This window comes from Solea senegalensis, linkage group LG6 (genome assembly GCF_019176455.1).
Source record: "Solea senegalensis isolate Sse05_10M linkage group LG6, IFAPA_SoseM_1, whole genome shotgun sequence".
NCBI lineage: Eukaryota > Metazoa > Chordata > Actinopteri > Pleuronectiformes > Soleidae > Solea > Solea senegalensis.
In genome coordinates, this window is record NC_058026.1 from 3,510,236 (window position 1) to 3,654,414 (window position 144,179).

A 144,179-nucleotide genomic window follows, 5' to 3' on the forward strand; every position below is an offset into this window, starting at 1 on the left:
TAATTTATGATTTTTATACAATCTCCCAGAGCTCACCAAAAGACGCCTTATTTTCAGTGATACACCCAGATCTGATTTGCATTTCCACCGCAGAGGGTGTGGACCAGAGAGGTAAATTACAAACCACTTTATGCCACATGCTTTGGCTACATTAATAATTTAATGTCATACCTGGGCGACTTAATGAAGCTTCACAATAGATTACACAAACAAAAACAAAAGAACGTGACAGTAAACAGAAACAATAGAGGACATGCAGCATTCGGTGTTCTTTCTTCTTGGCATCTGGTGTTCATTAAAATAAGTAGTAAGCAAACTCTGTTTTGATAGGAGGCTGCAGGCTGCACAAAAACATTCTTTCCGACTGAGTCATGTACTGTAAGTGATTCTCTGTCGACAAATCAAAGCACCACTGTGTTTCTAGATCCACTTATCCACTTTCTAGATCCCTGATTTGTTCTTTGCGCTTCTTGTTGTGTTCTTGGCGCTCCTTGTTGTGTTCTTGGCGCTCCTTGACTTGTTCTTTGCGCTCCTTGATGTATTCTTGGCACTCCCTGATTGGTTCTTGGCGCTCCCTGATTTGTTCTTGGTGCTCCTTGATTGGTTCTTGGTGCGCCTTGATTGGTTCTTGGAGTGCCTTGACTTGTTCTTTGCGCTCCTTGATTTGTTCTTTTTGCGCCCTTGATGTGTTCTTGGCACTCCTGATTGGTTCTTGGCCCTGATTGGTTCTTGGTGCTCCTTGATTTGTTCTTGGCGCTCCTTGATTGGTTCTTTGCACACCTTGATTTGTTCTTTGCTCCTTGATTTTTGTTCTGCCCTTGATGTGTTCTTGGGACTCCCTGATTGGTTCTTGGCGCTCCCTGATTTGTTCTTGGTGCTCCTTGATTTGTTCTTTGCGCTCCTTGATTGGTTCTTTGCACACCTTGATTTGTTCTTTGAGCTCCTTGATTTGTTCTTTGAGCTCCTTGATTGGTTCTTGGTGCGCCTCGACTTGTTCTTTGCGCACCTTGATTTGTTCTTTGCGCTCCTCGATTGGTCCTTTGCGCTCCTCGATTTGTTCTTTGCATCGTGGTTTTTTGTTTGCAATTTTGACCATGGGCGGGCCTTAGGAAGCTGCCTGCTGATTGGCTACCGATTTTGGAGGGACAGCTCAATGGACCTAAAGGAGTCATGGGCTTGGAGCTGCTGTCCGTCTGGAACTCGTTCCCCAGGTTTTCCCCATCAACATCCGAAAAAATAATTGTAAGTATCTAACGTTTATAACCTGACAAACGTTAGATACTTACAATTACAAGCTCCAGACGGACAGCGACTCCAAGCCTGTGAATACTTCCGAGTTTCAAACAAGAATATAGAATATTTTTGAATGATTAAATCAGTATTTTTTTGCTTCTTAAAAAGTGTTTTATATTGACACAAATCTAATTTCATATACTGTAGATATAAATGTGAGGACCTGCATCAAGACAGGCATTTTATTACATCAAATTCTAATATGTCAAGTAAATTGTTTTATTGTACCGTGATAGTTATTTTTTTCTTTTTCATCTTTCAGACAGTGGATAGCACAATGTGCACATGCATGCTGTCAGTATGAGACTGAATCACAATGCCAAATTTATCCCATAAATCCTTCTGCAGCACAAGCACACTTTGGTCCAAATGGCAGAAGGAGCAGGAGATAAAAAGAACAAAATGTTTCTCCCTCCTTATCTTCAACCCCGGACTTGTTCCTTCACAGAATGCTCTTTATATGGAGTAGCTGCCCTGGGGAAGATGAGCAGAGAAGGAGGTGGAGGACAACAGAGGAAAGCAGAAGAGATCAGAGCTTGAGGTATGTTTGCCATGGGGGTCGCGTAAGGACCAAACACACTTGAAATCATCAAGGTCCACATGTATGAGCTTGCGCATGTGGAATAAAACAGAACAGTGTCAGACGTTGAATGCAGAGACGTCTTAATGTAACCAAACTGTGAGGGAGATGAAGGAGAGGGGAGTGGGCTGTAGTGTGAGGTAGGATTTATGAAAGACAATGGATGAGGTGTTGTATTGAGTGTGTGTGTGCGTGTGTGCACGTACAGTGGCTATAAATCCTGAGGGGGGGACTGTAGGAGACACAGCTGTTTCACACCCGTCCAGATGTCAGTGGAGAAGGAGAGCCTGAGCTCCATAGAGAATGAGAAGGTGGAAGGACATGCACAGACCTATACTGAACACATCAAAGACAGTAGAGTAACACACACATACACACGTACGACAGATGGCGTTAGGACTCACTGAGCGCATGGGAAAACACTTTAAACGCAGCGAGTGTGCTCTTCCTCCACACTGCAGTTAAAACACAAACACGGGCTTTAGCGTACAGTGACTGCTGGTAGGAGCTGAGGATTCTTGTCGGGTGAAAGAGGTCGGGGCAACATAAACTGTGATAACCCAAACATGAAGGAAGTGGGGTTATTAGCGATCCACTTAAAAAAAATGCTGAAAAAAGCCTGCTGGATGCAATAAACATAACCCATCATTTAATTCAAACCACATATAATAATTGGCCCATTTTGTGCCCTGTCTGTCATTCACCGACCTGCTCATCCTGCTCGTGCCGTCAGCTGCGGTGAAGCAAATATTGGGAGTTCACCGACATAAACGGTAGGTGGTGAATAAGTCAGAGACACAGGTTGATGTGGTCAATAAAGACCACAAATAACTGTTGATATGAGGTCAAATTGAAATAATATCCGTAGGGCTGTAAAGTCCTAGACTATTTATGAGTCAATACGTTCTGGACTATACGACTAAAATTCTGCTCTATCTACTTAGACCTTTTCATTTTAGGCTACAGTCAGTCATCCTCTAACATCCATGTCAAAGACATCGGCAGTGTGGCAGCATTTCACAAAAATAGATGGTGGGAAAAAAGTGGAATGCAAACTTTGCCAGCAACAGTTTGCAAATCACAGCTCGACTGCTACAAACATGGCATATCATATAAGAAAAATTAAGCTAACTTGTCTGCGTTAGGTTGCTCTGTCCATTTTGAGTATATGAACATATCGGAATTGGCATATTTCAATGTTTTAGTCTACTAATCGTTGATTTATTTTATAACCGCAGACGCACCCACACGGCAACAACGGCAGCAGTCTATTTGTGTCTTAGCCACAAAGCTGAGCTCCTATGTTCAGTCTCTCTCTGTGAGGACATGCACAGAGCCAAATCATCGAAATATTCCTCAACAATTCTTGCAAACGGAAGTGCCGGGTCTGTGGGAGCGCTTGTTGTCTTGTTTGCGTTTTTGAATCTGAGGCGTTTGTGAATTTGTTCACCGTAATTTTAATTTTCATTAAACATTTTCAGTTGTTGTGGAACGTGACTTAAAAGGGGGAACAGTTGCATATATAATTCAGTTTCAAGGCCTTCAGTCGTCAGTGTTGGCTCGATTCTGCTTTTCTTTACAAGTTATACTTGTTATGCCTGCTAATGTTTTTCCTCCACTGTCTTGGTGCGTTGTACCACACCTCCCGTCAGGTTTGAGCATGCTGCACACACCACTTTTTTAAGCACATTTCGATCATCTGATTCGCATCACTGTTCGAATGTAAAATGTTGACACTGCACGCCGTCTGTACGGTGAGAATTAATCTCATGCATTAGCACAGATGTTGTAGTCCTTTGTTGGCCACTTGAGCCGCTTGTACGGCTCCTATGGGCTGATGGTGTTGGAAACAAAAGCCCCATTGTTTACCATGGAAGCGGTTGAAACAGACAGATCAACTCGAACATGGTGAATCAGCCCTGTTTGACACTGACACAATATTCAACAGAAGCCAACTGTCGCTCATCACAAGCTCAGCTTTGTTATGATAAAAATGTTAAATGGAAGACTATAAAGACAAGACGAGGTATGACAATTGATAGTCAAATAAATATAAGACAATGATTGACATTTTTAGTCTACAATTGTATTGATTCATAAAATAACAACGCAATGAATCTTTGCAATTTTTTCGCAGAATGTGTGAGAAGAAAAAATGCAGTGACGTGGACCAAAGTTACTATTTTAACCATGTAAATAATATACTTGAATTTGAACATCAATAAAAGTACAACACAGTAATCCATCCATCCATCCATTTTCCACATATATATGTGTATATATGTATATGTATATATGTATATGTATATATGTATATATATATATATGTATATATATATATATATATATATATATATATATATATATATATGTATATATATGTTACCCTCCCCTGCACGATCGCCATCTGCACTTGGATCCACCTCTGCACTCTCACCTTTTATCAGTCCACTATTTCCATCAAGTGGAGTTCTTTCCAAGGCTACTTCTATGTCACTTTGGATAAAAGCATGTGCTAAAAATGCTTAAATGTTAAATGTATATGTTATGTTGTAATCTTCCAAGGATTACAAAGGGGTGTCATGTAATCACTGGTGTTACAAGACAAGTCCACACAAAGGGCAAACACTAAATAAACAAACTGTGACTCACGCTTGACATTTAAGTACATTCGAGGCATTGTCTTTTCAAAGTGGAAGTGATACGCCTAAATTATAATTACATGTAACCCTTTAATCCAGCTTTGTGATCTGAGAACTCCATGTGCTCGCGAGGGAGAAAGGATTGATCGAGCGTCTCTTCCGAAAAGCGGCACCTGCCAGCCTCGCCACTTTTTGTCTGGCTACTCCTGTGAAGAGTCGGCTTGAATCACAGTACCACGTCAGACTCACTCGCAGGTGACCTCGCCATTTTCCTGTCTCATCCCGTCTTATTCACTCGTGTTGCTGTAATGACATTTGACCAAATCCCTATATATCCTTTAAACATTGTCAGTAGTTGTTGACAGATCAAACCGTTTGCAAAACCAAGTGTAAATTAGAATTTCAAAAGGTCCTCACACCACTGTGTGAGTGCTCAGGCCCTAAATAAAGGTTGAGAGACATTTTAAATACTAGATACTAGAGAAGAAAGTATTGTTTATACTTTTTTGCAGTCTCCAATACAATTTCAGTGACACAATAATAAAACAATCAGTTAAACAGTTAAACTCATGCTTAAAAAACAAGAGCCCCATCAAACCTGCCTTCTAAACATTATTATTACCTTCTTGTATATTATATGTAAAGGGGGGAAAAGGAATAAACTAATACATAATTATTAAATAATAACAAAAAAACAGCTGTTCCGGACATCATGTGACTCGGTTTCCATGAACCGCTATGTAGGCAGCTTAAGATGCAGCATAAACGAACGTGGAGCCGATACCGGATACAAACTGTCAAGAGTTCACTGCGCACTTTAAATCCAAGGAGACTGATCAATACAACGCAAAACTTGACAGACTGAATATATCTAAATGCCTCTGGCCAGCTTTTTATGAGGTTGGAAAGAGACACAAAGGACATTATTCCAATTCTTCAATCTTCCAATCCCTGATTAACTTCCCTTCATCTTACTCCAGAGAGTCACTGAAAGTCTTCAAGAGCCTGGAGGGGAAACAAATGGACGCAATCTGGCTTTGTGACAAACATTCAAACACTCCGGAGTCAAATGGTTTAAGATACTGTTGCACTGGAAAGGTAAGTTAGTGTAGTGTTGACATTAGCAATGGTCAGTGTGATGTAAATAAGTGCCGTTTTATGGTTGCTGTGCTATTGTTTACCAAGATGGTTTCCCATCTTCTGCTCCCATCTTCTGGATCTGTGGGGATCTAGTGAAATAATCTCCTGTTAGCCTGTTTTGGCACAACATCTATCCACCATCTTCACTTTTATGATGAAAATAGCCAGCGAAGAGACAAGTTGCCTGACATATTGTCTAATTTATGTGTCGTCTAGTACACAGTTTCTCAAATGGGGGTAGGCTCGTACCTCTGGGGGTAATTGGACTTACTCGAGGGGGTATTTATAACAACAACAAATTCAATTAAGCATCCAAGCAAAACCCCTAAAAATAATGATTTAATTAATAATACCATACCAGGATGATTTGATCACATGACGTGAAGTCAACAATGGAGTTGTGGTTGAAGCGTTGCAGCAGCAATGCAGCTGAAGCAGAGAAACAGGGGAAGAAGGTGAAACTAGAGGTCAGAATTCCTTCTGAAGAATTCCAAAGAATACATTGACGAGGCATTGTGTTTTTTTCTGTCTCTTTTCTGATAGCCAATCTTTATTCAAAATGAAGTTGAGAATTTTAGCATTTTTTGTGACCATGTTCATGATTTCATTTTGAGAACAAATCTTTATTTGGATCTGAAAATATGGCTCTGCTAGTCTACATGCCGATGTGTCCTTGGGCAAGACGCTGGTAAGGGGGTATTTGAAAAATGTCACACTGCAAAAAATTAAAAACTATTGTGTGTAATTGACTTGAATTCAGTGTATTTATCTAATACCACCGTTTTTTTGATTTATTTACTTATTAAGGCTGAAGGTACTTAAGATAATTTGACTTGTTTCAAGGTTGTTTTTTTTTTCTTGTTTCAAGAAAACTTAAAAAGTGCCATTTTCTTGCTGCTTTGAGAAGCACTGGTCTAGTATATACATATATAAAGGTGAACAGTGAACTACCCTGCCAGAGGGTGTTGCCTTGGTTGTGTGACATCAGCTACCTGAGCTCCATAGACTTGATTGCTACTTAAAGACTCACATCTCCAGGGGCTTAATCCCAACATTTTTGGATGGAGGCTCACAGTCGATCTCAGCTTTAAAGAAGATCAACTTCTTAAGAATCGATTCTGGTAAAAAGCTGAAACGAAGAAAGGAAAAAATGAAATGTTGTCGATAGGGGATGAATGCACTTTGGCTGACACCTGTCCTCTTTACACACTGAGGGCACCACTAAAGAACAAGTGTATCCATTTCCCTCCTCAGGATGTTTTAAAAGTGATAGCCGAGCCTCTTCTGTGTCTTTCTTCTCCTCTTGTATACAGGAAAAACATGCTCTCACACACACACACACACACACACACACACACACACACACACACACACCAGCATGCTAAACTGCATCTGTTACCTCTTTAAGTGGAAAAGACAAAGTGGTGCGGGCATGGCTGCGTGTTGATATTTGAAGGAAAATACAAAATACACAACACACATAAAAGGTAAGAGGAGAGGCTCCTTCTCGACTGGCAGCTTTATATTGTATTGCGCTGACAGCCCATTGGCAACTGCATGAGCCTTATCAGAGGTCAAATCAGGTGCTCAAGGATCCCTTTCCAACGCTCACAGCAGTTAACAAAGCTATTGATTGATTGGTTGGTTGATCACAAGCGATTTCAATAATTTGCACACCTCAGCGTTTTGAAAAGAGGGAGAAATGTCATGATTGATGGCACTTTCGCACTGAAATCTTCCACACAATGAGATTTCTTGGAAAAAAAAATTACAACGCTGCCAAATTCTCATCACTCTCATGACATTTAGAGCAGAGATGTGAATAAGACTTGCGTTACACAATGCCCCAAAAAAAATCAATCCGAAATGTGATACGCACTGAAATTGGGAAAATAAATACCCCCCAATGGGCAGTTTACCGATTAGACCATATCGTATACCGATGATGACACCGTTTTGTGAATGGAAGTGAATGGTTTAACCGTATCTTGCTAAAAGGTCACTGGGTTCAACAGGCAGTTCTTCTAGTTGCCAAATCTTACTTGCAACACACTGCTGAGTACAGAGTTTAAAGGTGCGTGTATTTGTCCAGTACCGTCATGGTTCTGTGCAGTCATTTGATGAGTGCAGACGACTTATAGCAGTGTCCACCCTCTTCTGATTCAGGGGGCACAAATGCACAAAAAGAAAACTACACACAACACGGTGGCAATAATGGCAAGCTCAGATTATGCGATAACAGATCCTTATCGTACGTCAGAGAAAGGCCTTTTCCCTGGTAATGTGTTGCAATGCTGTCACACCAAGATGAAAATCTGCTCCACCAACAACGGCATTAACAGTAATAACACTTTCTGTGTGACCCGTATATATTACTAATGAAGACATCCATTATATCATGCAATTGAAACTGGAAGTGTGGTCATATTTATCTGTAATGCGTAACATTTTGGTGGGTGCATCTCTCCCCAGTACTTTTTATTATGTTACAATTCAGTTCAATGATGTTGATATGATTTATTAGACCATGTGCAGTACAACATTCATTTTAAACAACAAGTTAATTCATTTATTTTTTTTCCATTGTATGACACATAGAAGAAGAGAAGGGAGACACTTAGACACAGACATACAAGTTGAGGCCTAATGTATAAAAAAACAAGTTTGGCATTTCAATTGAAAAGTAAAAATGAAGTATATCTGATACACTTATGTCCAACTGTCTCACTTTGGAGAGAGGGAAGCCTGAGCTCTTTTTACAATTTATAGTTAAAATTACAAAAAGGGAAGTAAAAGAATTAAAGTTTTGTGTTCCGTCTGTGAAGGTTTTTAATGGTCCAGGTCATTGTAAGGTGTTAACTTTAGTTAAGCTGAAGACAATCCACCTGTCAAGAGGCTTTTTCAGTCCTGACGACTGTGTGGTGGATAAAACAAAACTCCAGTGTTTAGCCTCTGTAGGCCGGATACTTGTCTAGACATCTGTTAGGTTAAACAATACAGGTCGTTCACCCCTGACGCAGTTTTAGGTTGTTAGTTTCACCTGCGTCAAGGGCTGACAGAGAGAGTATTGTGACTGGACGGACTGTATGCTCTGATTTCAAATGCTCCCTGTGTAACACTTTCCACTCCAGTTGGTGGCGCACTTGCTTTTGTCAAAAGAGACATTTAAGAACACTTGCTTGATATTAGGCAAAGCCAACTGGTATCCCCAAGTAATACACAGCCACCCAAAGACTAAAAGAACATTAGACTATACATGGGTTTGACTGACATGGACCCTTATTTTATTATGAATGGACCTGTGACACACGGTTGGTGTAGTGGTTATCACTTTTGCCTTTGCAGCAAGAAGACCCGGGTTCACGACCCGGTTTTCACGACCCGGTTCCACAGTCAAAAAACATACAGATTTGGGGATTAGGTTAAGTGAGTGTGAGAGGGAATGGTTGTTCATATCTATAGGTGACCCTGTGATGGACTGGCGATCTGTCCAGGGTGTACTATCGCCCTATGTCAGCTGAGATTGGCGAAGCGCCCCTGATGTGAAGGATAAAGCGGTAGGGAAATGGATGGATGGATGGAACTGCGACCATCCATCCATTGTGTAGTGGCTCTCTGTGGACATGAGATGCAGAAAGTATGACCCAGACCTCAGGGCTCTGACAGCAAATATTCGGACCTCTGTCAAAGTCCAATCAAGGCAAAACATTACAACGCAAATGAACAAATCCTGTGCAAATATATATAGTTTACCTTCATCACCTGTTTCCCACTGATATTGAGTGGCTGTATCACATGTGTTATATTACAGTGCCATATTACAAGGTAATTATGGTGCATGACAATTTACACACCAAAGAGCATCATCATCATTATCATCAGCTGAATCCAGTTTCTTTTATGAGGATAAAAGAAACTGGATTCAGCTGTGTCACTGTAACGCAAACCACACAAACCAAATCAAACACTCGGTGGTCAGGGGGGAGCACAGATATGCAACTGCCCTAAACAACACTGGAGGTGTGAGTCTCTCAGTAGTTTATCCTCACAAGGACCATCAAGGGCAGCGGCTCTTTGTATTGGTAAACCCTAATTACAGTTTGGACCGTCATGAAAAAGCTTCCGCTCTGACATCAAATACAAAGTCACCCAAGTACAAAGGCTTTCATTTTTCCTTTTGTTTCAGATGCCAGCGCAGCAGAAGGACCCGAGTACCGAGGAGGAAGTGGCGGACAGATAACGGGATTTGGAAAGAGCCAGCAGAGAAAGAGAATTGGACGGAGACAATGGGGTAGACAAAAATGGCACCGCGAGACAAGAAGACAGACAAGAATGAACAAAAAATGGAAACATGATAAGAATGATGGATGTAAGGAGGAGGGGTATTAGGGAGCGAGGGGAGAGCTGCGCATACACGTCAGACGGGTGGTAAAGCCATTACGTTAATGATGTTATGATCTTAAGTTATTTCAGTTTCTTTCTTCATGAAAAAAATGTAAATATGAGGGACTTTCTTTCTTTTCTGTATCACTTCCAGTTAACAATGGTCTATTCTGTGTTTCACTTGACACACCCACATATGTCTGACCACTGATCCCTGTGTGTGTGTGTGTGTGGGTGTGTGTGTGATATTTGTGGGGATGTTATTCTGATGACAGTGATGGTATGTGATGTTGATAACAGTTTATTCTTATGCATGTGTGACAAAGACATTTTGGCACATGTACACGTGTTCCTGTTTGTCAGACAGTTTACACTGAAGATCCTGTGGAGGTCAGTGTGTGTGTGTGTGTGTTAATGGGTGTTTCTCCCACATGTTATCCACTCCTTCAGTAGTACTTTGTAGCCTCTACATCTGTCTCTGTTTTGTCTCCAAAACCATTTAAAAAGACAAGAGACGGGATGACAAGCATCTGTCTCACTGGTGACCTTTAACCAACATTTTCATTCCTATCTTGTCAAATTATAACAAAGCCTATAAAAAGTTTAACAATTCATGGAAAAAATAATGCAATGTATGTCCATTTTCTTCTGATGGAAGATAAAATGGTTTGTTTTATAATACATACAAATGTAAGTATTCCCTAAGAAAACACATCTTTAAAAAGATGGTGCTACTTTTCTGGTTGAGTGTCTTAAAACTACTGCAGTAGATGACTAATGTGCAAATTAGAATCATCACATGTGGGTTATGAGAACATATGGCTATAAAATAAAAGGTTTATGGGTATTAGGCTTCATATTACATGCTTCCATTTAAGTAGAACCTCACTTCAAAAAAAGGTATCATCACTCTAAAATTATTATATTTCCAATGATTGGAGTTTTATTTTCCCAATCCCAGTCCTCTGATTTTGTAAGTAAAGGGAGAAAAAAAATCACTTGCGACATGTGTGCATCGTCTAATATAATTCAAATCATACAAGGATGGTGATTAAAAAAAAGCAGCAGAACAGTAAATCTTCCTAAATGACCAAAATAAATGATTACATGCTTAAAATTATAATGCACAGCTTTTAAATATGAACATAAGGGTGTTGCATTCAAACTATTGTCAAGTGAGTTATCATAATTTAGTTTAACTTGTTTTTCAGCCGTTTGACTGGAGAAAACTCACACATAAAAATGTTCCCTCAGTCAGGTCTGGTAGTATTGCTTGACAGAGACAAATGTTACATAATTTCTGTTCACAAAAGCAGGGGGAGAATAATTCAACCATCAGCAAAAATTTACAAAAAGTTACCCACTGCAGTTTTAGTCAAAATAAGTCTGTGTGGATCCAACCTTCAGAAACGTCTCAAAGTGCTTCCCCTAGATTTTAGTCCTCTGTGATCTTTCCCAAAAACAAATCAAAAATCCCCACAAACTTCATCTCTTACGCACTCACATCTGAACACCGAGCCAAAATAATCTATTTGCCTGTCTTACTGTAATCCAGGAAAACACATTTGGCACCGTAATTCTCCAGAGGTCCTGCTATTTATTTATTTTTTCTTAAATCGCTGTCATCAAACGTCTCTCTGATGCATCGCTAACCCCCCTCCCCTTCCTAACCTCTTGCACTAGTTCTTCCTTTTGATTCATCCACCCACCTGTCTCAACCTCCTGTAAACGTGTCTCTACCCCTTTCATATTTTGGAGACAGAGATTTAAAGTCCGTGCACCAACAAAAACACACACACACACACGCACACTCTGTGTCCTCACACCAACATCTCAGGCCAACTTCTTGACAACGGACTCCAAGCAGTCTCTGCCTCCTCCACAGCTTCATAATTGACCTTCTATGTGTGCGTGTGTGTGTGTGTGTGTGTATGTGTGTGAGTCTGGCCACCTGTGTGACTCCAGTCATCCTGAACATTTTCACTCTCAGTGCACTGGCTCGTCTCAAGTGATTTTCCCTGCTCTTTGCCCTCTCTTTCTCCTTGTCTGCCTCCGCCTCTCCCCTCAAGCCCTGCAGACCTAAACGGAGATGACAGAATCGATCAGTTTTACTCTGGAAAAAAAGAAGAAGAAAAAAAAAAAATCTCTGCTCCTTCCCTCCTGCCTGAGGGAAGATTTACTGCAGTGTCATGCAGGTTGACACGATCACGCTCCTGTTGTAACGCAAAATGCATCAATCAAGTATACTGTTACATTCAGCATAAAACAGGGCTTGTATCCAGACCTTTGAAGAGGAGTGAAAGTGTAGTTATCGTATTACAACCACACACACACACACACTCGTGATGCTGATGACCATAACTATGATGAAAATGTGCAGTGTCTCTGGAGCACACCTTCTGAAACCAGCAGATCAACAGTGCCCCACTGTGGTCAAGAGGGGTACGGCCTTGCAGACGAGGAGAAAATAATGTCACAGACGGGAGAGTTCATTCAAGGAGACACAAAATCTACAGCTAAAGCGTGTTACTTACTGTATATGCTCTGCCGTCATTTTAGGGGGCCAGATACGTGTGTCTATATGTCAGGCTTTTCAAAATAAAAGCAACACGCGCAGCATAAATACTTGTTCATCTGTGTTTATGACTGACATACTGTACGTATGTGTGTCGTATGTGGCCCGCGGGCCGTAAAATGCCCAGGTCTGGTCTAGGGTGTACCCCGCCTATCGCCCTATTTCAGCTGAGATTGGCACAGCACCCCTACAGTGGAGGATAAAGTGGTTGATAGTGGATGGATGAATAGCACTTGGTACAAAAATATTTCTTCTGTTGATTATCAGTGAAAACCTGTAGCTGCATCAGTCAATGTGCCCAAACTCTTTTGGTATCTCTGCATTTCTTTCTTTGTTTTACAAAAAGTGATATCTAACTAAATTTCTGACTATAACACACAATGGACATTTCTGTCACACAACCCTTTAAGTAGATAAACAGCACCTCCTTGTGTTATAAAATAAAGCTATCGAGTCATTGTGTGTCTATGCAATGAACGGCTGAATAAGTTCTTATTTGAAAACAATAAACGAAATATTGGGACTGAATAGAAGAGTTGTGAGTGACCGTGTTGCGACAGGATCGTGGCTGTGAGTGATATATTGTTCCAATGTCAGTGGTATCACATCAACCTTGTGTGTGTGTGTGTGTGTGTGTGTGTGTGTGTGTGTGTGTGAGAGAGAGAGAGAGAGTGACAGATCTCTACATCATCATAAATGAGGATGAGGAGGGTGGACGTCTGGTGCCTGGAATAGAATAAGATAAAGATGGATTGAACTCATCGCCAAAGACCAGGAGCAGATAGACAGATCCATCTCTCAATCCGTGTGTGTGCACAGAAAAACAGAAAACTGATACAAACATTCACACATTCATCTTTGTTTGGCTCCTTGCCACTGTTAGATATTATTCACCACCGTCTCTCAGCAGCAGGGATGAAGCACAACACTGTGAGGCTCAAATGTAACCTGTGAAGTCTCACCTGTTTGTAAACTGTGAAACGGAATCACGGAACGCTACTAAAGCAATTAACAAAAAAACACTTACAGTACACCCTGCACTGTGTCTGATGACTCTGCAGTACCTCATAACAACCAACGAGTGGCGATATTTCACAACATCTGCACTCACCGGCCACTATATTAGGTACACCCGTTCAACGTAATTATCAGTAAAACACACAACTGCTGCTGAACGGAGCAGCAGAATGTGAAAGAAATGTGATTTAAGTGGATTGTTCGATAAGATACTGCTGATCTACTGGGGTTTTCACACAAATTCATTCACAGTGCTATCTATGTGTCTATCAGTCAAAAAGCAACGCCACTCTCCACTCTCAAAGGGTTATTTGAGGACAAACTTTCCAAAATTGGACACTGTCCTGTCTCTGTCATTGACTGTGTTCATTCAAAATTGCTTTTGGATGGATCTGAACAAGAGCCTGATCATCTCAACCTACACGGTTTGCAGGTCGAACCTTAAAAAGGAAACTGCAGCACTTTATCATTGCAAAACATTCTTTAACAGTAGCTTCACGCTTCAAAATCTGCATTCTAAATTCCCCAAATTTAAATCATCATCGTCTCCTGTCAGACTCCATCTGACAGGTAAATGATCACTGCCACAATTGTCAACATAAATCTCTTATTTATTTAAATTGTCCTTTTTCCTCTGGTCACAAACTCTCTCACCATTTCAGATGTTGCCACTCTCATCTGACCTCCACTAACCTCAATCTTTCCTGCTTTCAAACACATCCAACGGTTCCCTACTTGTACAAACGTCTTATTATGCAAAACGATTTGGATGAGAGAATAGAGAGCGTGTCAGGTACAGTACCCACTGCTTTACCTTTTATTTGACAGGTAGGCTGTACTGAAGAACACATCAAACCTAAGACCTGACGGTAAAACGAGCGATTGAGGCCATAAATGTTTATCAACATGATAAATAAACAGAGATGTTGGCAAATTTTTCACATAGACTTAGCAAACTGGGTCACTACGGTTTGTTATGTTCAAAAATTGGGTCTCCACATAGTTTGGGAAATTCATTTGATATGTTAATGATAAATGCAATACTTCATTTTAGCTATTTTTCCCCAACTGCGAATGAAAAAATTGAATTATGCTACAAAACATAAGCAGCTCAAGGACAGCGCTATATACTGTACATCTGCAGTAAATGTGCTTGTGTCCAACAAATGTTGATCCAACCATCAATGAAAAACTCTAAAAACTAATTTTAAAAGCTATACAACTCCCTAACTAATGGTGTGGTTTATCTTATAAAGAGGTTTTTAAATGGATCCTTCTCGTGCAGAGGCTCTTCCAAAAAGCAATTGGAATCTAATGTGCTTTTTGAAAAGCAATCTGCCAACACAACTGTGGTGAAAAACGGTCACATCTTGAAGTGGTAACTTGTCATGATGTGATTTAACTAGCCCTTGTGCTATTGTGAGTGGACATCCGCTGTAAATGGAAATATCTTATTCCAGTGGGTAGTTTTCAATCGGGGTTAAAACACTGGTTGGCACCAAATTAAAGAAATAAGGAGGGAAGAGACAAAGAAAAGAAGGTCAGGGGTGTAAAACGGAACACCATCTCATTAACACTATCTACCAACCAAGTCCCTTACAGTGAATAATCACAATTCATTCCCTTTAATGTGAACTCTAGTTTCCATGAACATGATTTCTATCTCACCCCACATCTCTAATTCTCCTGTCAGGGGGAGGAGACAATTTCAGGCTCTTTAGGGTATGAGGGGAAAAAAAAATAAGGCCAGTTACTGTGGAAACTGGAGTAAGGTATTTTAGTCATGATAGCATGTGAGCTCTGAGGATGGTCCAGACTGAAATATCTCACTATGAAATGTAAATAAATGGATGGATAGATAGATAAGAGACTGATAAAGCATGTGTTTGTGATATATATTCATGCCAGTGCAACATTCAGCATATGGTACATGTTTAGCCTCTATATAATCTTAAAATTGTAGAGGATAACATTTAATATAAAACAAATGACATTAAATGACTCTTGTCCCCACCCGCCCCTGCTCTGCCGGTGTATACACACAAACGCGTCTCATTTATCTAACTAATCACTCAATGCAAAAGCCAAATACACACACACACACACACACACAGATATAGATATTTCTACATCATAATCAGAGCACAGACAACCTTCAGGAAGTCGACATACACAACACCACAGAGGTCTCCAACAAGGAGCATCATATGTGACCCACACATGTCGGTTATAAGCATCACTGCTATAACTGTCAACTGTCAACTCGGCGACTCATCACATAATAATATAATTAACACAATGCCCATCTCCATGAGAGAGAGAAAAACACCAGTCACTTACCAATTGATGTTTCACAGAAGAACGACGCAGCGGTTGTTGTTGTTGTTGTTGTGGTTGAGGGCAAAAACATCTGTTCAACATCCAGGGATCTTGGTCTCTTAATATTTATAGCCAAAAGTGCAAGCGTGCTTGTAGTGAATAGTCCAGCCAGGTAAAGTGATTAAACCATAAGCGATTGAAGCTCCTTCCTCGGGACTCTGGCTAAAGACCCTCCGGTGTACCAGCACTTCTGCCGGCGGTAGCATTAGCCTCACTGCCACTAGCAACAGCTAGCTCCATTACCGGTGTGGGATCAATACTTGCGGGAAGGTGAATTTGACAGGTCGTTTGCGGCTATTTCCTGAAGTGGAATGTGTTAGTATTCTCCACACTGCTTTCTGGTACTGTCGGCTCTTCCGAACGCGTACGAGGGGGCGTTTATTCGGTACTAGGAATGGCTCCATTTCTGAAGGCTAAAGGCAGCAAATAACTTTACAGCCGAAGTGCTTCTTGGGAGTTGCGCGCGCGCGCTTGTGCAGTTCAACATATACATTGATGTTCAACTTCAAGTGGTAATGTTATTGACAACTTTTACAATAACATTCATCAAAATTCAAACAGTTGCGATTATTGATAATACAATTGGTGATGTCTTCATGCTAAATAAATGTGTAAAAATCTGATTAGTGAGAAAAAAATCATGGGGGTGATGTGGGGGCGCTAAGGTGCCTCTAGAGGGAGCTGAAGCACCAGGAAGCCCAATAAAAAGGGTTATATATATAAAAATATATATAACCCTAACCCAACCAATGACAGCATTCATTATATAATAAAGTAATATATAATGAATGCTGTCATTGGTTGTGACAAAGTAACATTCTGGGAACTGAATGAGCAACCAAAAACTACTGTTAGGAACCTTCAGGGAACATTCATGCAACCAACAGGTAATGTTCCCAGAATGTTCTGGGAACCAAAAATTGTTAGCTGTGTTGGGGGGGTGGGGTCTCCACTCCCCCTACTGTCTGTTAGCGGAAAACCAGACTTGCAAGATCAAGGCTGCCGACCTGAAATCAGGAGGTCTCAGGTCTCACGAGGAACACAAATTGATTTATGGCACTTTGCGCCTCCTAGCCAGGTACCAGGAATATTTACAAGAGGATTGCATGATCATTTTGGACATGTGCAATCTGTCAAACTAACAAACAAAAACATTTTTGGAACTGTTTGTCCAGCGTAGTCTATAAATGAGCAATGTCCTTGAACACAACGAGAATCTATGCCTGCTCCTTCGGTTTTAAGATGAAAGCATATCGGCTAAACGTAAGCGGTGAATGTGATGGCGGAGGCAGCCGGCGATATTGTTCAACTCATCGGGGACAAAACAGAGGCTGAAAGCAATCACAGTGTGTGTCACAATCCCAAAGCATTGCTTGAGAAGGTGACTGCGATCACGAGGCATAGCTACCTTCTGAGTGTATCACCACAGCGTCGACTTCACTCTGCCAATGTCAAACCACTGTCACCACGCCTGTCAATCACCGACACTGTCATTTCCTCTTAACCAGCGAACAAGCCAATAGATTTAACACAAAGTAATAAGTAAATAAAGTTATTACAAGAACAAAGTGTGTTATCAAGGACATGTCCCCATTAGCTATTTAATTATCCACACACTGATGTCATTTAGACTGTGATTCAAACTTGGATGAAACCAAGTGTGTGTTTCTGTTTGTGTGTCTGTACCAGCTCAGGCCTTCGAGCTCTTACCATGGCTGTGTGTAATGGCGACTATTTGTAACTAATTACAAAACTACTGCAGTTAAAAAGTAACTTGTAACGTTACAATGTAACCTTCTGAGAAAAGTTACCCTAAAAATTACCCTGACGATGTTTTTACCTCTTTCATCTCACTGGCAACTGTGTTATGGTATGATTAAATTCAAACCTAAACCTAAAGCTTAATGCAACTGTCAAATGTCTGCTCCTGGTCTCTCTCTTCTCTTCCCCATTGTCTTCGAGTCTTACACCCTCCACTAAAATAAACATTTTCGATTAAAATGTGTTTTTTCTTTCTTCAGATATTTTAAATTTGTCACTCTTGTTGGCTGAAAGCTGAATTGAAATAGTTGGGGTGGCTTATTAAAAACCAGGAAGAGGCTTTGCATATAGTTAGTTGCAGATCTAATGCCTTAGGTTACTCATTACATTAATAAAAAATATAATATTGGATATATTGATGGAGTAGTATAGTGACCTGTTAGCACGCAGGTGCCAGGTCAGAAGTGTGCTGGGCTTCACAGGATAAATCTATCAACACCTGAACAAAACACCATTTACACCAATATGTGTCAAGGGATTCCATCTGTAGTTTAGGATACTGTTACAAAAGAAAAGGTTGTTGTGGTCTAAAAATAACTTTGATCTATCGCCTAACTGGCAATTAAATTCCTGCCACTCCAAAGAAGCACGAAAGGACTCATTTTTGTATTTTGTGTTACTCTCCTTTAATTAATCCTCACATTTAAAGGACTGGAACAAACATACATTAATGTTATAAATCCTCTGTGTAACATTTAGGCGGGTGTATTGGTAAAAATTGAAACATATAAGTATGTTTGCATGAGTGTATAACCCATGGTTTTTGTAGCCTTAAAATAAGGCTTTTGTGTGTACTTGTGTGGCAAAGGGCAATGCAGTGATAACATGTGTTACAGTGCAAAATACGACCACACTGAAATACTTAACATTGAAGGAACTCGGATAAAGGAGAAATATAGTGATGAGCTTTGAGAAGTTGACATTGTTTTCATACTTATGTACCGAGAATAGTGTAAGTGTAGTCGTAACTTCAGGAGTCAGCACACCTCTTCATTGACTATTTAAAAAGTTACCATTATCTGTACAGCTTCCAAAAGCACATAAAGAGGTAAAAAAGAAAAACAGACCAAATGTAGTTGTGGTAAAATCTGAAATGTGGCAACCATTAACTCCAACAGTGCAATATCTCCATATAAAGGAAAACTAAATACTTCTTCCATGACATTAAACTGCGCGTGTTTCTCAGCCCTCGGTGTTGTAAACAGAGAGATCGGACGCCCTGGTCACGTGCACTTCCCATGGAAATTGATTGACGGGTCTCTTGACTCTGCCGTTGCGACGTCGGCTCTCGTTGACCATCAGCTGGACGTCCTCGTCATCGAGGATGCGGATCAGGTCGCCCTCGGGGTCGCGGTAGTTCAGAGCAATGTCGTCCTCCTGGAAAACCTGTCTGTGAGGGACAGGGAGACAGAGAATTGTTATTATATTCTGCTGCGGTTGCACTTTTAATCTCCACCTGATATGTGAATAATAACAAAATAGGTTTTTAAAAAAAGTTATTTTAGACTGCTCTATGAGAATAAACTTGAACACCTTTTTTTTACAACATTAATAGAAACGCCCTCATCATAGTCCCACCCCAGTGAAATTAATGACTCCTAAAACGTCTCACAGCAAGTGAGACGCAGGCAGGGAGCTCGACAACTGTGTCACAATGTCAGTCTTCATCATATGATAGAATAAATTAAACAACTTAGAGATTTAAAAACAGAGTCAGTTTGTGAGTTTCTCTAATGGCTGCCCGGAGGCACAGGACGATGATGAAGCATTACCTCCGATGAAGGACAACCACAGGAATATTTAGCCACTTCCTGCCCCCGGGGCAATGACAGGACAAGGACGGAACACAGATGAATCGAAATCAACATGTTTTTTTTTTTAGTGGCGGTAAAATCCTGGCACATCACTTTTCGCTGCCTGATGAACAGTCAGTGAAAACCTCGCATAAATAAAGGTTGAATAAAAATGAACAATTACACACCGTGTGCACAAAAATAAAGGAACAGTCCGTTGGTTTCCTGTAATATGACATGCACAGAGTGTCTAAGCCAGTTTGGACTCACTTGGATTTAAAGATAAAATAGTAATTTGAGTCCCAAACCCATTATTTAAGATTGTGAATCCAACTTCAAGTAATGGGATTAAGTAGAATTTGGATTATATGTTATGTCAACATAACGAGTGTGAGTAATTTTTCCGACAGAAAAATGTGCTTTTGCAAACGTGTCGTCTGTGATACGCTCAGTGAGAAGTTTTTAAATCTCTTAGAAAAAAAGCAGTTAAACCACTAATAATCAGAAGTTGGGATGGGATGATCCCACAATTTATTACATCAATTTGTATCCGTTATTCTCTCTTTTTCTAATTCTAGTTCTTTTTTACAATGTAATCCTGCTCGTTATCTTCTCGTAGCTCCACCCCCTCTCTCGTCCTCCTCCCCTTCACTTCACGGTACTAAGCCATATTAAAAACTCCAGGTTCAGGGTCTCATCCATCCTACTCCAGAGAACAACAGGCCTGAAAACAATAATGAGCAGATAAGCGGGCGGAAATGAACTGATTATGAATGGGGAGGACGAATCATCACAGCTCACCTATCTAAATTACCAGATAATGAGAGATTAAAGGCAGACGGGGAATGAGCGAGAGACAGAGAGAGAGAGAAAAAGATGGTAACGTAATAACGTAATGACCATTTGTATGTGGTGATGGTGGCGCAGAGGGAAAGAGAGGTGAGGGGAGTTGGGAGGTCCCACAAGAACCAATTTGACGAGCAGGGATGATTGGCAATTTTCATGATTTGTGGTGCACATCAGCCTTGTTTCTTATAGAATTCTGCAGGTTCAAGCAGAAAATATGAACGCACAAAGGTCACCAAGCGCCTGTGTTCGAGATTTGACGTCTAATTTCTTAAAATGCTTTGATAAAAACAGGTCAGCCACTTCACAAATGCTTCACAAAGCGGAGGTTAAAGATTAGCAGTCAGCAATTAGTCGTTTTTTCTCATGACTTGCATCCGTGGCACCAAGAGCCAGAACGAGAAAGTAAAGAAAAGACTCCTTGTGTCAGTTGTGAGGTACAAATGAGATGTTTTTCTTGCAAAAATAAAATAATTGCCACTGACTTTACAACAACCTTTCATCAAATTATGCCAGCTAATGTGTGGCTACGTACAATAATGTTCTCTCTCCACAACTAAAGGAAAACCATTAACACATTGTTTTCCCATATGAAAATACATACAATATGAAAACATAAGATAATGTCCTAATCCATCAATTCCATATTTTTAGCATGTTATTATTATTTATTATATTATAAGATGTTTACTTTATCCTTTACCATTGGATATAACCATTGTACCGGTTGACAGCAATTTTAAATGTTGTGTTATCCTATTTGTAAAATGATTAATGGGAAAATGAATGGGTGAACTGTTGTGCTGCCTTTAGTGGTATATATTGTCTCATTAGGCGAAAGCGAAATCATTAATATATAAACTCAAAAATGAAGGGGCCCAGAACTGAACCTTGTGGTATCCCCATTTGACAGAATTACATCCAAACCATTGCTCTCTATGTTCAGGATAAGATGGAACCCAAGCCAAATATGTTTAGATATTTTATTAACAATTTCCACAGTTTAAAAATATATTTAATGACATGATAAATGATAAAAAAAAACAGTGCAGGGGCAGGCATCAAGCCCAGTGGGCTTATTTTAAAACCTCTACCTAATTAATGTTAAAATGAACATGGAACAGGAAATTATATGCAAATAATAACATTAATTGGATAATAAAAAGCAGAATAAGTACACCTACCTCATATGACACAGTAGGTCGTTGTATGTCGGCTGGATGGTGATGTCCTCTTGTACGCACACATCTCTAAGGACGAACACAGACTTTAGTGATCTCTTCAAAGAAGTTTACACAAAAAAAACACCAGAATAATTAGACGTTTTCTAGTTGTTTAAAGGTTATTATGTAACTACAAGATTCACCCAAAAAAAAAATATTAATCGGGGTGCAAAATCTGCACCAGATATACAAAGCCAAAGAAGTTGGTATTTTATTGTACTCTGAGTCACCATGTTTAAATAAAAACACATTTTAAAGCTGTAGTGTGTAACTTTTAAACAAACGTCCACTACATTCAAACAATTGAAGCGTTGATTTCCTCTGACCTGTTGACTATAGACCTGTGTTTAGGCTTTGCAACAGCTTACCTCAAAAATATGCTATGTTTCCATCATGGTACGGTATGGTTTGGTACAGTACAGTAGTGTTTGGAATGGTACAGCCCCGGGTTTCCAGTGAGAACAGTAACTTTTCATGGTAGGCGGGGTGTGGGCTGTGCCCGATGGCCGCATCAGCAAGATACGCAGCTTGAGCGAGTACGTCGCGTCCTAATGACAACACGACAACAACAAACAATTGCCGAGACGTCTATGGGATATTTCTGTCGCCCGATCAGCTGACTGTCATGAGTGGAGCCGGTCTAGCTCCACCCTGACCATGTTACTCTGGTACCCCCAGGGAAGAGTGCCAAAAAATGGCACTATACCAAGGAATGGTATGGGGTTATTTTGGTTCTATTCCTAATGGAAACACCAAACCAAACTGTTCCACTTGAACACAGCTATGGTGTTGCTGAGGATCTAACGTTCCTAGCAGGACCTCACCCATTCCACTCATGTCTTAAAATTTGTCACAAACCACAGAAATCTTCTCTTTGCCTAGTTAAATACAGATAAAAATATGTTCTCCTAATGAGTGAGGAAGACAAGGTCATCATCAGTGACGTGATTCTATTCAGACAGTTCATTAAAATAACTGTTCTCAAATTAGCAGCACTGCAATACTGCTGTGTAAAAAAAAAAAGGGTAGACTTTTTTTAGACTATTTTTTACCCTAACAGTATTTTAGTAAACAGATAAACTGATTTGCCACAAAAGAAACATCTAAATAATACCAAAACACAGATAAGTACTGACTTATATCTGCACAAACATATGCACTAGATATAAAGTATACCGTACCTGGTGTCGACTCCAGAGGGAGTGAGCAAGAGGCAGCGCAAGCAGCTGTAAGTGAGAGCTCCACCTTCACCCTCTGAATCACTCTCTGGGAGGGGCTTTATGATCTTCACAAAGGACTGTGGGAAAATACCCGTCTGGTTGTTCGCTGTGCCCTGCAGATAAAGGGAAACAGAAGAGATGAAGTTTGATGAGGAAAGAGAATGAACGGCTTACTATAGAGTCCCAGAGTGAGATCAGGTATTGACGATGAGACGAAGATTTACAGGAAAGAAACCGTTCAGAGGAGCATGGATGTGCATCTGGAGACACATTTTCAACACTAATGATCTGATTTTTAATATGCTGCTGATTTTACAAGCACACATCACAATCATACAGCCCTTTTTTTTTACTATACTCCAGGTGTCTGGGTGTGTTCGGTCTGAACAAAAACAAGCTTTCAGTCAACAGTTTCCTCTTATAATGAGAACCTCGTATCAGCCTGGAGATCTTGTAGGACATATGAAATTGAAATGTTAGAATCATCACGTTGTCACTCAAGAGGCATCACTCGCTTTAGGTTTAATAAAGGAGTTACCCAGCTAACAATTTTTGGTTCCCAGAACGTTACCTTTTGGTTGCGGGAACGTTCCTTGAAGGTTCCCCCCAGGTTCTCCTGTGGTTAACACGGAAAGTGTTCCTAACGTTCCCCTAGCGTTAGTTTTTGGTTGCACATTTGGAGAACTTTAGAGAACGTTCACTAAAGTTTCCCAGAATGTTCTCGTAACCACTTTTGTCACAACCTTTAGAGAACATTCTGGGAACCTTTCGAGAACGTTCTCTAAATGGAGAACCCAGTCAGTTTAGAGTGTCCAGTTAACCTGAAACTGGAGAACCCTCAATCAGAGCAGGTCTTTTTTGCTATTACGCAACAGTGCTGGTCACTATCCCTCCATGTTCTAAAATAATAATACTTATGACTAAAAATTTGGCATTATTTGATTGGGGAAAATATCTGTTATTTCCGGTTATCTGTACTTGACCCAAAGCCAAAAGGACACCAGGAAAACACACAGTATAGCTACTTATTTTGTGGGGGAAAACAGCATAACCACTTTTAAAAAATAATAAATAAAATAAACTTATATTTCAAAGATATATAAATAAGCTTATTTTTTACTTTCGTCACAGCCCCGTTAATCAGACTCTGGAATCAATGACTGCACTGGAATATGAAAATATTTTTAAACACAGTGACCCCATGCAGATCTAAGGCAATTTAGAGTTGCTCATCTATAAAATATGGGCTCACTGATGCGACTGAGGCCATGATACCCTGGTATTAAGTTTCTGGTGGTGATACTTCACTTTCGCTGATGTAAATTAATTACATTTTTACTGCAGACCGACAGGAAAACATCAAATCCCATGAATCAAGTTTGTTGCAGTTAATTCAGCATTGTTAATATCCATCCATCCGTCGCTGACTGGAGCCAATCCCACGTGGCTCTGAGTGTGAGGCAGCACTCACACCAAATGCGAATTCTTTCTGTGTGCAATTCACATCCATCGCAAATGTGGCGATGGACACAGCCACTTTTTCCTAACGTACATACTGTATACCTATATATATACTGTACGAAGAGAATATTGCTTTATTTTTAAACCATTATTTACATTTACAAACCTTTCAATCACTGTTTATTGAGGATGCTGCACTGAGCAGCATCACTGATGTCTGCAGCTGCCACTGGTCAAAGTTTCTCTTTTTTCTGGGAATCTTGACACTGAGTCGGTGCATTTTGAAACATCTACCCTGATGCACCAGTCTGCCGGTCGAACTTGTCACGCTTCACACCCACAGCCATTCCACTTACTGACTACATTGAACGCATTGTACTTTCCACAAAGTTTTTTAAGTGTTGCATTAACCTCACCCACTCTAAAAATCACAAAATAAAAATTACTTGGGTGGATGCAAAGTTAGCATTTGCAGAGTTGCATAAGAATTAAATAGACGATCAGTCTTCTCCGTGACGATTTCTAGGATCTCTATCTAGAAAGCCAGGATAAGTGCATCCTCCTCCTCCTCCTCCCCCTCCTCCTCCTCCTCTCCCAGCATTGATTCTCGCTCTCCCTCTCTCCCACCATCTCAGCATCCACCTCATATCTTTCTCTCTCTCGTGCACTCACCCACTCCCGGCTTCTCTCTCACACTCCAGCTCAACACCTCGCATATTTCTTTATTAAACACATTTACTGACCTTTCTACTACAACTGTTTGCTGGCACAAATGTTCCCGTGTTGCTTCTTCATGTTTCGAGCAGCTAATTAAAATGTCCCACATCCCATTTTTGGAGAGCGGCGACACGTGACACTTGTGCAGTGTGTAATTTGGGACATTTTCCTCATTAAGTAATTGTTCCTGTAAAGGAAAGTAGAGTAGGACACCTCCAATCACACCAGTGACAGTCATTTGTGATCACTGTACTAGTCTGATACCATATGTGGGAATGACACAGTTTTTTAATACGAACCTCTGCTTGTGGCTCAACTCCAGCAATTCTGTTTTTTGAACTTTTTTTTAGGGAAACTTTATTGATTCAAACTAGCTTTTTTGGCTATCTTTGGCATATTTACAAAAAATGCTTATAGCTATGCCTCATCCATGTCAAATAACTGAATAAATAAAGATGTTACCCTTGCATGTGCACACATATGCTGGAAAAGTCTTGTTCTAAAAGTACCCATTAGTAAGAATCACATTTAATGTGGAACTATGCAGGATTTGTACCCAAATTTAACAGCTTCAGTGTCATTGTGGTGGTTAAATGTCTTGTTGTGGGGAGATTGGGGACTGAATCTAAATAGGAGCCCAAATCACTGAAATACTGCATGTTATTGTTTGCACTGGCCCTTTACCAGTATTTCAACAGGTCAAATGGGCTAAGTGGCCTATAATGTTTCAAATATGTCATACCCAATGAATCTAAGTGATCTTGAATCAAAATATCCCCTCAACCACAAAGGACGGAGTCCAGGATCACTTTTTGGCAACTGAAATACTGCATGTTACTGTTTGCACTGGCCCTTTACAGGTATTTTAACAGGTCAAATGGGCTTATTGACCTATAATGTTTATAATATGTCATACCCAATGAATCCAAGTGATGTTGAATCAAAATATCCGCTCAACCACAAAGGACGGAGTCCAGGATCACTTTTTGGCAACTGAAATACCGCATGTTACTGTTTGCACTGGCACTGATTTAATTTGCGTTATGCAGTAAAATAAACCCGCTGCGACTCCTTTTTTTGGCTGCACAATAACAGTTGGTTAAGTCTCCTGGGGACACGTGGATGTAACAAACTCAGTCACATGGTCTTTAAGTCACATATCCATATATTTTTGACCGTCATTTTGACAACGAGATAAACAGTATTTCTGTTTCCCTCTCTTCTCCTTTCCCTCCTCTTTATCTCACTCTGCCTCCCTCCACTGTAATCCCTTGCTTCAGTATCCCTGTCGTCTCCTCCACCACCACTCTCATCCTTCCTCCTCACTTTTGTTTGCCATTCCTCCCCTCCACAGTCCTGATATAGAAGCCTCCCTCTCCTTTTTGCTTTCCATTTTTTTCTCTCTTATTCTCTCATGTCTCTACTCCCCCTCCACCTCTTCAGTATCTCTCCCATCCCTCCCTCTCACTTTCCAATCCATCTTTCACTGCCTTCCACTCTACTACCATTTCCCTCTCATCTTCTTCACCTTTCTCTCTCTCTCTCCATCCCTCCCTCCTTGCCATCCCTCTCTCTCTCTCTCTCTCTCTCTCCGTTCTTACCTCCAGCCAGTCAGTGTTGACTCGTCGCAGCAGAAAGATCACCTCTCCCCTCTTCAGGTTCAACTCTGCCTTGCCATTGCCACGAAAGTCAAACATCGCCTGGGAGACACACACACACACACACAAAAACACACACACGTCAGTGAGAGGAGAGAGGGAAGAGAGACGGAAACAATCCACTCAAAGAGAGAAGAGACGGTGAGAGCGGACAGGTAAGACTTCACACACTTTTGACCCCCAGAGGAAAACATGTGAGCACGTGTGTGAGACAGAGAAAGACGAAGGGATAGTAAAGTAAAAAAGTAAAGAAGTTAGAAGAGATGTGAGTGAAAGGAAGGAAGGGATCACATGTTTACTCATAAAGCTGTTCCGTGTGTTTGTGTACTGGGTATTTGGGTATTGGAGATATTAGAGATGATCGTTGTCATTATTATCATTGATTTGACGTTATTGAAAGACATGGACACTAAAGTCTAGTTCTTATTTTTTCTCGTCAAAATAACAATTAATGAGAAGGAAAATTCCTCACATGTAAGAAGCTGTGTGTAAACACGCGTGTGTGCGTGTGCAAGAGAGAGGAGGACAAGAAGCAATGCAGTTTTCTGATGTTGTTTCTAAAGAGAAAGAAGTAAAAAAAAATGGACAGTTTACTGACAAAGGTGATAAAACCTAAGGAGATGCTCCACTGGAATACATGCAAAGAAAGAAAGAAAGAAAGAAACTGGAAGAGGGGACATTGTATCACACCCTCTAAAGGAAGAAGGAGCAGAGTTAAAGCAGTGGGAGGGAGGTGTTGAAGAGAGGGAGAAAAAGAAGGAGAGAAAAGTGCTGAGCGATCACTGCTCACTTCAGAGTGAGTGACTGGCTGAGTAAATGGTCTGTATTGAAGCTGCTTTACACTAGTTTTGCCATTCACCCATTCACACATTCATGCAACTCATCTTTGTGTGGTGCATTTTCTATCACACGTCTTTCACACCCGTTCACACGCAGACACACACACAGCCATAATGTGTAGACTCGGGAATCAAACCCATAACCTTCCTCTTAATGAAGACTCACTCTACCACTGAGCGACCATCGCCAGTGAGTTGAGTAAAGACACTTGGTTCTCTCTCTGTTTGTGTGTGTGTGTGTGTGTGTGTGTGTATTTGATGTACTTTTCTGTCATAAACACTGACCTTGTCAGGACCAGTATAGTCCTCATGGAGACCAAAACCTGGTCCTATTGAGGCATAACCCAATTTCTGAGGAACTCAGGACATCTAAGGGCCAATATTTGAATTGTGGTTAGTTTAAGGTTAGATATGAACTGGTTATGTTTATTGTTGGAGATAACACTTTGACTGGGCTGTCCAAATTAATGGACAATGCAGTGTGTGTGTGTGTGTGCCATCAGGGTCAGGGTAATCTCAGTGGATTGTTAATCCAGCCAGCTCCCTCACTCCCCAGCTTCATTACACTGCCACAAGTCTCTGTCTCATTTTCTTTGGACACACACACATACAAAACTTGTTTTTATATCTTAGTGAGGACACATCATTGACTGGCACCTTACCCTAATCTTAACCATCACAAGTAAGTGCCAAACCTAAACCCTAACCCCAAAACCAGGTCTTCAACATGAAAAGGCCCAGACAAAATGTCCCCACAAAGATTTTTTTGGACCTCACTAAGATATAAATACACATACACACACATATGGCTGCTCTATTTGGACTGAATTATTCCAGATGTTTTATTTTATTATGGAGATGACACAAACGCTGGCTGTAATTTACAGATGATGTGAGAATATGCTGGAGATGATTAGCCACGACCTGCGACACAAACAACAAATACGATGTGACAAAGCAATCCCTCCTTCCATCTCTCCCTCTCTATCTCATTACATCATCTTTCTACCTCTTTCTCCCATTCCTTGTCCTTCTCCGTTTGTCTGATTCTCTGATTCATTACATTTGTTCTCCCTTTTTTTTGCCTCTGTCTCGACTCAAACTTGTAGTGGATTTGTTAAAGTCAGTTCTGCAGGTAAGACAGTTCACTGTGGACAGACAGTATGTGGCGGGTAAATTGAGGAAATCTGCTCATGGGTATTTTTTAGCTGACTACTCTTCTTTTTGCAGGTTAGCAAAGCAAAGCAAAAAGAATAATTTCACATTGAGATAAGTGAAATAGTGCATAGGGGTGAAGAGGGATCAGATTGTACCCGGGATGTGCATCACTGGGCCATTTAACAACTAATAACAGCAAAAAATGCTCATTTGTGTGTTAAACAGAGCCAGAAGTGATAAAATGTGCAGAATGACACTTGACTTGACTTGATTCAACCAGTTCCAGCCTAAAAAACTTAACAATTTGACTACTACAAAATCTATATTCAGGACAATTGTCGTCACAGGTTCTTGCAAACATCACTTTGAGTTGATCCAATGACCCGTTTTTTATTAACCGTCGCTAACTAGATTTAGTGACTGATCTGAACAAAGTTCTCATTAGTCAACTGATTGATGTGAGGGGAGAACAGACTAACAGGATTTAATTAATCTGGCCATGAGACCTCTGCTAAGCTAGAATGAGACTGTGAATCATTGCCTATTTCAACTGATAATAATGTTAAAGGTGTAATTAATTCATTAATACATTGCAATGTAGTAATTACTTTGGAGGAGAGAAGAGCATGTTAAAGCCCACATAGACCGGAAGCTCCAATTAACGCTGCGTTTGTGTGTGTATCTGCGTCATTACCTCGTTTATGAAACCCTAAAGTTTCAGAACAAACAGTTCAGCCACTGCTGAGAAAATAGTGTTGTATTGTTTTCCTGGGCTCTGCGAAGCGGATCGGCACTTCCTTAATTTGATGTCGTCATCAGAAATCCTCACCACTCCTCTCACCACCGTAGCGCCTCCTGGTGCGGGCACTAGTCCGGGCACATCCGGTTGCGTACATTCAACCGCAGAAGAAGAAGAACTACTCTCGTTGTAGCTGCTGAGATGCAGAGCATCCACCGTGCCAGAGGGGGAGCTGTGTATCTGAGAGCTGGCCTATCTATTACGTCACTTCCAGGTACCTGGCCAATCACAGGACAGTGGGAAAGCTCTCGTTGGCTGGCCAATCACAACACAATCCACGTTCTGGGGGAGTGGTTTTGGTCTGAAACAGCGCGGCTGACGAGAGCGTCAGTGAGGAGATATTTTGATCGGCTCGTTTGCAGCGACTATTAGGTTTTTAACCATGAAAACAAGTTAATATGTGTAAGTAGACCTCCATAACTAACATACATGTGCAATACAAGCATTCGATGTCACCTTTAATGAACATCAGTGTTCAATACACGTGTAAATATGTCAGAGTTAGCAAAAGCTGCAAAATTTCAATATGTCGTCCTTTGACAGACACTGTCACTACATTCTAAAGCCTAATTTATGATTCATTAATAATCTATTCCTCAACACTTTTGTGTGTGTTGACTAGCTAAACAACTGAACAACTTACAAAAGACGAATAAGCTAGTGGTTCCAAGTGCAGAAGGAGCGGGTAAGGTAAGTGCTAGGACAGAAGATTCCAAAAGCATCTTTCTTGAAAGATTTGAATTCTATTAATCCCCTTAGGGAAATAATTCCTCTGCATTTGACCCATCCTAGAATTAGTAGCAGTGGGCTGCCACACTGAGTAGTGCCTGGGGAGCAATGGGGGTTGGGTACCTTGCGCAGGCCTTTTGGCCACGTGGGGATTTGAAACGGCAACCCTCTAGTTACAAGCCAAGTTCCCTATCCACTTGGCCACAGGCTGCCTTCAAGATAGACAGGGACGCCCCACGTTCTGGCAGTGCTCGGTAGGTCATTCCACCAGCGTGGACCGACACATGAAAAGAGTCTGGAGTCTGGGTTGTCTTGTGTGAGGTGTTGGTATCACCAGATGACATTTACCTTTCTATGTTCTGGCAAAGGTTTTCGGTTGTCTCAATGTAACTAGTCACACCTCCAATCGGCTCTAGTACTGTATACGACAGAACTTAGCTGACTTGTGTTTGTTGACAATGGCTCTACGTGCCTTGAATTCGCCCCTGGGGAGAAATAAGGTTTTTTTGGAATTGAACTGATACTCTATGTTTAAGTTTTTCGTCACACATTGTTCATGGATCGATTTGATGAAGTTGTTGATATAACTGACATAAGAAAAGGGGTGTTACTGAAGTGTTACCAAAGCTGAGTGGAACAGTTCAGTTTAGTATGGTACGTTTTTGTTTTTGGGGGGTGGTTTCCATTTGGAATAGTACCAAAATGCCCGTCCCCAACTGTTCCATTTTGGGCACCCTTCCCTTGGGGTACCAAAGTAAAATAGTATGGTACAAGAGGAGCTAGACTTCTTCCACCAACAGTCACTCCACTGAAACTAGCGTTTCTTCAACGCCCACAAGTCTATTCTCTTGCAAAGCTTCACGTCTTGTTGAGACAAACGGCCACAAACCGGGCAGGACAAAACAACAAGCTGCTGGATGTCCTCCTTTGTTGTCTGTTGTGTTGCGTTTCAAGAGAAGGGGGAGGTCCTCAGCTCTGATTGTTCTGCAACGTCAAGTCGCACAATCCATCCATCTTCTAGGCGATAGGCGGGGTCACAGGGCCACATACTTAGTGTCCAACGCTAAACTCTAGAGGGGTCAAGGCCCTTGTTCCGACCGGGTCGCAAACCTGGGTCTTCTTGCTGCAAAGGCTGCACCAAACGTGTGTCACACAATGTTTCACAAATCTCTGAAACATTTCAACTTTCCATGTCACTTGCTTCGATGTAGTTGCTTTGGGTTTCCTGTGACTGGACCAGAACAAACGTGTCCATGACACAAAGAGAAGGAGCTTGATTCCATGATTCAGATTCACTTTGAAGCATGACTACACAATCTTGCGAGACAGAATCTGGCATAGAAAACATAGAAGACACCAGCTTTACACACAGCAGTGTGAATAGACCACAATGCAAAGCAGTCACTGATAGTTTACCGACAAATTCGTCTTCCGCAATATTTGAAATGAAGTGCAACAGCTTCCTCAATTCCCTTTTCTGTGATCTGGCCGTCAACAAAGCTACTGTAACAACCCGACTGTTACATCCTCCCTCACTATGTTCTGCAGTTTATCCAGGGCATCTGGTGTTGGTGTATCACAAGTGCCCTATCAGGAGCAGGTCTCTAAATGTAGCCATGCAACCCTTGGGTTAATGCAGCCACAGGAGCAATCATCCAGTACAATTAGATTCACTCTGACCCCACCTTAATGAGCTTGTTAAACCTTCAGCACATTAATCAGGCAACAGGGAAGAGAAGATTAGGATGGAGTCTTTTCCCCTCTCTCCTGACGTTTATAAAAGTGTTTTTTTAAGGACTTGGCCCACTTCCTTGAAGGCCTGGAGAGAAGAATTATGGTACATTTACGTGTAAAAGAATGAGCACAGATTGCAGAAGTTGTTCATGTGCAGTACATGTATAGCCCCACGGATCACTTCTGCTTTCAAAACCCATTTTAAAATCATAGGGATTTCACGTGCATATTCGAGCCAAGTGCAAAAGCTAAACCTGTTTAATGAATTCAGACTGGAAAATAATAACTGTTAGCTTAGTTTTAGCTTGCAGGGACACAGGGGTTTCTAGGCAATTGTTGCATTGTTTAATACATTAGAGTCATTTGAGAAATAAAAGGATTTCAAACTTAAACCTTTGAGGATCTGCAACTCCTGTGTAAATCAACACAAGCGTTCCAGTTGGTAACAGCTTTTAAGGGTGAGATAAAGCAGCAAACATAAGATGTTGTAGATTTAAGGAGGCATAGATTTTATTAGATGCACCTTTTGTTAAGTGGCTAAAATCATTTTTTTTAAACTGGTTCTTAGTTTAGTTTGTCAGCAGGATGAGCTGGGCAATAAAACAATAACAATATGTATTGCAATGTTACTTAAATTGATATGAAACGGAAGATATACTTGATAGAACTTTGATAGAACTCATTTCATCCACGTTTTTGATAGACAAACCCGGAAAGCCAATGAAAATGAGAGAAACAGTGACGCCAGAGTAAGAGAAACCTTTAAGCGTGACAGAAATATTGACACAATTTATATCGTGATATATACTGATATCAAAAGGCATATCGTGATAAGATCTCCCGCTACCACATGACCGCAATTCGAAAAGCAGGAACAATCCCTTCAAATACTGAATCAAATGTAAATTATTTGGAGTTAAGCTAAAACATAAGTTAAGTACCCTTTTTCCTATTTCTTTGGCAGGCAGAAAAAGTTTCTCGCGGCCAAAAAAACTTAACTTAACGTGTCTAACTGCAATATAAGTAGATCCTGCAGTTTTCTTTTTTTTTACTAGCAACTAAATGTGTCTTTCTGCGGCCTCATGACTGACAGGTAAAGCAGGTTTAATGGCTGTCACACCTGTCTCCTGGAAGCAGATTACATGCGATTGTGGATTACAATGTATTTTGAGGGGCAGAGGTGAGAGATAATTATCGGTGTTGTAAAATGAAATGTCACTTTCACAACAGATTGGTAGAGTCTTTGTATATCTAGTAGTGACAGAGACACGCAGACTAAAGCTGCGTGTGGCAAAATTCAGAGCCTATCTCGTACAGCGTTGTGACTGGCCTGTACCATTTCACTTGTTTGGCTAAATGGCGCCAACAAATGCATCATTCCGTCCCCAAACAAGGTCGGATCCAAGCGGTGGAGCCTTCTCAGCCAAACCTATCCCAGGAAAGACGAAAAAGCTGGCCAAAATTGATGAAATATGTGAAGAACGTGTTTCAACATAAGTGACAGGCTGAACTGTATAGCTATCGTTATTGCATTAGTACAGTTCATACAAGTCTTTTTTTCTATGGAGCACATACTGTATTTCTAAGACTCCACTGTAAACATCCTTCCATTGTGTACTGCTTTCCCCTCTCCTAACTATGTGCATTTATTTTCAGTGTAGTCGGCGAACACAAGTCATGGAGCCCTGTCCATGTCAGTCATAATCTGTTTTCACCATTTCAAAAAAGCTAGTCCGATGTTTCCTCGTGTGTGACATGTGTAATTTCCTCTTTCTCGCTTCCTCCAACAACTTTTTTTCTCAGCTTCTTTTTCGCTGGCTAAAATCACACTCTCGCTGCCTTGATGTTATAGCTGGTACCTCGCTAGGGTGTGTGTGTGTGTGTGTGTAATGCCGTGATGTAATGCCGAGACTTAGCGAGACCTCCTGATTCTCCTAGTCGGGACCCCTGATCTTGCAAGGCTGGCCACAAAACAACTCTAGAGGGAGTGCAGACAGCCTCCAATCTCCCCTCAACAAGCCATTTAATCATCACAATGACTCCAAAACTGTTCAATCAAGGTATTGGTACCACACGCCTGCAGCCTGATCGTATCTACTGGAACGCTGCAGAAGAAGGGTGGGATCTTGGTAGCTCTGGATTGCTTTTTTTGTTAAAACCTGAGAATCTAAATTTGAATTTGGCATCGTCCAGGGGACTGCTGACAGCACTCGGGCCAATTCAGCATGTTGAATCACACATTTGGACATAAAAACAGTGTGTTGGCCGGTCGCTGTGCTATTATGTGTCCAACCGTCTGCACGATGACCACACAAGATGCTGAATATGCACTTCCCACCCCTGCATAGGTCTTCTGGTTTCCCTGTTTCCATGATGAATACAGATTACCGCCACCTGCTGGTTAGCAAAGTGTTTCTGTTGGCGTCACGACCGGTCATTATTCTTTGATGTTTCATTCCTGATAATTATGTTTTTCTGATTGTGATCCACTGAAACTACTTCATCTTTACCCACTCCTCTTGTAAACCTCCATCTTTCTCTACCCAATTTTTTCAACTCCAAAAAGCCTGCCCTCGAGCTTGTGCATCATTAAAAAGCGCATGCATGCTAACTAAGCTCGACCCCCCGCGCTGACCTTGTTTGAAGCCCAAAAGTGCCAAAGCCAACAACCACCCATCACACTTTGAGCCTGAGCTAATGCTAAGTGGAGTGGAATGAAGTGTATCGAAAAACAGGGACGCCTGCAGCAGCTGCACTGTGACAAATGCCCGCGCTCACCTGACCATCCATCAGGATCAGAGCCGCCGCTGATCAGTGTTTGGATGGAGTTCAATAGCCACTTCCCCGTGCTGAGCAAACACACAGCAGGTCGCACACAAACAACACAGAGGAGTATTTCTTTTATTTTTGCCCACAGAGAAGGAGGGAGGGAGCTAAAATAAATGTTGAGTAGGCTGGCAGGTCTAGTAGTGTAGAGCTCACCCATGTTTTACTTCTGTGTGGGAGAGAGGGGAGGCAGAGAGGGAGGACGGAGTAAAATAGAGTTGCTTCTGCTACTTTGGCAATTAAAGACCAGCAAAGTGTGCAGTGTGTGCTGCATGCTGCGTCTCTCTCATAGTGCAGGGTTGGGAAACTTCTTTTGCAAATGCATCCGACGTGCTTATATTACACCTGGAATGCAAATAGTAAATAGACGCTTGCAAAACAATCTTACCCAACGTTACGACAGAGGATTAAATTACAGAAGAAGCCACTCCTCTGTAATTTAATCCTCTGTTGTAAAAAACAGCAGCAATAAGCCAGTAAAGGACACAGATACTGTTCGTGTTGTGCCATGTGTAGAAATTGGGTAAAGGCTATTTTCTACAGAGTTTTAAATATGGAATAACTTAGTTCCTGTGTATTATAAATCACCGCCCATCGCTATTTACACTGAAATGGTCATTATGATGAAAAGTTTAAGCCCAAATGTTGATATCTTTGTAGTCTGTTTGATGTAACAGTATGTTGTATATGTAGAGTGTATGAGTATGTAAGTGTACGAGAGCGAGGGATGGGACGCGGTCACAACCTTGAAAAGGCGCAGAGGGCGGGGTAAGGAAAAGGACACAAGGTCAAATTTAAAGGGAGGGAGAGAGGGGGGAGAGAAGAGAAAGCCAGGAGGAAGAGAGGGAGAGAGAGAGACACCAGGCTAATGTGAAAGGAGATGGATAAAGAAATTAAAAAAGTGAAGTCAAGCGAGGCAGGAACTATTGATGAGGTCAACGAAAGTCACAAACAAGCGGGAGGAGGGGAAAAGTGAAAAACACTCAAAGTCATCCTCATTGATCTGTCTGTCACATCAGTCGAGAGAAGGTAATGCAGTTGTGTGTGTGTGTGTGTTCTTGTATGGGTGTCTTTGTGAGGACTGCGTATAAACCATAAAGAGTGAGGACATTTTGGGAAAGTGAGGACATTTTTGGTTACAATTGGGTTTAGGTTAGTTGGGTAAGGGTTAGGGTTAGGCATGTCGTGTTGATGGTTAACAGACGAGGTTATAGATGATGTAGTGAGTGTCCTCACTACAAATGCTGCACAAACGTGTGTGTGTGTGTCAGGATCATATGATTCTGGGGGTGATGCAGTGCGTTCTGCGTGGTTGTTTGACTAAAAAGTTGTTTCTCACTGGGTGTCCATGGAGACCGTTACCAAAGCAACTACAACTACACATACCTCTGCCCTTGGGGAGGAGAAGAGGTCCATCTTAGGTTTGACCGTCTTCCTGCAAGACAAAACGAACACAAGATGAGTCAACAAATATCGTCAGCAGATGTAATCATTAAAAGGATCGACAGTATTAGTAACCGTAGGAAGGATCGCTAGAAAAATACTATTATTTTGGAACGGCAACTCTCTGTCCTGCGCTCCCGAAACCAGATGAGCAAAGATTGACACACTTGTTTACTCAACACATGACTCAAGGCAATCTCTTATCTTTGAAATTCTCTGCTAATATTGACACATTTTATTGTATTTACCGTCCGACGCTCTTGTAGAGCCGTCTCTTTTTTTTATTGTTTACAACATAGGAAGCTGTTGCTGCTGCTAGAGTAGCAATGATTCCACTGAAGGGACCAGGATGTAGTAGTTGTTGTGGAAGAGCCAACATGATATTTAAACTGCCCTGTGATTGGTCAAGAGTCTCCTGTGATGCTATACGGAATCAGTAAAGATTGTACAATGAGATGCAGAAGAAGTATTGATCAATGATGCCCACAGAATTCCTGCCTGCACTAGCTGTCGATGCAACAAAGAAATCCCATTTGTCATCTGTGTATGTATGAAAAACAGAGACAGAGTTCATGTGTTGTGTGCTTTGAATGTCTGCCGTGAGGAAGTGATAACAGACTACCTTTGCATCATTTCCTCTTGAGAGAGTCTGCTGTTTACCCAATCTCCTGCAAGTGTAACCTGACCACATGGACATGGGGGGGATAACGGGTGTAATGAAAGAGGAAGTAAACCATAGTATCTATGGATTTTTCCTCAAAGCTAAATGAATGTATGGTCGGCCTCCAATTCTTCCTCATTTTAGAATGTGACGGAGAGTCCTCAGTTTTCATCATAATGATCCATTAAACAGATAATGTCAACAATCAATATAAATATCTGTGTTAAAGCAACTTTACAGGCTCACTATAACTTTATTAATGTTTATCCCTTTGGGGCAGCCCATGGACAAACAGAAGGAAATTGGGCTAGTAACCAGAGGGTTGCAAGTTCAAATCCCTGTCAGGTCAAGGGCTGGTGTACACTGTTATTTGGACACTCTAGATGGAGGTTTGGAAGACTTTGACTACTTCCAGAGCAGAAAGAAAAAGAAAAAGAGCATTGGAAACACCTGCCTACGCAACAAAGAAACCATACAATTAACAGAGAGTTTGTAATGGCGTATTATAGAGATACATGGAGAGATTGCCTCAGGTCATAATGTGCTCATTTTCATGCTCATCTGGTAGGAAGACATAATTAAATCTATGGAAATTAGATGTTTTTTTGAGCTACTTATAAATAATAAGTTGATATATTTTATTCTAAAGGCTGCATTGAAGAGTCACATTGTTAAGTTAGGTTTGATATTTTTGTAGCTTCCGGCCAGAATTACATTTTCAGATTTTAATCCAAGACAAGTGCGTGAAGCCTTCACAGAAACAATGTGTGGCACAAACAAGGCACTAAACATGGTTTTGAGAGATATTAGTAATCAGGGTGTCAGTAGCTTAGTAGCTTTTTAGCATACACTTTGCGCGTTTGGGGCCGTAGACGCCTGAGGGCCTGTGGTTGGTGCTGGCTGTCCTGATCCGTCTGGTAGAAGAAAATCCTGAGATCCTCATCGAGCAGGAACCATGTCGGCAGACTGAGCAACCTCTGGGAAAGAGAGGAGGGAGGTTGACATAAGTCAGATGAGGAAAAATGGAAAATGGAGCAGAACAAGAATCCAATCCCAGATGGCATTTGGGGCGAGATGATGAAGATGATACTGATGATGATTATTGTTATTAATGATACCATTCTCACATACACCTGTTGCACAACTGTTCCGCTGCTCTAGCTTCTTCTCTCCTTTCTACCCTCCTCTCCCTCATTACGCTCCTTCCCTTACTGTCCTTTGTTTCCTCTCTCCTGCCCCAACAGGAGAGAGGACAGCTTCTGAACAACTTCAGAGTCATTGTGATTTATGGTTAAATGGCTCGTTGTTGTCTCCACTCCCCAGAAAACCAGTCAAATCAGGGCTGGAGTCCTCAAAACCAGGAGGTCTTGCAAGGTCTTGGGTCTCGTGAGAAACACAAATTGCTTCACGGCGCTGCACACACCCAAGACAAAAAGTAGCTATAAGATCGAGGCATTGATGTTTAGTTATTTTAAACATTCAAAAAGACGCAGAGAAAACCTTTGTCGGAGGAAGCGTGGAAGAGGAAACACGCACAAGCATGCAAAATGGATGCATGGGTATGGTTCCATGGCTTGTGTTTGCCGGCTCCGTTGAAACCAAATGCCCATGGGCAGAAAAGGGGAAGCGTTATCTGTGAGTTTTTACAACAATCAGGATGATGATGATGATGATGAAGGCTGTAGAAAATGAAAGGATAAATATCTATGATGATGTAAAAATGTTTACTCCGAAACTGTAGGGGGAGCTCCTTAGAGAAAAAGTCTAAAAAGCAACCAGACTTACAAAGTTTTGCTTTAAAAGGCAGTTTTTTTGCCAAGCGCTTGTTCATTGTGTTACTGTTGGGTCTCTCTCTATAATAATAGTACTGTTAGTTGTGAATTGGCACTCTACAAATAACATTGGGGTAATTATAGATGGGATGAGCGATAAGATGAAGTAAAGACCAGAGGGGTGATGGAAGAAATGAAGGAGAAGTAAGGTGGTGGGTGATTGAAGTTGAGATGGATGGAAGAAGCGGATGAAAAAAGAGAATGAGAGAGATGAAGCGAGAAAGATTACAAGTGCAAGGCAAAGTGAGAACCATGTAGGTTGTGGTGGTGGGGGGGGGAAAAAAAACAGAATAAAGCAGAAAAGAGAAGTGAGTGAGTGGGAGAAAGAGAGAACCTGATCGTGTTTTTAGCGATGGAGCAACGCTGAAACATGTCAAAAGTCGCACAACTACAGTCAGTCAGACGTGATGTGGGCACAGGTTAGAGCAAAGAGAGGGGAGCAGCAGCGCCTACGCGTTGAGCTCCATCAGCATACTACCGCTGAAATATCCAAGTCAGTGCTTATCCACCTACAGCATCACTCAGCCCACCAAGCTGTAGGCTTTACCGCACTGCACGCTGCAGAAGATACAGAGCGTGCCAACAATTCTTTTCCTTGGTACTAAATTAAACACTTTCACTGCGCAAAGCGTTACACGTGATTACCTTCATGTACACGTTGAGTTCAGGGATTCTGCTCTCTGCAATTTCCTTCTTGTTTCCAATGAAGACTTTTCCTGATGAGAAATGAAGAAGAGTACAGCACAATATTAAAAACAAGTGATGCATTTACTTTATATTATATTTGCACCTGACAAGGAAACCTATGCACAACTTGAGCGTGTTAAATAGAAATGTCTTCAAAATTTAGTGTGTCATTGCAGGGCAGTACAAGACTTTTTTCCTTTGCTTTTTTTGTAAACCTGACCCTTTTTTGTTGTTGTTACGTAGCCTAACCTTTGTCATGTGATTTTCCAACCTCACATTTTGGATATCCACAGAAGTTACCATTTACAGCCACGTGTCTCCGCTCCACGCGAACCTCCCTGCCGAGCGCTCACTCGATCTCACGCCATCTGGTCACATTCCCACAAAAGGACACGATTTTTTTTCCGTCTTTCATCTAAAGAACGACGGGGACAACGGCAACACTGAGCGAGTAAAGTGAGACGCCTGCAAACAGGGTCGTAGTACGACCGAAAACACAAAAGCACCCACGGAGCGAGTGAGTGTCGGCTCATGTTACAACACGCCTGTGCATTATATACCGTGTAGGGTGGCTGGGAATCGGCAGGTAGAGCGGGTCGCCTTACAACTACAAGGTCGCCGTTCGATCGCCACCTCCTCGCGTCTACATGCCGATGTGTCTGACCCTGGGGCAAGAAACCGAACCCCCAAACATAGCTCCTGTTCTGCTGTTATTCTTGGCTAGATAAGATGTGGTTTCCGGGGGAAAAATGACATGTCAATTTATGGCACAGAGGATGTGGCGTTATTCCATATGCAAACCTAGACGAGAATATCTTTTACCTGGTGTTTTTCCATGCAGTATAAACTGGTACTGTATTTACAGGAGAAAAATGTCACCTCTGTGTCTCGATGTGGTAACAAGACACTAAAAAAAAACCAAAACCCTGAGGGTTAAAGAGTTAAAGAGACCCTATGCTATACAGCTGATTCCACAGTAGTAGTACATGAGCACCACCAAACATAACTTTAGCTTGCAAATGCTACAAACAGAGTATGCACTAAAACTACATTTTAACAACTGCTATTTGTTCATTTTTATTTGTTTTTGGTTCTAATGTTACTGTTATTTTGTCATTTTCATTCCAAGTGAGTACAATATAGTCACGCACAAGCTAGGTTCCTATTGAAATGCAGCGCACATTTGACCCTTTTGTGAATCCATAGCACATATTCATTCATTCATTCATTCATTCATTCATTCATTCATTCATTCATATATATATAGCCGAGTGTGCCGTGCATAAACCCTGCTACTACATGCTGTTACTACATCCCTCAGAAGCCAAGCAGGGCGCTGCTCACAAAAATATGGCTGCCAGCAGGGACACCGGGAAAAACAGATTATAGCTCTACTCGACAAAATCAAATAAAATCTATGCCAGTGATATTTTTTTTTATCAACATGAATGTTCAAATGTGTTATTTTGTGACTTAAAGTGTAACTATGCAGGATTGTCACCCTAATTTAACAGCGTTGGAGTCATCGTGATTAAATGTTGATCAGTGTCTTATCAAACCTGGAAATGATGATTGTTCTCAAATGTCTTTTTTTGTTATATGGAGCAAAGAAACCAGAAAATATTCACATTTAAGAAGGTGAAAAATCGGAAAACTCAAACCAGTTAAATGATAATCAATACAGCTTGACGATTCATTTAGTAATTGATTAATAATCGATAAATCAAGTAATACTTTCAGCCCTAAGGTGAAATTGGGCTCCACTCCCCCTACTGTCTGTTAGCGGGAAATCAGCCCTGCAAGAAGAAGCAGAGGGAACCGTTACTCAATAACAGTGCGGAATAAAGTGGTAGACAATGGATGGATGTTTACGGTGGTGTCGTAAAAATAGGTACTCCGAACCTATAGGGGGAGCCCTGTAGAGAAAAATGTGAAAAGGTGGCCAGACCATCTAAATAGTTTTTCTCTGGTCTGAGCCTGCTCGGCTTTGAAAAAAAGAAAACATCTACTCTCTTTATCAATAATATCAAACCAAGTCTAGTCAAAAATGAAAAATCTCTCTACATCCCAGGACACCACAGTGCAGTTAAATCAGATTTAGCACAGTCTTAACGACCGAGGCCACAATATTCAGCCCCCTCTCATCTCATTCACTACACCTCTCACTCAATCATTTGCAGTCAATCCAAAATTCACCTGTTCATTCACTGAATCATTCATTCATCTCCGGCTTCACTGGAACAAATGTTCCTTTGACTTTGAAATCCATCTCACCGTCGAGCGTTCTATTTCTGTAAGATGTGAGGTGACTTTAACACCCCACAATAGTCAGGGGGACAACACAGTGAAATATCTACAATAAAATCAAAACAAAGATATTCTCCATTGTGTTTTCCCCTGAATCACAAACGATCCTTTTCCATTAGTTTTTTTCTACACCTCTGTCTTTACTCTCTTTCTCCTTCTTGATGAGATCTGGCCGTGAGATTAAACCCCTCAGATCTTATCCATTATCTAGCAAACGCCTCAGTGGCACATGATGAATCAGAAATGTGGTTCCCAATATAGTAAAGTCACAATGAGATATCAAAAAAATATATTATATTCACATTAAAAAGAGACCTGAGTGAGAAAAGAGGATCAGAGAACAGACAGCAGAGGCCTTGTTTTAATGGATCAGATCCAGGTTTTGGCAGAGCTCCAGCCGTCAGCTCCACCGCAGGTGCACCGCAAAAGACAAGACGGATGAGTAAAATGTAACGAGAGAACACACAAGATCATAATAATGTCCACACCTTCCTAATGTGGGGGCTGATGAATGAATCAAAGGGGGTGCTGTGCCAATCTCCGCTGACATAGGGCGAAAGGCGGGGTCACACCCTGGACAGATCACCAGTCCATCGCAGGGCCACATACAGACAAACAACCATGCGCTCTCACACGCTCTGCCCAACTGACATAGTTTTTGGACCGCAAGAGAACCCAGACAAAACCCACGCCTCGAACCCCAGGCAAGAGCGCTAACCACTACACCAACAGTTCCTTTGGAATACCAGCTTAAAATGGTATGGTAAGGTCAGGTTGGAGCTAGACGGGCTCCGCCCATGACAGACAGAAAACCGTGACTCTCTTGCGACGAGTGTTTCTTCAAACCTGCTGCGTTGTCATTCATGTTGACGTGTGTTGTTGTTCCACCTTTTACGATGTCGCCCTACATACCTGACATGGCCATTGGACTAGAGATGTTCCGATACCATTTTTTCCCTCCCGATAGCGATTCCGATACTTGTGCTGTGGGTATCGGCCAATACCGATACCAGTGTGTTATAAAATAATATATATATCATACTACGCCTGCATGACTGTGATATGATTATCATTGGTAAGGTTTAGCTCAGGTTAAACCCTCTGTAAAACATGAACAAATACAGCAAATGGACACCATTTATTTTTACCAGTGATATGTTATTTCAGCTTGTACGTTTGTTTTGACTCTGGTCCAAACAACGCAGCACTGGCAGAGCGTCATGTTTCCATGACGACTGACCGGGAAAGGACGCGCGTGACATCATTTTTTAAATGAGTTAAAATGAGTCTCTGAAGTAACGCTAAACTTTAAAAACAGAGGCCCACATACGCAGGACACAGGTACGCTGGTTTGTTGTCGCGCTGCTCTTTTCGTTTAATAAACGGGCGCTAACGGAGCTAGCGTAGCTAACAACGCTAACGGAGCTAACTGGTAAACACTGCCAAACCGCCGACATGATGAGCTAACGTTAGCTCCTTGTCTACAGGTGTCGGGTGATCAGTTCTTCTTCACACCTCTAAAACAGCACAGCGCAACTGTTTCAAGAGCAGCGAAGAAGAACCGTGTCAGAGCTAACGGAGCTCTACTAAAGTACTACAAGTACTCGCCGATACCGATGCCCACATTTTTGGCGGTATCGGAATCGGAACAACTCTACATTGGACACAACCAAACCAGCCAGAGTGTGCACTCCACGAAGACGCTTCCTTATATGCCCCATGAAGCACAACGTCCTTTATGGTATGCAAAGGCTTCCGTAGTTCCCTGACCCTAAGAGTAGCCAAAATAATTACTCAAGTAAAAGTACTGTTACTTTAAGATAATAATTACTCAAGCAGAATTAAAAGGTTTTTTTTTTTACAAACTTCTTTCTCACCATAAAATGTCACTCATTTTACAGACTGAACCCTTAATTTCATACAACAAATTACCAAAAAACAACTTTTTCATGTTGTATCTGTACAGCACACACAAACACTGACATCAGATACATCTGTACAGTCACAGACTCGTTAAAGACGTTATTTTGTTCTCACGAAACATGTGCGTAATTAAATACGAGGTGAGTGAGTGATGCCAGAGCCAGATCACATTGTGTTCTGCCAAGTGTGAACAGTTGAATCTGCATGCAATCAGATCTCTCAGGACGGATGATAATAAGTTTTTGTGGTAAGAAACGGTAATACAACTCTTGATTAAACTACAGGGATGCATAAAGAGCGAAAGTAAGGATCATTTCTTTGCTCAAGAGAGCAGCTCGATTTATGGGAACGTCAGGATGATTTATTATTTCCAACAGTGATACCCACTCATGCTGTTGTTTGTTTCACGTCTTCCCGGCTGCAACTGCAACTGGGAACAGCAGCGCGGCATAAAGTCACACGATGACAAGCAACAGAGCGTGTCTGGACGTCTGATGGCCTGAGGAAAACAAGTCAGTGGCCTGGAACTGAGCTGTTGTTAGAGAAGATTAAGAGGCGGGAGAATGTGTTTGCACTGGCCGCAATCAAACAGAAGTATAAGTTACAACGCCAATCAAGACTCCGAGCAGACAGACGCCTGCAAATATGAGACTGAAATCCTAAATGGATGCTAAATCCAATTGGACAGAGGTTTATCAGACAATCTAATCTTCCCAAGTCACAAGACATACAGGATTCTCACTTGATGGCGTATATCTGGGCCTCAGTCATTGGCAAAGCCACCGTTTATTTGTGTTTGTCGGCTTGTTTTCTTTTTTTTCCCGGCAGCTCATTCTTTTCCCCATAAGTCTATCCGTCGAGGAGCCGCCGTCAGTGTCCCTTTCGATTATCGGAGGCTGGACGCCAACATCTGCACCGTTAAAAGGTCCAATTAGGGCTCTGAGTGGACGGTTTGGGGCCACTGATTTGGGTGAGATGAGGACAGGGTGAGGTGTTTTGTTGTGACATGGTAATGCTCGTGTTGTGAGGACCCACATTTGTTTATAGGCTCAGTTTTCCTCTCGGTGGGAAACACAAACAAATGTAAATGATTAAAATCTATTCAGACAAGTAGTTATGGTTAGGGTTGGAGGAAGTTGGAGAAAGAAATTGATATGAGTCAACGTTACGTCCTCTGAAGTCGTTAAGACGAGGGTGTGTGTGTGTGTGTGTGTGTGTTCTTGGCATTACTGCAATTTCCAGTCCCTCACCTACAACATGTTCATGTTAAAAGACAAAAACACAGAAGTTTGAATGTATCGTTCTTTCAATTTTAGTCTGTTTTGCATTCCTGGCATATTGACGTTTAAGTGGTAATGTTGAGGACTAAGTTAAGTTCTCCTTAACCTTCTCTTAACTCTTCTCTAACACATTTACTTCTCTTTTTGATCAAATTTATGCAGTCCTCCATGCAGAAGAGTAAGGATACTCTAGATGATTTTCTGCAAAGGAAGTGTGTTTACCAACTTGTTTTTAAGCATTTTTATTGATCTTTTGTAGATGTATCTTAAACAGCAGCTTATTTTATTATTTTTACTTATTTTAACCTTAAAAGCACCAGAGAATGTCCTGCAACTAACGATTATTTTCATAATCGATTAATCTGTCCATTATTCTCTCAATTAATCAAGTCATTGTTTGGTCCACAAAATGTCAGTGTTTGTCAAACCTGGAAATGAAGATGTTCTCAAATGTCTTGTTTTGTCCACAAGCCAAAACAATTCAATTTAAATGATGTCTTTGTTATATGAAGCTGGAACAATCAGAAATCTCGTTTTAATCATGAAAAAAATCTTCAAACTGATTAATTAATAATCAATATAGTTAACAAGCAATTTAACTAAGTGCTTTTGCCAATTTTTCCAGAATAACTTCCAATATCTGGCAGTTATTTACAATTTCCTGCATGTTAAAACACCATTTTAACAATTTAAACACTGCAGATTTTGTGTGATAAATTTGAAATTTGAATAGTATAAATCACTATTTTTTTTTTTTTTTGTCTCTCAATGTTTCTTTGTCTCTCAAACGGGCCAAAAAATGGAAACTATGCACAGGTGCTCACCCAATTCTCGCCCAAAACAACCTCAAGGAAAATAATTGTGTGATTTATTATCCGATTAATCGACTAATCGGTTCAATAATCGATGACTAGTCGATTATCAAAATAGTCGTTAGTTGCATCCCTAATGTAGATGATTAAGCGGTAGACAATGGACAGATTTGGCCTAAATTTCAATACTAAATTTTAGACCTACGAGTGCTTCAATAAGAATTATATCAATTAAACAGATTTAATATGTGGGTAATGTGTCTTTGAATGAGCAAAGAAATGATTTATGAAGTCAAGTGGCTTTAGGTGCTTTTACAGTTTCACGTTTTCCAGCTGCTTGGAGGAAAAAAAACAAAACATGCAGCCAGCTGTCACCACAGATGCACTCAGTTCCTCTCCATATGCACGAAGCAGAGCAGAGTGAGTTTGCATCTGAAAGTGAAAGTTAGAGGAAATTAGAGCAGCCTCGCTGACTCACTTCTGCCATTTTTACAAAAAAACCCACAATCCATTACTGTTAGGACTTATCTTTTCATCAAAAAACACCTCAAACTATCTAAATAATTGATGCCATAAAGTAATATTTTAGGAAATACACCGAAAGAGATAAAAACATTGAACCTGAAGTTCATTAACTAGTGATAACAATACTGCAAACGATACCGACTAATAGCTCCAGGTTAGTCTTTATGTCTCATAATGTGCCATAAATCATGTTATAATTGTTCTAATCTATGAGACACAAACTCTTGCAGGTTAGAAAAGTTGTCAAACGTAAAAGTAAGAGCTTGTTACGTGTTACAAACCAGTGCACACGCTTGGCAAAACAGGCTCTCTCACTTTTGTCAACAACAGGTCATTAACTTGAGTTCAGCCGCCCATTTCCTACAGGTGGAAAAAGAAATATGTAGCTGTTGTGTGCAGTGGGAACAGTGGTCACCTGACCAGAACACGGCGGGTTCCCCATCGGCTTCTACAATTTAGAAGTGAAAGGCAGTGATCTAAAAGTGTTTAGTTGCTGCTGAGGATGAAAGACGGACGTTGTCGGTGCTCTCCGCGGTGCACTCACATCGGGTTTCTGTTCCCTAGAGCAGAGGTCCACAGCCACCGCGCCACCGGGCCGCCACAGAAAGACATTTCATTGATTATCAGAGTCTGAAAGATCTTTTATTTTGAAAAAAAACGCTCGTCTAGGTCACGTGATATGGTACGTCAAAAATGTAGACCTCCAGTACGTCTTTAGGGCGGACCAGGGTTGGTGCGCGTCAGAGTTCTGGTTGTGCACCCCGAGAGACGATAACCTCGACAGCACCAGAAAAGTCACAAAACAAACTATCACTGCAACTTTAAACAAAAACAGGAAGTGCGCTTGCATGTAACACACGTCGTCAACATAGTGTGCGATGACATGATTTGGGTACAGGCTCCTGTTTTTATGCAGCTCTTAGTCCTTTCAATCACTGAATGACCCACATAACAGTATCCGCCCTTCACTGGATAATAACCTCCGTTTGGAGAATCACGCTTACTTGTTTGCTGCAACCGTCATCAGCTACACCTGAGTATTTCAACTATGTGAAACCCGATGTTGAGCTGGTCACACAGTGTTATCAGTTACTGATATGCTGCACACTCACCTGGGAGAGAAGGCAGGATGCAGGTGTTAGGACCATGTTTCTCTGGATCCTCAGGTGTGTATTTGGAGTCGAGGATCTGGTGGAGGCTCAGAAACTCCCGGTACCTCCTGTAGATCAGGTACTTGCTGCCTCCTCGAGTCTTCACCTCAATTGCGAATTTCTGAAACGGAGGAAGTTACATGAGAAACGTTGTGCCCTTCACATATCTATGAACATGTGGATTTTAAAAAAAAACGCACAAAGTAGTCGATGAAGCCCCTCTTCTCCTCGACGTCAGCGATGGTGGCACTGATGGGGATGTCATTGGGAAGCTGATCAAAGTCGCTGTGTGACAGAAACGCGACAAACTTAACAGTTTATGGACCTTTAACGTAACACAATTATTGTTATTGACTGTTCTGATGTAGCCATCGCAACCAAAACAAACACATTTCAATTTCATCTTCATTTATTTGAGTATTGTTTGTATAAAATAACACACAATTTAGGCTACATTTGAGTGAACGGGTATTACCAATGTTGTGGGGACCTAAAACTGTTTACACAGTCACATTATGGGGACTTGTCTTCCTTGTGGGGACAAAAATCAAGTCCCCACAACGTACAATATACTACAACGTACTACATTTTAAGGTGAAGATATGTTTTAAGGTTAGGTTGAGGTTAGGGTTAGGATTAGGCCAGTAGTAATTGTGGTTAAGGTTAGAGTAAGTCTCTAGGAAATGAATTTAAGTCAATGCAATGTCCCCTTTTTATCCTCACGTTTTTGTGTCTTTTAATTTATTTATGTTGTTTTAGATCTATCTTATCACCTCTCGTGAGCTTCTATGCCTTTTATTTATTGTGTCTTTTATTTATTTATTTATTCCGTACTTTACAAAGTGCTTTACAAATAAAGTTGGATTGGATTCAGTGCATAAAAATAACATAATCACAAAAACCTACAGGTGCTATGAAACTGCTGCGCAGTATATACATAACAAGTGTATATAAAGCAAGTAAAGGTCGACTATTTCACTCACCTTTCATCGCGTAACTGCCGCAGCAGCGACATGGCTTTTACGCGCAGCGCAAACTCCAATCAAGTTGCGCTTAAAGTGCGGAGAAAAGGCGCTAGTTTCGCAGAGAGTCGTTCACACACACACACACACACACACACAGACTGACTGACTGCGTTTGGAGCAACGGTGCGGAGACAACAGGAAGCGAGAGTTTCACAATAAGAGCCGAGAATGGTGCGTTCACGGTCACGTGTTTAAAGTTATGGAATGGGCGGGGAAAAGTAAACATGATTTTGATCAAAGAATGACATCAGCTGCTGTGACAGTGACTCAGCACAATGTAAATGTAATGTTGTGTGTGTGTGTGTGGTTTGCATGGATTCAGTTTTCTTCAAGTTGTCCCAGTGTACACCAATTTAAGCTAGGGTCTGTAACTTCTGTGTTTCTGAAACGCCATCTTATACTTTATTGCATTCCAAAAGTAGTGGGTTTATGGAGGGTTTGTTTTTTTTCAAATACGAGTGAGTGTTTTAATACTTCATTTAAGTGAGACTAAAGATGGAGATGTGTGAGCGGAGAATATACTGTACAGCAGAAACTGTACGTACTGTGTAAATGGTTGCTAGTGTGTTATCTCTACAATTTATGAACAGGCGATATGAGTCCTGGCATACATGCTGACATTGCCAGGACCAGTAATCCACATTAGGACCAAAAACCTGGTCCAACTGAGGCAAAAAGTGAGGCATTTCGGATGTAATAGCTAAATTAGAATTGTGGTTAGGATAAACTTTTTTATAGTCATAAAATACATATTAATATCTTTATATATTGTCCTTTTTTGGTAAGGCATGTTTATTATTTTATTGTTTATTATCTTTATCTTTACTGTCTTTGCTGATGTAACAATGTACATTTCCCCTTTGTGGGACAAATTAAGGGCTATCTTATTTTATCTTAGGTGTAACCTGTTGATGGTTAAGGTTAGGAATAACACTTAGTTTGGGACGTCCAAATCAATAGAATTCAGTGCACTCTCTGTCTGAATTTAAGTATGTATGTGTTCTTGTATCGGTATCTTTGTGAGGACATTTGTTTTTTTTAATTCATGAAATTCTTTCTCTGCATTTAACTCATCCTCTACTAGGAACCTTCCCAGAGTTAGGAGCAGTGGGCAGCTAGCAAATGGGGTTGGGCAGGGAGCAAATGGGGGTTGGGTATCTTGCTCAGGGGGACTCAAACCGGCAACCCTCTGGTTACAAGCCAAGTTCAATTTCCGCTTGACCACGGCGGCCCCAAATTTTGTCTGGTCCCGACCTTCTGTCGCCCCCCTTAAAATGACTTTCTGGTGGTTAAGACTGGGTTTCAGGGTCAGACATGTAGTTGTGATGGTTAAGGTTTGGGTAAGGGCTAAGATTAGCATGACGTCTACAAACATGTGTGTGTGTGAGTGTGAGGGTGTGTAGTTTTCCTGCTGGTGTTTTACAATTCATTTTAAATAATGCATTTACTTGAACACATATTAAAAGGGCATTTTTCAAACAGGTGGGGACAGGGATTTATCTCTCGTGCTACATTTAGGCGATAAACTTTTCCCCATCTGTCTTTTTCTGAAGTGTCTGCTGACATTTGTCCTCTTTCATCTCTCTGTCGCCTCCTATCTCACGTGAAGAGGTTAAGTGCACAGCGTCCAAAATCAACACCGCACACTAAACATACTAACACACATTCCTTTGACACAGTCATGCCACTCATGTCAGCGTTGGCCTTTCACTGCAGCTAACGGCTAATGTCTGCCAAGATTAGTGTCGTCGGAGGGAAAATAAAACTGAAACATCACATTCAAGATTAAATGTTACAACACTAGATGTCAGCAGAGACGGCGCTGTGTTGGAGGTGTAGAATTAGGCAGATACACACTGAGAGCTGAGGTTCAGAAGAGACAATCCAATGTTTTAAACACTAGAGCGAATGGAATCATTATACAAAGCAAACTATATTTAAAAAAACAAACAAACAGATTAGATTAGATCAGATAACATTAGATTATCTGTCCTCAATAAACTGACAAGAAAAAATTATACTTATCACATTATTACAGTTAGTGCATTAAACATTAACATTAACATAAACATTAGCATAAATCTGTTTTTGTATTGCAAACTACACACAAAAAATGATCATATTATATATCAACTAATATCATCACAATTTTAGTGGAATTAAAATGATAAATACTATACTATAAAAATGAAAATGGAATATAAATAAGGTGAAAACAAAATAGGAAATTTAAATGAAGTTAATATTTATCAATTTAGTTTTTTATAAATATATACTATACGTAACATCTCTGTTATATTTATCACATGACTAAATGTCGTACGTTTTAACTACAGTTATTATTGATTTAATTTGAGATTAAGACTCATTTTGGATCATAAATAGGTTCACAGTCAAACACACAGTGTGTTTTATGCACATAATGGTTCCTTTAAGCTTCTTTGAGCTCAGCCTGCACACACATACATATACATACACATAAAAAGTCTGGAAAAAACAATCTTACTTAAAAGTTTTCACGCTTGAATAACGCAGCCTGAAAGACCAGGTTTTTTTGGAGCAGTGGAATTCACTTCCGAAACTTATCCTGGTTTGTTTTAGCCGTACTCCAATCTGTTTGCAGCCCTCTAGCTCGACGTTGCTGTTGCCTCCATCTGTCATCATCCATCCATCCGTCCATCAGTCCGTCTTCTACCACTTTGTCCTCCACATGACGCCAATCTCAGCTGACATAGGGCGATAGGCGCAGTTCACCCCTTCACCACTTCATCGGTCCATCACAGCCCATCTGTCATCATCATAATGTCAAAAAAAACCGCCTCTTTTTATTTGGATTTAAAGAGGCAGCAGACAACTATCATGTCCTGAATGCTTCCTGTTTGGTGACTGTTGTAAAAGACACAGCCGTCGCAAGAGGTCATTGATCACACAGTATTTTTTACGGACAGGCTATTAATATCATTTTTATGCAAAAATCACTTTAAATCAAGGTTCTCAAACAAATGACCTGGGGGCCACTGAGGCCGGTCAAGTGAAAAAAGGTTGAGAAAAAGACATCGAAATAATCCTATAAACCAATCCAATAAACATGGAATTGATTGGGGGCCCACATATGGCCCCCGGGATGCAAGTTTCAGACCTCAGATTTGTTGTGTTTCTGTCTTGTTAACAGATTCATTTTGCTTCATAAATGTGTTCTTTTTTTGTGTGAACTATCAAAACAAAGACTTTTACTTTGGAAGGGTGAGCAAAATCATCCTGGATGTTTTAAATTTGCAGTAACATGATGGATTATCAGGATATCATTTTGAGTCAAGTTTAGTTCATTTTGTCCTGACCAGCCTAGAAGTTCACTGGCTCTAAGGTCATTTTGAGTTTTGAAGCCCCCCCACTTTATGGTAAAAAAGGAGTGAGTGAGTGGAGCAGCTCTCTGTTTTTTTGCAGCCTCATCATCACTAATTCTTCCTCACCAGACCTTCAAGAGTTAATAGTTATTTTAGTTATGTAACAGATTTAATAGCTGCTCTCAAAAGGAGGGTAAAAGAGTTTACCTTGTGTTTATTTTGCTTCTTAATTCCTCTCACTAATGGTCTCAGTGGTCTCGTCCTTGGCAAACCCTTTTTATTTTTCCTCATTCATTACAGCATTGTGTTTACTTCATTCCAATCCGCATCTTTCACTCTCTTGACCTTTGTCTCCGTTAGGTCCTGACCGACCTACTCATCCCTCACACGTATCCCTCCGCCATGTTTATTCAGCAGAGACACTGTGATTGGAACGCAGGGTCAGAACAGGGCACTTTTTTGTTAGTCGTTGTTTTAAAGCGACGAGCATAGGAACATCTGAACCCAAAAATGTGACTTATATGCGGTATATGAGATGGTTACGTAAAGAAATACAAGTGTGAAGCCAATGTGGAAGTGTCTGAAACCTGCAATCTCTTGAATAGCCATGAGATGGCGACTTAACGGGTTGCAAAAATGAAGTCAAACATGTTAACAGGCTGCAACATAACTGGTTGTACACGTCAGTGAAGGTTCAAAATCGTTTTTGCTATTTACTATTTTGAATAGTTCCAAATAATTTGTGGGAGCAGGGGTGTTTAATGGGATTATGGGGGCCCCAAGAGAAAGAGACCTTTTCTGGATTTACTGAAGCATGAGAGCTTTAATTGTTAAAGAGGGATTATGGGATTTCTCAACCTGGGCTCTATGTTTATAAATGTGGGCGAATAAGTGAACATTACTAAACATTTTGGATCGTTCCAGTAGACCAGCGCGACCAGCAGCTGTGACACTCACTACTGTGTGATCCTATGTGGCAACAGTGACATGCTATGCTATGTTATGTCCACTAAAAGTGTCAGTTATTATATAACAAATGGCTCAAAATGTTTTATATGAGAGTCTAACATCGCTGTGTGTCATCGTATTCAAAATGACACCATAACAAAAAAGCTACTTATTACTTATTTATATATGAATGTATATATCGCTTGTGATGCATTGCTTAATCCAGGGGTGTCAAACATACGGCCCGAGGGCCAGAACCGGCCCGCCAGAGGGTCCAATCCGGCCCACGGGATGAATTTGTTATTATTATTTGTTATAAAATTTTTCACTTCCAGATACCTGTGACTAAATGTTTGTGCCTTTAAAGATCCAGTGTGATGTGTAAATAGTAAATTTAGGCATGATATTGTTGAAATTGCACTTATATTTCTCAAGAAATGTCATGTTTTGTAAAAATGAAGTTCTTGTTGGTCATAGGTTATTATGCTATTATTTTACTGGTCCGGCCCTCTTGAGATCACATTGTGCCGTATGTGGCCCCTGAACAAAAATGAGTTTGACACCCCTGGCTTAATCTATCTGTTAACTAAAAAAAAGGTGATCCACAAAAACAACAAAACAGTTGGTAAACATATCAATAAATGATGGTGTAATGATATTGGAAAGTAAAATACATAACTAAATAAATACTATTCCAGTAGGGTGCTCAATCTCGGACACTAATATATAATATATATATATATATATATATATATATATATATATATATATATATATATAAATATATTAAAAAAATATATATATATATGTGTGTATATATATATATATATATATATATATATATATATATATATATAATATAATATCCAGTGTTTTAGCTCCTCTCTTGGTTCCCTATAGTTGCTATAGCTTTGCTTGGTTTGTTGCAACACCAGGTGTTTTTCACTGTTGTTACTATATTTTTGACCAAAATGGATAATCATAAAACACACATAAATAATACTCTTGCCGTGCCATTGCTCACTGCTGCCTGTTCTGTCAATGCTCGGTTAAACTCTCTGACGGGGGCAGAATTTCTATACTGCAGCCTATTCAAAGTGAAATGTTGCCTCCTTCAGGGGAAAAGTTGACTGGGAGTGCAGAAATGTAGGGAAGTAATTGACTGCAGTAACTAAAGTGTTTCCTGTAGCAAAATAACCTTTTAACTGTGCTTAAAATACTGTATATGTCAATAATGTTTGACATAGCACATCCTTATGATGTGTGGTTTGCAGTTGATTTATCTTGTTTGGCTAAACAGAACAAAGCTTAATGCTCGGGGCCACGTTGGACTTGGTTGCCGAAGGTGAAAGAAGCCTCGGGGCCTTTTTTCACTTACAGGATGTTTTCTGTAACCGCAGCCTTGAATGTGACATACTGTATGTTTCAGTCTCACAGATGTTCTGAAAGAACTTTTGAACTTCACATTAAGAGGTTTTTACGACCACGTAAAAGACACTGAGAGCATATTTAAGATCCAGTGCAATTGGCAAACTCAGATTATGGTTAAAGATAATATTAGGTTTCAAAAACCTCCTTATGACCCGTGATGTTGTAGACATAATCTCGTACGAGGTTGAAGTTTTAACCTCTCAGAACATTTGAATAACCACAAACACAGACTCGTGTAGGTGAAGAGAACGTTGGGAGGGGCTTTTGTCAGTAATTGGATCGTCAGCGGTTCAATCCCTGAGTCTACTGTGACATGATTGTGTACATCTAGAGGAAAACTATTTGTTTCAAGAACACAGACTGTGTTGTATCTAGTGCTGAAAAAGAAAATGGCTTTTCTCTATCAGGAAGGCGAAGCCTATTTTTTAATCCCAGTGTGCAGGTGCACGATTGAAAGCGCTCTCCTGTCACTCTTCTCTCTTTTATTCTTAACATTTCCCCACACGACACGATATCGTGAGTTCACCTCTCTCAAAGACACAAGTGACGATCGAACGTCATATGCGTTGACAGCTTTGACACTAGCTTTCAGTTCACAGTTAAACACAGAGCGTTTGAACCTGCAGCTTTGACAACTACTGACATCTACAGGCTGCTGAAGGGAACTGCACCCCGGAGAGCATCTTCATATTGATATTGAAGATGGATTACAATCCTTTTATAAAGCAACATCCAGCTTTACTGTCCCACCCAGTGCTTTCGATATATATCTATGGATATATGTCTATGTGTATATATGTATATACATGCATACAAACATACATATATAGATAAATATGTGTATATATGTATATACATGCATACATACATATATATATATAGATATATATAGATATTTATATATATATATATGTAGATATATACACACCTATAGATATATCTATTTACATATCTATCTATATATATTATATATGTACATATATATGTATATATGTACATATATGTATATATGTATATATATACATATATATGTAAAAACTGTACATGAACTAACGTGCACTCAACACTCTCTCCATCTCTCCAGCTGACAAAATGCCGATGACCGATCTGTTGAAAGCTGAGGAGATCAAGAATGCTCTTGATGCCTTTGCAGGTCTGTAAACAATGGCAGGATCATCATCAGATACCTATAATCCAGAATGAGAATAGATTAAGACACATTTGGTGCCATTATTTTTTATGTTTCCTTCTGAAGCAGAAACATTCGATCCTAAGAAGTTCTTTGAATTGGTCGGAATGACGGCCATGTCTGCCGACGAGGTCAAGAAGGTTTTCCAGGTTCTGGACGTGGACGGTAGTGGGTTTATAGAAGAGGAAGAGCTGAAGTGAGAGGGACTCACACAGTCTACACTCTCCTGCATTCTTTCACATGTACACGACTGAACACGCTCCGTGATGGTTTTCTGCAGGTTTGTACTGAAGGGCTTTTCCAAGGACGGCAGAGATCTGACTGATGCCGAAACAAAAGAGTTCCTGAAAGCGGCCGACAAAGACGGAGACGGCAAGATCGGCATTGATGGTGAGAGAAAGGAGGGAACGTGGAAGGGGAGTGTATTAGCATGGAGGCTACAGATGCTTGTATGCGTGACTTTATTGAAAAGAAAATGTATAAACTCTGCGGCAATCAAGGACGAATTCAACTAGTTCCATCCATCCATCGTCTAGCGCTTTATCCTCCACATGAGGGTCACGGAGGCTGCTGGTGTGAAAGCAACGTCCATCACATATAGACAAACAACCATTCTCTCACACACTCTGGTTGAGTTTTGTCATATTTCTCTCAAAGAAATGCAGCAGTTTAATGATTTTTAGTCTTCTATTATTGATTCAGTAAATATAAATAAAACAGAGATTAATCTTCTGACTTTAATCTCAGAAATTATGACTTTAATCTCAGAATTCATGCTGTTTTATTTATTTTTTTTTCCCCTCTGTCTTTCAATTTTGCATGTGGTGCTAAATACTCTTCCGTGAGTTAGTCTCATAATTGGTGCCCTTATTAAATTTTCACTTTCCCTTTTTCAGAGTTTGAGGCCATGGTACACGAGTAAGGAATGGTCGGAACACCCGCTGCCTCCACTGTCGCCTCCTCTTTGTCCCTGCATTCACATTTTTTTTGCATCTGCCGCCTTCAAACTTCCTCTGGACCCCAATCGTGGAGTCAAACCAAGCTTCCTGTCTACAAAAACACAACAAGCAGAGACAGGCCGACAGAGAGAGCCACCACGAGGAGACACAAACAGGCATACTTGTTAGGCGCCACTTTCATTTTCCAATTGAAGTTATTTATTTATTTTTTAATATATTTAATCTCTCATGTAGTATTGGTGTCAGAATAAAAATCATCCAGATTTCATGAGGATAGTTTGTGGTTTCAAACAGGTGCTTGTGCTGTAAGTGGTGTAGATGTGATGACAGACTTGTTATAGCTTCCTGTGTATTTCAGGTTGTGCATCTTGTCTAATTGTTTTTATTTCTAGATGTTAACATAACAGTGCACCTTCCTCCCACTCCTCATCCTCGTCATCCACCTTCACTCAGCTCACCTCCTCTCCTCTATCCCCTCCCCCTCCTCCTCTTCCTTACCCTCCACCTCTGATCAGATGATATAGTAAGTAAAACGAGAAAAGGTGTAAAGACTGAGTAAGAAATGATAATAAATAAAAGTTGAGTAAGAACTGTGTTGTTTTTTTTACTTATTGCTTCTCACATTGGACACAAAACATTAAAACTCAGCACATATGATGCAGACAACAATGCAAAACATCAAAAACAACATAGACTATTACAAATGTACAATCACTAGACACATAAAGGTAAAATATAGGGAAACCTTTTCTGTCAAATAATATAAATGATATGCACTAAATTTGGGATCATACACAAAAATTAGCATAAAATATGAGCAACAGCTGTCATGTCCTTTTAATGAATAACTAAATAAATTGATAAATAATAGATAAACAAATGTTAAAACCAGAAGAGATAAATAATTCAGAAATATTAGTAATTTACAGCGTCATCCAAAGATGAGAAATGGAGTGAAAGTGCAAAGTGGGCTTTATCAAGGAATAAGAAAACAATCCAAAAGGTGCTGTGATAATAATAATAATAATAATGATAATAATAATTATAATTATAATAATAACAACAACAACAATACGTTTTATTTATAGATGCCTTTCAAGACACTGTAGGTGGATTACTAACCTACAAACGGAGCCAGGTTAGCTTTTTCCCCTGATGCTAAGCTAACCACCTGCAAGCTATCACTTGATATTTAGCAAAATGAAAAAAAATAGACGTACATAAATATCTACCTTTAAATATTTGACCAAAAAAAGAAAAAAAACTTCATGGTTTTGATGTTTAAAGGTCCAACAGTAAATCTTTGAGGATGCTAACGGCATCAACAGACAGGAAGTTAGCCAAAAAACGACATTGGTAACAGTCATTTTTAATTACTTAGAGCCACTACAGTACTACTTTTGTTTATGGTGCAATAAATACTCCCAATCTTTTCTAATAATGTACAAAAATGCCATATCTGATGTAAAGCCTCATATTTCAGAGATGACATACACCGCTTCTACAACCTGATCTGGCAGCCTCAATTACACAACCCTGCCTGCACGAGTGCTGACGGGTCAGGGGATCCGCGGAGCAGATCTGTCGTCGGTCGTCGTGGGGCGAAGCTTTACAGTGGCGAACGGGTTTGTGCCTCTGAAAGGAGAGGATAATGGAAAATGTTACTCAATACCCTCACGCACTCAACTGCTTTCCACCACTGCGACAACAAATAAAGTACGTACACACAAATAAAACACACTCCAGGTCGGGAAAACGACCACCAGACCACAGCCAGAGGGTATGTGGAGTAAGTTTCTTCAGTTTAATGTATGGAGTCAATATGTTGCTCCACATTTGAGCCAAAGTTAGTAAATCTGAGTAATATCTTTACTAGAATTTAAAGAAATTGTCACATTTTAAAAGCATGGACAAGGTTAGAAATAATATCTGGCCTGGGAGATGATTTCAACAATCTTTTTTTACAGAATTCAAAGCTTTTATTCTGAAAAAATATGAACTGAAAGAGAAATTCCGTTTCTAGAATTGACAGTTATGTGACAAAATTGGTTTGTAATATAAAAACAAAGCACAGCTGTAGCAGATGTTAAGCTCAAAGAAGAAGCAGTAATTCTCATACTTGAACTAGTGCACACATTTTTAGTCTGCATAACAAGTTAATAATTTTCATCACTAATTTAGAAATGTTTTGTCTATTTAATGAATGAAAAGTACCTGGGAAACAGACGGTTTTCAGTCGCTCCCTGTGGTGACAATCTCTGAGAAAAATAGACGACTGTTAATATGAACAATCCACAACAACACGAACCAATGTTACTTTATATGGAACATCATCTTTCATACCTGGAAATCAGATGCCGACTCGCTCTTCCTGTCAGGGAGGAGAGACATTGTTTGAAAATCGACAGAGCCCCGTCGAAGACTCGATGGAGGAGGCGGCGGCGGTGGTGGAGGTTGGTGTTCACTGTAGCTCTTTGTCAGACTGGGCTTTAGCTCCGTCGCAGACTCTGTCTTTTTCTCAGGGAGTGGAGACACCGAACGCAAGTCTACAGAGGCTCTACGGGTGGGCGTGGCCGGAGGCGGGACATCTCCATAGCTCTTGCTCTCTGTTTGCTCAGTGGGGTCCAGCAGGTTGTTCATACTGTGGCTTCTTAGTGAACCACCGCTGAGGGCACACACAGGACATACAGTATATTCACATTGTTGGTCACAGTGTTGGCTGGCATATGAGGGGGGGCCCAGCTGTCGCCCTCTAAAGACCCTCGTATACTTCCACGGAGCTCAGATTCTGGAACTGCGCACAAAGAGCATGTTGGGTATAAGTTCTGCTGCCCAAGCAGAAAAAAAAAATTTCTACAAGAGAAGAAGGAGTCGCCAAGGATAGCCATCCGAGCCTTGACCTGGCAACCCTCGACCCGGCTGACACCCAGACACAGGCTTAAGTTTCTAAATTCACATGTTTAATTGCAGGGTTTTTACCCAAATGTAACATCTTTAGAGTCATTGCGATAGTTAAAGGCGACATAGACCGGAAGCTCCAATTAACGCTGCGTTGGTGTGTGTATCTGCGTCATTACCTCGTTTATGAAACCCTAAAGTTTCAGAACAAACAGTTCAGCCACTGCTGTGAAAATAGTGTTGTATTGTTTTCCTGGGCTCTTCCGTATGTCATCAGTATACCTCACCACTCCTCTCACCACCGTAGCGCCTCCTGGTGCGGGCACTAGTCCGGGCACATCCGGTTGCGTACATTCAACCGCAGAAGAAGAAGAACTACTCTTGTTGTCGCTGCTGAGATGCAGAGCATCCACCGTGCCAGAGGGGGAGCTGTGTATCTGAGAGCTGGCCTATCTATTATGTCACTTCCAGGTACCTGGCCAATCACAGGACAGTGGGAAAGCTCTCGCTGGCTGGCCAATCACAACACAGTCCACGGTCTGGGGGTGTGGTTTTGGTCTGAAACAGTACGGCTGACGAGAGCGTCAGTGAGGAGATATTTTGATCGGCTCGTTTGCAGCGATTAGGAGGTTTTTAACCATGAAAACAAGTTAATATATGTAAGTCGACCTCCATAACTAACATATATGTGAGATACAAGCATTTGATGTCACCTTTAAATGGCTTGTTGTGGGGAGATTGGGGGCCGTCTCCACTTCCCCTGTTAGCGGAAAACCAGCCTTGCCAGGTCTCGGGTCTCGCAAGACACACAATCCCTCTACAGAGGGTACCAGCTATAAGATGAAGGCAGAGCCAGAGAAAAAGAAGTAGAGAAAACTGTTGTTGGAGGAAGAAAAGAAGAGGAAAGAGGATCGACCTGATGTACTTCTAAATATCTTTGCGATATACTCCCTGTTTGCACTTTCTCGATGTTTGTTATTGTTGTAAAGGCGGTTGCTCGATCATTTTCATGAACCGTGTCTGCAGCTGGTTAGCTGGTTTGCTTGCTAGCGGATATGTTAGCATAATCCCGAGTAAACACGTTTGTTTTCGGTGGGTTGAAGGCATCAGCAGTGAGATTTTACAACTGTGAGGATAAAACTCTGAAACTGTAGAGGGAGGGCTGTAAAGAAAAGGGCAAAGAACATGAAATTCTCCACTTAGAATTTCTGTCATACCAACCTTGTCGCTAAAGTGTTGGAGACATCTTCTACAGGTGCCACATAAGTGGCAGGGAACCATCCTTGACTGAAGGAGACACGATGGATGACAAGATGTTAGCAACGTATTACTTTACATATGACATTTCATCTTATTATTTAAAGTACAGTAGGCATGGTTTTTCTTGGCATTGTTGATGAAGATTTCTACAGAAACATTCCACAATAATCTCTCAGTATAATCCCATCGTGTGATCTGACACTTCTGCACCAGATATTGCATTTACTACAAAGAAACCTTGAAACTAGTATAAGTATAAGCAGAGAGATTTTAGAAATAGAAAAAGTAATGAAATGAAAAAAGTTTGCATGTTCACACTCATGACACAGAACTGTGATTCCAAAATGTGAGAATTACTGAATCACCCTGCAGATGATGTCAACAGTTTTTCATGCCTACTGTAGACCATCAGCATACAAAAGAGTAACTACATGAAACTATATACTATTGAAATGACACTGCATTGTTCAGTGCATTGTATGAAATTGTTAAATTTGTAAAACACTGGTGAATAAACCTGCATATACATTGTTCATTATGCATAGATGTTTTTTCCTGCTACCAACCGCAGGCTGCTGTCTGTGCGTCCATACAGCCAGCCATTGCGTGGTTCCTGAACCAGTACGGTGACAGTCTCTCCTCTATTGAACGGCAGAAGCTTTGGGTTGGACGAGGACGGATGAGACACCAGGGCTCTCATGGCTCGGCCTCCGCCCAGACCCAGAGATTCACCCACTGAGCTGGAGCGAGAGCGGCTCGGGAGAGGAGACGGTGCTGGAGGAGAAGGAAAACGAAGAATTAGTGCAGGAACAGAGAGTGAGATTTAAAAACAAAAAACAGATATCAGATACTGTTTGCACTTCCTCATTCGCATGGCACTTAAAAGAGATGCAAGGGAAACAATTTTGCAAACAGGAATGTGAAATAATACTATATACCTCCCACCTCTAGAGGGCACTCTGCCCAGTGCCTGTTGCTCCCTCCTGGCCCAGGACATGTCTTCATCTCGGGCTACCGTCTGCAGCAGGGAGCTCACTGAACCTCGCAGCTGCAGAGACACATCATACACAAAATTAAAATAAAGATGTTGGTTCTAGTGATGGGTTTATTTGGATGACGTGTAAAGAGACAAAAAAAGCATGTTAATTTATTGCCTGGAGCTAATCCCAGTGGATAAAGGGCTAAAGGAAGGGGTCGCCAGTCCAAGATGAACACTCATACCTGTATGATTATTGCATGTGAGAGCCTGGAGAAAAAGGCTACTTTTTTCCCCATTATTACGTTAAAACGTATATACAGAGGCGATAATGTGCAGTATAGTGTCTTATTTACTTTTTTTCAGCACAACCTATAGGCAATCTAATGACATGATTTTTCTTTCCATTTTTACCAACTATATAAACACACCCGAGCAAAAAGTGCTCATTTGGAAACATGTCACATTTCAAAGTTCACCTCGCTTGTTTTTAATAACAAAATGAAAGAAAAGTTGTCTATTTTAATTATCACTACTACTACTTAAAAAAAAAAGACATAAAATGTATCGTAATTTTGACTCAACAACTCATAACAAGCAGAAAAATACATTTTGTGAAGCCTGAAGATTTGATCTATAAGCACACAACTATAGGATGTGCATATAAGGAGTTTACCAAGGGTGCTCATCCATGCCGTGTGATCACAAAGGGTTAAAACCACCATTAATAAAAACCAGAATTTTTCTCCAGAATTTTAAAGAAAACTGTCTAAATTATTTTGGGACAATGTGGGACCAATTAAGCGATGCAACATCATACCCACTCTGACTGACAAGTACCTGTGCCTCTTGGTCCAAGTGGGTGGGTGTTCGAGGTCTGGACCCTCTGGTCTCGTTCACTTTCTCCTTCCATCCGTCTGCCTTCTGCTGCAGAGACGCGCCCGTCTGAAAACAGTGGAGACAGGAGAGAGAGAGAGAGAGAGAATGTTGAAAAGAAAAGGCAACAGCACATAAAGCTGCCGGGAGTTTCAGACAGCAAAGCAATTAACACATGAAAACACATGGGTTGAATAAAAAATGCTGCACAGCCTGGTGTCAAACACACACCTGAGAAATAAAACACTTATTTACATAATTTCAGCCATTTATATTCTTATTTGTTTTGATTTTGTTATTGTTATTTGTATTTTTAATTTGCTGATGTAGTAAGGTGAGCTTAAGTCATTTTCTATTTTACTGCGCCTATTAGTTTATCATGTTCTAGTTTATCTGATCTTTCGTTATTCAGTTACTTATTTATTTACTTACTTATTTTAAGTACTTTTACTTACATTTTATCAGCTAGTATTTGTGTTTTTAATTCTCTTTTACTTTTAGATCATCCAGTAGTATTTTTAGTCTCCAGTGTTTTCACTCGCGCCGGTTTGTGAGTTCCATGAAAGTATTTTCTCACTTCCTTTCCTCTCTTCCTATCCTCACTTCCTTCTTCTCTTAACTTCTTCACTTCTCCATTGCTGCATTAAATACATTACTTTCCGTGAGTTGCTTTCTTTGATCCAGTTTCTTTGATTCAGCGTTGTCTTGTATGAAAAGTGCTGTATAAATAAAGTTGTTGTTGTCAGTGGTTGTGTGTGTGCACCTTGTTTATGAGGAAGAGTAGCGACTGAGTGAGGCCACAGTGCTTCTCTGCCAAGAAGCGATACCTCCTCTCCTCCTCCTTCAGGATCTCCTGCTGGCTCTGCCTCAGGTACAACATGTAATCACTGTTCTCCTAAAAGACACAGAGGCATACATTATCATACATTATAGTGCAGGAGTACAGTTAGTATACCGGTGTGTACGAGTGTCTACCAGAGAGTCTCTGAAGGTTCCTCGTCTGAGCTGCTTCTCCAGAGCCTCTGCCTGATTTCTGACCTCCAGCTCATACACTCTGCGACTTCCCTGCGGCACAAGAAACAAAAGTATGGAGTTCTTTTTAAACAAGATATGAAAGATTTGTAAAACTGCAAAAAAAGTAGATCGCTCCTCTGTCCAAGTAACAGAGCCATAGTCAAATATCTTCACTCACTCCAAAAGAGAACATGTTATAGTCATTTGTTGATTATACTTTCAGTAAAAATACTAGTAAAAATGTATTCTACCCCTCTGTAAACTTACATCGATGTATTCCTCATCCAGCTTTACGTTCTTCTCCATAGCCTGCAGCACCTCGACCTGGAACCATCGAAACTGCAGTAGGAAGAAAGAAAAGAAAAGTCCCCATGATGTGATCATCTTGTCCGAGCGCGTTTGTCGTATACCGACATAAAAAAAAAAAAACATGCCAATTTGTATTTGAACCTCATGAAAACATTGAAATTGTAACATATACTGCAGCATGGATTGTGCCCTGTGTTTGATTTGCACTGACCACTCCCTCCATCTCTGCGGTGAGTCTCCTCTGTGTGTCTGATATCTGGATCAGGACATCGCCTGTTTGAAACCACAAGATTAGAGCTTGTCAGAGATTATTACGGTCAAGCATTAGACCAGATTGAAACACATACTGACAGACATATTGTAACAGTTAAGTAAAGTTTCAATAATGACTGTCCTCTCAAATTGATACATGGATACCTATCAATTTATCTACCCAAAATTGTAATCACAATGAGTTTAAACAAAGGAGATTATAATAATTTATTTGTAAATTACACAATACATTCATCCCAATCTAGACTTCAGTGTTTCAGTGCTTTGTTCTTGCAAATGTACACATCTGGGCATCAGTCTTTTCGTAGCCTTCGTCAGGGGCAATATTAATATTTAATTTGTGCTCTTTACAAAGAGAGCACAATATTTGAGATGGTAAGTCAATAACACAATTCAGGTCTGCGACAGGTTCTTTTGATCTTACGAGGAGGACAACTTAGATATTGTGGAAAGTTAGCCAAACACTAATAGGTTCCCCCGGCCGTGTCTATTGTCATGGGCTGTGGTTGAACTAATGAACTGAGTGCAGCTGAAAGACTGTCCTCATCTATAATTCAGGCACCGTCACTTAATATGGCCCCAGGTCATGCTGTGGCTCCCTGACCGTCTCAGTTGTCAGAACTACGAGTGTCATGCTGTGAGTATTTTTTAAAAAAAAAGAACATTTCTAAAAGTTAAAGACATAAAAATGTAAGTTTCTCCAAGCTTTAGTCTGGGTTCTCTTCAAACTAACTCTATAAGCAAGAAATGATCTCGTTATAGATATCAATAATGGAACTTTGTGTACTGCGATCACATTTTTGCCATATAATCCAGCCCTGACATCTAGAAATGTGAACATCTGGTGAAGTGATCAGTGAGTGCCTCTGCGTTCTTGCCACAGGGGGCGCTCCCTGCACACTTTCTAAACACTTGAACAATTGCTTTTTAAATGAAATGTTCAGTCAGGGATTTAGACCTATAGTGACACAAGTCACAAGTTTGGATGACAGTTAATAAAGAGAGCGGGTTTGATTAAAGCAGCGACTCCATTGAAAGAGGCTGAATCATTAAAAAGGTGTTGGTGAATGTGTGACTTCTCCCAAAACGGTGCACTTTTAGTGATCTGCAAGAACGAGAAGCAGCTAGAAGGTTCATTCCAGAAAGAAGAACTTGGTGATTAAAGGTGTGACCAGCGATGTATGTGCTGAGTTGCCAGCAAGAGAAATTAAGGATAATATTAAGTGTGTGGAGTGTGGGGGTGGAGTGGCTCAGTGGTGGTTCCAGGTGGTATTGCTGCAAAAAAGGCTCCGTCCATCTCCGTATTTTGCATTCTCGACTGATCCAGTCTGACAATAGCAAGATTATAGCAGTTATAGCAGGTTTGAGAAGAACCACGTCCCCAGCAAGCCTGAGCATATGACATCAAGATCAAATTGAATAGAAAATGAAATTAGTATTAAAAGAAGAAAAGACGAGACAGAAACTCGGCTCCAGCCCAATAATTTGTGCAAACTGCCACATTTTTCCCTTTATCCTCCAATTCCTAACAATCTTCCAACAGGTATCTTGCCTCAGATTTGTGCTTTAGGCCAAATTCAACAAATAAGGCTGGGGCAGACATTGTTGAAAAAGCTCCACAACAGCATGCATCCTGTCCAGTTTGCAAAGTTTGGATTCAGCAGCTGCCTCCGAACACAATAACCCCTGAGAAATGGAACATTACATTTCTCCTTCCATCTTGGACGATCTCTTCCGTTTTTGCACTTAAAACCAAAAACTGTCCAGTCTTGAAAAGTCCAGTAACATGTTCTCTCCCAAAAAGTGATCATGTGATCTGTTGAGACACCAAACCATGTATCTACATTAACGTAGTTAAATGTAATGTTCACATGAAAGGTCCCACCAATCCTGATCAAACCACATCTTTTGATATTCACTGATTATTATTTGCCGGGTTTTTTTTCTCAAATCAGCATCACATCCACGTTCATCATCAGTCTTCACCACTCACTTCATTGTTCCAGATGAAAATCCCGTGAGTGTAACATAACAGCATAAAGCTCACACTTACCAAGAGAGCGAGAGGAGAGCGTGTGAAGTGCCTGGTCGCCCATCTTAGCCACAGCACTGAAGTAGGCCTCACTGCAAACAGCCAAGGCTGAGGTACACACACACACACACACACACACACACATATATATCACGTGTTAATCACGTTTCCAAATACTTGACATGATAAAGCTTTAAGCTTTGGGAGTAAAGTCAGAGCCAGCTGAACTCATCTCATTCACACAGAGGCCTCACGGTGTTGACATGTGATAGGTGATTTCAGTCCATGCCAGCGAGGATAGATTTACCACGCTGCCTTGTTGCCTCCTGGGACTGACGGCCTAATCTTGTTTTATCAGGCAGACATGCATTAATCATACATATGCTACTCACCCAGTTACCAATATAGCACACGTGATGTGTATATATATATATATATATATATATATATATATATATATATATATATATATACATATATATATATATATATATATATATATACATATATATATATATATATATATATATATATGTGTATACATATACATACATATATGAATGTATATATATGTATATGCACATATATGTATATATGTGTATACATATATATTAAATACATATATATTTATATATATATATATATATATATATATACATATATACATATATATATATATAAATATATATATATATATATATATATATACATATATATATATTTAATATATATGTATACACATATATACATATATGTGCATATACACATATATACATACATATATACATATATGTGCATATACACATATATACATACATATATGTATATATATACATATATAGTTATTTCTATATAGCCACAGCACTGAATATATATTTCTACATACACAGTTCATTCTCTTTGTGGCACACGTGATATATATATATATATATATACACATACATATATATATATATATATATATATATATATATATATATGTATATATATATGTATATATATGTATATATGTATATATATATATATATATATATGTATATATATATATATATATATATATATATATATATACATACATATATACATATATACACCAAAAACATGCCATATGGGAAAAAAAAGAGAGTCTTATTCTTCATTCTATTCTTATTGTATATCATAGTGTTTATTTTGTCGTGCTATACATCGGTCTTGGTCCATCCTTCTCGGGACAACACACGTTGAAAAGATGTAAATGAATACGATACAAAAGTATATATATGTATATCATGCATCACCAAACCACACAAATGCTAAACTACAAGTTAAAAAACAATTTTACATTTAAATATTCAGAATATCCTATTGCCAATATCTATGCCATTTGCGCACATGCACGCGCGCACACACACACACTCATTAGTCATTCACTCACTCATTCACCCAGCTCTCGTTCCAGCCACTCATGAAGATCACTCACCTTGAAAGGCTTTGACGTAGCTGTCTCCAAGAGTGACAAGCTTCTGGAGGCCTGGGTTGAACTGTTCCATCAGGTTCTATAACGACACACACACACACACACACACACACACACACACAAAGTTTTCACATCTCACTCACATCAGGCCACATAAAATCTGACACTTGATAAGAACTCACCGAATAGACGGTCAGAGTGGATCTGTGCAGCTGGTCACTGTTTGCTCCCGACATTGTGGCCAAACTTTCAGTCAAATATAAACTTCTCACACACACACACACAAAAAAAAACCAGTCTGGTAGAATGGACGTCAGAGACAAGACAGAGTCCGATTTCCCATTCAAACGTCTGTATTTATACACAGCACAGTCACCTTCTGCTGCTCCTTCCAGGGTCCAATAACAATAACACCTGTGCAGTGGACTGATTGTGCCTCCCTAACTCTCCTTCTCTCTGCCGTTCACGGGCTCTTTTATTCCCCTTGTCATCGGCGGTGTTCGTGGAAAGAGCAAGCAAGTGAGCATGGGAGAGAGAAAAGGGGGCCAGGTGCCATGGATATGAGGCGGCCGTTTCAATTATTGATTGAGGAGGAGGAGGACGGTCGGCTGCCCAACTGGCTGTGATGTGCACTCACACCTGAGAGTGTGCGACGACTCACATCCAGGTACAAAGTGTACTGAATGATCACATGTATCATCGCTGAGATAGTAAAATCTTCAATAAGGAAACATCACACACGCAGGTTCATCATTTAAAACATTACAACAAAAAAATTTAAAATCAGCATTTAAACTGACAACCACATTAAATCCAGACGATAAACAGTCCTGAAGTCAAAAATCCATTCTAGTTCTATTTATAGTTGGATTACACCAAGTCTGTTCAACTACAGACTCTTTTCACTGTTTAATATGTAGCGGAAATTCCTCTACAGCAGATCAGGTCTCAAACCCGCGGCCCGTGGGCCACATGCAGCAGACTGCCGGCCACTGATTGGTCAGAGAGTGTTGTCACTGGAAGAGTCATGAGTGCGACAGTGCAGTTTGGTTTAATGAGTTAAAAAGAAAACATGTGTAAATCTCCAACATTTAGAGATTAACACACAAATATTTAACAGACGAGTATATTTATATGGTGTATTTAGAAAGCAATCGTGAGCCGAATCTGCTGTATTTTAGTTTAGTGGCCGTTTAATGGAAAACGCCAATATTGACACAAATATCATTATTGCGATTTTATGAAATACCGTCATATCCTCCTGACTACCCGGGATAAAAATGATATAAAAAAGCCCCACCCCTTCACAGTTGGTATCACTGAAAAGCCCCAAATATCCTCTGTAGATAGCAAAAGGAGTTAATCCAGTAGTATGCAGTGGATGGGAGATATTCAGGTTTACAAATGTCCTCCACTGAGGACAAATTTGAACTACTGGTGGTCAGGAGGACAACAATCTGCCATTGGCCTACAAATGTAAAAAGTACTTTAAAAATTAAAATTTAAAAATGTAAAATTTATTTTGCTATTAGCTGATGAACACAAAAGAAAAAAAGTGAAGAAACATTATTGCTAGACTTGTATTTATTTTATTATTTGCTAAAAGTTCTACTAAGATACTGGTCCAATAAGTGGATTATGAAAAATCAGTCAAAGTGTGTTTGTTATGTTAGTTCTGTTTTCAAGGATATTTCAAATGCATCCGTTTGAATTTATTTTAGGTTTGAGATGCATGAGACTAAAGTTGTGTTAAACGTCCGTCAGTATTGAAATCAGACTGGCACACATCCTAAATATTAACCTAAATATTGGTGATTGTTTTCTTGGTGAAATTCTGTTATTCTTGTTTTTATTGTTGCAAAAATAAATGTCTTTTCTTGTGAATCCTCAGGCGTTTGAAGGTACTTACTTACTCTAATTTTGATTTTTCTTTTCATTTCCAAAATGTTACACTGCTTGCTAATACTGGAAATGGCAAGTTGATTAAACGGTGTCCGATTAAACCTTCCCGCGGATTCCAACATGGACGGTCTTTGAATAAATCCCTCCTTAAGTGCAGAGGAAATGTCACAGGACACTTTAAGCCCCAGTGACATTGATGTCTTTTAAGTGTGCCGTGTCATCAAAGATGACCTCGTCACCTCGGCCGCCGTCGCTCTGCTGCTGCTGACAAACACTCACGGCCTCCAGCACAGTTTTCAGACGCCGATCGAGAGCGGCGAGGTGGAGCTCCGACAGCAGTGGGGCCACGCGGTGAAGGGGATCGCGGGACAGGGACGCTCGCATGACATCGCTGAGGCGATACCGAGGCAGAGACAAGAGACGCAGACGCATCCAGGTGGAGCGGCGGATTCTGGAGGAGGAGGACGACATGGGTGTGATGGAGAATAGTCAGTTACAAATGTTCATTGAAGCTCTTCTCGTGTAATACAGTGTTAATAACACTGTGATAGATGAGTTATGTTGTGCAGAAGTCACAAAAAAGACTTTTTTTTCTTCTATTTTTGTCAAGCAAACGTTGGAATGTCCAATCCGATTTTTAAAGTGCACTGTTTATATAAATGGTGAAAACGGAAACAAAAATCATGTCATCAGATTGCCTATATTGCCTCAATATAAAATAAAACGATTGACAGTTGCTTTGATTTTGATTTAGCGTAACCAGAGAAGAAGCTTTTCACGATTACTGTTACCTGCAGCATTGCTTCAGAGGAGCTAAGATAGAACGCTCATCTCTGGAGTGACGACCAAATCTGCAGCGAGAACAAAATTAGTTCAACTTTAACTGAACATAAAACCAAGTCAAGTCAAATATTCTCCTTATGTTGAAATGCATTAATTGTACCCACAATGCACAATACGTGTTTGTGTAGGGTTGCATGTAAGGCGCTGAAATAATCCTGGTTGTAGAGAGACAACACAATTCAACAATGAGTCACATAAACAAGCTATTATTTAATACACTGGGACAGTGGTTCTCAGATATCTCTAAAATATTGGGACTAGGGAGTTTTCACAGAGTCGCAGATTTATTTCCAATGAGATCATTTACTCTCCCATGATCCTCCTCTTCCTCACATACTTCACACACTGGTGACCCCGACGAGTGCAGTTTCAGTTTACACGATTTCCTGCCCATGTGATCTGTGAATATTCTGAATATTGTAACACTGCGATATGAATCAGAATGGGAAACTATAATAAAATGTGCACAGTTAGTGAGAAGAATAACAGAATTAGTAGCAGCTCACCCTCTCCCATTGTCAAGGTGCAACAAGAAAGTGTTATTGCCAAACTTCTCAAAAGTCTCATAGTGATGTCGGTCCATGTTACCTGGTGAGAGAGAGAGAGAGAGAGAGAGAGAGAGACGGGGGAAAAACAATGTTGTCAACAAACACTGTCAGTACACAACACTTTTGTGGAACCATAAATCTCCTTCATGGAAATAATAATATGTATTGTATTGAAGTTAGTATATTGTTTGTGCGTTGGTGTCGTTTATCCAACATTTGTCCAACATTCACACGTGTGCATACGACCACACACAACAATGACTACATTTTCTTAAAGATGACAAATGCAAATAAACAATTATCTTTTTTTGAATAGAGTAAATATGATGTGGGGCAACGGCGACAACTTGAAGTCTGGGGGGGTTTGATTCCCGGCTCTACTCATCTACATGCCCATGTGTCCTTGTGGCGAGACACTTAACCCCTGACAGCTGTGCCGGCAGCATGTGGATGGCTATGAAAGCAGAACAGACCATTGACCATAATGTTTTGCAAATGAATGTTCATTTAATGCATACAGATCGTTCTTAAGATATTAAATCATAACGTGACCTTGATATGACTTTAGAGACAATTTAAAGCTTCATTTGCAGGACGCAAACTCAACCATTACGAGATGTAAAATACAGTTTCACTTCCCTTCTTCTCAACAACGTCTTGACCAGAGGAAAAGAAAAAACATGGGTTTGCAGAGGAGGTGTCGACTGTAGACACTAACATTCTCTCTTATACATGTCGTCCATGGATATTCAATGTCTAGAATGTTGTTATCGATTTGTCTCATCTTCTCTACACACGTTCGCTTTCAGCATACTCACAAGCCTCACCCTCCTCAGACTACACAACACAGGACTGAGCCTGGCATGAAGGGGAACCTGAGTGATAACATTCACGTCGGCCAGCCTCCAGTCTCCTGTCTCCCGCTCTTCATGGAGGACGACAGGGCAGAGGTAGACCGGTAACTGAGAGGCCGTCGACGGAGGAGCATGTGACACCTGAACATTATTCGTGTCCATTAAATATGAACTTTTACAAGGGAAGGTGTCTCTGTATTTGGTCTTCCTGCTCCTGACTTGAGCCGTGACGCAGACGGGAGGCAGCGTGCGTGGCTGAGGAGAGACTGTGTCCTGCAGGGCTCCGAGCTCAGCGTCCCATGATGCTCCTCTGAGCTCCAGCCCACACAGATACACGGCGTCCAGACGAGGTGAGGCTGGATGTGAGCTATCACTCACAACCTGCAGGGAGAAGGAAATAAGTCAGTCAGTAAACTTTATTTATAGCACATTTCATGGATACTGTAATATTATATATTATAGTATAGTATTAGGGACAAATTATTCTCATAATATTACAACTTTATTCTCGACAGACTATGATTTTATTCTCATAATATTATGACTTTATTCTCATAATATTACAACTTTATTCTCGACAGACTATGATATTATTCTCATAATATTACAACTTTATTCTCATAATATTATGACTTTATTCTCATAATATTATGACTTTATTCTCATAATATTATGACTTTATTCTCATAATATTATGACTTTATTCTCGAAAGACTATGATTTTATTCTCATAATATTATAACTTTATTCTCATATTACGACTTTATTCTCATAATATTACAACTTTATTCTCGAAAGACTATGATTTTATTCTCATAATCTTATGACTTTACTCTCATAATGTTATGACTTTATTCTCGAAAGATTATGATTTTATTCTCATATTATGATTTTATTCTCATATTATGATTTTATTCTCATATTATGACTTTATTCTCATAATATTATGACTTTATTCTCATATTATGATTTTATTCTCATAATATTATGACTTTATTCTCATATTACGACTTTATTCTCATAATATTACGACTTTATTCTCATAATATTACAATTTTATTCTCATATTACGACTTTATTCTCATAATATTACAACTTTATTCTCGAAAGACTATGATTTTATTCTCATAATATTATAAGTACTACTACATTATACTTGAAAGACTACGACTTTATTCTCAAAGGATTTAAAAAAAAAAGTTTGGCCCTAAAACTCAAATACAGAACAATAATAAAATACAAACCCTTGTTCACCTAAAAGCATGGTCTTCAGCTGCAGTATAATGTAAAAGATACGGCAGAGTCTACTAGTGGTCCTCAAAACTAAGTTTAAAACAAGCAGCTTCTGACCTGATGACCTCTGAAGGCAACTGGGAGAGTGGAGGTGCAGCAGATCACACACATGGGAAGGAGCTTAACTATTTAAGGCTTAACAAGTAAGAAAAAGAAGTTGAAAATGGATTCTAAAGTTAAACAGTAGCCAGTGAAGAGATGAGAACTTGCTGCAATGTGTGATCTTTTACTTGTGTGGGTTAAAGGTCGAGTTCTGCAGACGGTCAAACGCGTTACAGTGGTCAAGACCGGAGGAAACAAAAGCTTGTAGACGAGCAACCATAAGTTATTCAACTATGATTTCATGATTTACCTGAAAATGTAGTTTTATGTCACTGATATATTTGCGTTTTTCTCGAGCCGCCTGCCTCATGACTGCCACCAGAAATCCTCTGGGATTATTGAAAGCACATAATCTGTATGCACCCGGTGGATCCGAAGCGCCGCCGTGCCCGACGTAAGCGCCGAGCAGCTCCGCCTTCTTCTCCAGGCGGCACAAGTGAGTGAGACTGAGCGGGGACGTGAGCTTTGGCGTGTCGTGTTGCAGCTGCAGCAGAAGTGAGGACACCGTGTCAGTGAGCTCCTCCCACTCCTGCTGGAGGAAGTCACGCAGAGGACCGGGATGAACCCGTCCCGCGTCTGTCACTGTGCTGTCTTTGTCTGTGAGGGAGCTCTTCAGCGCCCGCAGTCGGTCTCCAGCGTGGCCGTGGGCCGGCGCCACGGGAGGCCGACTCACTCCCGGAGGAGTCTGGGAGGCCTGCAGTAACACGTTCAAATTGTGACTTCTGACCCTGATCATCTCCGCCGCCGTGTCCACGCCGAAGCCCAGCGCGAGGGGGTCGCCCGCGCTCGCCGAATCCTGGAGGCCGGGCTCCATGATCTGCAGCAGTCGTGATGAATCTGACGATATAAAAAAAAAAGAAAGAAAGAAAAAAGTTAGTGCTGCTGATTTGAACAATGTATCCTCAAGGCCGTCAGTTAAACTTTAATAGTGGAATAAAAATAAGATCATTTTCCTCCAGCTCACTGTTGATGAGGAGCTTGCACGATATATACGATATACACATAAATAATTTACACATTGATCGTATTAAAGGGCGAAAAGTCTCAAAGTCAATAGCGATCCTGTGTAAATCTAGGGAAACACAAACTTTAGATGCCTTGTATATTCACCTCAACAATTGCTATAAATCTAAGAGTGATGTGTATTATATATAATCCTTATATATTAAACAATTTTATGATTTTATATTTTAGAACGTCAACCCCAGTGTGTGTGAAAAAGTACAAGAGAGAAAATATGATAAAGAATTAAAAAGAATTATGCTTCTGTTCTGGGGGGTGAAACTGTCGAGAACTATAAATGTTATAGTTACTATTTTTGGGGGAATGTTTATAAAGCTTATTTTTGACGGTTCTATGGGTTCGATTGGTAAGAATAAAGACTCTTCCTAAACCTGTTAACTCTCAGTTTGTATTCATGACTAGGCTATTTTTTTTTTGCTTATTATCACCATAAAAACCAGAGAATGTCCAGTAACTAAGTGCTTTTGGCCATTTTCCCAGAATAACTTCCAGTATCTGGCAGTTATTTACAATTTACTACATGTTAAAATAGTGTTTTAACAAAACACACAAAGGTTTATTTAGAAAAAACACTGCAGTTGTACATGAACAAATTAAATTTGACATTTGAACAGTATAAAACATATTTACAATAAAATTTTTTGAGTCTCTCAATATTCCTTTGTCTCTCAATGTGCAAAAACAAAAAGTGAGATTACGTAATAACCAAATGTCGGCTCAGTTTCAAAGGCTTCACACACAATATACCATAATAAAGTTTTATCAGAAAGTTACCAAACTCTCCAGAATTGTCGACGATGCCTGAGAGGACGTGACGACCTCCGCTCCACAGAGGAGACTCTCTCCTGAGGCACGTCTCTGCGGTGTTTTCCACCTCCTCCACATCCGCCGAGTCCAGCACATGACCACCGTGCACCAGACCGACTAATGAACCAGATCATACGACGAGGTTTGTGCAAAAAAAAAGAAAGGAATGGAGGAGTATAATGGGCATCATTTTTTTTAAGCCGTTAATGCTGCCTTACCTGCTATATACTGCAGTGCTTTAGTCTTTTCATGACAGAGACTGATGATGTAATCGTGCGCGTCCACCAAAGCCGCGAGGTCGTCCTGGTTCCTTCAAAACAGAAACCCAAAGTGACATGTCCACCGTTTTCAGTTAGTAACACATGAATAAAATCACATTTGGTTTTACTTTAACCCTTAGTGCTCACATGGCACAGATCTGCAGGTGCACCTTTGGTAAATTGCAGTAGGAATAATGCACAACTCCTTATATCAGGGGTGTCAAACTCATTTTTGTTCAGGGGCCACATACAGCACAATTTGATCTCAAGTGGGCCAGACCTGTAAAAATAGTAAAATAATAGCATAATAACCCATGAACAACAAGAACTCCTTGCGTTTTTTCTCCTTTGTTTTACATTTCATGAAGGATATTTTTACAAAACATGAAGTTTCTTGAGAAATATAAGTGCAATTTCAACAATATTGTGCCAAAATGTGCTATTTACACATCACACTGGCTCTATAAAGGCACAATCATTTAGTCACAGGTATCTGGAAGAGATTTAGATTGTAATCGTGGTGTGAAATTTTAACAAATTCATCCTGTGGGCCGGATTGGACCCTCTGGCGGGCCAGTTCTGGCCCCCAGGCCGTATGTTTGACACCCCTGCCTTATATGGACATTCTGAGGGGGTGTGTTTATAGGTCACATATTCAGGCTTTAAAAAAAATGTCAAGGTTATGATTCATTTTATATCGCATTTTTAGTTAGCAATTGTGCAGAAGTCACTAAAAAGACCATTTTTCTTTTCTTTTTGTTCATTAAAAACAACACAAGTGAACTTTAAAACTGTGACGTATTTTCAAATTCAGTCCAATTTTAAACATTTTGAGTACTTTCTGCTCAGGTGTGTTTATATAGTTGGTGAAAATGGCGTTTTTTTTTCACAAGATTGTCTAGGTTGTTTTAAAAAAAATTATATAACACACTCTATATTCTTTAAGCCACTGTATTTACTGTATGTTTTAACATAGTGATGGAAAAAAGCAGCTGAAATGCTCTGTGTTCTCAGGGTTAAACTGATATGATAATGACAACACATTACGGTGCTGTAGCTACAGTAGCCCGGAGGGTCAAAACTCTACATTACAGATACAAAAAGGTAAAGTTCTATTCAGTTGTTCTATTCCATTCATTTTGTGAAATGTTGTTGTTGCCATTTAAGTTCCAAAATGTTGCTTTCTGTAACGTTTTGTTTTATTAAATGTATAATCTGAAATGTTGTCAAAAGCACAGTATTTGGTTTATGTAACAAGTTCCTCATAGAGGACGGGTTAAATGCAGAGAAAGAATTTCCCAAAGGGATTAATAAAGTATAAGTTGTTGTTGTTTTCGTGAGCTGTTGTGTTTTGACCTGTGTGTGTGCGTGTGTGTGTTGCCTCACCAGCTGCAGATTCTCCGCCGGCCTAAGAGTCCACAGGTCTGTCTCTGCAGTAACACAGAGTGGAAGACGGCACAGCGGAGGAGGAACTCTGCGCTGTCGGCTGTCACGCTCTGCGGGCGTGATCCACACCGTGTGATGGAGAGTACGTGCTGCACAGAGCGGCTCAGCTCCTCCTTCAGATCCCCGGGAGAGTCACAGACCAGGGCCAGAGCATGCACTCGCACTGTTGCTTGTTTAGTTATAGAAACAGTGATGATGTCATTTAAATCTGACCAAACACCGAGACAAACAGTTGACTTAAACTAAATGTACACAACGTTAAACATGGTGAAATTGACTGAATAGAACAGCAATTAGCAGGAAAAACTAAATTAATTGACTGATATTCTACAGTTTATGAAGCCTTAAACACACAGACACATTTTGGTGAGTATTTTATCCTTTTTTCATGCATATTGTTGCATGTTTTTTTATTGTAAGTAACGTTAACAGAAATACTTACACTAACACACTTAAGCACAAAAATGTGCTCATTGAAACTCATTCAAATCATCACTTTTTATGTATTATGACAAAAACTGTGCAATTTTTTAACTTTAAAAATGCTTTAATGTTTAATGTGTATGATGAGGATTTATACAATTTTTATAGCTTCATTTTTTTATGAGCAAACTGTGGCACTCTAGGCGTGTTAACGTGGGTGTTTTATGAAATATGACATTGCAAAAAAAGCAAAAAAAAAAGGAATATAAAGAAATATTTATCTTTCACCTTATACCAGGCTGCAACAATCAAACCAAAAATGATCCAGTTTGCATGAAGTATATTGAAAATAATTAATTTATTGTGTTTTTTAGACCATAAAATGAAGATGCATCATGACAGAAACTTTATTTTGAGGCTATTTAAAAATTTTTAATTTAAAAAAAAACTTATAATATTTGATATGTATGGAAGGAACTGATGAAAAATTATACAATTTTTATGGCTTCATTTTTTTATGAACACATTTTGGTGCTCCAGGTGTGTTAAGGTTTTTGAAGGCGCATCTAAGGGTTAAACTAAACATACACATCATTGAATTCCAGTGTGAATAAAAGGAATAGAACACAAACATGGTGACATTGAACGAAACTGTAACTATGGTGATCTCAAAAAGGAGCAAACAGATTTACCTGGTACGTGGTGTATTTCATGCTCTCGAGTTATAAACCACAATCGGAAACGTGGGTGAATGTGACATGGCTCTCCTGTACATCAGACCGATAGATGGATACATAAACAGAGAGTAAATAAATACACGTGTACACATGATAAATAGACTCTTAACAGACGACTTACCTTTTGACGGAGAGATTATCTGAGTGAGCTGAGCCACGACTTTGTCGTCCCACTGTTCAATCAGAGGACAGTTAAAAACCAACCAGTGACCGTCGCTAACTGCCCGCTCCAGCACTGACAGGACGAGTTCTCTGTCACGCAGAGCACCGACAGAAACAAACTTGACCTGAAAATAAATCAGTTATGTGTAAATAATGCAGCACAGTTACGAACTTAACTGTGTACAAATAAAAAGGACAGGATACCTGCTGTTTTCCTCCATGTTCTGCTCCACAGTCTGCCAGTGTGTTTATAAGGTGAAGAGGCTGGATGCTTGTCCAGGTATCTCCTCCTGGACTTGGCAAAGTAAGAAGGATGGGCCCCTCGTGTTTGGCGAGGAACCGAGAGAGAGACTCTGGATTTCCGGTGTGAGGAGCCTCGGACGCTGCGGTCAGGCAGAGGTGGCAGGAAGCGATCACGTCGGCTACTTCCTCCAGGCAGTGTGGGAGCAGGGTTTTCCAGAGGAGAGCGCGCTGTAGCAGGGACAGGTGGGAGTGCGAGCGACAGGGAACGGCCCCCACCACAGTGGAGGAAGGGAAGCGCAGGTACTCCCGCCACTGAATGGGGGACTTGGAAAGAGAGGAAATGAGCCCTCTGAAGGCCGGGATATTCTCCAACCAGAGGAGCTCTGGGTGGACGTGTGTGGGGATCCAGCTGGGCAGAGAAGCGGTGGACTGTGCTGCACGTTTCACTTTCAACACAGACTGTTCCATGTCTTGAAAGCCCCTGATGAAGGCCACTCTTTCCCCCTCAGAGCAGAGCTGGTTGTGATGGAGCACGGCCACAAACACAAGCAGTTTCAGAACGGCAAAGTGGCTCTCGAAGACACGAGGCTTGTACTGGACGAGCAGTTGGGAGACCATGTTGTTTGTGACCTCTGGTACTATTCCCGCTGGCACTCTTCGAGTGATATACGACACCAATGGCCTTCCCTTCACAATGAAGGCATCTCGTAGCACTTTGAGGAAGCCACTTAAAGAGAAGTGGTACGCAGGAGAAAGACGGGACACGTCCTGGAGAACCCGGTACAGCGCAGCGGCCAGCGTCGCCAAGTGTCGGAGGTCGGCCACGAGAGCCTCGTGGTACTGCAGCTCCTCACTCACCTGCTGGATCTCAAACTGCAGCTTTGTCATTGCCTCTTGAAAGACGTCCACGTGGGAGCGAAGGTCACTCAGCTGGGGCAGTGAGGGGTTTGACCGCAGGACGTAGTCCATCAGAGCCTCCTGAGACAAGATTGTGCACAGTCGACAGATATAACACAACTGCTGCTACGTTAAGCTTTGTGAGAGTACAGTGTCTCATGACAGAGGCGCCATCCTTCTAGGGCTACAACTAACGATTATTTTCATAATCAATTAATCAAGTACTTGTTTGTTTTCAAAATGATGATGTTCTCAAGTGTCTTGTTTTGTCCTCAAACAACAACCATTCCATGTTAACCCTTTGAACACAGAGCATTTTGACTCTGTTTAAACAGAGGCTACAAGAATGTGCAAGTGTCTTATATCCCTTTTTTCAGCAACAACCTATTGGCAAATTTCAATTTTCACCAACTATACAAACACACCTGAGCAAAAAGTACTCAAAATGTTTAAAATCGGATTGAATTTGTGAAATTTGGAAATATGTCACCGTTCAAAGTTCACTGACTCACAATTATTGCTACTTTATATCACAACTAAAACTGTGACATACAATTAATCATAAGTTTGACTCAACAACACATTAGAAGATGAATATGTGACCTATAAACACTCACACACAGGATGTCCATATAAGGAGTTGTGTATTATTCCCACAGCAAATTACCATGGGTGCACCTGCAGCACAGATCCGTGCCGCGTGAGCACTAAGGGTTCAGGATTTATTTGCTCTATGGAGCAAAGAAACTGGACAATATACATTTTTAAGAAGCTGAAAAATATGAAAAAAACACACAAATCGATGAATGAATTATCAAAATACTTGACGATAGATTTAATAATCGACTTTGATTAATTGATTAAACGAATAATCGCTAGAGCCCAACACCTGAGTGCTCAGGAAAAATGTTCCTGCCTCTGTGAGCAAACCTCCTGCTGTTTTGTTCATGTCACAACATCAAACCCCGTGAAAATTGGGTCGAGATCTTACGAGTCTGACTGACATATACAGAATGCAGCAAGAGAGTAAAATACACAAGTACGGAAAAGATTAGCGAGAGGATTTGTGAGGATTTAAGTGTGTTTTTGTTGTTGTGATGGTGCACGGTGGTATAATGTATGTTACCTGTTCTCTGACCAGCTCCTCCTGCAGCACATGTTTGTCATTCTGCAGCCGTGTGTGTTTAATCAGCAGCTCTTTACACTCAGATTGCAGCAGCTGCGTCAGCATCAGCTCCTGGATGTCTTCAACGCTCGCAGAGAGGTCAACCACGCGCGCCCGAGCCAAGACGGCTGGATGGATCACTGAGGAACAAGGGCAAGAATAAATACTCTCTGCTTTTACATAATTCAAGAGCTCACACTTTGAATGTCCTTTGTCCGTTTTCATTATTATTCTTTAGTTACAAGAGCTGCATCCTTTCAGACTGTGGCACAACAACCACAGCTACGTTATTAGTTTATCTGTGTATTAGGTTTAGGCAATTATTAAGAAAGAGTCAGACACTTTCATTTTATTGTGATGTAGAAAGAGTTTCCACAATCTACGGAAGAGTATTAGGGCCACAAAGAAGACGAAAATTAAAGAAAGAAAAAATAATTCTGAGGTTAAAGTCTGAATTATGAAATTAAAGTCAGAACTCTGAGAAAAATGTCGGAATTCTGAGATGAAAGTCAGAATTCTGAGATTAAACTGAAAGAAAGAAAACAAATAAAACAGCATGAATTCTCAGATTAAAGTGAGAATTCTGAGATTAAATTCAAAGAAAGAAAAAAACCCATCATAAATTCTGAGATTAAAGTCAGAATTCTGAGGCAAAAAATTGGAATTCTGGTATTAAAGTCAGAATTCTGAGAAAAAAAGTTGGAATTCTGAGGCAATAAAGTTGGAATTCTGATAAATGAATTGGAATTCTGGGATTAAAGAAAAAGTCAGAATTCTGAGATGAATGTGCCAATGAATGTGTCCTTCACTTCTTCAACAGAACACTGTTTAATGACATTTAATGTACAAATCTTACCACTGCGAAGCAATCGAGCCGGCACGTCTGTGCTCAGTATGAGCCGAAATTCAGGGTGGGTTGTCTGAACGTGCTGCTCTAACCCATTAAGGCCACAGCCAGCAGGGGGAGCCAGTGTGGCCAGAAACTGACAGCTGGGGGTTGCACGTTCCACGTGAGTTACCAGGACTCTCAAACCTGCAAAAGATGTAAAGAAGTGTAAAAACAGACCCTGAACGAGAAAGAAGATATTTATTCCATGTAAAATCTTCACCTTTTTGAGCTGCCTCGTCCAGCTTATCCAGGAGATCTGGATCGTCGGCACAAACTGTCATCCCATAATCTGAACCAAGCTCAACGCTGTCACCTGCAGAGCAGATGTTTACAGTGTGCTGTACAATTCATAATTAAGATCCAATTCTACAGGAAGGCTTCAATTTAGATGACCAAAAAAAGAAGGACATACCTGCGATGAGCCAGCTCTGGGACCTTATCTCTTGATGTTGCCGTGCGTCTGCCAGTAGAGGCCAGCGCTGAGCTGGGATATTTCTGCAGCCCCACAGCAGCAGCTGAACCACGAGTTTGACAGACACAGTGTTGTGGAGCTGCCAGTCTTTCAAACCCAGTACTGGACCCAGGCGGAGCGGCAGTCTCTCAGACACAGGGATGGGGAAACCGAGCGGGAGGAGAGGAGATGCAGGGTCTGGCCGTGTAAACAGGGAGGTTCTGGAGTCTTCTGGATTCGTGTTGATGCTTCCTGTCTGACACAGCTCTGTCCATTTGCTCAGTAGCTCTGTGCGGATGTTATGTGCAAAAGGGCCTAAATAGGCAATAATTGCAGCCAGGATAAGAGCGTCTCCTGGGAGGTTCTGGCTGTGAATCTCTCCCTCCTGAAGGGATAATAGAATATATTACAACATATAATGATGAGAAATGATATACACAAATGTGTGTGCACTGTCTGCTACCTGAGCAGCAGCCTTCCAGTCTCTGACATGAGCCTCTAACTGCTCAGCAGTGGAAGTCGCTTCTCTCTTCATCTCCTCAGCTTTGTGCAGCTCCAGCAGCAGCTCGTCTAAATCCTCTCGTACAAGCCGAAGCCGAAGTTTAAACTCCTCCAGGCGACGCTGCGCGCCCTCCTCGCTCTGCTTGGCCAAGTACAGCCGACCCCGCGCCTCTCTGTCCAGCCCCTCCAGCCGGTGCTTGACCAACAGTCGGTGTTGCACGCGGCAGCATTCGTACACGGTCTGGACCCAGCGGCACAGGGACTCGCAGGCCTTGCTCACGTCTCGCACGCACTCGGGGACAAAGTGGGGACTGTGCACGATCAGGCCGAGCTGCTGGAGCTGCTCATTAGTCAGAGTGAACCGGTCAAAGAATTCCAGCTCCTGTGAAAGAGTATTATGTGATTATTCCACTTGATTCACAACAAATTCAACTGTACAGTGGCAAAGTAACTGCTTATGCTGCAGTAAATGGAATGATGACTCGACTCAGAGCTTACATGCACGCTGACAGTGTATTTTATTTTAGGTCACGTCTTAAAACATACTTTTAAGAAGAAGCCCTTCCCTGATTTTACTGGTGAGATGGCTGCATTACTGAAAACACCGAAGTTTTCAGATGTGAATTCTACTGCTTAAAGAACGCAGTCGTTCAGCAGTTTGACGCCTGTGTGCTGCTGCTGCTTTGCTGCATACACACACAAACGTGTGTCAGTCAGATCTGATTGTTTTGCCTGGAAGATCCCATTTTTTCAGCGATACACTCAGTGTTAAAGGGTTTGTCGAATTTTGACGCATTTGTCGAACCGTCTATAGCTTTTACCTCCTAAAGCTGATAATCCCATGATTTATTTGTTTTGACTAGTGTCTTTGTTAAGTCAGAATTCTGAGAAAAAAGTCCGAATTTTGAGAACAAAGTCAAAATTCTTTTAGAGTTTAGAGAATCAGAATTCTGAGATTAGAGAGTCAGAATTCTGAGAAGAAATTTCTAATTCTGAAAAGAAAGTTGGAATTCTGAGGAAAAAAAGTTGGAATTCTGAAGAAAAAAAGTTGGAATTCTAAGGAAAAAAAAGTTGGAATTCTAAAGTTAAATTCAGAAGTCGGAGAAAAAAGTTGGAATTCTGAGATTATAGTCAGTAGTCTGAGAAAAAAATTGGAATTCTGATAAATAAATCGGAATTCTGGGATTAAAGAAAACATCAAAATTCTGAGATTAAATTGAAAGAAAGAAAAAAATAAATAAACCAGCATGAATTCTGGGATGTGAAAAAGGCTGGAAAACACTTTGAAATCTAGATTATTTTTACAAGGGCCCTATGAGTAAAAATCATACAGAAACAAACCCTAAAAAAAGTATGAAATAATTAAATTAAATGAACTTAAATTACACTAGTTTTTCGCCACATACTTGGAAAAAGTTAGACTGTCCAAGAAGCTGTTTCGCGTTCTCCCAGCCCGGTGGACGATCAAACAGCAAACAAACGGCATCCATGACCGTCACCACTCCATCAGGTGGATCTCTGTAGCGGCGTATCTCCTCCAAGTCGGACGGATTCAGACACTTCAGAATATTGAGGCCGGACAGGAAGACAGGCCTCACCTTTGGGTGGAAAATACATAAAGGAATAAATAAATGTTAAGTTCTACAGGATGTGATCTTCAAATAGTATGATGAGACATCAGTAAACCTGTTTACCTGTTTCTGAATGCGACTAATCTCCTCTTCCAGGTCATGCAAGTTCTTCTCCTCCATCGCACATTTCTTCTGTGCTTCCTCAAGTATGATTTTCTGCTCGTCTAATTCTCTGAGTAGCGCGTTCTCACACTGCAGGATAAAAAGGGAAATAATATTAGGGTCAATCACACAATAAATATTCATATGCAAACAGTGCAGTGTTGTTTGTGAAGGGTTACTCTATTATAACTTTAAAAAGGGCTGAAAATGATAATTTTACTGTTAAGTATGCTAAATAAATAAACAGCCCACGGAGTGCACCGTGTTTTTAGTGTCAAAACAGCCTCCGATGCTCTGCACTGATTTTAATCACCTTGTTGTGGTATAGAAATCGCAGCAGTCGATATCGCTGCAACACGATCCAGAATATTGATCTCAGTCGTCTCGCATATTGTGCTGAATTGCAGTAAAAATACCTGCTGTTTCTCTGCAACCGCCTCCTTCAGTCTTTCTACACGTCGTCGGTTCTGAAGAGCTGCATCGTTCAAAACGTCCAACACAGACAAAACAGAGGTAATCCTGAAAACAGAAATAGATTTTTTTTTATTATTAAAAGGTCTTGATTTATCAATATCTGGCAGATTAATCAATATCTGGCAGTTATTTACAGTTTACTGCACGTTAAAGTAGTGTATTAACAATTTAAAATCAAGAAAAGCAATTTAAAAAAAAATACTGTAGGTGTACATGGACACCAAATTTTCCGTGTTAATTCTGAACATTATAAAACATATTCAAAACAACCTTTGTTTGAGTTTTTGTCTCAATGTCCAAAAACAGGCCAAAAATGGAAACTATGTACAGGAAACTCTCTGACAAAGACGCTGATTCCCTGGCTTCCTGCAACACTGTGAGTGAAATCCGTAATAACCTTGACTAGCAATTTCTCAGCTTCCAGAGTGTTGAAAGGTTAATATGTAGTTTGCAGTGCAGCAGAATTGCACTACATAGCAATACAGTAGGGCTGCAATGATTAATCAATGAATCAAGTTTTAAACAGTTGGTAAATGAATCATCAATTAATTTTATAATCAATTCATTAGTTTGAATGTTTTGAAGTTCCTCTTAGATTTTCTGGTTCTATTTGCTCCATATAATGAATTATTTTTGGATTTTGGACAAAACAAGACATTTAAAAACATCATCATATTGAGGTTCGAAAAACATCAATCAACATTTTGCATTTTGCATTTTGTCACGTCAATTTATTTTGAATAAAAATGAATTAAATACCAGTGAAAGAATTACGAAATTACCTGTCGGCTTTGCCCTGACAGTGTATGTGCAGGTGGTTGCAGAGGAAATCAAAGTGGGCAATGAACTCCATGTATGCTTGAGGGCTAAAGTTCTGGGCTTTTAGAAGGACAGACGCATACTGACATGCAGACCGGTGGATTCCTGCCATCGCCGCAGACACGCCGGCCACTAAGGTTTCCGCCTTCACTGTATTAAAACACAGGGAAAATCATGTCTGAGCACAGTGAACATTGTTCAGTGAAAAAATGTGAAGAAATGACTCACATATTATGTGGGGACTGGTTTTAAGGCATTGAACAGCAACTTCCGTCAAAGAGCGGCTGGACCACGGCCTGTACACCTCGACACAGCAGCAGAGTCTCAGGGCCTTAGTCAGTTGTCTCTGGGTCATGAAATGGAAAACATCGTCCATTTATGTCCGCTATTGAAATGTAATGTGCTCCCCGCACTGACTACTGAAGACAAAATCTTCAACATGAGCTTGAATCAAAAAGGTGGATTTCATTGACTTGTAGAGATGGTCCATTGTTCCTCGTTTTCTTAGAATAAATACATTTACACACAGTTTCAGTATCAGGCAGAATAAAACAAATGCTTACATTCATAACTTGGGTTCCATCACCAGCTTCTGAGGTGGTGGAGGACATCAGAAGGAACACATGGACATTTCTGTGGACTTGGCTCAAGAACCTTTAATAAAAGAAACACAGACTGAATGTGGTTTAAAATGCAGCCTTCACAAATAATTTAACAGCCATATCACAAGTAAAAAAGTGTTCTTTTTGGACACTGATACTGACTCACAGTTCTTCTGGGTCAAAGTTTTTGCCGAGACAGAGTTCACTACCAATTCAAGCATGAGAATTTCAGACTGCGTTATTTCTTACTTATCAAGCATCCAATTGTCCATTTGGTATTTTCTTGAGGATGTTTTCGCAGTCGTTGCTCTGGAAACAAGGTCATTGAGCTCCTCCTCTGTGTGGAGTGCTGGGTAGATCCTGTGGGCCATTGACAGCAGTAGTTCCTCTCTGACAGATTCACTGACTTCCTCATGGACCAGTATGATGACATTACCTCCCTCCACTCTCGTGTGATTCCCAGCCTTTTTCAGCATTTCATGCAAGTTGTTCTCATTGCCTGCATGTACCTCCATCACGTCGTAGCCTGAAAGGTAGGCGGCGAAACGCACGGTGGTTTTACGACCTGTGCCTCTCTGCGAGCTGAGTAGTACGCCATGACCTCCTGGTATGAGCAGAACCCTGAGTATGTGTAACAGCTGGCTGACTCTTTCTCTGTGCATGATGAATCTGGATGCGATTTTGTTGTAGTTTGCAACGTCACGTCCTTTGCCGTCCTCATTGCTGTCCATGAGAAGAGACAGTTTTTGCAGGACTGCATCAAGGTATTGCTCTTTGTAATAAGAGTTCAATTTGAAGTTGGTTTGCTGATCGATTGGATCCAAAGCTTTAGGAAACTCAGGTCCATAGACGAGTGTAGCCATTATGCTCATCATATACTGAAGAATCTCGGGCTGTAGATTTGAGTCTTCTGAAGAACGGGCTTGAGACAAGGATGGTTCAACCATCGTAAAGTCTTTCTTTATTTCAGACTGGCCGGCTGATTTCAGCCCTGATGGCAGTGTGCCTGGACTGTGATGTGTTTGTTTACAGGAGTCTGCTGTGTCTGTGGGTAAGCTATGAATAGCAAGGTCTGTGACAGCGGGTGTACTGTCAGGGTGACGCTCACCAACCAATTTAAATCCAAAGTTTGCAGTTGCAACCCTGGCTATGAGTGACACAAGTGACGCGCTTTCATCCTCTGAGCACAACCTGTCGCCAAAGGTACGCATGCACTCATGCATCCAGAGATGTGCTATGTTAAGAACGGACGCTGTAGACTCTGGTAAGACTTGAGGGAACCCAATTCGTGCATAGTCCTCTGCCTGCAATGTCCCTGTGGTCTGAATGACAGGCTCCCACAAGTACATCCCCTGCAGCACCTTCTGCATGTCATGGTGTGAGAACTTGAAACAGGGCCTCTGCACAGTGGGTTGGAACTGGTCACATACAGTGTGATACAAAGTTCCAGTCGCAGTGATGATACAACGTGCCATATCCTCACCACTCTGTTGAAGTGGCATTTGCTTGAGCCAGACTTGGAGTCTCGAGGAATTGATGGACAAAATAACGTCCATAGATCGGACTGGCAGTACAAAGATGGAGAACAGGTGTGAAAGTCGGGTTGACACCACATTACTGTGATGATTGCCCAATCCAGAGACGCAACAGGTAGCCATGTAACTGATGTGTCCAGAATCCAGTAACACCAAGTGGTCGTTATCAAATGTTAGAATCGCTCCCATTGAAATACTCTGCCGTAGTGATTCCAGGGCAGTTGATGTCGTTCCAAAGGCATCTATTACAAGGAAGGAGAGAGATAGTGAGTTTATTCAAGCATAACTCAACAAAATAAATAAAATGATGTAGGCCGAGTTACTCACCACAGGGGGCTTCATGCAAATCATCCACAAACAGAAGCAGCCTTGGCCGTTTGGTCACAGATCCTACAGTGTCTTTATTACTCAGTATAATGCGCAGGTCTCTGGAGCTCAGAAGTGGACTGGCTGGTAGGCTAATGTGTGGTTTGTCAAAACTTAGCAAAGACCGGCACAGGGTGGTTTTTCCAGAGCAGGGTTCTCCTGCAAGCAACACTGGCTGATTTGCTTCCAACATGAGGTTCAGGAGATAGGTGTAGTTCCCATACTGTGTAAACATGTGTAAGACACATAGTTAGTTGTATGTTAAAATATTCAAATGTAGTTTTTTTGTATTTTAACTACAATAGACATTATTAAAAACAAACCTTGGGAGTGATGGAAATTGTTGAAAGTGTGCTGTTGGGGAACATCTTACTGTCGATGCTGAAAAAGTGTTCAAACACACTCTCGTCATCTGGAACCATGATTTTGTAGCGGCAAGAAAAGAGCACTTGGCGAACTAGCAAGTCAAACTGTGGCCAGTCACTAAATAAAACCAAAAATGTATGAATAACATTGGCTAGTGATATCCATTCTTCCAAGTGGTTACATATTTGTATTTGTATATGACAATATTTTTCCTACCATGGATGAAGGTGTCCACCAAATCCCCAAACATAAGCCAACAGAAAAATGTTTCTGGTGAGCAGCTTGCTATCTATACCTGGTATTCTAGTTCCATGTAGCGATACATCTGTTGGAAGAGAAAATAATAACGTTACAATAATGGTAAAACCACTGCTTTGGCAGTAGTTGAATTATTGAATTATATACCTCTTTTGTCTCTTTGTGTTGCCTCAGCATTTTCTGCTTCATTCCCAAAGTGATGTAGGAGGGCATATAGGATTCGCACAAATGACATCATTTCAAAAAGTCCATACATGGGGCTTGTAAAACACTGTCCTTTGCGATGGATTACCGAGGTTAAAGCATTTTCTCGCAGCAAACTAAGAGTGCTGGAGAAGAGATCCTTGGCTAGATGATTCCACATTTTCGTGGTTCCTTGATCAAGTCTGTAATCACAGGAAAGAGCATCAAATTCCTTCTTCCAAACAGCCTTCCACATATCGGTTCCTGTAAAATGAACAAGGCTACAGCGGGTCACTGCAGACGGACTCGCGTCACTTAGGTCCGTGATCTCCATAAGTACCTTTAGGTACTTTTGGGATGGTGCAAGTTTTTCACCGGATGGCAAGAACAGAAATGGATCCTTACAATCGCACAATGTGGTTAAGTAATCTAACCATCCAGGTTTCCCCACAGGCTCCCCATCCATTACCAGCCATTTCACTGCTGGTTTATGAGGATTTTTCTTCTCAGTGTTACACACATTAGAACTTGTGTGCTCCAATCGCTCTGAATATCTCAGCACTTTTGGAACTGCTCCATCTTGCCATCCTCTTTTACCACAGAAGAAGCCAAATACCTCATTATGGCACATGGCATTAGGAAATAAAACCACAGTGTCAACTGAGTTCCAGTTTGAAGAACAGACCTGCAGATCCACTCGTGGAGGATCTCCTTCAAACATGTATTCCGTTTCCTTAGCAGCCAAACTATTGAGTGCTCCAGCTAGAGAGCGATAGCAGGTCGTCTTTCCACTACCCGAGGGGCCTACAAGCAGAACCGCCTGAGAATATTTCATTGTCTGATAAAGTGTAAGTGTGTTGCAAATGGTTTCTGAATCAGGGTGGAATCCTTTCCTTTGTAATTCTCCTGTTATTGCATCTTTAAGCTGGTCCCTTTGTTCTTCCTCAAAGTTATGTTGGGAAAAAGGAACCTGGGACGCAATGGGAAACGAATCCTTGAAAATCATGTAGAACTGCGATGCCTTCTTGTGGTCATAAAGGACGGGTAATAGGACAGAAAGGATTGCTTTGACAAGAGCTGTTTCCTCCATTAAGCTCTGTTTGATGTTGATGTTTGAACTGTGCAATCTGGAAGGCAATTCAGATTTGTGATGACCTTTCTCAGGCTCCACAGTCACATTTTGAGAGGACATGAGATCATTTTTTTCTGTAGCGGATCTTTTACCCTCATTTAAAGTTTCCTGTTGCCTTAAGCTTTGTTTGAAGTATAATTCAGAGGTAGAGACTATCTTCTGCAAAACAACAAGATAACAGCTCTGGTATTTGGTGATGAAATCAGGCAGAAAGAGGGAATCCTTTGACAGGCTGATGAGAGAAACCAGACGAAGACTCAAAGACATGGCGTCTGAGAAGCCAATGGAAGTCAGCATTACTTCTGCAATGATCCTGTAATCTGGATGGGTTAATGCAACTGGTCTTGATGCAAATCGCAGACTCTCTGGGAGATCAGACGTGTATCCCCTTGAGGAGACAAGAACACACCCATAGTTGGGATTTACAGAAATACTTTTTCCTGCAAGATCAATATTTGTGTAAGCTATGACTTCATCAACAGTCATGCTTTTATTCCTGTGTCCAGTCAACGTACTGAAAGACTGGTGAATGTCTAATAGATGCTGCCCCAGTAAGGACAGGGACCCTTGTGTTAGTGAGTCTACAGAGTCCAGCAGAAGCCATGCTCCAGTCTGTAAGGCACCAAACAGCATCTGCTGGATAACGCCTGGTCTCATGCTTGGGGAACATTGCACAATGACAACCTGTCGCCCCAGTGCTTTTCCCAACTGGACCACAGTCTTTGTCTTTCCTGACATGCAAGGACCACTCACAAAGCCACATCTGTGGCTTTTCATAGCAAGAAGGATCCCCAGTTTTGCTCTATCTGTAGCAGGAGTTTGCACCATCGCCCAGTCTTCAGGACCACTGTATTCATAGCCATACTGGAAGTGATGACCAAAAACATCCACATAACATCCTGATTTAACATCGCCTTTCTGACTCTGAGCTTTTGAACTTATATAATACTTCATCAAACTCAGCCACTCGAAAGATGTCACCAGGTCACACCGTATATCCATGAGTTGAGAGAGCTGTTGACCATGATTCATCGTCAGCTGCACCAAGGCACCGAGACACACTATCATATATGTAGAAATCAGAGATTCACTTTGTGCCAGGCTCTCCTTAACGTATCGGCAAAGGTTTTTCAGTTTTTCAGAGTTACACGCCTTTAAGATGTTCAGCTTAACTGGACTTGGTTCTTGAAAAGCCTCTTGAACAACAGTGCACCACACTGCCTCTTCAGCCACCAGCACACACTGGAGAGGGTATTGGGACAGTAGATCCAGCACGAGTTCAATATTTTTTGTGTTACCATCAGTGTTGTCTCCAATTTTCACATCACGTGGCAAATCCTGACTAGTTGGTTGAAGCTGATTTGACACAACAGCATATTGATTCACAAGATGCGCCATGGTTAACTTTAGTTGCTTCTCAAATGTACTCAGCCAAACCAAGGCATTTCGATTTTGTTCTACAGGAGACAGAAAAGTGATGTGTTCCCGGAGGCTGGCGAAAACCCCAAGCACCTTCATCGGCCTTTGGTCTCCAGTTGTGGCTTCACTGGTGTTTACCTGTCTTGTATTACTCTGAATTTCAACGCCCACTTCTAGACTGTTTACCCCTTTAAAGCATTTGCGTACAAAGGGTTGCAGCGTAGAAGGCTCCGGGTGACAAGAGAGAAGTTGAATCACTTCCCTGTCGCTCAAGAACCAGAGTCTTGGAAACTGTTCGCGCAGGACATCCAGGACGTCCACCATCTGGTTGGAAATTGCTTCCATTGTAGACAAGCCATTACTGAGTTTCTGACAAAGACTAGTTTTTGTGGAACGCACAAAGTTCAACACATGTGGGTTGCCTGATATCGTACGCATAATTTCCTGAAATGTCCCATCAGCTGGTTTGAACTGCTCCAGCTATGAAGAAACATAAAAAAAATGTATAATCTATCATTTGAACAAAGCTGTAAAACACATGAACATCACAAATATGTGATTTGTGACAATGTGGACACATACCAGGTCCGACCTTTGAACAGTAAAGAACGTTTCATTCAACGTCGTTGACAGGAAGGTCCATGTTTGCTGGTATCGGTCAAATAAGTCAAGCAGCTTCTCTGTTAATGTTACAAGAAAAGGCAACACAATGTAGGGAATGAACTCTTTTGTACCTGGAAGCAATTAGCGAAAGTATTTTCTTATTTGTCTGATTAATTTATTCACCGAGATCCTGCAGTGATTGCACCCACTCTTCCATCTGCTGTCTGAACTCTGGGCAGCGAGGAGACTTCAACATTGACGCCAGAGTCATCAGATCGTCCTCCAACTCGGCAAAGTGTGTCTGCAGACCTGAGCGAGAAAGAAAATGTGGAAATTTACACAAACATTTGAGCTGAACTTTGCTGTCGTGTGTCTTCCCACAGCAACGGAGCGAATATTGTGCACATTGTGAACAATTACATCCGTAATGATCTCCCAGCTTGTTATTCAGTCTTACCGGTGATGGTGAATCTTGCATCATTAACGGAGTGTTGACAGGCACTTTGGAGTTTTGAATCTGTGGGCTCTGTGGGCTTCACTGCATCAGTCAATTCAGGCTGCAGCTTGAGAGGCTGCCAAAGAGGGTGTGTGGATTTGACCAGCTCAAAGAGTCTGGTTTCCCATTTGTGTTGAAGCTTTTTAAAGGTCTGCTCCAACTTACTCTCTGTTTGGGCATCAGTGCATATCTGACAAAGTAAAAGTGTTATATATGTCAACTACATATGGAGACAATACAATCCCATGATTGTAGCAGCTCATAATATTCCCAGTTTAGCCTATTTTTTGGTTCTCTTACCTTCATAATTAGCTTTTGATGAACTTCAAGTGGTTGAGACATCAATTCAGCAACAGTAAGCTTCTTCTCAGGGATATACACAAGACCTAAACCTGCCAGGTGGAATATATTATCATCACAGATAATGTGCTTCACAATGTTTGCAAATGATAAAAGAAATGTGAACCGATACCTTCAAAAATCGCTCTCCAGTGTTTATGTCTGAGCGTGGGGCTCTGGAGCTTGGACATAACTGCAAGCTGATGGCTCAGGCTTTTCAGTTTTCCTACAGCCTCCTGCAGCACTGCATCATGGGTAGGTATTATGCGAGTTAAAGCCAGAGCTTGCTCCCGCCACTTAGCGATTTTCTCCTGAGCGTCTGACACCACAACCTGACAGTAAAATAATGTTTTGGGTTACTTCACAGCGACATTAAATGACAGAGGTGAATTTCAAACGTGTATAAATGTGTCGTCTCCATGAATGCGTACAAATAATTGCAGTCTCTCATTAGCCAAATTGTCATATGTCATATCATCTTGTTAATAAGTGGTGAGAGGTTTGACAGGTTACCTCACAGAAAAGCTGCTGTTTCCATTCTTCCATCCATTTTGTGCACATGACCATTAGCTCCCACAACTCTTTTCTGGCTGTGACTTTCTGAATATCTGCAGTTAAATGAGTCGCATCCACCGCGCATTCTAATGTAGGCGAAAAAAGAAGATGAACATTGTGATAAACGAACACATTAGATGACAATTAACACACTTTTAAAAACAAAAACATGTCTATCCAAATGTTGTACCTTGTAGGTTTATCCTGTTTGTATTCAGTTGCTCCAGCTTTGCATGTAGAGTGTGCACGTGTCGGCACATCGTGTTCAGTTTGGACACCATCTCTTTGGCGTTCTGGGCTGGCTCAAGGAAGGGTCCGGATGTCGCTGTAGAGACGACATGTTTGAGGTCACGGACCGTAAATGAGACCATTTTGTCCACCGCGTTGGTCGCCGAAGGCAGACTTTGGCGTACGATGCCGTCTGCTTCCTTCAAGAAGGGTATGAAGCAATCCCACAAGCCAAGCATCTAAGTGTGGAACACAGAGCAGGGCACTTACTGCAGTGTAAATGTTGAGCGGTTATCAAATGTGGTTTGTAATGATATATTTTTTTTTTAATGCAAACCTTTTGTTCCAAATTCAGCTCCTGCTCATTCATTTGTCTATAGTTAGTGGAAATAATGAGCTTCAGGGAGCGAATGTGCTCCAACCGTCTCTGCCTGTCTGTCAGTGTTGCCAGTGACTCCCTTACCTGCAAAAAGTAGGGAACATTTTTATCATTTTAACTGTTTAAAAAGCCTGAGTGAATTATATTTGACAGGGGATCAAAACGTCCAGTGTTACAGAGGAGTACGACAATTTAACTTCAGTTTTAACTTCAAGTTTTACCTCTTTTACATAAAAGAGCTACGAACTTGTGAGATGCAAAGTAGTTCATAGATAATTTGGTCTAATAGGAGGCAGTTATGCAACATTACAGATGTCAACTGCTGTAAAAAAAACACCAAAGAACAGCGAAGAAACTTAAGCACACACACAAACAAACAAAAAAAGCTCTGCTCTGACCTGAATCTGCATTGTGCAGTAACTCATGAGCGCCAAAGTGCTTACGTTTGCCAATTACTTAAGTACACACCAGTGCAGATTCCCTGGTGTGTCTTCAAATAAAAGCACAGAGGACCTTAATGGAATATGCATTTCCTGATTATTCTTGGATAATGAAATCTAAATTCAGAACACATTTGCTCTGACAAGGCTGAGCCCTTGGGATGAATAATTCAATTAAAGTGAATGTGTGACCCGGAGATGAGTCTCGGAGGATCTGAATTTTCCATCAACCACCCAGGTAAAAACACAGAAAACTAGGGCATTGAGGTTTATTTAATAAACCATCTCCTTTGCATAACCAATATTTCCACTTTGCGTTATGTACTTTTATTTTTTCACGCAAGTCACTAAAGTGAAGTGAGTTTCTGTACCTGAGAAGCATAAGTGGAGAGGTCAAATAAGTCTTTTGGATCAGTTTTGAGTTCAGCTGCAGTCTTTTCCAGGTCTGATATGAGACTCGTTGAGTGAAGCTCAGTCTGTTCCACAAGCTGCTTGAGCGTGTCCTTTTCAATGAAGCTCAGCTGTTGCCCTGAAAAAAAAAAGATAAATTATAGATTAACTTACGCATCAATTAACCATAAAGCTAAGTTACCATTGTAAATAACCTTGGAACAATAATTACCACCAAGCACTTGAATAAAAAAAAATGTTTTGAGTCTCTTTCTCACGGGAGATGAGATTTAATCACTTTCAGGCAGTGCAGGCGTACTGTACCGAGAGTTTCCTTTGTGTGGGTGCAGTGAATCATGAACAGTTGGTTGGAAGTAGAGACTGATGAGGGAAGGGAGTTGATTCTTTCAGCCCAGTTACGAATCCTCTTAATGTGCTCCTCATACTGTAAAGCAGAGTGACCCTTCAACGAGGCTGGACTCCATTCACTTAGAAACAACTGAATGTCCAGCAACCACGTGTAGTCGTCACACAGCTGCTGGATTTCTACTTCAACTTCCTGTCGCGGGAAAGGTGAGGATTAATAATCACATTTACTGATTATGCACCCAAAATTCCTGAATTTGAGTTTTACCTTCATGATCTTGACCTGCTCTCTCTCAACGTGCCCTGAACGGTCACTGCTGCCGATCTGCCACTCCAGCTGTGTCTTAGAGAGAGGAGAGTAGCAGCCGCGCACCATGTTGCCCTGCGTCATTAGCAGGCTTCGCTTTGGCAGCAGCAGCAGCCACTGAGCTGACAGGTCTCTGAGCATCTGCCAGCAGCAAAACTTTCCACAAACACATGATCCACCTCTGCTCTTACTCTGCCCTGGGAATAACAAAACATATGCATAATTGTGCCGTCTTTCAATTGTTGATCAAATAAATGGCACAATGGTTGTGCATCACTGTGTATTCAGACCACAGAAGCAGCAGTGCCATTGTTTGGCCTGGTTCATACGGCACATGTGAGTCAGAAGCCAAAATGATCATCAAACCTTTGAAATCCATCCATCGTCAACCACTTTATAGAGACAAGCGACCATCCATGCTCTCACTCACAACTATGGTCAATTTAAAATGTCCAATTTACCTAATCCCCAAATCTGGCTGTCTTTGGACTGTGGGAAGAAGCCAGAGAACCCACAGGGAGAACATTCAAACTCCATTTAGAAAAGGCCCTTGTGTTCCAACCGGTGCTTGAACCCCGGTCTTCTTGCTGCAAAGGTAAGAGTGCTAACCACTACACCAACCGTGTGGCCCATAAAACTTTTAAAATCCTCAGCAACAACCAGGAACATCCATCATCTACCGTTGTATCCTCCACGAGAGTCACAGGGCTGCTGGTGCCAATCCCAGCTGACATAGGGCAAAAGGCCACGGCAGGGCAAACACAGAGACAAACAACTGTTCCCTCTCACGGGGCAATTTAGAGTGTCCAATTCACATCTGCATGTTTTTGGACTGTGGAGGGAAACTGGAGAACATGCAAACTTGTCCCCACTGGGTTGCAAACCCTGGTCTTTTTTTGCTGCAAGACAACAGCACTAACCACTGCACCGCCCTAATCAGGAACATCCATCCATTTTCTACCACTTTATCCTCCACATGAGGGTCACGGAGGTGCTGTGCCAATCCCAGCTGACATAGGGCAATACCCATATTGCATGAAAAACCCAGACACACACACGGTGAGAACACACTATCTCCATGCAGAAAGGCCCTTGATTCGGACCGGGTCTGGAACTGGGGAACATCAGGAACATCCATCCATCCATCATCTACTAGGCGGGGTACACCCTCGACAGTTTGCCAGTCCATCACAGGGCCACACACACATAGAGACAAACAACCATTCACTCTCACACTCACACCTACGGTCAATTTAGGGTGTCCAATTTACCCAATCCCCTAATCAGGCACATGATCAGTGTGAATAGTCTTACCTGGTATAATTGGAAGTTCAACACAACTGAGATCAGACATCAAATCTTGAGCAACATCACAGCTCATTGTGTTGCTGCTGATCTCCAAGAAGAATCCACAACTCTCACACATCTACCAGACAAAAAAAAAAACGCTTTATTTTCAAGACAGTGTATCTGTCAGTTTGATGATCTGACAAGTTGTATTGTTGCTGGTGTTGCAGAGCAGACTTAATATCATTTCCCATAACCATTATCTGCAGAATTACCACTTTGAGGATATGGAAAGGTTAACGTTGTACCTGAATAATGGAGTCGCCAACAGTCAGGAGAGCTTCACTCAGTGTTTCTCTGAACAGATACACTGGTGGATCCACAGTCAGACACTCAGCACTGAGACACAGCTCCGTGTGGAACAGACTGCACTGCTGTGATTTCTTCCTCTAACATAGAAGAAATGAAAAAACATAGCCATTGATTCTTCAAGGTTTTCATTCGTTAATGGTGCTCTATCGAGACATGCCCTCATAACAAACACGTTCTATGGATAGAAAGTAGAAAATAAGATGCATTCATCACCTTTAGAACGTTGCTGAGAAAACCGCAGACGTCCCGACGGACGACGGTGGCCACACTTTGCACAATCATGCGATTGACGAGAGAACCAAAGTTCCCCAGCTTGTGTAGGACGCGTTCAGAGCGAGCCAGCTGCCTCTTCAGCTCCTGCTGGTGAGCCAGGTGGACGTGAATGGGCTCATGGCGTTTATTTGGCTTTTTAGCGTATTCCACGTGCTGCTGCAGCTCCTGGTGTTCCTTGTAGCAGATCTGCTTCACCTGATGATAGAAGAGCACGAGAAGAGATGACTACAGTTGTATCTAAAGCTGGGGTAGGCGAGAGAGTTTTGGCGGCTCTGATCAATAATAAACTTCCAGCAGGGCCGGCCCAAGCCTTTATGGGGCCCTAGGCTGAAGCCACCACCTCGGATTAGCCAGTGCTTGGACAAAATGTAGCAATATAAATTGCATTAATTGTAACTTGTGTTATTTACATCAAACCAGTGTTTTTAAAGTTGGCTCGGACTATCAGTCAATTTGACTTCTAACCTCTTTTAGATTCTTTGGAAAATCTGGCCCATGATGAGAAACTTTGACCAATTACAATGCAGACAAAGAGCGTTCTTATTGGCTGCTCTATTAAACAGCTGCACATACACCTTCATTCAGTAGCATCGGTTACAATCGCCTAGCTGTGCTGCAACCTAAAGAAAAGTTTTAAAGAGACTAAGTCAAGTGTGTGGTCGGGACTCAGGACTCTATAGTATGCTGTATTCAAATGAAACAATTACAAACCCCATTTAGGATGACCGTGCGATATTTTGACAACTTTTCCAGAATGTGCAGACACTCTTGACTCTTGGTTGTCAGTGCATTCTTGAATTCCACCAATGTGTAGGTTTGCGCTTCCTCCTGAGGCAGCCAGTGAGTCTCCTTCAGATCTTCAATGAGTCTGTAAAATACAAGAGTGAGCAGGTTATCGCAATGTGTTAATTAACCCTTTAATGCCTAACCCTCAAAACCATAAAAGGACCGCAGACGATGTCCTGTAACTGAGTGCTTTTGTCCATTTTTCCAGGATAACTTCCAATATCGGGCAGCGTTACAATTTGCTGCTTGGTAAAATACTGTTTTAACAATTTCAAATGAAGAAAAACAAAAAAGGTTTGTTTAGAAAAGAGTTTCAATTTGTTAAATTGGAAATTGGAACAGTATGAAACATATTTACAATAAAAAAAAATGGAAACTAACTAATTAACTGTGATTTAGCTGGCGTTTGCTGTAAATTACCTTGTGAACACATGAAGTGAGCGTCTGAACTGAGGCACAGCGAACAGCAGCGTGTCCTGCAGAGACTCGCGGCGGCGCTGAAACAACACCTTGCGCACGTTTCTGTGCCACCTGACGGCAAAAATGAAAAGAAAAGACTTGAGTCACTGTGACAAATCCATTCAATCCAATGTGAGGTCAACCGCGAGGCCGATGTTCATGTTCTCACCGGGTGAAAGCTTTCCTCCGTCTGAAGTCCTTGAAAAATGGCTTTTTCTGCAACGCCGTCCACAAAACGGCCTCTCTGTGCCACTCAGTCAAAGAGACGAGTCCACCATAACCCGTCTCTGTCACGTGAAGGACAGAATGAGGAGAGAAGATGTAGTGCTCGGCGCCGGCTTCACTGGAATCAACCACGTGTAGGTGATAGGGTCTAAAACAAGAGCAGATATCAATGTGCAATCATATCATTACATGCACTATTAATTCATTCATATATGCAGTGGTACCTGTGACAGTCCCCATCCTCTTGTTTGAGTAAATAAAACTCCGCCTGGTGTCTTCTCTGAGCAAAGAGTTGAAGGACGTCTGTGCCCGTGAGAGCGGATTTATTCAGCCTTGTTGCTCTCCCTCTGTTTATCTTTTGATCCTCACTTGTTGTGGCTTTTATTAAGTCCTCGTTCTCTCTGAGAGGGAAACATACCCACAGTCAACAACAAAGGAAACGGCTGCAGAACTCAAATCGTGAGGCGAGTAAATCCCTGCAAAACAACATCAGTGTAACACGGTGTTGACAATACTCAGCACTACAGTAGAGGTGGAAACATAGCCAAGCCAGTTACATACCATCATTCAGATGACATGTAAAAAAACAAAACTATACATCATTATTAGGGCCCGAGCACGAACGGCAGGGGCCGAAATGGAACCTATTGTTATCCTTCAGGTTATTATTAGGGCCTAAGTACTCCCCTAATCTCTTTTTCTAAAAAATATCATAATTATTTTCCTTTTGCTGCAACAATCTCTCATTTGACAAAAAAATGGCGCAGAAATGGCGCAAAAACTGACTCCGCCCCATGGCCGGAGTCAATTTAGATTGTCCAATCAAGCCAATCAGTGGAGAGCAATGGGGATTGGGGATTTTGCTCGGGAGGTACCTCAGCCCTTGACCTGGAGGGGACTCGAACTTGCAACCCTTTGTCCACAAACTAAGTTCCCTTTCTGCTGGGCGATGGGCTGCTATTATTCCTCATCATCATGTATGAAAAAGCTCATTTTCATCTATAGGGCAGAATTAACCGCATTCCGGCTGCTTTGTTCCATTACTATGCTAAAACGTACTGTATTTAGAGGCTATAAGAATGTGCAATATAGAGCGTCTTCTATTGTTTTTAGCACAACCTATAGGCAATCTGATGACATTACAAAAGATAGCACAAAAGTACTAAATAAAAAAAAAAATAAAATAAGATTGAATTTGTGAGAGTTGGAAATGCGACAACAAAAACAGTGGAAAATGTGTATATTATCATTACTCCCACCTTTTTTATTTTTTTTTAAATGTATAAAATGAATCATAATTTTGACTTCAGTGACATCAATAAGAGTGAAGGGTAAAAAAAAGTCAGCTATAAAAGCAGTGCAAATATGCAGATACATACAGAGTCTACACTTCATTCTGCACATATTGTTTTCCTTCTTTGTTTGGTCACTCACTCCGTGTCTGCCCTTTCCAATAGTTTGCTGACCCAACAAGTGAATTTCCCCCGGTGTGCACTGGATCAATAAAGTTTATTTCATCTTACCTTTGTGGCGTCACCTCAGCAGAGCTTCTAAAGGGTATTTCCGTCCCTCGTGCTGAAGCCTTTAGTCGAGGTTTCTCCGTCCATTCTGTGTCACCTCTGGCTCTCCTGGGTCCAGCGTGTGAGATGAGGAGACGAGGAAGTCCCACCACTGATGAACTCTGTCTGTGGGAGGAGACATCGTGGAGGACAGGTGTGCGGCCGAACGGCGAGAGAGCAGGTGGCTTTGGACACAGAGGCGGTAAAGACACTTCAGGGGACTTGGCCTTCTTGTTAACCTTGTGTCCACAGGTCTGATCCCGGGAACGTTCCTCTGAAGAGGCAGCAAACATTGCTGCTCATCTCTTTATGAACACCATCAACCAACAGTTTTATATACAAGCTCCATCTTTATCCTGCAGACTGTGGGGAACCTGGAAGGAAAAAAATGAGATTTTATTTGACAACTGGCTTTTGTAGTTAATCCTGCTCCTAATTCATAAACATAGAAATAGAGAAAATTTGACTAAATATCTGATCTTAGATATCGTCGTCAGTATCTGACACTTCCATAATCCCAAAGCTGAATCTCCGTCTTAAAATTAAGTCATTGTACAAAAAAGGTCAAATGTTAGGGTCCGTTTGGCTGTTTTGAGCATGTCTTTGTGTCCAGATTATGTTTTATTTTACACGTACTGTATGCATGCATAGTTTGTATGTTTTTCATATCATATCATTATTTGAACAATATTAACAGTATAAATGGTGACAATTCAGAATGAAATCATGCTGCCATCCCCCCCAAAATGACATGTAACAAATCAATAACATTAAATATCAGCATAAGAAAGAATAACAAACAATTATTATGTTTTTTTTTACTGTGGCATTATTCATATATACTGAAATGTTCTCTTTTTTTAAAAGTAAATTCTATTTTGGATGCAGTTGTGACTATCAATAAACTCACATCAACGATAACTAACTGACTAATTAGGAAACGCAGCACTTCATCTAAATGTACGTGAAACGATTTATTCTCTTTACAGCAAAGAATTAACATCTAATCCCGCTGTAATCTCAGGTTCTGTTTACTCATTCCAAAGTGAAACCTACAAAGTCGTAAAGCAAAGTCGTTAAAACTTGACATTGTTGATTAATCCCGCAAACGGGAAACCGTCTGTGATTCATTAAAAAATATCGAACGACGCCGGAGCAAAACAAACTTTCTTACCTGGTTGTGAAGTTGTCAGCGCAACCACGGCGACGGCTCGTTGCCAAGGCAACGCACAGGAAATCCAGTCGGTGTCTGCGGTGAAGGTCAAATACTCTCCGTCGACTTCCCAATGTCCACAGCCTACCTCTGTTTGTTTGTTTGTTTGTTTTTACCGAATACATTTTGTCAAGATTATAAAACACTGACTTCATTCCACTCGTGTTTGTATAATCTAATAAATCCACTCATTTCCTGTGTTTAAAACGCGGTTCCTTCATAAAGTGACGTTGTTTGGTTGTTTTAGGTAAACAAGTAAACACATAATCCAAAATCTAAACATTTAACTCACAATTGTTTCATTAAATCAAGTCAGTTTCTACCACAGCAGATAACATTGATGTAAAGTGAGAAGTTACATTTTGTATATTTTGATAGATTATAGTTACAAACACATTTTCTATGTTTGTAATTATCTTACAAACATACAAAATGATATAATATATATTATATATTATATATAATAATATATGTTATAAATAGAAATTTTGAATAAGAAAACGTCCAATCACTGATAATTGATTTTTAAAATTGTACAATAAAATACAAAATAAACAAATACATTTATTATGTAATTAAGTAAAATGAATTGATTTTAACAATAGAAGACTATACTGTTGAATACACATTATATGGAGTAAAATGGTCTGTATTTATATAGCGATCTTCTCGTCTTGATGACCTTTACATTTCACGTTTTCCATTCACACTTTCACACATTGCATTCTCTACATCTTCCATACCCACTCACATGCTGCTGGCACAGTCTACAGGAGCAACATGGGGGTGAAGTGGACCCATCTACAAGCAGGAAATCAAACCCACAACCTTCCAGTTGAAAGACGACTCACTCTACCACTGAGCGACCAGGTAACGGCAAATATATATATATGTATATGTATGTGTTTATGTATATGTCTATATATATATATATATACATATATGTATATATATATATACATATATACACATACACATATATATATATGTGTATATATATATATATATATATATATATATATATATATATATATATACATATATATACATATATATATATATATATATATACACTATGTACAGTTTAAACATACTCATCAAATAGTCCAGTATGACCATGTCCATGAAGTCCACCAGCCTTGTGCCTTTGTTGAACGGCGGCATCTGTTTCACACTGGAACAGTAATCTGAATCAGTTTCCCACCTGGAACAGATACGTACAGGCATGTATTCACCGTGTGGCTTCATCACTTTAGAAATAAAGCCGCTACAGCTGATACGATGCTGTTCTTTGACATGGACACGAATAATCTTTCTAATCTATTGGCTTTTTCGAAACACACGCAGCAACCGTTTTGACATCAGGGAAATCACAGGTGTAAATAATCAAATGACCACTCTACCTGCCAAGACACTCCTTCTCATCCAACTCTTCGCACGTGCCTACCCGCTGTTACTCCTCAAAGAAACTACGTGCATCTCTGCCTCTCCGTCAACCTCCGAGAGCCTTCGCGTACCTGCTGCTTCCTCATCTCCTGACCGTTTGCCACTTCCTCTGCTGTGGTTCTAATAAAGCCTGTCCTGTCCTGTCTTCTGCTGCATTTGGGTCCGTACTACACCCGCTTCAGATAGCTGAGTTCCATTTTGCCGGTTGGAACAAGGGTCTTTCTGCATGGCGCTTGCATGTTCTCACCGTGTGTGCGTGGGTTTTCGCCCGGTTCTCCGGGTTCCTCCCACAGTCCAAAAACATGCGACGTGGGGGATTTGGCAAATTGGACACTAACTTGACCGCAGGTGTGAGTGTAGTTAGTGGACGGTTGTTTGTCCCTGTGATGGACTGGAAAACTCTCCTGCTCTACGTCAGCTGAGATTGGTGCCAGCGCCTCCAGCGACCCTCATGTGGAGGATAAAGCGGTAGAAGACGAGTGAGAATTCCCCCTTAACCCTAATGTTATAAGTAACACCTGTGCTTTTCCTGCTAAAACTGTGCTTTCTACTATAAGGCAAACAGAAGCTTTTTTGCTGCTGTTTGCTGCAAAACACTGCTGATTTGAAATTCATGTGCTCTCACGTGAGTTATCGGTGGTTTATACCATAACAACCTTTTCCGTTGTTATGGTATCTAACAGCGCGCACGCGCCGCATCGTTTCCACTAACGAAAGAAAGAGCCACTGACTTGGCCAGCTTGCTGCGGCTGTACGAGCGTCTCCAGGGCGACCTCCAGCTCCTCCGCGTAGCCAGGGAGAGATCTGGAAGCATGACGGCCATGGAGGCCTCCACATTCTTGGGACGCCCGCACACGGCGTGCTCTGTAGAACAGTAGTAGGAGCACAGGCCGTAGAAACATGCGTTCCCCACTAGGGGGAGTTGGTGGAGCATAAAGGTGAAATGGAGAGAAAGAGGATTAGAAGAAAGAAAAACATCCAAAGAGCATAATCAATGGATGATCGATTGAAGCAGAGGAGAAATGGAGGTGTGTGTGTGTGTGCTGGCGCGTTACCAGGGGAGGTGAAAAATGTGCGAGCCAGCTTGTGGTCAGTGGTGATGTCTTTAATCTCCTTTATCACGTCCACCAGCCTCCCAACCACGGGAGGGATTCTCCTGTAGCCTAAAATCCTGCAGGGAAAGAGATGCATCCAAAATATGAGGTGAGGATAAAGATGTGTAGGCAAACATCTAGTTACATAACATGTTTATCCTGTCATTGCACATTCTGTTTCAGTGTACGTGCGCGTTATGCTTCCGGGATAAAAAAAACCTACTTAACCTGTCAAGGTGAAAAGCTGCAATTTCGGCATTGTGTCTCTCAAAGTCTGAGAAGTAGTAGAGGTTGTAGTTGGTTTCATCATCTCTCTCCTGTCTGCCGGAGGGGGGGTGAGGGGAGAGGGGGGGGAGTCAAACCCAAGTCACACTTAAGTGCATAATTCAATGCATGCATTAACCTTACAATTTCATGTCAACACAAAAATAAAGCACCTTTTATTCACTCGGATTGGCTAAACATCCCCTTTAATCCCATCCTTTCACAACAGTATGCGACTAATCTTTCAAACATTTCATGCATTATTTAACACTTTCATTTTTGATATTCACAAAAAAGTGAATATCTGTAGCCCTGAGGCTTAAAGAAAAAGCCATTTTCTTTGCTTCATCCAAAGTTTAACATCATAATGTCGTCGATTCGTTAAAAGAGATTATTTTTTTTCTTTTCATACACACTGTGTAATATGATCAGTGTGTTCGAATGGCCGCCCCCTTTTTCTCCTGCGACTCACTTCATGGGCTTGAACATGGCTTGTCCGTAGTTGGGAAATGACATCACCAGCTTCAGTTGCGTCCCGCCAGACTTCTGCACTGAAAAATAATACGGAGAGCGTCACCATGGCAACGAAGCACACGGCATGTGTGTGTGTGTGCACGCACATATCATGGTGGGGCTGAACCCGCTGACAATTAACGGGCATCGCAACCTAACACGTCAAGCATACTGTGAGGAGAACATGCGTCATCATGAGGAAATTAGATAACACATTTCAAACACTTCACTGTGGTTTTCTCTTCTTTTGGTAACAAATGCACCACAGCAAGTGAGAAGGCTTTATCCTGTATAATATATCCATTTATATTCTATTTATAGCCATGGTTACCAACCTGGGGTCCACACATGGGGGGTGTTAAGAAGGCTTCTCACTATTAAATGAAAGTATAACATGCCAAGTGCTCCCAGACAACTGAGTGATGACTATGTCTGCATGTGCAAATCACAGCAGCTGCTGCTGCTGTTCCTTCACCACGCAGCTCCAAGTTTCCTGGATACAGTCTTGACAAGTAATGCTACATTAAAAGACTCACATACATCACCGAACTTACCAAAGAATACACTATATGGACAAAGGTATTTGGCCACGCCTGTTGAAGTATTAAATTCAGGTGTTTCAATCAGGTTTGTGAATATTATATAGCACAAGTTACGCACAAGAGCTTTAAAATGAATGGGAAATTAAAGTAAATACTGGAAGTTTTTCACCATGATAAACACCATCCATCTTCTACCACGTCACAATGGTAGCACAATGGTTCGCCTTGACAACACAAAATTAGGATTATCAGTAGCTGTTCATAAACGGTTGCGTTTTGCCGCTGACCCGACAGTATCTTTTGTTGCAGTAGCATTTTCTTTTTTTAACTAGGTCATGGAACATTGTGGTTTACTCGTCCCTTCAAGCTCAATCAAACTTCCTGTGCTTCAATTCAGGTTTTCTAAATTGCTTTCCACACCAGGGCTAAACAACAACACTGTACACCATGTTTGCCACAGAAAGTGTATTCTTTTTTGTCCAGAAAAAAAATGCTGAATTACGATGCCTGACCTGTTGTGAGAGATGACACTCATGTTTATTCAGTTAAGACCACAATCCATCTTGGGTGATATGAACCACATTTACAGGGTCAAAATCATGTAGCAAATGCCAATTTTTTCCTCACTTGTCTGTTATTATTATTTCCATTTTCTGTTTTTTTTTTTTCTGTTGTCATAGTGATTAGGATGTGAACAGTGTTAACGCAGACTGAATGCGAGGCATTGTGTCTTCAAATTACTGTTTTCAAGGTTGAGTGAAGACCAGACCACATCCTCCCGGCTATGGAAACAGCACTTTCGTGTTACAACTGTGGACTTTTAAAAGGTGAAAGAGGTGAAGTAACTTATGGTTAAGTCATCATTTTATTTTGTATATTTTCTCTTATTTATTTAAATTTATTTAAATTGTCAAATGCTGTAGGCCCAGCACAGTGCCGGTCCTAACCTTTATGATATGATATGATATATAAATATATATATATGTGTGTGAGTGTGTTATACAAGTGTATATAACAATTGTTACAGCTAATACTGTGCACTTCTTTGGTTCTATACACGCTGATGTGTGCAGAGGACACGTGGTCAAAGTGCGTCAGATTCTATTCAGACACTGTACTTTTTATGCACTTTCTGAGGTATCTGACGTGAGGGAGGGATGTAAACACTATACATACAATTTGTGCTGGTTTAAACTGTGTCATGACCTGCTGCATATTGGCTGCAGAGACTGTCTGGCCCAGTTAATTTCTTCATTTAGAAATGTGGCCCAACTGAGTTGAATAGCCCTGCTGTAGGTTATTGATTAAATGCAGCCAAACCTTCACTTTATTTTATTATTAAGAACCCGGTCAGAAGTTCTTTGTTCACAGGTTTAACCAAACCCGACTGTGCTCACAAGTGGAAAGTTCCTACTAAGGTGTTTCGTTTTTTGTATTCCTGTCCAACCTCTGCTGAGTCTCCAAGGCTCCTCAAAGCTTTCACAGTGTCTTTCATGTGAGGAGAACTTCAAAGTGAGTCTGCATTTGAAAGTCTGACCCTAACCCTGCTGTGTCACACAGTCACAACAACCCTCCCACCTTTATGAGCACACGCTCCAGTCTGGAGGATAAATTATTTTCTGTTCTGTTAGATGTGATGCTTTTCAAGTCACTGTGTAAAATGTAAATATTCAAAGAGAACTCTGTAGAGGACTCACTTATTCAAAAGATTTACTGAGTCACCGTCAAGGTTAATGATCATTAACATGCAAGACACAAGATGCATCCAGATATCAGTACTATTAAATAAATCTAAATGCTCCTGAACAGGTAAATCAATAGAAGATTTCAACATATATACCACTATTACATTTGTCTTGGACCCTTAAAGGGATTAAAGGGTTTTAGTTTTGTACATCAGGAAAACTGAAGTGATTGGAGGGATTATTTTGTATTGTCGATATGTTTTTCTTTCATTCGTCCTCTTGCCACAATGTCACGATTCCCGGCAAGACCCTTAACCCCGCATTGCATAGATAGATAGATAGATAGATAGATAGATAGGTAGATAGGTAGATAGGTAGATAGATTTAAGCTAACAGATACATAACTTTAAGCTAATAGATAGATAGATAGATTTAAGCTAACAGATACATAACTTTAAGCTAATAGATAGATTTAAGCTAACAGATACATAACTTTAAGCTAATAGATAGATAGATAGATAGATAGATAGATATAGATTTAAACAAACAGATAATAGATAGATAGATAGATAGATAGATTTAAGCTAACAGATACATAACTTTAAGCTAATAGATAGATAGATTTAAGCTAACAGATATATATAACTTTAAGCTAATAGATAGATAGATTTAAGCTAACAGATACATAACTTTAAGCTAATAGATAGATAGATAGATTTAAGCTAACAGATACATAACTTTAAGCTAATAGATAGATTTAAATAACAGATACATAACTTTAAGCTAATAGATAGATAGATAGATAGATAGATAGATAGATAGATTTAAACAAACAGATACATAACTTTAAGCTAATAGATAGATAGATAGATAGATAGATTTAAGCTAACAGATACATAACTTTAAGCTAATAGATAGATAGATTTAAGCTAACAGATATATAACTTTAAGCTAATAGATAGATAGATTTAAGCTAACAGATACATAACTTTAAGCTAATAGATAGATAGATAGATTTAAGCTAACAGATACATAACTTTAAGCTAATAGATAGATAGATAGATTTAAGCTAACAGATACATAACTTTAAGCTAATAGATAGATAGATAGATAAAAACCTGGAAACCTGTCAGAGAGAGTGTGTGTGTGTGTGTGTGTGTGTGTCACACCTGCACTAACGATGCGGTTCGTGGAGATCTGCTGGGTCAGAGCCTCCACGTTGGCGTCACGGTGAGCGTAGAGCTGCCAGCGGGAGATGCCCAGGTGGAAACGCAGCCAGGGTGGATGAGTGCTGCTGTTGCTGTTCCACTGCACATCCTCAAAGCCTTCTTGACTTGCACTCACCCTGGACCGAAAGAGAGGTGAGAGACGGAGGATGAGTGGGAGGTTAAGAACAGGAAAAAGACGAGTATGTGTCATCATGTTATTCACTGTTCACCACTGTAGTTCCCTGACAAGCTTGAGAAGGTGAGAGTGGTTCTTCTGTTCGTCTCATCATTACGTTTCAGTAATTTGTACATAAGTGACCTTTAAAACACTTGACATGACAATTTTGTGGCAGGTTGCCTAAATTCTATGACTGGTTATGGTTGAAAACTTCCCCTAACTAAACCTAAAGTCAATAGCTTGGCCTGGAGACCCAAAACATTGTTGAAACGCCCCTGTACATTGATGTTCATGTCTGCAGGGATGTACTGTACCAGAAACTTGAGCTCACATATATTTGTGTTTTGCAGAAATGCACAGTGGCAACATATGAGGACTGGCTCGTACTTTCTACATCCATGTGTACGCAGAGGTGCTCTAGGGCAGGGGTCTCAAACTCAAATGACCTAGGGGCCACTGAGCATCTGTTCCGGAAGGGGCCAGTCCAGTGAAACCCAACTTTTTGAGTAAAAAGCAATTGTTCAGTAGGGCTGTGCGAAATGAGCTTAACATTATATAACATGCCATCATATATATATATATATTGGAACAACATTATTTGTAACAACATTTCACAGACGTTTTTGTTTTTTTATTTCATTCCCTTTTTATGTCTTTCATTTATTCTATACAGCACATTGGCCCACAGTCCACTGTGGTTGTTTTAAAGTGCTTTATAAACAACTGCTGTTAAACACCTCAACCAGCCAAAGTTCCAGGAAGAGCCTCGAAGGAATTAATGTATCTTGATGAGACTGCCATTAAACATGGCTATCAACCTTCAGAATCCAGAAGAAGGCAGTCATGCAATATCATGGATGCCAATTCCTTCTACTGTCAACCAACCAACAAACCAACAGGTTTGAGGAACAATCCAGAAGGATGACGAATTCAGAAGAAGGCAGTAATGCAACATTGATGATGCCAACTAGTGTCAATCAACCCATCATCCAACTCACCAACTTGCCAGCCAACCAACCAACAAATCCTCCAAACTTTACTTTATTTCAACCATTGTCTCCTTTAGTCCTTCTTCAGGTTCACATTAACCATGTAATGGCCTTTGTCAACAAGTATCAACACTTGACCTTGGTGATTAGGGTGGCACTACACATACATTTGAGGGTTAAGAGTTATATTCTAACATACAGTCTTAGCTCATAGCTTTTACAGGAAATACCTGTGTATTTCACTATATTCTGCTCTAAAATGTTAGAAGATTATGTTTTGTCCTGTTTAGCGATGACTTGCATATTCCGGTGGTCTTTGAGGGGATGAATCACTTATAGCATTTGCAAGATGCTGAAATAAGTTACAAACAAGTATGTTTGACTTAAGGAAAGAGTGATAGATAAACCTTATACACACACAGGTTTTGTATAAAAACAGTATAATACACACCACATCTGAGAGCTCTCCTGAGCAGCTTTGACCTTTGACTTCACTTTCAGCAGCACATCCTCTTCAGGGACAGGAGGGCGGGGTATATTGTACAGAGGATGGTCAAACAGTGCCTCCAGTTTCTTCAACCCAGACGCCAAGGGCTCAACGTTGTTGTCGATTGAAGACGGAGGAGTTTGCACGTGACCTTTGGCCTCCTTATTGGCATCCATATTGGAAGCATTTGTTTGGGCAGCATCAGCTGGAGGCTCAGCTAAACCCCCAATCCCCGCTGAGGTGAAGCTGGTGCGTGCCAGGTCAGTCGCCGCGTGTGTCTTGGTTGGCGACAGGGGGTCACACGGCTGGTGGTAAATAGAAAGAGAGAGCAGCGCCAGGAAGAGGTGGAGGAAAATAGTGATGAAGGCCAAGGACAGACAGATTGTCCTGTAGCGACGACGCATACACCAAATCATCCCGCTGAGAGAAGAGGTCAGGAGAGGTGGGAACATGAAGAAGAGAAGACAGGAAGATGCATTGTTAGGAGAATATATGAGAAACAAAGACATAAGGTGAAGAGTGATTAAAAAAATAACCCCAAGGAAATAACACCAAGATAAATGATAGTGAAATAATGGCCTTAAGGGAGTTAATGTTCTTTTATGTTACGGGTGTATATCATTCTGCTCACATTCTCATAAGGCTGTGCAGTCATTCACTAAAGTCACTGTCAAAGCAGAAAAGACAACAGAACGTGACTTACAACAAGGATTCCTTCCAATTAAATTGCTCCCGTGACACGGCAGTTGGCTGTCGTTGATTCCCAGTGAAATGACACAGAAACTCTGCTCAGCATCCAGACAGCCTGCACGCCTGTTAGTTGAACTTTTCTGTCCCTCTGCTACGAGACTCAGGTTGGGAGATGCGCCAGGTCAACGTGATCCGGACTTGGATCAATGTGTTTTATCATCTCTGCTAAAGTTCATCTCTGTCTGCACAGTTATTTGTCCACGTCTGTCCACGTCTAACTATCCATCGGTTTTATTAGGCTTCTCAAAATACAGGTTACCACTTCTGTGTTGGGGTTCACATGAGGTGATGGGGGGACAGTGAGGCAGCAGTTTCTAAAAATACTCAAAACAGCCCCCGCACCCATTCCCTTGCGTTTCTTATCCAAACAATGTCAAAGTCGGCACTGCACACACTGATGCCCTTGAGTAAGTCACCTGCCAAGTGAACGGTTATGACAGTTATGCAAATAACAGACGGCTGGAACAGCGGGACGGACGTTATTGGAGATATGTGTCGTTGTCGTCAGACCTTTATTGGCTCCGTGTCTGCAGCTGCCACCAACAGCTATCGCCGTCTCACATCGTATTTCATGCCGAATATTGTGGCACGGCTTGAGGTTTTGATGAGGCAGGATGCAGAACCAGGTAGCGGGCGAGGCACACGTTTCATATTCTGAGAGTGTTTGCGATGTAACTTTGATTCACACTCCCCAGACCTCCCGGTGCGTCCTGCAGGATACACTGTTTCTGTGAAGTATGACTCCTTTAAAGTCTGTGTGCGCGTGTGTGTGTGTGTACTTAGTATTTGTTACCTCTCTAGGGACCTTTTCTGGCATAAACATTGACCTTGTCAGGACCAGTAGTCCTCATGGAGACCAAAACCTGGTCCCAATGAGCGAGAAACTAATTTCTAGTTAAGGTAGGTGCTAAGATTGTAACTGAAGGCATTGAGTGGTATGGTTAAGTTAAGGGATAATCCTTTCTTAAGGTTGTCCAAATGAATAAATGCCAATGCTGTGTCCCAAGAAGAATGGGTATGCAAATCTATCGGTGTGCATGTTCACACATGGATGAATCTTGTTTTTAATACAATGCATCACTCATGTCTATCAGCTGAACTGATCAGAGTAAACAGAACAGATTCTATGGTAATCTCTTTCCTGTATTCAGGTGGTCACGTTCTTCTATTATTCATTTGTGCTCATAAAACATTAATGTTGTGGGTGAAAAAACCCAGCAGGAGCTGCATGCAAATGAAGCCAAATAAAATTTGGTTTTCATGAACATTATGAAAATCACAGAGGGGCTGACGAGGAGGGGTAATTGGATTATGCTGTTGCATGAGTGTGTTGTGTTTATCATCCATAACGATTAGTCTCCAGGACTCTCAGTCTACAATATTCTGTGACGAGAGAGAAAAGACGTATACAGATACGAACACGTTGTCACAACTGAGCACGGCACTCGGGCGACAAAGTCAAAAAAAATAGGAGTAGCAAACAAAAGTACAAAACCTGACGAGACAGGAGCATGGAGCAAACGCTGGCAAATCTTGACAAGACGACGGCACCGGGGGTTACGCTGGTTCTCAGGTTCCCAAGACAAGACGAACTGGCAGCAGACCATATATACACACATGGTAATGGGGAACAGGTGGAAACAATCAGGGCGGGGAAAACACAGGGGGAAGGGGGCAAGTTACCTGAAACAAGGGGAGTGTGAAATTTCAAAATAAAACAGGAAACCACAAGACAACAACTAAACACAACCAGCTTTCTTGGTCATGACAAAGGCCATTACATGGTGAATGTGAACCTAAAAAAGGACTAAAGGAGACAATGATTGAAATAAAGTAAAGTTTGGAGGTTGGTTGATTTGTTGACATTATTTGGCGTCATCATTGTTGCATTACTGAATTCTTCGTCCTTCTGGATTGTTCCTCAAACCCTTGGATGGCTTGTTGGTTGGTTGGCAGTGGCAGGATTTTGGCATCCATGATATTGCATATACTGCCCTCTTGATTGGTCCTTATTCTGGACTCTTCCTGAAACTGAAGGTTGATGGTTGTTAGGGCGAGGTGGTGCTGGACCCAAGAGCAAGGCAGGCGAGCAAGAGTCAGTGGCAGCATGCACGCAGGAGGAAGTTCTGACCACAGGAGTTAAAAAAACAGCAGGATACAGCAAATAAGCACTAGAGAACTAAGATATCTCCAAAAGAGCCATGATGTTTACCACACAGTCATCTTGTGGACTCTTCTTCATTAATGTTGGTTGGTTGGTTGGTTGGTTGGTTGGTTGGTTGAGGTGTTTAACAGCAGTTGACATCCTTGACATTGCATTACTGCCTTCTTCTGAAGTCTTTGTCCTTTTGGACTGTTACCTAACCTTTGGTTGGTTGGTAGTTTGGTTGGTGGGGAAAGTACATGTTGACAAGAATGCTTAAGGTGGAATATAAGAAGTGCTAACTGTAAGAGAAACACTTATTATTCGGCCTTCTCTGAAATGAGCTGATTACACTACCTATGCATAAACCTCAACAACAACTCAGGACGGTGCCAGCCGCAACTCTCTAATCACGAAGGCCTCGGTGTAGCACCGGCACCAGTCATTTATCTACAAAATGTGCCTCTTTATATGTGTGCTGTGTCTGGCCTGACTGGGACAGAGGACCGATAACTCAACTGTGCCGTCCTCCCAAAGGTCAGCTCTATGTTTCAGCAGAGAGAGACCTCCAAAACCCTTTAAGTATCCTGACTCTGGCACTCACATGCAGAATGACATCTACTTGTTCATGTTCGGCATTGTCTCGGTTCTCCTCAGATCTGAGCGGCTTCCAATAAAGCTTTTCAACTTAACTCATCTCTGACTCCAGAAACTCCATCCTTGGTCGGCTCACCTAATAATCAAATCTCCGCAACACTAACCTCCAATGTTAAACTTACGTCTTCTTTGCTTAGGGTTGCACTACAATTTGGTATTGGTGCTTGGCTCATTAAGCATGCATGGACGGCCTTTGATAAAAAAATATTGTATAAATAGCAAAGTATCACCTGTAAGCAGCCATAGTGCACGACAGAGGGGAAAAACAAACCCTCTGATTCTAATGAAAGTCCAGTATTTTCATTTATGGTCAAATACTTGCACAACTGGTGGCGTTCAGCCGGCCAATGCAGCCGTGACTTTTTAAATTAAAATTATGGCATGCCTGAAAGGCTTCTCTATTGTACACCGGGGCTGAGGAAGAATCCTGCGAATGTGGTTCACATTATATGTGGTTTTCAAGGTTTATATGCAATCAGAGAGTTCACCACATATTCTGTGACCCTAAAACAGCTACTGAGATTTGAGAAAGGGAGGCAAATACAGATTACTTTAGCCAACAAACTTTGCAGGTGAAGCAAAAAAAATAAAATCTATTACGGGTATATACTGTATATATTTTCAGCCTTCAGCGGAGTGGAAATATTCAGGCACCAAATGCAAACAGTGACACGCTCAACCCCATAACTGCCTCCTCCCGGGCCTTTTTACGATTTAATAAGTGCCTTACTTTTGTCAAATGCACTATTTCTGTCTCTGCCCTGCCTGTGATGTATTATAAACAAGCTGTCTCACACACACAGCACTCATCTTTTATCCTCTCTGCCTCTTTCCCCTCACATCGTCTCACCGCTCTGCTCCATTTTCCCCAAAACTACACATCCTTTTATTTCAGTCAGATGATCTGAAACAGCTACTGATGGTGGAAATGGGGGCCGCCCCACACGTCTGATGTTTGCAGAAACACACACACATGCATGCACGGTAATTAATATTTGATTGAGTTTCCCATTTCTCAATTTAAAAAAAGGCTATCGGCGTCGCGTAGATGAAAAATGCATCCCCCTCGTCCTCCTTTGCTGTCCTCTGCCGCTGTTTGTTTGTCTCACTTCTGTGGCTTCACTGCTTTCCTCAAGCAACTTTTAAAATCTATGAAATTTCAGATTCATAACTCTGCAAAAATGTCTGAATTTGGTTAACTGCCAGACTCTACCGTTTCGACAACTTTATTCTTTTTACACACACACACATTTGTCTTTTCAACCTTCCACCTGTCATTGCAGTGGGGCACTGAGCTCCTCCCACATCAAGAGACGCTCCATGTGATGAGAAACATGTGGTGTTTAAACTTCAGCACCAGCACTTTAAAGAACTCTGCAGGATTTGTAGCCTAATGGAACAGCTTTGGGGGATGTCTACGGTGGCCCTGAAGTTCAAAACACAACATTTCACAAAAACACAACAACATTCCAGAAAATACAACGAAATTTCAGAAAACACGACGACATTACAGTAAAAACAACATTTCAGAAAACACGACATTTTAGAAAACACAACGAAATTTCAGAAAAACATTTCAGAAAACAAAACATTTCAGAAAACATGACGACATTTCAGGAAACACAACAACATTACAGTAAACACAACATTTCAGAAAACACAACGACATTTTAGAAAACACAACGAAATATCAAAAAACACAACGACATTTCAGAAAACACAACGACATTTCAGGAAACACAGCGACATTATAGTAAACACAGTGAAATTTCAAATAACTCAACGACATTTTAGAAAACACGACAAAATTTTAGAAAACACGACAAAATTTCAGAAAACACAACAACAATTAAGAAAACACAACAACATATAAGAAAACACGACATTTCAGAAAACACAACGACATTTCAGGAAACACAACAACATTACAGTAAACACAACATTTCAGAAAACATATTTCAGAAAACATATTTCAGAAAACACAATGACATTTCAGAAAACACGACAACATTTCAGAAAACAGAACGACATTTTAGAAAACACAACGTCATTTTAGAAAACACGACGGAATTTCAGAAAACACAACATAACAGAAAACACAACAACATTTCAGATTATGGAAAAGGTAGGGACAACACTGTAATATAATATTATATGAGTATTGCATGAGTTGCTTCACGTCAAGGCCACAAATGCGTTATTTCAGACGTCTGTCATCGCAGAGCTGTTGAAAAACAAGTACAGAAAACTGTTGTTGGAGGAATCGAGGAAGAGTCACTTGGACGAGCTGACCGAGCGAGGGGCCACACATGCAAACATCAGCTTTTTTTCCAATGACTTTATCTGAAAAAAACAGAAGCATGCAAAACAGATGCTGACTGTGCACATGGCTCCACAGCTTGTGTTTGCCGGCGCCTTTGAAAATGCACTTGGGGAGGGGCAGGGGAAGCGGTGACTTTTTATGACAGTGAAGATAAAGTGGTAATCAATGGATGGATGTTTACAGCGGAGTCGTAGCGGGACCTCTGTAGAGAACAAGCGACTAGACTTGTAAAGTTCCACTTTATAACTGCCAAGGCACCACAGTCTTATTACTCCTGCAAAGATATTTATTTCATTAAAATGTCTGCACTTTATAATTATTTTAAAAACGCCTGTATGTCTCAGACGTCCTATATTCTCGTTAAAGTTTGATGAAGATTTTATTTATTTATTCATTTTGAATTGTATTTTTTATTCATCATGGGTTTTTTTTACTCCAGCTCCTCCCATGACCCTCAGAGGACAAGTGAAAAAGCATGTACCAGCCACTTTTATTGGGTTCACGTTTTAACTACAAATAAATATCTAATCAGCCACTCACTTGGTTTCAATTTAATGCATTTAGGAAAGTAGACATGAGAAGTCGAGGTGGGGATAGAAAACACCCAGAGCAGCAGCTCTCTGGGAGGAAGAAAACGCTTTGTTGGCAGAGGAAATTGGGCAGACTGGTGTTAAATGATAGAGAGGCAACAGTAACTCACATTACTTGTTACAACAACATGATGGGCTGCAGCAGCAGCAGAAGACCACGGCCATTTCTGCCACTTTAGTATGTGTTCCCTAATAAAGTGGCTGGTGAGTGAAGATGATGTCACAGTCACTGTAAACATTTTAAAATTTAACTTGCTCATTGTGGCACAGAATCCACAGGAAATAACTCAGAGGATGCATGATTTAAAGGGGACATATTATGCAAAATCAACTTTTTAATCATTTTAATACTTATATTTGGCACTCTGGAGGCCCTACCAGTCGCCAAAGTGTGGAAAAAGAATACTCAGTCCTTTTTTTGTGGTCCCCCTTACTGTAAGTATAGGCGATAAAACACTTGATGTTGAATTCCCTGCGCATTAATCCTACTACTAAAACTACTGCTTTTTCAAAATAAAGCAACCTCACAGCTCATTTCTCATCAAACATCTGTTCAGGTTTTTAAAGGAGCTGCCAGGTTACTCCTGTACTGATGCCACACAACTGTATTCTCTCCACAAGAACAATCTAAAATGAGAATAAAAAATAGCCTTTAAAACTGTTGTGATTCTTTGTTTTCTTGCAATTTGTCAATACAAACTTTGACTCAATGTATGAAACATTTATGATAATTCAATCTATGGTTTAACCATCAAGTGAAAACATGTGAAAACACACACACACAGAGACCTGAAGCCTGAAATCATGTTAATTCAGACTTCACACTTTTTTAATGTGTGTATGTAAGATGTATTAATATGAATTACCCACTCTTGTTGCTTGGGGGGAAAAAAAAGAAAATCTGATGAAGTGAAATTGGACTTTAGTTGCATTTATAGCTAATTATTATTATTCTCATAGTACTAAAGTCAGATTAAGTTGAGTTTTGACAGACACTTGTGTTTCTTATCTTGCAGAAAGAAGAACGGATGGTTAAGAGGTATAATCAGTGAACACTGTACAAACTTCTTTAAAGGGCTCAGTGTTTTAATTTAATTTAATTTAATTTAATTTAATTTAATTTAATTTAATTTAATTTAATTTAATTTTAAAATATTATATTCAGTTTCTCAACTCGTGGCCTAGTGGAAATGGAACTTGGCTTTAAACTGGAGAGGTGCCAAGCCATGTTCCCTGGGGTACCTCTCAGTCCTCATTGCTCCTCATTGATTGGGCCAACAGAAAAAGAAAAAGAACAAACGTTTCTTCTGACGGATCCTCCCCACACACACTGCTACACACCGGAGCTACAACAAAAAACAATGAGCAGAACAGAAGAGTGCACACTGACCGTGTGTGAGGTCATCACAGTGTTTGGTTACACAAATGTCCTGCATGAAGTTGCCAGATTTAGCTGTTGTGTCAATAGTGGCGGTGGCTTCTCTCCCTGCACTGCTGGGTCAGAATGACTCATGCACTGCACTGATATGGTACGAAAAGGACATTTAAAATGATATTATTATTATATTATAATATTAGAGTGTGTCCAAAGCTGACAACAAACTTGTCATACAATATTTTAACGTTAGGGTTCTGCATATTATGAGTCTAATTCTTTTTTTTTTTTTATCTCCTTTAAGGATATATTATTTTAATCTGTCTGTATGTTTGATGGAGTATACAAAAATCTTTGTGAAAGGGTGAGGCAGGACCCCAGGAAGTGCTCATTAAAGCAACACTATGTAACTCTGCAAGCAAGTGAAAAGCTCTGATGTCAGTTATTTTTATTTTTAGGAGTTATCACCAATTTCTGTCCTTTATCCTAAGTTTGCATTTCTTATTTACATATTGTATTGCTGTTTCCTCTGAACATAGTTTGAGTAGACAATGAGCACAAATAATTTAATTACTGGTAACAATGTTGCATCGTTACTTAGTACAAGAATGTGGTTCTTTATTTTGTTTATGCATATAAAAGTCCAATGTATAGTCGATTAGTCAAACACATGTAAGTTCACCACAATATTCCCAGTTCAGTGTTGGTATTATTTAATGTACTCCACATACTGTAAAGTACAATGTAACTGAGTGCATATAATGACCTTGACCCTCAAGCGAACACTTCCTTTTCAATTTAATTATGATTCAATTTAAATTAAAACATGATTATGTTTAATTTGCCACGGATTACATTACTGCGCGGAAACAAATTACCCAGAAACATGAGCGGTAAGTGGTTGTTTTTTCCCGTTCTTTGACTCCTTAAGAAACAAAAGACGGGAATTAATTAACGTTTCCGGGGTTTAAAGGGAAAAGCAAAAGAACCGATTAATTGTTTGTTTCCGGAACATTTAAAGCGCTTTCGAGAAGAAAGTGATAGTGTTTTCTTCGTTTTGTTGGGTGCAGTTTTCTTCTTGCTCATAGAAAAAACTCAAAAAGTCATCTGACTCACACACAGTTGCCATCACGAACGGCTGTATAACTACATTAAGTGACGAAAAAAAAAATAAAGAAATGACGCAGTGTGTTACTCATTCCAATTTCCTCTCAATTTACAAGAAATCTCCTCAAACTCCACGGTTCTTCCCACAGGGGTCATATAAAATCCATTTGCGAAGACAAACTCGACATGAAATACTGTTTATGAAGAACACAAGTGACACTCCCAGGTTCCCATTTCATCACATTTCAGAGTTTATTGTACAATCAGGTCAGTTCACACATAATGGTCCACTGCGCTGGATCATTAACACCATGAAAACAATCACATTGCTAATATCACTCCGCAGGGGTGATATCGTGTGGGATTATTACAAACACCTTTACAGGGGAGATAAAAGTGTTACTCGAGTTCATTTGTAAGAAGATGACACTGGTCTTTAAAAAGAAGTTCTTCAAGTTCATCAAACTATGTACACATAAAAAATATTACGAATTTTATTAAAAGACTAGCACAACTTGAGAGAGAGAGAGACACACACGTGTGAAATGTCAACACACAGCACGGACACATTAACGGTGACAAAGATTCCAAAGGGAGGTGATGGACGAAGTGTTGTTTTCCCCAAACAAATCCTGTGTGTGTCCAGCACACACAAACAATATAAACTCACTCGCACACACACACACACACACACTTTCATACATACACTCCCTGAAGAGGAATGATGGCGCGTTCACACCAAACACTCGCGCTTTTATTTTCACGTCGCGTCGCTCGAATTATGTGGATAATTTGTTTTTACTCGCGTCGCTCTCGTAAGTAAACGAAACTAGCTACAACTCGTCTGGAGCTAATGCTAGAGCTAACAGCCAACTGATAACAATGTGACCAACAGCTTGAATTAAGTCACACACACATAGTTTGAGACATTGCCAAAAAGTCCACACTGAAAAAAGACACTTGAGCTCAATTGGTAACACCTATATTAGTAGATAAGTTCATTTAAACTAATATGAAGACAAGTTGCTTACTGTAATTCATGTAAGCAACTTAATTAACTTAGGTATTATCAACTGAACTCCTTTTTTTAAGTTTACCAACCTTTTTTTTTCCAATGCAAATTGCTCGCTCACTTTTTGGTCCACCATTTTCCTCTTCACCCAGTTTCGTTAATTCACAACATCAGCATGTGACCCTTTTTAAATGTTATCCTGTGAAAAAAATCTGCGTCGTATTCGGTGTGAACGCAACCTTGAGGATAAAGGACTTTGGAGACCCTGGTTGGATTTTATTGTTTGTAAAATTTGGACTAACTGGCTCATGCTCACTCACAAATGTTGAGAACAATAGGTTAAAGCTGCAAAAACAAAAAAAAATTAAAGTGGTAGAAAAAGGCAGGAAGCTGTGGTAACTGCCACTCTCAAATTTCCCTTTCAAGTTTGTTTTTTTTGTCCCTGCCCACTATCTGTATGAGATCTTAAAACGATGGGTTTATTATTTGCCACAAAGGCTAGTGGTGGTAGATAAAGTGACCTGCCGCAACACGAGTGTGACCCGCATCTGGTTCAGTCCTAGCGGCGGTGCAGGGGAGGACGGACGGATGGACGGATGGAGAGCGAGGAGGTGCTACGAACACTTCCACACGCACACGGCCAGGCTCCCGCCGAAGAACATGTAGAGCAGGTTCTTCACTTCGTGCGTGACCTCGAAACCGAAGCCTTCGCCGATCACAACGTGCCACGAGCTGCCAAATTTCTTGTCCATGGACTCTTTGATCATTTTCGCTGCACTCTGGAAAAGACGGCGAGCACAAAAGTGTCAGCTGTGAGTTTTTACAACAGTGAGGATGAAGCAGTGAACAATGGATGGGTGGATGTTTACGGTGGTGCTGTAAGTGTTTGTGGCAGATTTTGATGCCTTGAAAAAAAAATAAATAAAAAATAAAATAAAAATAATAATAATAATAATAATAATAATAGGAAAATGTTAAAGTTCATACTCTTAACATTTCAAACTTAAACTTTAATAAGCAGCTATTATTAAGTGATATAATTGAAGAGATTACCTGACCGTACTCTTTCACTCGAAATCTGTGCATGCATTCATAACATCAAAATGATGACACCGACGAGCAAAATTGTGGGGGTTACGCCAAAAAAAAATTTATAACGCAACGCTCTCTATTTAACGCAACGTCCGCAAAGTATAACGTAACGGGAAGTGACGCTAAAATGCACTAGCTTGAACCCTGGGATTTAAAAGCTAAACAAATTCCTGACACAAAACTCACACAAAAGAGCGTGATTTAATACATTTACAGAAGCCACAACAATAGACACAACACGGCGGTCAAATCTTCTGCTCGAGTTACACTCACCTCATTGTTGGTGGCAAACTTTTCACAGGCTGTGACACACAGCTCCATAGTCTCAACCCTCATCTCTTCGGGCATGTCTGTGTGCTGAGAACCACACAAATGGTTAGGGTCAGCAGGAAATCAGCGACCCAAAAATCCACAGATGGAAAAAAGTATGTATTGGTTTTTTTTTGCCAGACAGATTAAGATTTTTTAAGAAACTGTGAAAAATTATGGCAATGGTCAAATAGTTGGAATGGAATCATCCTGAATATATTTGAGTGTGCTTATAAACCAAGCAGCCACGACATTAAACCTGATTTTACAACTACCTGTATAACATTATGAAGAAAAAGTTTCATGTCACTTTATTGATGGATCAAAATAAGCTTTTACAAAAAACAGGACACATGTTCACCTTCAGGCTGTAAATAATATGATGTTTTCTTTGTAATCTGATGCACTTTTTGTTTCTGTCCATATGACAACTACTGCATGTCTGTCCGTCCTGGGAGAGAGATTACTTCTCTGTGTACAGACCTTGATATATATATATATACACATACATACACATATATACATACATACACATATATATACATACACATATATACATACATACACATATATATACATACACACATATATATATATATACACATATATATACATACACATATATATACATACACATATATATACACATACATATATATACACATATGTATATATATACACATATAAAATTATTTTATAGCCAATACATGATGACAGATAATCTTATTGATGAGTCAGTCACATATCTTAAACCCCAGCTTCCTAACATTTGAGCATTTTAATAATCATTTCAGGCATTTAAATGATGATAATGTGTGTTCATGACATGTTATTGTGGCTGAATGACCTGCTCATTCAGGATGTTTATTCCGTGCTGTCCCACTTGTGTCCTACCCTGATGAGAGGAAAGCTGTGCAGTCTCTTGTAGTCCTCTTCCTTCTTCCCCTCGCCAGTCCCAGCCATTCCGACCCCTGAAAAAATGACATATACGGCATGTTATCCAGATTAATGTACCCAGACCCAGCTGGTTATGAAACTCAGTTACGGTTAAGTCCACTCTGGCGGGGAGTGACCACATCTGTAGTTAACAACACAGGAGCCAGGAGACGAGGTTAGCTAACACCACCTAGCCGAGTCACTAGCTTGCTGCAACTCGCATCCAATGATGGACTTCTTCGCAAGAAACCATTCTTTTCTTTAGACAAAATACACACAACATGCACATTAAGGCTAGTCTGTAAACTTCAGTGGGCTTTAATATCTGTAACTTTCACTCATTCAGCAGGTTTTACTAGCTAGCTAATGAGCCTAGCTACCTCGGCAGCAAACAGCTGATGCTACCGGTTGGTGTGTTTTCTACCTCAAATCAGACTCAATTTACTCCGCAACTCCACCGACGCAGTGTCAAAGCGTGTTCTCGGCAGTCGGTGGATGTACATAGACTGTCAGTGTTACTTACGAGGCGTCTGTCCGGCGAAAACTTCTCCCGTTTGTCCCCTGTCCGGTTGTTAGGGAGACATTTTAAACAACAGACTTCTGTTCGGCGAAGCGCCGCCCACTATTACCTCACACCGTTCCTATTGGCTCAGAGGCTGTCGATCAATTTAAAGAGAAACGTGGTTGTAGACCGCCCCCTTTTCATTTAAACGTGTATTTCCTTTTTTCCCCCCTTTAAATTGCAATTTCATGTATAGATATATAGCAGGTCCGTTTCCATAATAATTACGACATAGTATCTCATTATGACTTAGTATCTCAGAATATTATAACATACTACTGTATATCTTATGATGATGACTTAGTATCTCATAAACTAGAAACAGCACACCCACCTCTCACTATTAATCTTAGTGAGGCTGATACGGTATATTAATAATAATCGTAAAAGGTGTGGGCATCCATGCATGAATTATCTATCTATCTATCTATCTATCTATCTACCTATCTACCTATCTATCAGTTAGCTTAAAGTTGTCTATCAGTTAGCTTACAGTTATCTGTCTGTCTGTCTATCTATCTATCTATCTATCTACCTATCTATCAGTTAGCTTAAAGTTATTTATCAGTTAGCTTAAAGTTATCTATCTATCTATCTATCTATCAGTAAGCTTAAAGTTGTCTATCAGTTAGCTTAAAGTTATCTATCTATCTATCTATCTATCTATCTATCTATCTATCAGTTAGCTTAAAGTAATTTATCAGTTAGCTTAAAGTTATCTATCTATCTACCTATTAGCTTAAAGTTATGTATCTGTTAGCTTAAATCTATCTATCTATCTATATATCAGTAAGCATAAAGTTGTCTATCAGTTAGCTTAAAGTTATCTATCTATCTATCTATCTATCTATCTATCTATCTATCTATCTATCATCAGTTAGCTTAAAGTTATCTGTCTATCTGTCTGTCTGTTTACCTATCTATCTATCTATCTATCTATCTATCTATCTATCTATCCATGTCTCTCGTCAAAAGTATCCTTGCAGAAGAATGAAGCAGCAAAAATGAAACAGGTCAAGTGGAGCACAAGGAATTGAGTTGGTTTGAGAAAACAACCTCTTTTTTTGAAGGACACTCGTCTATTATACAACTGCAGCACACAACAAACACCAATGAAAAGCAGCGCACACAGAGGGGCAAATAATTCAACAACAAACACAGTTCATATTAAGTTTAAGTACGCTAAAATACACAGGGGTACATTGAACTCCAGTCTGGACCGACCACTGCATTCTTTAATTTAATTTTTCTTCAACAAAGTAGAGTCAGGAGAAGAAGAAATAAATACAAGTTTTTCTTCTCCCATCTCTATCCTCATGCCAAGGACAGGCAGTAGATCTATGCTTTGTTATGACTTTGTTATTGAACAAGGTGGAAATAATACATTTGTTTGTTGTCGAGCACATTTATTATTATTGCTAACTGCTAATTTTGCTAACTTTAAGCTAACATATAGATAGATAGATAGATAGATAGATAGATAGATAGATAGATACACTAACAAAACATTCACTCATTTGCCGTTGAAATTGTTTGAAAATATATGAAAAAGACGGCGTATTTCATGGTGTTTAGTGTAGTTATTGCAGACAGAGTGAGCCATTTCTTGTTTTCTGGGCCAGTGGAACTTTGTGTCCTCCTAATTGGCCGTCTCACTGTCTCTGCTCCACATTCAGCTGAAAGCATCTGGGTGGAATCCCCAGGTGGAGAGTCCTGACCTAGAATTGACAGTCTGTAACTCACACACACACACACAGATCCTGCAGTGTGAATGTTGTGCATTTATCCCGGTCTGAAACACCACTGTGAACATCTGGATTAATCTGTTGTGCAACAATCACTGTTCTCTGGATTAGATGGGATTGTCAATCAATCCCTGGAGAGACAGACAAACAGATCACACGATTATCCTGCTCTCCTTCTGTCTGTCTCTCTCTCGCTCTGTATTTAACACTTCCTTGTATAAAGTCTACTGCCTGTGTTCTTCCTCAGCTGCACAATCATAGATATTAGGAGGAGACACAGCGTCGGTTCTGGTCAGCCGAGTTGACCCAGTTTGAAGGACAATATCAGTCAGATGAATACAGAAGGAGAAAGAACCAGCGTTCATTGACAGTACTTATTTGCATTAGTTGTCATAGCGATTGATCAGTTGAAGAGACGTCTGAGAGCTGTGTGATTTCACCTCTACTTTTGGGAGTTTCTATGCACATAGTACTGTCTTTTCACATCATCATCTTCATGACAGATGCTGAGCACTTTGTCAGACCGTCTAAAATTAACTTGTAGGTTTAAACAGATAATATAGTGTCTTCGCTCAGTACAGTATACGTGGCCTCTTCTACTTCTTCTGCTTTATGTTTTTTTAAACGGAATAATATTGAGTTATAGATTCATCAAACAGGAGACCTTTGAAAATGACATTTCCATTATTTTTTGACCTTTAAAATCCAATCAATTCATCCAATAATGAAGAAAAAAACATGCAGCCTTCACATACAATTAGCCCGTCGTGCAGCACTTTTTTAACCCACATAATAAAACCCACATAAACGATTTTAATCACACTCTGTGGAGGAGTTAGGCATAGGCCAAAGGAACAACATGATAGATTTTCGTGGCAATTCGACAAAAAGGAGGCTGAGCCAAGACTTAGCTCAGCTATAAGGATTCACTTGACTGAATTAAAAGGAACAGAATTTGATTTCTGCCTTTTGATAACCCAATTTGGAAGCATTACGGGATCACGGGAAACGTCTTGTTATCTTGTTTCCGTCCCCTGTGTGTTTGTGGTGTGGACGGATTGTTTCAGTGGCAGAAATCGCAGCGAACAGCAGCGAGTCGTGAATGATCCTCAACCCTTTAACACCGAGCGCATCGCGGACGACGCACTTTGCGTTACCGCAATAACGCGATGGTTTGTTTCCGCGTTTCTCAAAGCTGAGAAGTTGCACGTCAAAGCCAACATGTGGTTATTACGGTAATGTCACTCACGCTGTGAGAAAGTTGGAAAAATGCCTGTACATAGTTTCGATTTTGTTGGCCTGAGACAATCACCCGAACATCACAATGTTTTTTACTGTTCAAATTTAACACAAAAAAATCTGGTAGTGTTTTTTCTCAATAGAACTTTTTGTTTTTCTTCATTTTAAATAGTTAATACAGCATTTTAACAGGCAGTAAATTGTAAAATCTGGAAAACTGGGCAAAATCACTTTTTGGACATTTTGAGGGTTAGGTGTTAACGAGTTAAGCAGGGCCGGCACAAGGCTTTATAGGGCCCGACACAGTTATAGGGGCCGACACAGTTATTAATGCATGATAAATGTTGCACTATAAATTGCATTAATTATGGTTATTTTGTTTACAACAAACCAGTGTCAGGGCAGTAAAATCAAAATAGTGACCCAGTAAGTGTGCTGGTACTGAACTTGAATTAAACCAGTTTAATGATTTGGGATGTGCACTACATAACTTACTTAACCAAATAGCTGAAGCTGCACATTATTTATACATCTACATATATCTATATTTTAACTTCCCACACATCCGTGCCGCCGCTCAAGCGAACATTGAACTGTGACGTACTGTATTTTCCAAATTTCACAAATTCAATCCAATTTTACTTTACATCAGATTGTCTATACTTTGTGCTGGAAAAAAAAAAAACACTCTATATTGCACATTCTTATAACCTCTATATGTACGTTTTAACACAGAAATGGATAAAAGCAGCCTAAATGCTCTGTGTTCTAAGGCAGGGGTGTCAAACTCCTTTTTGTTCAGGGGCCACATACAGCAAAATTTGATCTCAAGGGGGCCGGACCAGTAAAAATAGCAAAATAATAGAATAATAACCTATGAACAACAAGAACTCCTTTGTTTTTTCTCCTTTGTTTTACATTTACTGAAGGATAATTTTACAAAACATGAAATTTCTTGAGAAATATAAGTGCAATTTCAACAATATCATGCCTAAATGTACTATTTACACAGCACACTGGATCTATAAAAGGTACAAACATTTAGTCACGGGTATCTGGAGTGTGAAATTTTAACAAATTCATCCTGTGGGCCGGATTGGACCCTCTGGCAGGCCGGTTCTGGCCCCCGGGCCCTAAGGGTTAAGTGTTTTTCCTCCACACACTGCTGATCAGGGGGCTCCACACAGCCGCTTAGTCCACTTATGCCTTGGGCTGTCCATTAGTGACAAAAACACACAATAACAACAACAACAACACACTGACTCACCAGTAGTATCAAATATTTCCCTCCTCATTCTCATGTTTCATCGTGGGTTTTTTTCTCCAGAGACGGCAAATCGAGGGATGTTGCTGAAAAGTCGCCCCAAAGAGGAACAACCACAATCCATTTACCCCTGAATAGAAATATGGATTTCCTCTTTCTTTCTGAAACTATTTGGCAAAAATATGCCACATATTTTTTGAATGTTACTGTAATGTTACTGAACATAATCTATCTTTAAGTGAACTACAGGATCGAGCCCTGTAAGAGCACTCTGCTGAGTCAGGGTTCATGTGTTGCCACTCTAAAAGCTATAAAAGCTCTTGTTCACAGCCAATTATAGATTTTTAGGAAAATTGTAATAAAATTATTGTTGCCTTGGACTAAATGAAACATTCAGTTGCTTGCTCTGCCTGCCCCTGTTGAAATACTCATTTTTATTATGTCTTGCCAGTTGGATTGGAACTACTTTATGACAAAATCTGATTAATTTACTGAGACATTCAGCAAATGATGTTGGAAACATTGAAGGCATTGGAGCTCATTTAAAGAATAATTGTTGGAACATGTGTATGTTACATATGAAGGATTAATCACATATTGTAGTGTTTGCAGAGCAACAACTTCGGTTAAAGAAGGTATTTTTTGTCAAACGTCAAACTCTATTCAAAGAGAGAACATGAAATACCCAGGTGAGAGAATCGGAAAGAAAAGCACCAGAGGGGCAGGTACAGTTTAGCAGAAACACGAGCGAGGCGTCGTGAACTAAAAACGCCGACAGGTGAAGAAGGGAGGGATGAAAGAGAGGTGGAGGTGGTAGAGGAGGAGGAGGAGGAGGAGGAGGAATAAACACCTTCAGGAGAGTGCTCATCGTGACGGAGGGAACTATTTTGTGATCATTGTGTGGTAAATATAGCGCAATGAAAAACGTATTCACTTGTGGATGAAGAAAGTCAAGGAAAAGCAGCAGTGAGGGTAAAAGACGACGCATGCCGCCGAGAATAAAAGGAAAGTCACACACCGTGACAGCGTTTTGGGAATGTGGAAATCGCAAAAATGAAAAGGAGCAACATTTGCTGCAAAGATTTCTGTGTATATGTGTCACACAAGGATTTTCTGAAAATGTCTGCCTGCCTCGGGGAGAAGTAATTAAGGTCTATCTATAATTTAGCAGCAGAGGAAGTAGAGTGTTGGGGAGGAGGAGGAGGAGGAGGAGGAGGAGGACGTCATGTGACTCAGCTAACAAGCTGTGACAGACGAGAGACATCAACACAGGGAAAAGGAAACTGGTGATTATCCAACTATGGTGGATTGATGACTCACCGACTGACTGATTGTTTAATTGCGCTCACAGGTTATATCAGTTTACATTCTGGATGAATGGGTTAATCGTTTTTTCTGATGCAGTATTATGACAAGTGTGTTTGCAGATTAACACATTATTAAATTCCTCTTCATCATGGATTTAAAGTGTGTTTTTAAGACATTTGACACAGAGGCCATGGGCTGATGGGTTAAATGCAGAGAAGGAAAAAGAAAACAAATTCATTTTTATTTATTTATCAATTCCCCATTTGGTTCAATTGAACAATCATCCATCCATCAGTTCACTTTTTACCACTTTATCCTCCACATGAGGGTTCACAGGGGCTGCTGGTGCCAATCCCAGCTGACACAGGGCTAAGGACGGAGGTAAACCTGGACAGTCCGTCCAGTTTAGAATGTCCAATTAATGGAAAGTGGAGAACCCAGAAAACGCTCACTCACAAACAGAGAGAACAAGCAAACTCCTGTTTTTGTTGTTTGCTGTGTGGCTCGAACAAGAAGGAAATAAATATGAACTAAATACAGGATTGGGCTGCAGCGATGAATCAATTATTAATAGATTACTAAATTAGTCAACACATCAGTTTACATACACTACACGGTTGTAATAGTTTGGGATTTTTCACTAGTTTTTATTTAATTTTCTTTTTAAAATGAGTTTTTATTCCTTTTTCAAGCCAGTTTTGTATTCGTTTTATTTTTTTTTTTGTAAATGCCTAGTTTTAGTTCAGCATTGTAAATTGCAAAATTCATATGAACCCGAAAAGGATTGTGTATGAAATGAATTTACAAAGACGAAAAAGAAGCACATTTTCGTGACAACAGTGGTTTTCATTATAACCTCGGTAAAAGTGTGTTTTTTTCAAAGGGGGTTGTGACTCCTGCTCTGAGGTCAGGATTCCACTTCCTGTTTCACAAGTTCACGAGGTTCCACCAGCAAAAAGCCAAACGGCAGAGACAGAAATCAGAGACGGACCTCCAGATTTATTACCAAAGAAAGTTCCTTTTCTCCAGGAGTTGAAAAGTAATTTAATACATACATAATAAAACATAATGTTCTCAGTCCTGCTCCTCTGAACCCACTGCCCTGCTGATTCATTTAGTCAGCTCATCACCAAGCTGTGCAAAAGCCTGTGAATGTCCTATTCATTTGAATCAGGTGTGTTGGAGTCAGGACTGAGAAACCCTGGCAACATGCAATCATGATTGCAAATGATCTGGTCTTTGGTCACACAGTTTTTCTCTCTTCTCCTTCTTCTTCTTTTACTTCAATTTATGAAACCAGGTTCCCTCAGGTGAATAAAAAAACCACAGAGCCGACACATTCTCGTCAGCAAATCTAGAGAAATACCTAGTTTCATTGCGTTTGCTTGCCCTTTATAATAAAAAGAAATGTATCGATCCACAGTCATATTTCTCCGTGATTCATCCCCCTTTTAAAAATAGATACTGGATTCAATGTCATGGCTCATTTGTGAAAGTGTGTGAGATCACATTTCGGAACCAAAGGTACACGACTTACTTACGTTACTACAGACAAATCAACAAGAGGTTATTAGGACTTTTTCTGCTCAAATATAGAGTTTGCCGCATGGTGTGCAGAACATGTCCATGTGGGAGACCGGTCTGAGGCTCATTGGTGAGTATTTGTGATCAGCAATTCAATTCTTAACCCTCAACAATGTGCAAATAAATGTAGAAAACAGCTGATTGGCGTTGCTCATCAGTAATGCTGGTGGTTTGGATCGTATGAGTGGCTTCAGTCATGGAGGAGGATTTGGGATCGAATCAAGCATCATCCTCAAAAGAAAGTCATCGGTGGAGGTTATACAGCAGATCACAGTTCAGCTGAACGCCAAGAAATGTGTGTGTGTGTGTGTGTGGGCACATCAATGGTCACGAATCAACACTTTGTCAGTTGTAATCTATGAGTAAACCATTATGTCTGCCTAAAAGATGTGGTTCTGTGATGAATAATCACCTTATTGTCTCACACCGACACACACACGGCCTCATGTTACATACTTGTAATCCAACTATTTAATCAGAGAGACAACTTTACTTTATGTTGTGGGGACCTACATATTATAAGGGAAAAAGCAAGTGAAATATTTACTTGTATTTCACTACTGTATTTACTGTATTTACTTGTGTAATAACGCCAGATCAACCTTGTTTTGGGACAGAATCGGGATGGCTAAAATCCAGTGGCGCATGCAGGCCCGGAAAATCAGGGACACAAGTTTTTCCCACAAGCGAGCTAATCATGAAGTTAGCGTACATTAACCATATCTGGACTGCCACTTGCTGAAGTGTATCAATTTCACTGGCATAAACAACTTTAGAATTATGCTTCGCCCCGTTCTCACCTTAAATGTGTCAATCGCTCCATGCATCGCCGCCACTAAATTGCATCATTTCAGTAAAAGGAACAATCTTTAGACACTTGCCGCGCGCCGCTCTTTGAAAGATGTCACATTCACCGGTTCTGGCACGTCCTTTGTGACGGTTACTGCCAAGATACAAAGGTATAAACATTAGCCATCAAGAATACATGGTGTAAAAAGAACAATGTTCCCCTTAGAATGGAACAATTTTCACCTTATAGCATCGTTCTCTTCTTCTTTGGTAGGAATGCGTCCCATTCCCTGCGTCCAGACTTGTGCCGCCACCCGTGAATTCCGATACTACAGGGCCCTGACGCGCGAGTATACCAGGGTCTTTAGAGTAGGTCTCAAGGAAATGAATGTAAGTCAATTCACTGTCCTGTGTGTGTGTGTGTGTGTGTGTGTGTCAACGCTGCAGTTGCTTAGTTGTGTCAGGTGTAATTCAATAAACCGAGCTTTAGAGAGACAGAGGGGAAGACATTGATGTTGTCATAACCACTTTATTATTTTTTATCCACCTATTTCACAATATCATAAAATCCATTAGGATGCAAATAAGGACGAGTGCAAACACTGTCAAAGCCTTCAACAACCAAAAAGCAAGAGAGGAAGTGACAGAGCGATGAAGGAGAAGACAAAGAAGAAAACATTAAAACATTTCATCTTTTTCTTGGAGGGGCAGAAAGGGGGCGTGTCAGCCCAGGCAGGCACTTTACAATTGGGTCATGATCATAACGGGCTGATGTGTTGAGGTAATAATATACAGAAGCACCGAGTGCAATTTAAACCACAGTTCACTTCACGGCACAGTGTTAACAGGGTACATGTTCAGTGTAGTTGGTGGGGAAACAAACCCTCGACCCTCACAGTGGGCAGGTTGTCCAGAGACGACTCCTATGATGTCCATTTTGCACTTGTAATGAACTGAAGGAAATCAAACCATGAAGCATTTCCCATTAGTATTTTTTGCAGAGTCCACAGATAACTGAAGAAACAATACGACATAAAAAAAAAACGTGTTAATATACAGCTAATTACAGCTGTGCCCCAATTTAGGGGCTGCATCCTTTGGAGGACGCCGCCCACAAAGGTTGATCCAAAATTAGACGGTCTGGTCTACGGAGAATTTCCCCCTCTTGCAAGCTTGGCCCATCCTTCGCTGTCACCATAGCAACAGAGCTACAGTGCGACACAGTACAGTGTCAATCTGTAGCTCTGAAGCCTGATTTTTTTCTCTTTAGTGTGGGATACGTTTGATAATTGTTGCTTTTTAAAAAAGATATGAAAGAGTGAATTCCAATTCATGCGCCACACTGGCCGGTTCTTTCAGTTACATTATATCGCCGTGATCGCTACATTCTTCTGTCAGCTTGTTTATTTGTATCCACATTTGTGCTACGTCTTTGTTTTGATGACGGATACAATATAATTGAGTTTACTGAAGAGGATGTCACGTAAATAATGAGGTCCCTTGGTCTTTTACCATGTGCACTTGCATTTAAAACCGTATTCTGATGATGATAGGGTAAATCATAGGTCAATAGGTCAAGGATTGACACTTTTTCAGCTTCATTTGAAGTCAGTCTACTAAATGGTACAGCAGGGTTCTAGCTTGCGCAAGGTAGCATATCGGCTAACGGTATTTTGACTGTATTTGTAATAATGCCAGATCAAATGGGAAAAACCTTGTTTTAGGACGGAATCAGGATGGCCAAATTACAACTTTTCAACCAACTTTTCACCTTAAGTTTTCCCCATGAGCGAGCTAATCATGCAGTTAGCATACATTAACGATATCTGGAAGGCCGGGCCGCCTGGACCGTCTGGTTACACACTATGAAGATACAAAGGTATAAATATTACCCATCAAGAATATATGGCGTAAAAAGAACAATGTTCCCCTTTGGGTACCCTTAGAATGGCCAATTTTTACCTTACATTTTCAAAAGCTCAGCACTACTCCCCCGCTTGTTCGCCATTACTGTTACGCTAAAATAAAATCCCGGCTAGAACCCTGGTACAGCCAGGACGCACTTTAAAGACAACCTTCAAAGTAAGAAGACGCCTCTGTATTGGGACATAGCTCTTTTGTTGGCTTTAATTACACTGTGCTGTCGTTCAAAATAATACTAAGCAACTTGATTCTGCATTGGTCTCCATCAATCAGTCTGTTGTTTTTTGTTTTCTCTGCAGAAGAAATCTTTAGAGACTCAACGCATTCAAAAGATCCAATATGAATATGCCTATGCTGGAAAGATGAATGACTGTAACACTATACAATTTCTTTCTAATTATGCTCAGTATTTTTCAGCAGCTATAGCTTCATGAAGTGCTTCATTGTACATGTAATTGCTTTCACTCACGTCACGGTCTTTCCACTCAGCTGCCTTCCGTCTATCGCTAAGCATTAGCTGCTTTTGAAACAGGAAATGGATAGTGTTCACTTCACGTACGTTTCAACATCCGACAACACCCAAAAGGGACACAGAATCAGTGTTGTATGTGTTTGCTTAGCTGTATTTGGTGCCTCTGCTTAACTTTTCCAAGGAGAAAACAGAAGGGTTTTGTGGTGATCTTTTAAAAAGATTGACCTCGTGCATGTGCAATGCCGTCTGTACAGGCGTCTGTGAGGATCTGAATTACCAAAAAAGACATCTGTGCATTTCAGAGTGCGGCGCGGGCAGTTTGGGGACACTTGTTTCTTTCGTGACAGCGAAGATGACCTTGGTCATGCACATACAATTACATTCCGTCTGGATTACAGTCAAGGGTACGTCACAATTTCATCAAACTTGTTCAGGTTTGTCGCAGCTTCAGTGTCTGAGTGGTACTTGGTTTTCAGAGGTCAGGTGCCGCTTTGTTAAAGTTGCGATACTGCAACCCGACTTTGCGGTGCTGTGAGTTGTGTAAGAGGCTACCGTGGGGAGACTGGCACAACATTAGCAGAGATACAATACACGATATACTGTACATTTATAAGACCACTGTTTTACCAGATCATGGTATGCAATATAGGAAACTTAAACGCACAGAGACGTTACTCAACGGGATCATATACAGATAAAAATCAACAAAACTCATCCGAGTGCTGGAATCAGCACTACCACGATACCATCCTCTAAATCAGTTTTAGCATTAAGCAGCTGGACATGAGGAAAGACAGTTTTTAATCTTTTTTTTTTTGTAAAATTAAGAAAAATGCTTAGCTATGGCATCATTAAAGGTTCTTTCATAACTGCATTCAAACCCAGCTCTTCCTGAAAAACCATGTATAGTTTACTGGCCCAACTATTGGTTATTTGATTATTTGGTGCATTTAACCAAAGCCAAGTCAATCATCTCTTGTGGAAGTCTTCCACATTTGTCGCATTCATGCCACAAGTTGATCCTCCCATGCAGCCTCCACTATGGTGATCCTGTGACTAAACTCACTGCAGAAGTAAGTGTGAACACCAACACAAAAACACAAAACAGATACACGACTCTGAACGGCCTGGGAGCCGCATCTCACTGTCCACCATAAAGGTCTCCAACCACCGCCAAATAAATATACTGTAATGTCCAATATGATATGCCTTTAAGCTCCTGAATCAACTCTTAAATCGACATTTCAAACCCGGCCATCGCGTGGCCCACTTCTCCCAGTGGCCCTTCACTGTTTCGGGCTGGGAGGATTGGATCTCTGGGCAGCGTGGCAGGGGTCCAGGGACTCCTTGGTTGCGCCACCATAAACATCTACATCATGGTCGGTCCAGGGGGCGATGTTGCCAAGTGCCGAGGAGCTGCACTCAGCCAGGGCGGCCACCTCTGCCGGCTTCAGCACCCGATCCCACAGGTTGAACTGGGAGAGCTCACCGACCAGGGACTGGGAGGCATCAAAACGTCCACCCAATGTATCCTTGGGTAGGGACAGATGGAGAACACGTAGGGTTATGCTGTGTGTCATGGTGCCACCATGGTACAGTTTGGTTTGGTACAGTATGGTACGGTTTGGATTGGTAAAGCCATGGGTCAGGCTTAACTTGACTTATTTGTCTCAACAAGACAAGCTTTGTACTGGTTCTCCAAGCGAAGGGTACCAAAAAATGGAATGGTATGGGGCTGGTTCTTTGACTGTCCTGTATCAAACCAACCATTCCACTCAATGGGAACATGGCTCAATCAATCTATCTATCTATCTATAGAAAATATCCACAATATCAATTCTTGCTGCATCATTGCAGCATGCCTCTGTTTGATTTAATCATTTATGCATGAGCAATGAGATGCAGAACGCTCTTTGGGTCATTCTTTTGACAGATTTCATAATGGTTATGTAACGACAGAGTCTCACCCATGAAAAAGAGCGGCGGTCATATCCTTAGTGTTCTCTCTCTCTCTGTCTGATCAAATGCTTTGGTGCGTTCTTTAAATAGCTCTCTCTATCTCCACTTGACCATGTAACCATCCATCCATCCATCCATCCATCAACATAATTTAGTTTGCCTCTCACCCATCCATCCAACCACCCATCCATCAACATAATTTAGTTTATCTCTCATCCATCCATACATCCATCCATACATAAATCTCACCTGTTCCTGTCCTAGTATGAGCACTCCTCCTGGTTTGATGGGATGCCAGGCAGCCAGTCCCTCACCCCTGCCCTTCATCTTCCCTCCCTGGTAAGCTTTCCACACACCGTCCCTCAGGGTCCAGCTGACACAGATGTGCTGCCACTCGTCCTGTGGTAGGGACAGAGGAAGCTGCGCCACCTACAGTTAAGAGATGAGACCGAACATGGTGGCTATGAGTGACTTCAAACTCAAGGTTAGGGTTAGGCATTGACTGATTATGGTTGAGACTAGGAATATTCATCCAGGGTTATAGGCTGTCCAAATGAAAGTCATTCAGAGTCCTGAAAAGGATAGCTGTGCAAACCTTTGTGTGTGTGCGTGCGTGTGCTTGTGTGTGTATCTCAGACAGAATGTTGACATATTGGTGGCTTATGTCAGCAAAAATAAGTCCCGTGGACAATCTCAATCTTGCACTCCTCTCTGCCACGGGCTCTATAAGCGTAAGCACTAAAAAAGGAAAGTACAATATAAAACAACAGCTGCTGCGGGGAGCTTGCCTCTGTGTCGTGCCTCATGGATTTCTCTCTGACTCTTTCATCATTTTGTCATTTTGTTTTCGGTTCTCATTCTGGAGGAAAAAAAAGTATAGGATCAAAAATAAAAGCTCTGTTTGTGCTAAATCAAAATCTAATTAAAATTTAATCTTCTTTTTTTGTGTTTGTTCTACTCTGAATTAATCAACGTCATGTTCAATAGCACCATTCGTAATCCTTCCTTTTCAAAAACAGGTGCAATCACTGTTTTTTATTCTGTTCGCCCAGTAACATTTTAATTTGGTTAATAGAGCTTGGAAAAAGAAGCACAACAAATAAACCCTAATCAACATTCAGCCTGCTCTCTGCAAATCCGTGGCTCCACATTCTCTACATGCCGTACAGAGTAATGTTTCAGTCTCACATTTGGGCAAATGGTTTTACCCTTTTACATCAATAGTACAAATGTGAGGAAGTTCACAAGTATGTGAGGCAAAATTCCACATTTACGTGACATTGGAAAACAAAATTCTTGTGTCAGTTCAACAAAAACCTGACTTTTAAAATGTCAACTTATAAACAGTCTGCAGTACTGAAACTGTACGAAACTGAATTTACCTTTTACCTACATTTTAAATTGGGTTTAAATCAAATTTAAACTTGAATTTAAGTCAAGTCAAATCCAGTACACGAAAAATAGAACAGCAACAAAAATTGTGAAATTCACATTTTTGGACTCTAGAACTATTTAAGTTCACGAATGGTAGGAAGACTCGACATGCTAACAACTCGACACGCTAACAACTAGCCACAAGCTTAACCAGAAAGCGCCTTGATGCTAACAAGCAAGTAAGTTGCCGTATCACCACCTCGTGTCGCAAAGTTACACACTCCAATTCCCCATTAGTACTTGTATACTGCGACAAGGAGAGTGGAACAACTGAACATCGTCGTCAAGCTACTACCACGGCTAAAACCATAGCTTGACTTAAGGCCCCTCCTCTATGCAAAAGATGGCGACAGACGGACAGAGCCTTTTATTCACACTTTGTTTTACTTTTTAAAAAGCAAATAGTCAAATCATTCAGGAAGGAACGACCAAGAGGAGTCTACACGGCCATTTTAAAAGTGGCTATTAGATGTGAGGAAGCTACTAGATGTGAGGAAGTTCCAAATGTGAGGAAGTTCACAAGTATGTGAGGCAAAATTCCACATTTACGTGACATTGGAAAACAAAATTCTTGTGTAAGTTCAACAAAAACCTGACTTTTAAAATGTCAACTTATAAACAGTCTGCAGTACTGAAACTGTACGAAACTGAATTTACCTTTTACCTACATTTTAAATTGGGTTTAAATCGAATTTAAACTTGAATTTAAGTCGGAGCCTTTTATTCACACTTTGTTTTACTTTTTAAAAAGCAATTAATCAAATCATTCAGGAAGGAACGACCAAGAGGAGTCTACACGGCCATTTTAAAAGTGGCTACTAGAGCTGCTTGTCCAGAAAATGGAGAGAAAATGGCAGACGCTCAGCTTCACTCGCTGGCACACTGTGGGACGGTGAAGCAAGTTGTCAAAAGTCGCAGTGGACATACATAAATGTTAAAAACACAGAGTAATAATCCCCATTAATGTGGCGACTTACACTCGGTGGTCTTACATTCCACAGTGGTGGATAAATGGGCCTTTCACTGTGAAGTCCCAAAGACAGACTTAACGTTATTAAACCAAAAACTATTTAGCCGAGTCATGCTGTGGGACTGTTTATTTCTTCTTTACGTGAGAAGAATATTTATGGTCGCCCATTTGAAGAACGAAGGAATAGCTCGAAATGGCTGTGTGGTGTTAACAGCTTCGTGGTCTAAAACGTCTACAAATGACTCCGTTCGCTCGGGTTTGTGATATCTGAATCGTACATGAAACAGTGGTAACATGCCACGAGTGTGACTGGGTGTTTCCATCATACTCAATGAAACAATAACAAGATGATATGAACTGTCATCCGTTTATTGCTCATTTTAACCCTCTAATGTCAAAAAGCCACACGGAACACAAAAATAAGGTTGTAATGATTTCCATGGCGGAGTAATTATGAGGAGACCTGCAGGGTATGAAATCTTATTTAGCACAAGAATCCCATTCATAATATATGCACTTTCATAACTGTACACTCCCTTTTTTCAGTCCTCCAGCTGCACCTCATTTGTCTAACCCACTTGCAGGAAGGACCCGAGGCCCCATACCTTGTCGTTGATGAGCAGCTCCACAGGATTGTGGACTCCCTGTAGCAGCACCAGCTCGTTAGGCTGCCCAGGCACTGAGTAGGAGAAGGGGGTTCCGATGCCTCCTTCTTTGGCCTTCAACCACAAACAGGCGGTGAAGGCGTACATCTCCGTGATCTCCTTTCTCACCAGGCCGTACATGTAGTCCGTCCGCATGGGAAAGGAGAGGACAAAGCCATCAGGGAAGGGTGGTTCTGTCAGAGCTTTGGAGACACAAACGATGGAGATGAAAAACCAGTTAGACCACAGGTGGGGGGCGGTTTGCAAGGACACTGGTATTTGCACTGTGCACACATGCCCACACAGTGCCTGTTACAGCTAATGATCAACTTTTCTAACTTGAAACCGGCGTGTGAATCTTGAGACTGTGAGGACGTGGAGACAGTTGGAGGTGTTGGGAGAATGATTTGGGAGAATCATTAGCGCTCTCGTCTTCCATTGATTTTAGATGCATTTCACAAACTAATCACTTTGAAATCCAATGTGACATTTCCAAACCATATTACCGTTTCCCCGAAAAGCTCCATCGTTGACACGAACACCTAGAATAGTGAAGATTTACATGTTCCAATCAAGTACTGCAAATTAGTTTGGGTTTCCGTTTCATTTACTTTGTGCACTTTCATTTTTTACTTTCACCTGCTATCCCTGTTTGACATTTTCCAACCTACAGAGCTCATTAACTAACTTGCAGCCTTTTCTCCACTGCTGTGATGACAAGTTTGCTCACGTTACTCATTAAAATTTCACATCAGCCCACTCTTGCTGTGCTCCCATCATGTCAGTGATGCTGTGGTCAGTGCCCTTCTCTGTACTTTAGGTCCATCCATATGTCTCTTTGTCCACCACTAGGAATGGGGAGATTTGCACTCACCATAAGGTGATCACTGTGAATTCCCATGATGAGAATAACAATAAATGGCGAAAATCGAGTGACTTGAAATTGCTGTTCATCTCGCCTACATACAGTCCTAGGGATTTATTTTGAAGTACCAAGGAGTGATGTTTCTTCTTCTTTTGTCACTTTAGTATCTGCACAAAATAATTTACTTTTAACCCTTTAACACCGAGCGCATCACACACGACGACACGTTTTAATTGTATTGTAAATATGTTTTAGACAGTTCAAAGTTGTAATTTTAAATTTTTTAAATTGTTAATACACTATAATACTATAATTACATGCAGTAATTTGTAAATAACTGCCAGATATTGGAAGTTATTCTGGAAAAAATAACTCACAGGACATTTTTCTGTCCCTTTTATGGTTAAAATAAGCGCTTGACATTTTGAGGCTCTGGTGTTAAAGGGTTAAAGGTCTAGTGGGCAAAATTTAGGAGGTTTTACTGTCAGAATTTGAATTTACTACGCATAAGCATGTTTGTAAAAGTATACAATCACTCCATAGCTATAGAATAAGCCTTTTACATGAACTTTAGGTCTTGCTTTACAACGGTCGCCATCTTCTGTGTAGACGTAGAAGCTTCGTACGCAAATAGCTCTGCTGACATAAACCTGACGCATGAATCAAGGAAGGAGGAAATGCTAATCCTAACATGCTCAGGAAGGAGATGGATTAGTGCAACGGGGCATTTGTTTGTTGCATTGTGCAGTCTCACCATTAGATGGCACTATTTCTTTCACACTGGACCTTTAAGATTCTCATTTGCCACTTTTAAATGTCAACTCTACCAACAACACAGAGAAATCACACGCAAACTCACTGTGTTCTAGCTCGGTGACGCGGTGGTTGACGGTGTCGATACCCTGATTGATCTTCTCGTGTTGACCTTGGGTCTCTTTCCTCATGGCTTGACGCTCCTTCTCCAGCATCTTTATCTTCCTCTCCAGCTCCCCCTCCAGGTCCTCCACCCTCCAGGTGCCCTTCCCGCGCCCGGGCGAAACCTTCAATGGGTGTTTGTGGGCAGGGGACGCAGGCGAGGCCGGGCGGTGGCCGGCTGGTGCTGGTGCAGGAGCTGGAGGCGAGGAGGACGCTCTGCTGGCAGATGGAGGAGGAGGAGGAGGAAGAGGAGCCTTGACAGTGTTACCAACCGGGCTCCTGCTGCCGGTGTTGCTGCTGCTGCTGCTGCTGCTGCTGCTGCTGCCGCTGCCACTTGTACTGGTGGAAGTGTCGGTGAGGTTCAGGGCAGCCGGGCCGATCTCTGCCTGCAGCCGAGAGAGAGAGAGAGAGAGCGAGACGGGGTATGACATAAGTAGGTGTTTAAAATATGAATAATTAAAGACTTCCAAAAGAGGAAGTACATGATGAGATCATAAAGGAAATGCAGTGAAAATCAGCGATAGGGTTTTTTGTTTTGTTTTTACAATAGAAGCAGTGGGAGTTGGTAAAGTAGTGAAATAAAGCTCTTTGTAGTAGCAGTAGTAAAGACAGCTGACGGGTTATCTGAACAATGTTGGTTTTCTTATTTTATTTCAGCCTCTAAAATGTTAATTTATACTCTGGTTTTCTTTGTTTCTCTACACCAGTTAACTGTGTGTATATGTATATATATACATATATATATATATATATATATATATATATATATATATATATATATATATATATATATATACTGTATATATGTACATATATATATATATATGTGCCGTATTTCACAAAATCGGATTTTTAAGAATTTGAGTATTTTTGCTCAGGTGTGTTTATATAGTTGGTGAAAATGGAAAGAAAAAAACCATGTCATCAGATTGACTATAGGTTGTACCGCGAAAACAAAGGATATAAGACACTCTATAGTAGTGCACATTCTTATAGCCTCTGTATATACGTTTTAACATAGTAATGGATAAAAGCAGCCTAAATACTCTGTGTTAAAGGGTTAATGTCCAGCCAGAGCAGGACGTCTCATCATCAGACGTGTACATATACATGATTAATAAAACTACATATATATACTGTATACTATAAAAAAATATACTATATAGCCAACTTCCTCACACTTATATTGACTGTCGATGGTTTATCACAGTTAATGCACTGTGAACAACAAAAGCTTCTCTGTGACATTTTATGGACCCAATGAATCATTTCATTGAATGAAAGTGAGGAAAATAATCAATGGTCGCAGCCCTGTAGTGCAAAAGGAAACGTTGGACATTTGTTTTCTCTGCAATTCGTTAATATGGGTTTTTTTTATTTGGCTAGATTTTTTTCCATTTGTGTTATTATTATTATTTTCCCTTTTGTGTTGATTACTTATGTTTGCTTTGTGTTACTAACAGAGAATCCAGAATCCAGGTCACAGTTTCTTAATCAGGAGTTATTGGTTGCACCTGTGTTCTCCCACAGCTGAGGGCAATCAGCGTGGCCGGGGGGTAAAAGATTCCATGCTTGGGTGATTTTTGTGCTGAATGAAAATCTGAGTTGTTTGTGTTTTGAACACTTTGAATTTTCTCCATTTGGTTTAAAGTGTTTTGTTTGTGTCTCCATTGGGTTCCTGTCTTTGTCTGATGTGGTTCACCTGTGCTCAGTTTACCTCACTTTCCTTGTGCGTATTAGTTTTAGTGCCCTCAGTCTACTTTATCAGAGCATCTGTTTGTGCTCGCCTGTGTTTTAGTGCTTCTAATTATTCCGGTAGAATTCAAAACACTTCATTATTTTTCCTCTGCCTCCACCTGACCTTTACTGCATATAAATTAAGTTTCAATAAAAACCTTGTTTTGGCCACAGTGTGCATGCATGAAAGTCTCTATTCTTCAAAACATCTCTTAACATTTTGCACAGATGTGTGGTATCATGACGATAGATTCCACCAACTTTGGTCATCCCTCGGCTTATGAAGCACCACCGTTGACATTTTTTATCTTTTAATGAAATATCTAAACCGTGATATCACATATTTATGAGCCCTGTGATTTCTCAGTTCTTCCTACGACTTAATCAAGAACTCAAATCACTTCCAAACATATTAAAAGAATGCTATCCTACAATAGTAATGTGAGGGCTATTGTTATGAGGTTATTAGGTAAAATATTCTTGTATTTTTCTTTATTAAATCAATACCCTTTGAGAGGATTGACACAGTCTATAGCACGACCCCTTCATTTCACTCCCTTTTCATTTCCATTGCCTTTCTTTGATTCACCCGCTACCTTTCTGATGTTTATTACATCTATGAATTAGGATTTTAGAAACTCAATTTCCCACATGTATTCATATTCATATGAAAATGCATGTGTGCGTCTTTCAATGCCATTAGAAGCTCTGAGAGTCTCTTTTATACATTTTTCCCCTCCCCAATGGAAAACTAAAGATCTAAAGGTTGGCTTAATTAACATCTAAGTGTGCTGGATGTTATGATGCAAATTTTGACTTTATCCGAATTTAATGAAGATAAATTACACAGATGTATTGGGCTATGGCTACTGAAGTGTGTCTTGAGCTGGTTTCCAATACAATAATTATACTGATGTTTGGTTGGAAACAAATCAGTACAGTGAAAATGACACTTATAAGTAAAGTGTATGGCCACTTAATAAACGTCTGACCTAATTAAAATGCATACTATGATATCTTTAGCACTTTATCTCACTGTTCTACAAGTTTGTGTCACTTTGTGAGGCCGCTCCGCTGACCCCACACCAAAGTCCATATAGAAAATCAGCAATTTTACACGACGGCACGCGTGAGTCGTTTATCCACTGCTTGCCTCCGTTAGTGGACTTCAAACGTGTTGTTCTGTGACTTGGGTGTTTGAAATCCTTTGTTTTGATTGTTTTCCACGCTCCAACACATACTGTACTTGCCAAACGAGGCAGCAGTAAGACGATCTCTCCATTGTACCGGGGAGCTTAAAAACGCAGATTTTCTCAATGGACTTTGGCGCGATGGAGTGAGAAGTTTTAACCTAACAGTCTCCGCTAGAAAACTCGCTCATCTGTTGGTTAATGCAGAACAACTTCTGTTTTATATAAACATACCACACACATACAGTACACATTGTTTACCCACAATGCCCTGCGTTGTAGTCTGCTTCCTGCGTTTGGTTCACTTGAGGCGAACCGAGACCAACGTTTTTAGGACTTTCCGAGCAAAAGAACTAGGGTTCGATTTAGAAGGAGCCGGCGAGAATTCACCTTTAAGCAGATCTTACTTTTGTTGAATGTGTTTTCCCTGGTGTCTCAGTTTTCAGTGTCTAATGCTGGCTCAGGCAGCGCTGTCTATAAAGTGTCAAAAATACCCTGAACTATCACTTCATATACACGATGGACTCGTCTTTGTTCGTTGTAAAATGAAACTGAAAGGACGGGGAGTAAGTACAGGAATGGAGCAGAAGCACAGTGAGAGGTGTTGTATTGATGGTTGTATAGATCAGCTCTGGCAGCGTTAGTATGATGAGCGGGAGTCGCAGGTGAGGCAGCAGTAAAGAAGGAGAGAGAGAGAGTGAGGGAGGCTGGTGTTGGAGGATGAGACGCCTGCGAGGGCGATACAGTATATAATATCAAGAGAGTTGCTGAGGCAGGACTGGATGTTGACGTGCGGGTCATAAATTCACACTGACAGAGACAAATGCTGTAACTGACTGTGTTCATGTAGTGATGCAGCTGTGTGTGTGTTTGTGTGTGTCGTCTCAATCTCAGCTCATGCATGCACACCAGGGCTAAGTATCAAACTACCCCTCCGCCACCACCACCACCAACACCACCCTCTTTCCTGTCCAGCTTCATCTTTTATTTATCGCCCTTGGATGCGGAGGTAGAGGCAAGAGGCGGCTGACACAACAGGGAGAGAGGGTGTGTGTGTGTGTGTGTGTGTGTAGGTTGAAGGGTGGTAAGAGACAGCAGGTGGAAAGATTTCCCTCGGGTCTACTGGAGGGAGCGCGCGGGGAAACGCAGAGTGCCTGTGTCACGAGTGTGAGTCGAATAAGAAGTGAGGTGGCGGCGAGAGGAGGACGTCACAGAAAGATCACGACGGTGCTATAATGGAAAATATGTGCAATAGCAAGCATCCTTTTAGAATTGTGGTGAATTTGTATTATTATCATCATTGTAAATGGAGAAAAACATGAATATTTCATGTGAGTGACTTGGAAATCCTGTCTGGCTCACCAGCATACAGTGCATGTGATTTATGTTTTTAATATGCCTTATCATGATCTTATTAGCGTATTATTTTTCCACTAAAGACAGAAAGCAACGCCTGCTGGAGTTTAAGAATCTAAAATAACAAAATACCATGAATCACATTTATTTTAGTCAGGATAATTGTGATGGGACATATATTATTGGACTTAAACAGATATAAACAGGGTTTGTGGCCCTTGAATGTAAATTGTGAATATACATGTTGGAGTCAGTATTTTCATTTGTTTGCTTAAACTAAAATGAGTATCATGGTCATTTTGTGTCCTAATAACGCCTGATTTCTTATATATTGCATATTTAAAACATCTCATTATTCTGTTTTTTGTG

The 144,179-nt window shown here is 40.6% G+C and overlaps 7 protein-coding genes across 7 annotated transcripts in view; 1 reads left to right on the forward strand and 6 right to left on the reverse strand.

The window, feature by feature from the left end:
* Positions 1–18,431: 18,431 nt before the first annotated feature.
* On the reverse strand, positions 18,432–48,599 carry ncf4 (neutrophil cytosolic factor 4). The gene is made up of 10 exons (XM_044028414.1): positions 48,438–48,599; positions 47,655–47,739; positions 47,416–47,575; positions 39,415–39,485; positions 37,787–37,914; positions 36,220–36,268; positions 26,692–26,790; positions 22,874–23,025; positions 21,654–21,719; positions 18,432–19,220 (listed from the first exon to the last, which is right to left on the reverse strand). The coding sequence occupies exons 1-10, from the start codon at positions 48,467–48,469 to the stop codon at positions 19,013–19,015; spliced, it is 1,050 nt and encodes a 349-aa protein (XP_043884349.1). The 5' UTR covers positions 48,470–48,599; the 3' UTR covers positions 18,432–19,012.
* On the forward strand, positions 26,789–56,940 carry pvalb7 (parvalbumin 7). The gene is made up of 5 exons (XM_044028415.1): positions 26,789–26,903; positions 55,287–55,355; positions 55,458–55,587; positions 55,672–55,781; positions 56,288–56,940. The coding sequence occupies exons 2-5, from the start codon at positions 55,295–55,297 to the stop codon at positions 56,311–56,313; spliced, it is 327 nt and encodes a 108-aa protein (XP_043884350.1). The 5' UTR covers positions 26,789–26,903; positions 55,287–55,294; the 3' UTR covers positions 56,314–56,940.
* A 463-nt stretch (positions 56,941–57,403) lies between these two features.
* baiap2l2b (BAR/IMD domain containing adaptor protein 2 like 2b) lies at positions 57,404–68,442 on the reverse strand. The gene is made up of 14 exons (XM_044028413.1): positions 67,627–68,442; positions 67,448–67,523; positions 66,010–66,096; positions 63,895–63,956; positions 63,642–63,713; positions 63,336–63,425; positions 63,124–63,255; positions 62,325–62,429; positions 61,454–61,556; positions 61,075–61,282; positions 60,470–60,535; positions 58,694–59,015; positions 58,565–58,608; positions 57,404–57,985 (listed from the first exon to the last, which is right to left on the reverse strand). Exons 1-14 carry the CDS (start codon positions 67,678–67,680, stop codon positions 57,910–57,912), a joined length of 1,497 nt encoding a protein of 498 aa, XP_043884348.1. The 5' UTR covers positions 67,681–68,442; the 3' UTR covers positions 57,404–57,909.
* A 575-nt stretch (positions 68,443–69,017) lies between these two features.
* LOC122770942 (extracellular serine/threonine protein kinase FAM20C-like) lies at positions 69,018–110,470 on the reverse strand. The gene is given in 11 exon segments (XM_044028177.1): positions 69,018–69,797; positions 70,138–70,197; positions 70,696–70,777; positions 102,249–102,358; positions 103,332–103,512; positions 103,656–103,771; positions 103,923–104,015; positions 104,431–104,509; positions 107,868–108,043; positions 109,525–109,980; positions 110,337–110,470. Coding segments are annotated over 11 exon segments (1,761 nt in total). The 3' UTR covers positions 69,018–69,523.
* LOC122771562 (dynein heavy chain domain-containing protein 1) lies at positions 71,223–101,124 on the reverse strand. Its single transcript, XM_044029190.1, has 44 exons — positions 100,998–101,124; positions 99,906–100,315; positions 98,607–98,783; positions 98,327–98,530; positions 98,119–98,229; positions 97,624–97,780; positions 96,853–97,107; positions 96,576–96,716; positions 96,295–96,406; positions 94,942–95,177; positions 94,632–94,866; positions 94,289–94,446; positions 93,436–93,561; positions 93,061–93,337; positions 92,829–92,956; positions 92,449–92,647; positions 92,277–92,368; positions 91,938–92,166; positions 91,664–91,789; positions 91,460–91,557; positions 88,291–91,357; positions 88,102–88,210; positions 87,843–88,002; positions 87,481–87,742; positions 85,868–87,395; positions 85,580–85,670; positions 85,245–85,362; positions 84,980–85,166; positions 84,140–84,242; positions 83,685–83,813; positions 83,397–83,588; positions 81,953–82,372; positions 81,451–81,874; positions 81,259–81,351; positions 81,006–81,182; positions 80,111–80,289; positions 78,049–79,065; positions 77,804–77,969; positions 77,638–77,712; positions 76,463–76,691; positions 75,035–75,126; positions 74,784–74,933; positions 73,237–73,823; positions 71,223–71,972 (listed from the first exon to the last, which is right to left on the reverse strand). The coding sequence occupies exons 2-44, from the start codon at positions 100,232–100,234 to the stop codon at positions 71,505–71,507; spliced, it is 13,413 nt and encodes a 4,470-aa protein (XP_043885125.1). The 5' UTR covers positions 100,235–100,315; positions 100,998–101,124; the 3' UTR covers positions 71,223–71,504.
* Positions 110,471–118,732: 8,262 nt separating the features above from the next.
* LOC122770546 (dynein axonemal light chain 4) lies at positions 118,733–122,469 on the reverse strand. The gene is made up of 4 exons (XM_044027459.1): positions 122,378–122,469; positions 121,813–121,889; positions 120,883–120,966; positions 118,733–120,296 (listed from the first exon to the last, which is right to left on the reverse strand). The coding sequence occupies exons 2-4, from the start codon at positions 121,879–121,881 to the stop codon at positions 120,132–120,134; spliced, it is 318 nt and encodes a 105-aa protein (XP_043883394.1). The 5' UTR covers positions 121,882–121,889; positions 122,378–122,469; the 3' UTR covers positions 118,733–120,131.
* Positions 122,470–133,299: 10,830 nt separating this feature from the next.
* The window catches only part of nptxrb (neuronal pentraxin receptor b), a 12,210-nt gene continuing 1,330 nt past the window's right edge, over positions 133,300–144,179 (reverse strand). The window contains exons 3-6 of the mRNA XM_044028262.1: positions 139,472–139,913; positions 137,709–137,950; positions 134,949–135,128; positions 133,300–134,272 (exon numbers count right to left, since the gene is read on the reverse strand). Of these exons, the coding sequence (XP_043884197.1) occupies positions 134,027–134,272; positions 134,949–135,128; positions 137,709–137,950; positions 139,472–139,913 (1,110 nt within the window). The 3' untranslated portion in view covers positions 133,300–134,026. The remainder of the gene's footprint in view (positions 134,273–134,948; positions 135,129–137,708; positions 137,951–139,471; positions 139,914–144,179) is intronic.

Coding starts and splice junctions, on each gene's coding strand:
- ncf4 (XM_044028414.1), bottom strand. CDS start 48,469: ATGTCGCTGCTGCGGCAGTTACGCGATGAAAG. Junction 47,576..47,654: donor GGGGCTTCATCGACTACTTT/GTGCGTTTTTTT, acceptor CCTCCGTTTCAG/AAATTCGCAATTGAGGTGAA. Junction 26,791..36,219: donor TCTCCTCCCCAAGGGCAGAG/GTATGTGTAGTT, acceptor TGTGTCTCCCAG/GCGATGTTTGACTTTCGTGG.
- baiap2l2b (XM_044028413.1), bottom strand. CDS start 67,680: ATGTCGGGAGCAAACAGTGACCAGCTGCACAGATCCACTCTGACCGTC. Junction 60,536..61,074: donor CGCACAGACAGCAGCCTGCG/GTTGGTAGCAGG, acceptor TGTCTCCTTCAG/TCAAGGATGGTTCCCTGCCA. Junction 59,016..60,469: donor TCCAACACTTTAGCGACAAG/GTTGGTATGACA, acceptor GTGTGCCCTCAG/CGGTGGTTCACTAAGAAGCC.
- LOC122770546 (XM_044027459.1), bottom strand. CDS start 121,881: ATGGCTGGGACTGGCGAGGGGAAGAAGGAAGAGGACTACAAGAGACTG. Junction 120,967..121,812: donor ACAGCTTTCCTCTCATCAGG/GTAGGACACAAG, acceptor TGTGGTTCTCAG/CACACAGACATGCCCGAAGA. Junction 120,297..120,882: donor AGTTTGCCACCAACAATGAG/GTGAGTGTAACT, acceptor CGTCTTTTCCAG/AGTGCAGCGAAAATGATCAA.
- LOC122771562 (XM_044029190.1), bottom strand. CDS start 100,234: ATGTTTGCTGCCTCTTCAGAGGAACGTTCCCGGGATCAGACCTGTGGA. Junction 98,230..98,326: donor CGGAGGAAAGCTTTCACCCG/GTGAGAACATGA, acceptor TTTTGCCGTCAG/GTGGCACAGAAACGTGCGCA. Junction 84,243..84,979: donor TGTCAGGGCAAAGCCGACAG/GTAATTTCGTAA, acceptor TTCTGTTTTCAG/GATTACCTCTGTTTTGTCTG.
- pvalb7 (XM_044028415.1), top strand. CDS start 55,295: ATGCCGATGACCGATCTGTTGAAAGCTGAGGAGATCAAGAATGCTCTT. Junction 55,356..55,457: donor TGCTCTTGATGCCTTTGCAG/GTCTGTAAACAA, acceptor TTCCTTCTGAAG/CAGAAACATTCGATCCTAAG. Junction 55,588..55,671: donor ATAGAAGAGGAAGAGCTGAA/GTGAGAGGGACT, acceptor GGTTTTCTGCAG/GTTTGTACTGAAGGGCTTTT.